Below are 144,179 nucleotides of genomic sequence, written 5' to 3' on the forward strand. Positions count from 1 at the left end.
GTACTTATTCGTTATCTTTTGGCTTGAGTCAGACACAAAGACGGTACATGTCAATTTCTGTTTTAGGTATTCAACGTGATCAAATAAGGAATTAGGAGATCCGTAGAACTAGAATTACCGACATAGCTCAGCTAGTCGCGAAACTGAAGTGACAAATGTCACAGTTCGGAGAGCCGATGGTCGTTGGGGTCCCAAGGTAAATGTAGCGTTGGTATAACCCAACGATGTTGACAGACGTCATTAAACATGTCGCTGGTAGCAGTGGCGTGCATAGAGGGTATGCATATGAAATTAAGAAAATCTCTAGTACGAGTACGAGTTACAAAAACTCAAGAGTAGGCATAGGTCTATCCTTAAGTTATTTATAACTCGTACTGGAGATTTTTTTCATTTTATATAATCTACCCGCTTAGTGCATACGTTGTGCATACTCTGTATGCACGCCACTGGCTGGTTGGATACAAGTGGCCCTGGACCGTGGATTTTCGCACCTACAAAATACATACGTCCAGCAGTGGACGTCAATCGGTTGAAGTCATAATGATGATGTAATGGCTGTAACTTTAGCCGTGGCATACCTATCGGCGGCAGCCGTCAACAAATCCAAGCTAGAAGTAGTTTGCGTTTATAATGTGACGATTAATACAAGTAAGCCTACAACGGATGCCGCTGACGCGTTGACGCTGCCGCCAACGCGTCACAAGAACATATTAAAAAGGATTCAAATTAATGGTGCTAAAAAGCTAAAAGAGCACCAAGAGGGCGCACAATTTTTTTTTAATTGTAAAATCATTGGAAAAATCTATAGATTAACCACCGTATCGGTTAGGGAAACTTTTTCCATGCCTCCGGCCTTATTGGTCGGTCAAGAAACAAAAGGGGTTGTAAATAAAAATAAAACGGACAAACATTGAAGAAATTTTAATAAATTGTTCATTCGGATTCGTCGTCGCTAATTACTCGTAGTTTTTTGCGTTTCCCTCTCGCCGCGCCGCCATCTTCCCGCTCGCTGTCATCTGAAGCGGACGAGATAACTTTCACATTTCTTTTTTAATTAAGATAAGACGTCGGTTTTCACGATGTCGTAAGGATAATTATATAAACTTTAAAGCATGTTGAGCTACAGAAGTTAAAGTCTTTCTAACTATTATTTATTCTTTTGATTTTTACGACATATTAACATTATTTTATATCGTTCGGAAATAGGAAGTCTCTTTGACCTATATTCATACCATTCTTCGAATGGAGTTAAAGTAACTAAGGGAATGATGAACTAATGGAAATGGGGAAGGTAAATCTCCTACTGAACTAAAATCACATATTATAAATGCGAAAGACACATTATTGTTAGTTTATTTGTTAGTTTATTTGTTTTCTTTGTTCGTTTGTTACCTATGTTGGATTCTACCATTGCACCGATCTTAATGAAATTTGGTACATATTATTCTTGCATCCTGGAGTTGCACATTTGATAATGATGTTAACTTGATAAAAATGTTCCAGATTAAAAAACACACACACAGGGTTTGCACAAAAACAAAACAGCTTAAACAATTATGCCAAAATTTTGCATAAACACACCGTAACTCCATATCTGCATATGAAATTTGACACACATTTTGATTGCATCCTGCGTAAAGCGGATTTTTTGTACGAGGGCAGAGTTTCACCATTAATCAGGTACTATTCATTTTTATTATAAATAGCTATATAAGATCAAGTATCGCCAAAAACTATTGACAGGCCCCGTATAAATTTGACTGTTGTCAAACGTAATCATTTGGACTCTTAAAAATTTGGTCCGGTTTCAATAGCGAATCCTAAGATCATCCTCAGACAAAAATCGTTTACTTGTAATAATTATAACTTGAATACACATAAGAAGAGTCAAACATTTTTTTATTGCTAAGCCCTGACGCCTCATGACTATGTTTAAATGGATGCAAATATATAAATAAATAGTATATATCGTCACGACGCAGTGTAAACTGGCTCTATAGCGTTTACTGCTGAATCCTTTTCTTTACAAGGGAATCTCCATACTAATTGTAGGGACATTTGTAAAACAAAAATAATGTTGGAAAATAAATTTATGGAAATGGACGTTTAATTCTTTGTTGGTTGTTTTCCGGACGTATTTAGTGATTTTTTGAACCATTTGCTTTAAGTTTAAAAAGCTATTTATATAGAATCTCATAGCATTTATAAATAAGAAAAGAAAAGTTTAAGATATCGGATTCTTAATTTCAGAGTTTTCAACTCTTTCTATCAAGACTGTTCTAAGACGTCAAGTGTTTGTTTTCGTTCTGATTTTATAGTAGCTAGTTAAGCTGAATAACTTATTTATGCGCGATATGATTTTTTAATATTATAGACTTTTCTTTAGACGACCGATTGGCGCAGTGGGCAGTGACCCCCGTTTCTGAGTCAAAGGCTGTGAGTTCGAGTCCCACAACTAGAAAAATGTATGTGTGATGAGCATGAATGATTTTCAGTGTCTGATAATACTTACAAAATACATATAAACACCCAGACACTGAAAAACATTCTTGCTCATCACACAAACATTTTCCAGTAGTGGGAATCGGCCTTGGGTTCAGAAAGCAGAGTCGCTGCAAATTGCGCCAATCGGCCGTCAATATCGTGCGTTGCATAGATCTTTACAAAGATAAAAAAATATAAAATGATTATCACATACCACTGTGTTGCGGCAGTCCACTTAATATATCTTCAGTATCAGGCAATTCGGTTTGTAAAGTTTTCTTAGCGAACGACAAAATATCTTCATCCTCGTCTTCATGTTCATCGATTCTCTGCATCTTCCGATTATTACCTTCATCGGCATTAACACTGCGACTTCGTTTACGATTATTCGATACACTTTTATAATTCGATACATTATCACTTAATTCAGGTATATTATCGCGTATTTTTCGCAAATTATCAAATAAATCGTCGTCGTCGCTTGAATCGTCCTTGTTATCTGTTCTTTCTTCACTATTTTCAGGTACTGTATCATTCGTTCTAGTATTACTATCATTTGCATTTGTATTTGTACTGTCGATGATGAGTTCTTTGTTTACAGCTTTTATAATAATTTCTCGTCTTTTACGAATAGTTTCATGATGTAGGCTGCTCGGTATTCTCCAGTAGGTTTCCTAAAATATATTATTACTTATACAATGATTTTATTAGATTTTTATTAATTACGGACGAAGCTGGGGGTCTTATTAAGACCACGATTCGCTATCGCTTATAAACAGAGCAACAATTCGCAGGGCATACACAGAACATTCTGAAGTGCCGCCCCAACAAGCTGAGACGGAGGTGATAAATCTCATGTACCTGTCAAGCCAAACGGCCGATTGGCGCAGTGGCCAGCGGCCCTGCTTTCGCAGTCCAAGGCCCTGGGATCGATTCCCACAACTGGACAATGTTTGTGTGATGAACATGAATATTTTTCACTGTCTGGGTCTTTATCTCTATATTATAAGTATTTATGTATATTATTCATAAGATTATTCAAAAGTTATCTTAGTACCCATAACACAAGCTACGCTTAGTTCGGGACTAGATGGCAATGTGTGTATTGTCGTGTAAATAAAATTAGAAATAAATAAATATATTCCTACAATACACACCGTCATCTAGCCCCAACGTAAGCGTAGCTTGTGTTATGGGTACTAAGATGACTGATGAATAAAAATAAAGACACCGACATTTACGTCCTTCAGACCGTAACATAGTAATGTTGTTTGGCGACTTTATTCCAGTTGCCAAGTAACATCGTTACGTTCTGTTGTTTGTATGATATGTTGATAGTACTTATCCGGACCACAAATAGCTCTGCGTCTACTCAGATCATCATCTTCCAAGCAGACGTTACATCTCACAGACAACCACATTGCTTCTGATCCGGTAAATATTGTCAAGGTCATGGGTAATGAATCAAGGTCATAGGTGAAGAAATGATACTATTTTATTTGAAACCGACAACGAATACGTACTTTCTCAATGCTCCCGGATGGATTTTAATCTAGAACATCCTTTTATCTTTTCGAGTGTCTACCCAGACTAATTGGGAAATATTATTATACCTCTAACTTACGTAGGGAGTTGCTAAAAATAGAGCATATTATGCATACGAAACACTTTTAAAATCATTTCGTAGGTGGCGGTATAAAAAGCATAAAGTGGTAACGCGATCACCTAGAATTCTCGCCAAGCCAATTCAGTCTCTAACAGCGCTTTTCTAAGAGCGTTTAACACTCGTAATCGCGTACTTTATATGTTAACATACGTGGAAGTCGAAAGGTCTTTTGGAGCCTTTGCATATTAAAAGGATCTATAGATTCGAAGCGATTCTCTTCCGATGTTTGTTTTATTTGATACAATGTTATCGCTATCTTGTTAACTGGCTTGTTGGTCGCATTTGGGCAGCGTGTTGTTTTAATGTGACGATAGATCAGAATACAGTGATCACGACCGTCGATCGATCTTTCCCGTGGGTGTCGTACGAGGCGACTAAGGAAAAATAACGGAGAACGGGCAGCAGCATCCTCTATCCTACTACTACCATCCACAGAGCGAGAGGACTTCGTGCGCGACCTTGATATTTTGGCATTCTATCGCCGCCACTCGGAAGTTCGCTGCGTTCGGGATATTCCATACCGCTGCGTTCAGAAATCGCGCAGTGCAATTTTATGGGCCGGTGGCTACCACACCTCCAGCCGTAGTGTTTGTATACTCATTGTGCATACACTTTTGAGTCAAAGTTAATACATCATTTTAATTTCCTCATTGCTATAAATTATGAATTATTTTAGGAGATTTAGTGTAACGCAAGCCGGGCTTTTCGCCTTGTATGGTAGTACTACCACTGCATCTACTGCGACCAAAAAACCGTCTGCCCATCTCCAGCAGAGGACTGTTATAGGCTATGACAAGGTATTTTACAATATCGTCGACGGCTAAAACTATTCGACTCCCTCCCTGGCGCAGCACTTGGCTCCCTGGTCCCGGGAATTATATCCGAACGGGGCAGCGCTAATTGGTCTTTATAATTTCTGAATTTTGATGTGAAACTTATAGACGGAGGGTTAACCTGATTGTTGGCGTGGCGACACGGGCCGTGGCGACGCGTCGCGACGCTATGTGATTGAATTTTTGTATTTCGTATGTAACAACAAAAATGTTAATTAATTTTGTAATAAAACAGTCGTTATTAACCGACTTACAAAAAGGAGTGGTTATCAATTTGGTTGTATTATTTTTTATTTGTGGAACAAATTTGTAATGCTTTATCTTTTCACTAAGCAATATCTGCAATAACAAATAATTTCGATGTTTCACATCTGCCAGGCGTCCCGTGACGTCTCACACATTTATTTTCTTGTTTGGTGGATGCTTTGGTTGTGGCTAGTTACCACTCTATCGAGAAAAACGTGCTAAGCGACTTAGCTTTTCGGTACGATCCCGCGTAGAAACCGATTGGGGTTTAGCTATAATATAACTGCCATACCTCTAACAGGTTAGCCTGTTACCATTTTAGACTTCATCATCACTTATTAGTAGGTATGACTCAGGCAGTAGGATAGGCATCAACTAAATCGAATGCCTAATGATTTACGAGATGTCTATAGAAAAAATAATGTATGAGCCGTCACGGGACGCCTGGCCGATGTCAAACATCGATATTATTTTCTGTAAGCTATTGCAGATATTGCATAATGAAAAGAAAGCATTACAAATTTGTTCCACAAATAAAAAAAATACAACCAAATGGATAACCACTCCTTTTTGTAAGTCGGTTAATAATGCAGTAACTATCACAAAATTAATATTTATTTTTTATTGTGACATACGAAATACAATAATTCTATCATATAGCGTGGCGAAGCGTCGCCACGGCAACAATCAGGTTTACCCTCCGCCTATAGATGTTTCACATCCAAACGTTTCACCAACTGTTGTTGTTGTATGCCTAGGAATCTCCTTAGATTAAGCGTAACTTATTAAGTTATTGTTCGTGGTTAGTGAAAACGGGCATAAGTGTAATAATGCTTACTTGTTCGTCACTGGGAGGGAGCACGCCAATACTTTTTAGCACTTTAACGAATAGCGTACTGTCCATAGCTTCTGCGGATTCACTTGATATAGGTACAAGTGGAGTACCTTCTGCTGAAGGGTCAAAACCCTCAGCTTCTTGGTCCAGCGCTACCTCTTCTAGATTCTCCGCTACCCACTTTAGAGCTTCTGTGTAACCTAGAGGAAATGAATACAGTAAGACGACCCGAAAGCTTTCGTGCGGCGGCTGTTTAAATGTCGATTTCATACGAATTCTTTACATAGTATTAAATAAAGTCGATTTTGTACTCTTACATTTTCTTAACTACGAAAGGTTTTTAATTTCAGCAATACGTAGAATTATTTAAGAGGTTTATATGCGGTAAACGTACATGTGATGTCGTAACATATTTTTTGTGCGCTTACATTGCAAACGATGGCCCAAACGAGAGCAATTAATCTACTACGGAATTGTATTATTGATCACTTCACACACTTTAGTATCTACATTGCACCCGTGAAACATTTGGGGAATTTTCACCTTACAATTATTCATTGCATATTCAACATATCCTGAGGATGCTCCGGTGTCGAAGCGAAGCTTGCGTAGATAGTACCTTGCCGAATATCTGTTTGGTGTGAAGTCTACAGATTGACGGAATTATAAATTAGGTACATCGTGCGTAGAGAGTACATTGCCGAAGACCTGTTTTGTGTGGAGTCTGCGTATTGAAGAAATTATATATTACATCGTACAGATTGTCCTGCTTTTCGCAAAGTATAGGCTTCGAATCGAAATTTTATACTTAGGAATTACCTTGACCGGAACCCTATGAAACGGTTTTGATTTAACTGCTTGCTCAATATCTAATTATGATATATAATTGTTATTATTAAATATATATATATATTTCTTTTTAATTTTTAAGTGTTTTTTTTGTAAATTAAGCATTGTTAAGAATGAAAAATAAATGAAATTCAATATATGATAGTATATTTATAATTATATATAATTCCAGTGTCACATTGTTTGTCCGAGACGAACTCCGAAACTACTGAACCGATTTCAACTTCTTATTTTTTGTTCCAAAATTCAAAATTCAAAAAATTATAAAATAATCGAAATTCATAATTCATTTACTTGAAGTAGGCCTTAATATAAGCACTTTTGGAACGTAAAGTCTGTTTGTGTGTAGTGACTCTACCACCGGTTCGGAAGGCAGATTCTACCGAGAAGACGCCGGCAAGTCCCAACTTAAGAGATAGGATAGGTTATATCTCAATATGTAATTGCAATATTATTTTATTGCGAATTATTTGTTTAGTAGGTACCTTATTATTGAGCGAAATACAAGAAAACCACAGCAACACGTAGCCGGGTCTGCTAGTAGTTTTATTCAAAAGAAAATGCTATTCAAATGCAAGAAAATGGTATGGGCATATAAACAAATAATACAAATAAAAACCTCTTTACTTAATAGGAAACGAAAATTGAAAATAGCAATAACGGTATTATTAAAAAGTAAAATACGAGCAAAGTTACCCTCATCGACAGCTTGCACCAGCAGTTTTGCAATTTCATTGGCACTTAACTCCACACTTTTAACTGGCTTTTTATTTTTGAATAGTTGTTTTTTCTCCGCGTCCTTTTTGTTCTTTTTCTTTGGTTTGATGTTTATTGTGGGCGGCGGGCCGTCATCGTTCTCGCTGTCGGAGTTTGAAGCTTCACCTTCCGACTGTGAAGAACTTTCTATAACATAAATAATACACATTTAGTAAAAAAATAACAATAATGTGTAGTTCTATCGCAAAGCAGCATTGTTGCAAGGCTTTGTTCCGGTCTGAAAGGCGTGTTTGTCGGTGTAATTACAAGCATATGAGCAATCGTGTAGGGCAACACTAAGTAATCAGATGATATTATAAAAAAAGAGGTCAAAAAACTTTAAAATGTACTGCATATATAAATTTAACAGCCAGCAGGCTGACACCCTGCTTTCTGAGTCCAAGGCCGTAGGTTCGATTCCCACAACTTGAGAATGTGCAAAGACGTGCTGCAAAGCGATTTAGTGTTCCGGTGCGATGTTGCGTAGAAACCGATTAGGGGTTTGACTACCATACTCCCTAACAGGTTAGCCCGCTAATATCTTAGACTGCATTATCACACAGGTGCATATTGCAGTCAAGGGTTAACATGTAGTTGAATAAAAAAAACAATGTGTGTGTGATGAACATGAATGTTTTTCTGTATATTATAGGTATTTATATGTATAATATTCATACACAAATTTGAATCAGCTATCTTAGAACCCATAACACAAGTTACGTTTACTTAGATGGCGATGTGTGTATTGTCGTAGTTTATTCATTCATTCAATAGTTATTCATTTTTGTAGTTTTTTTCTTCAAATCAAATACAATTAACACCAAATACAAAGCAATTAAAAAACACAATAGAAAGAAAATGTACAATAGGCGCCCTTATCGTTTAAAAGCAATCTCTACCTGGCAACCTACCAAAGTACATAAAGTTAAGATGTTTAGGCACGGTTATCCGGTAAGCCTTCACGGTAGAAGCGAGTGATATTTAAATTACTTAAAACGCACATAACTTAGAAAAGTTAGAGGTTCGTGCTGGGATTCGAACTCGGCCCACCGAAAGTGAAGTCCAGCTCCTACCCAATGCGCTATCACCGCTTTCTTTGGGTTTCGGTGGTAATGTGTGGTATTGTCGCAAGATATTTACATTTATTTATTGATAATTTAATGATTTAAATTTGCTTGCATTATGTTTTTTTTTCAGAACTCAGAATCGCAGCGCCTATCTACAGCAGTTCAAGCACGAATTCTCTTTCTCACGAAGCCTGATTATTTTGTAAACACGGAAGCTATCGGTTTTACTTGATGAAGTTGTGCATTTCGAAGTTTCCAAGAAGAAGAAAATATCCAAATCGCTATAGGTGTGCGCCTACTCTGTTTAAAGAGTTCTCTCGATTTCTCCAGGTTCCCATCATCACATCCTGGCCTGATCACGAATGGACTTCCTGGAGAGTATACCCTTTTTCAAGTTTTAAACAACAAAAGAATTTTTCAAATCAGTTTAGGCGCCTTCGATTTATCGGGCAACATTCATACAAAATAATAAAGATTAAAATTACCAACAAGTTAAAACCTCCTCATTTTTCGATGTCGGTTGATAAAGTATCACTTTATCAAGTCTAAAGTCATTGAATCATATCTTCTATCTATAAGAAGTATGATTGTCAAAAAATGCAAAATTTCCTCACGATGTTTAAAGTTGCAGTGTACAAGACATTGGCGAAGTACCTTGTGCCCAGTTGGCACAGACAAAAGCCATAAACAAGAATTGAATTGAAAGTTGCAGTGCCTCGACACGGTATATATAGGTTTCCAGTGAACCAAACGATAGCGCGATGGAATGAACTTGTGGTGCCATCTATCGCAGCTTACAACAACTTTTTTACCTCGATACGAACGGCCTGTCGGCCGCTTGGGGTGACGCGAACGCGCTATTCAAACCGCGCGAACGTAGGTTTTAAAGTTGCGTTCTGAGTCCGTAATTATTATACAAGAAGCTGGATTGTTATTCTTGTTTTTATTCTTCCTATATCTAATCCAATTTTACTATATTATGATATGATCCTTCGCATGGAAAAATTTGTGTAGTGTTTAGAACATACAATAGCTTGGTTATAGAACAGATAATTAGCTTATTTTTTATTCAAAACATTATTAAACTGACTTGAATGTTAAAAATAAGGATTTTTTTTTAACATTATTGAATGTTTTATATGATATTTTTGAATGTACTGTGAACTTCGGTAACTTCACTTCCGCGGTATTGCCAACTAAGCATTATTTACGATGGTATTTGTCTCTTTGGATGTGATCTTTTTATTGAAGAAAACTTAAAGAAATATAGGTGTGCTCTTCATTTATGCGAATTATCAATTTTATATTCTATTTTAAAATTTTCAATTTTATTTGTATCTGTTACGTCACTTATGTGGTCAAGATATCACAAAATGGACTAAACATAAACAGACAATATAGTTCGAATAGGATCTACGTCAAATACACGACGACTTTGATTATTGATTAAATTTGCTGATTTTTACTTAACTCTAATCCATTTATTTCAAGGTTTGCAAAGTGTTTGCAGACGATTAATTAAGAATAACATTAATATTTATTTATAATCGTCGGTTCTGATTATATATCATTACTAACATGTGATGAACACCGCGCGTGGTGGGTCAGTGCTCCCTGCACGCCTACAAGAAGCCACGTAATATTATATTAGTGAAGTAAGTCCAAAGTCATCATACAATATGGTTCGAAAGAATGTTATAATGACATAATTACTTATCATCGGAGGCATCGGTACTAATATTATAAATGCTAAAACGTATCTGTTTCTTTATTTATTTGTTTGTTTTTTTACGTTCAGCTCAACTGTTGCATTGATCTTGATGAAATTAGACACATACATGGTTGGCATACTGGAGATTTTAATAGTAATGTATAAAAAATCCCGGCAAAACACAAAGGTGACGTTCCAGGAGATTTTAAAAATATATCCTTTGTCACTTATGATACAAATAAAAATTGATAAATTCCATCCATCCTTGGTAAATAATGTAACTTCTATCCCGAGAAAACAAATGTTTCGTGCGGTACTTTAAAAGAATCTAGACAAACGCAGTCGGTGATGCCTCTCTAATAGAGTTGCATATTAGTTCCGTAGTGGGGACTTTGGGGCCACGGAGTCTGAGTTTAAAAAAAATCTTGCGTTACATTTCACCGCGGTCGCACCTCATCTGGTTACGGAAGGGTTGGCTCATTTTTGAAAAAGAATCAGCCTGGCTGTTCAGCGAGGAAATGCAGCCAGCATTCTTGGCACCATATAAAGCAAGCATGACTTTTACTGTAATTAGTTTTGTGGTATGTTTTACTGTAACATTATAAATAAAGACGCTGATGAAAATAAAGCTGATGATCTTTGTAAATTTTATATTCCGCACCGTGTTTTATTTTTATTATGTATAGACTTAAGGTTTTGGCATGGATGACGCAGTCGCAAACACACAGGGTCCCCCTGAAAACCAGCGCTGCAGCTCGCTGCGGCTTCGTGCTGAGGCGGAACCCTATTTGTCCACATGCTTTTTGTTAGATATATTTTTGTATACAATTGTAAGAGATTTTGTGGGCAAATATAAATTTTACTTCATTTCATAAATTTTATTTCATGAATAGAGAAAATACCCAAAATAATTTAATGATGAATATCCACAAAAATCTACTCCAAAAAGTTAAAGGGTGACATCACAAATATTGTCTAATAATAAATATACTAAATATACTACGACAATACACACATCGCCATCTAGCCCCAAACACAAGCTACTTATAGCTTGTGTTATGGGTACTATGGGTAGATGACTGATGAATATTTTTATGAATAATATAGGTACATAAATACTAAGAATACACATATAAACATTTTCCAGTAGTGGGAATCAAACCCACGGCCTTGGACTCAGAAAGCAGGGTCGCTGCCCACTGCGCCAGTCGGCCGTCTAGTCTATTTAAGTCATTTATTATAAAGTATTTTATACAATTGTAAAACACATAAGTTATTTTTTTCACTTAAAATCATTCCCGTCAATGGACGCTGGCCTTCGAATGTCTTACAGTATAGGCAAAACTTTACAAAGCGTTCAAGCTCCTAAATGAAAATACGTTGCGACTGCGGAGAAAATAGTGCAATACAACTGTACAAGTCATTGGATAAAGTTCAATTGCTTAGAAACTCACCGTTCGATTTGTCGTCATCCGCGGCGCTTTTAGCTCTCCTTTGTTTCTTTTTACGGCATTGTTTCCTGTCCTCTATTATGCCGAGCTCTAACAGTCTGTCTACGAAACTGCGCTTAGACCGTTTACGGGGCATTCGAGGTACTATTAGCGTCATTGGATCTAGAAGAAACGTAAGAATTAAAATATATCAAAACTCATAACAAACCTACGCGTCGCGTCGCTTGGCTTGGTGGTGTTTGATACTGTTACAAAGAACCTTATCACTAGTAAGGTAAAGTTTATTCTCGCGTGTGACAACTTAACGTGTAGGTATTTATCGTTTATGTACCTAATACCTACGGAATAACAAAACTACTCTAAGAATAGTCATAATTGGAAACGTTTCTAGACCATTATTTTTGTTCACGATTTGCGAGAAGGTTCAAGGTCTCCGTTAAGTGGTATAAAAGCGGGTGCCCGTTGCACCGGAATCAGGAGTCAGATTAACGTCGAACCGAGCCGAGGTCCGGGTACCCGCAGGAGGCACCCTCGGGTCCACGTCTCCCACCTTCCTCGTCGAACCCTGGGGCTCTTCTCATGGCGAGCTCTCGCGCTCGCCCCACTCCCCTGGTGACGCCATAGCAACCCCTCAGGTGGTTATCGGCAAATCTCCATTCGAAAAAGAAAAAGGACGGAGTCAGTACGCTTTGAGAGTGGAGCGAAGATACTTCAAGTAAAACGTGATCATTATTTTTAAATCTAGTGACCGGCTACCCGGCTACCATACAGAACTACGATTAGAAGTGAGTTCTTGAACTTTTTACTGGAGAGTGGATTAAAATTTTACAAGAGTTATCAGGTTTTACTTATTCCAAATCGTCTACTGAATCCTCAACTTTGGGCGCGTATACTATTTGCCACAGATTTAAGAACACACAGAAATCGTGTACACGACTGATATTGAAGCATCAAAAACCTCTCCACTTTAGTAGTGTTTCTCGAACTGACAGTAATTATTTAACCTCTAATGTGGTAAACGTTTGCCATATGATGGGAAAAGCATGACACGTGCGAGGAGCGTTTTGACGATTTTTGGACGCAGTGCACTGCATGCAATAATGGCTGAATGAGGGTTCTGTATGTACTTAATGCTTTTGTGCTCATGTACTTTTCCCCACTTTTTTCCCTACAAATGTTTGGAAAGTGGGGAAAAGTATGTTACAAATTATGTTACGAATGAGAAAGTAAATATAATAGGTAGTAAATACTATTTTTTCTATTCTGTGACAAAAGGTAAAGAGTACAAAGTGATAGGTCGGAAACCAATATTCTAATTTAAAGTTACACTTTTATCTATCACTATTTTATCTATTTGATACACAAATTCTCTGCAAAATGCAACGGGAATACTACGAATGTTCACATAAATCCAAATATAGTTTTAAACGACACAGACAAAAAGGTTCCATGGCTGGAAACTAGAACATTTTAAGCCCGTAAAGCGGATAAAAATAAAATATTGAATGAAAGTATTGTCCCAGAGCCGTAGGTGTAATAGGGCTGCAGCAAGGTTCGGTAATTCAGATTTATTAGGAAGTATTTTCTATAAACGTTCGCCTGATTTGCTGAATATACTATATCCAAATTCGATGTGTAATTGATGTAAACAAACCAAATATAGGGTTGTCACGCTTTTAATAATCAAAAATTTTAATTTTATTTCCATTTCCAAGTTAAACATCAAAATTTTTGTTTAAACCGTTTTCTGAAAGGCATGTTAACCGCCCAGTGCGCAATAAGTAAGAAAAATGGCTTAAAACTGAAATTTACTAATTTTTAATTACTACAACGCCATCTATTTTAAAATAGTTGCGTTACACTTAAAAGCGACATCTATTGGCGAATCAGATCGAATATGACGAATATTATCTTTATCTAACACTTCTATGCCTAAGTTCGCCTATCCGCATTGGATCATTGGTGGTTTAATTTCTATACCTACCCGGAGAGGAAGAGGAAACATTCCAAGTTGGAGAAGTTGAGGCAATTTTTTTTTTTTGTTTTTTTTTTAATTATAAATAACTAAATAAATATACTACGACAATACACACATCGCCATTTAGCCCCAAAGTAAGCATAGCTTGTGTTATGGGTACTAGTATGACTGATGAGTAATTATATGAATAATATACATAAATACTTTTAATATATAGATAAACACCCAGACACTGAAAAACATTCATGTTCATCACACAAACATTGTCCAGTTGTGGGAATCGAACCCACGGCTTTGGCTCAGCAAGCAGGGTCGCTGCCCACTGCGCCAATCGGCCGTCAGAAATTGTTTTATTTCTACCTGTATTGATGAAGGTAAAAATAAAGTACGTTCTTTTTCTAAAAATGTTGCTCGCTGGCAGCCCTGTAAATAAAATATTTTATCTCGCGGACTCATTTAAAGTTCCTTTAGAGCTTTTTCTATAAAGAGCCGTAGATTTAGTCCAAAGCATTTACTTGGTATTCGTTTTTTGAGTAATGTTCTAATCCAATTTGCTATAAAATAGATTAGTTGCAGTGCTTTTTCGCGCCGCCGCCGGTCTGGCAGACTCGGGGATATTTTTAACTTGATCAGAGTAACTAGTTTCACGGCTCTACATTTGGTTTATGGTCGTGACTACGTACACGAGGAAATTGTGACTAAAATATTTAAACAGGCTAAATCTAGCCTTATTTATTTCATCACCATCATATCAACCCATTACTGGCCCGCAATCTCTTCCCGCAATGAGAAGGATTCAGGCCTCAGTCCACCACGCTGGCACAGTACGGATGGGTGGACTTAACACATCATTGGAGGTCATCGGGACCAATATAGATAACTCTCAGGCATACTGGCTTCTTCACGATGTTTTCCTAAACCGTTGAAGCAAGTGATATTTTAATTGTTTAAAAGCCCCTAACTCAGAAAAGTTAGAGGTGCATGCTGGGATTCGAACCCGGCCTCTAAAAAAGTGTAGCCGAAGTCCTAACCACTGGGCTATGACTGCTTTCTGATAAATTACTGGAAATTCTGACTAAAATACTTAACTAGCCTTATTTTTTCATTCACTAGCTATTGCACGCATTCTTCGTTCGCGTTTATTTAATTTTTTTACTAATCCCGTGGGAACCATTTGCTTTCCTGGACTAACTATTTTATTACGTGCATTATTTTTTTTTAGATATTTCGTGCAAATCGTTTGCAAGTTAGATACATGGAAATCGGTATTTAGGTCATTAACTTTAAATAATAAAAATCTATATAAATTGTTTTGGGAAATCTTTCCTTCATGTTGGTAAAATAGGGTGTGAAAGTTTTTGGTTCATACAAACTTCCAACCCCCTTTTTACCGCTTTAAGGGGGGGGGGGGGGGGGGGAAACCTTAGCTGACACCTTCATCCTAGAAGGAATCTTTAAAATTTCAAGTTTGTAAGCTTTATAGTTTTGTCATTGAATCAGTGGGTTTCTCGTTCCTTATACTATCTACCTTTTAATTTCACTCACCAGGTGTATCTCCATATTGTTTCCACAGTTCCCTCAACTTTTCATCTTCTTCCTCGCTAAATTCTTTAGGAACCTTATCCCTTCTTTCGCGGTTACTCCTCTTGGTGGGCGCTTTGAACAAGAGGCCGAGTTCTTTTAGCTTCTTGACGACACCACGTCGCGTGCGCGTTTGGTCGATCAAGTTATCCAACATCCAATCGATTACATCTGCGAAATAAAAGGTCGGTGGTAGCTTAGTGGTTAAGACTTCGGTCTCTACTTCGGGGGGCTGGAGTTTGATACTCGGCACACACTTGTAACTTTTTAGAGTTCTGCGCGTTTGAAGAAATTAAATTCAGCAAACAATGAAGACATGCAAACGCGCGCTTATTGCTGCAAGCAGTCTCTTACAGGATGCCTTTGTAGACAGGACTTACAAGGGGAAGGGGATAGTGCCAAGAGTTTTGATATATAAATCAAAAAGCACAGAAATCCTTTGAGGGGATGGGTATATGCTTTTATAACATGATACCAAAGTTAATATTAGACCAATCGCAATATCCACCTCTAAAAATTCAATTCCCTGCTTTTGTCTAGTGAGAGGATCCGGTGGTGGCTAGTAAAAGCCGTTTTTTTCTGATCTCAAAGTAAATATATCACAAAATTTAAGTAAGCAAACACCAGTAGAGAAAGTTATGATGACAAAGACTTGCAACGATAACAACTGGGTTCTGACTGACGTAGAACGATAGGTATAGAGCGGTGGGAGTGCTAATACGTGCAGATACTCAGAAGGGTTATCTAGCTTGAAGAACAAAGGGTCTTTTGACCAACTTGCCGATACCGACTTTGGTCGCGTTTTTTGAAAGAATATTCCTATGTGCGACGTGACGAAAAGCGATTCCGGTTTCGACGCTACGTAGACACCGATAAGAGTCAAGGTCAAGATCTAACTAGTAGTGGAAAGAAATAGATAAAACGCAGAACCTATTAAAAACTATTATCTTTTAAATATCTAATATTTAAACTGTAATGCATCGTCTATTTTTTAGATACTAAATTACACAAAATGGCTTACCTCCGCTATAAAAGCGGTCCGATAACTATTTTTTATAATTTACTAGCTGTTGCCCGCGACTTCGTCTGCGTTTGATTTTGTTTTTAATGTATTCAGTATCGTTAAGCCTTAAATGAGTATAGTAGTATATATATGTATAACATGTGACTCAATGTCATGTCAATTAATTAAAGACAAATAATTTGCAATAAAATAAAATTGCGACTATAATTAAAGATCTAAGCTATCCTATCTCTTAAGTTGGAGCAGACTGCTCACGGTGTGCCAATTTAATTTAAAATCGGTTAAGTAGTTTAGGAGTCCATCGCGGACAAACATCGTGACAGGAGATTTATATATATTAAGACTAGCTCTAGCCGGTTCTAATAGTTAAAAATAATCTAGAACCGATTTGCAGCGCCACAGTGTTGTTTTATTTCCAAACTACACGGACTATCGGCACCCACTCAACATAAGTTTTTATGAGTAGAAATCAAAAAAGACAATACCTAAAACCCGATTGCAGCGCCACATACAGGGTCCAACTGTAAATCTAAACTGTCTCGGAACCCACTCTAACACATACTTCGTTAGTGCAAGCCAAAGCCATATCCTGCAGTAGCGTAGTAGTGCAGGAAATGATAGTCTAATTTAATTTATTATGTATACGTTAATAATACCACTATGAATTACAATTCAATTGGAAAATGTTTAATAAATAATAATAATACTAAACCGTCGTAACTTCTAAAGAAAAGGTCCAATTGGAATAATTTAAAACATTGATTGAAGATTACTTTAAACATGTACCTATTACATTTTCGCAATAGGTACATGTTTGGGTTTAATGTATACACACGCCACATTAAAACCAACCATTCCTCCAGTAAAGACTGTATGAAAATCCGTTCGGTACTTTTTGTTTTCGCGCCCATACAGAGAGAGACTGACGCGGAGGGTGACGTTGTTTTATAATATGTTGATTTGATTTATTGCGATTGCTTTAGATACCTATGCGATTATAGAGGACTAAAATCTGTAGAAATTAATGCCTGAAAAACTAGTCAGAATGATTCAATTATAGTGAAATAGCAATTTAATTACATCTTCTAAAAACTATTTCATAAATTAAATAAGAGTGTAAATTAAAAAATCTAACTTTTAATCAAATATCTTACAGAATATGAATTGAATGAGAATATTAATTGAAGATCGTAACTAACAAGGCTAGCAATAAAGCAACTGGAAAGCAATTACTATTCGTAATATGATTTTCTTAATTAAAATCACTAGACATGGCCGAAAGACATTTTGACGGCTTACAATTTGAAATACAGTATATTATGCTTTGGACAGAGTAGAAATTCTAATTATATACTAAACACGTGTATTAACCTTACAATTTGAAATACAGTATATTATGCTTTGGACAGAGTAGAAATTCTAATTATATACTAAAACGTGTATTAACCATTTATGCGATAGAAAAATCGAAGTTAATACGTTATCTCATAATATTTTACGAGAATAAGTCGCGAAGTATTTCATATTTTATTATCCTGTTAGCTTTGGAATAACGAAGGTTTCGTCGCTAGAACTAGAAAAAAAAGTTCCCTTAAGAAATAAAAGTATTATTATAAGTGGGCACTTTCTAGTTCTTTCAGTATTTCTTCCACAGAAAAGTCACTGTATATTTTAGGGTGAATGGAAAATGCATGGTGCTATTTGTTTCTCAATTCATAATTTTTTTGAGGTAGTCATTTGCATAAATAAAAGCACGCAGCAACGGAATTACGGAACATAGTTTGATAAAGTTGTATTAAACTTGATGGTTTTTTTTAACATTTTGTTTAATTTAATTCCAAGTTGTGTACATACATACACACACTTTGGGTTTTAGTTTAGAACAAATTTTGTCATTACTTACTTATATTTAAATCTATTTTTAGTTATTATCTGTTTTGTGTACCTAATAACAGTAAATAAATAAATAAATAAATTAGTAATACAAAACATATTTCTTGGTACAACGATTGCACGAGAGAACGATAAACTTTGTACACCAAACTACGTGATAATTATAATAAAAGTTAGATAAGTACGAATCTTTCATCAAGTATGCACACATAAGTCATTTGCAATTATAAAAGCACGAAGCTGTTTTTTTTTATATTATCACTTAAAAGTAATTTTGTATCAGTATTCTGACAACGCGTAGTAGGTACAATTGAAGTTTTCATTGCATAGTGCATTCGTTGTGTCGTGATACGTGGTCCAAAGTTTTCGTTCTTGCGTTAATCATGCTTTCGTCATCATATTTTACGTTATGTGAAGCTTTCGGTGCCGTGTTCTTGGTCGTATACTGAATATTTATAGTTGAAATCTTACAAGCATCAAAAAAGAACAGTTCGTTTGCAAGAATATTAACGTTCATTATTAAATATCTTTTTGGATATACTCCGTCGAATTGTTGCCTATTAATACTGGCTGTCCTCATTTTAATATTGGTTTTTAGGCAATATTACCCGAAGGAAAAGAGGGGCGCTCACCACCCACGCTTACGATTTACAACTTCTACCCAAAAGTTGTTTTAATAACAGCTTAACCCTTTCCCAATTATATGTATATAAGGACCATCTAATAATTTAAATCCCCTAAAGTACAAAATACGAAGAAAATAATACCACATACTAACAATTTCGGTAATGCGCCAATATAACTGAGAGTATGACGTTGTTTAATTAATAAACTTGGCAAGGACAGTAATTATGTTATACATTACTGTTACTATTATCCAGTAAGTAGACTAAGTTATATTAAGTAAATTCAAATTCATTTATTTCAAGTAGGCCTACTTTATAAGCACTTTTGAAACGTCAAGTATGTATGTTTGTGTGACCACCGGTTCGGAAAGCAGATTCTACCGAGAAGAGCCGGCAAGAAACTCAGTAGTTGCTCTTTTCCAACATCAACATTTACAATCATTTTGCTATCTTGCGGGAGATGAGAGCGAGGCTGGCTGCTTCCGTTCTACCTTGTCATTGAGGAATTCATCAAATGTATAGTAACCTCGCTGTACTAGATGCGTTTTTACACATTTTTTAAATGTATGCATTGGTAGGTCAAGAATTTCCTTAGGAATCATGTTGTAAAAGCGTATACTCAACCCCACAAAGGAGTTCTGCACCTTTCGCAGACGATATGCAGATATCACTAATTTATGACCGTTTCTGGTAAGTCGATTTTACCAGAAACGTAAGTAAGTAAAGTAAGTTACAAATTAGATATGTTAGTGACACTCATTCGAAGGATCGTATCAAATAGCGTTCCATCATGTTTTGAAATTTAACTATGTGTAAAGAAAAAAAAAAATTTTTAGGATATTGTGGCAAATCTAATAAAAAAAATACCATAACTAACTATAAAAAAAATTGGGAAATTTAAAAATTATGACATTTCTTATCCAAAATGCGTTAAAATATATGATCAATATATGCATACGGGGTATGCACGACGCGAGCAGATCATGTAAAATGGAAACCAAACCCCATTATCTTAATGTTTTATAAAACGTACTGGAGATTTTCTCTCGCTTAGTACGTACTCTATATGCACGCCACTGATTATCAAGTTTTAAAACATCTTTCCTAATCAGTTGTATAAAACTTGAGAGATATTGCAATGTATATTTTCTTTCCCCACCTATTACATCGATATCGACGGATAGTGACCCCGCATTGTGAGATAATCTAGAGAATGTCATGGTTGCTTTATTGAATAAACTACGTAACTGTAATGTAAGCAGCGCTTAGATTTGTCTCATTTACGCTTTACCGGCCCACTATACAGGGGACAGGTCTTCTCCCACAGAAGGATTTAGGTCGCAGTCCACCAAGCTGGCTAGGAATAGGTTTGGAAACCAATAATCCAACGGAAACGGTACTATAAGCGAACAAAATAACAAATACCAAAAAATACTGAAATACCAAATTCCATACAGCTTTGAAAAACCCGGCATCGTACTGCAACGCCAAATCGCTTGGCAGCACGTCTTTGGCGGTGGCGTGGTAACTAGCCACGGCCGTATTATCGTACCACACCAACCAGAGATAATTCAGAAATTACAAATTGCCTATTACAATTACAATTGCCCGCGCTGTCCTTATCGTAGTTGTTTTATTTGTCATTCCGTTTTCGGATTCCGTAAAAAAAAAAGAGTTAGTTACGTGGTAGAGGTACCTTTCACATACTATATGAAAGGCAAGTCTGAATCTCTGTTGTTTGTTGTTTAGCAAAATGTTAAAAACCGCGGTATTCATTCACTAACGACGATCAAGGTACTGCCTAAATAAGTAACGTGTAAAACTAGAGAAAATTACTAAACATACATCGACTGTTTGTTTTCTATGGTCTTCGTCAAAATCAATTCAATTCAATTGTATTTATTTGCTGATACAGGTAAATAGGTGTTACAGTAAAAGTAATGTAGATCTCAACTGTACCACGCCAAATTGCCACGGTAGTATTTAAATTTTAATTGATGTTACTACTAGGTACAATTAAGATATTGGCTCTAACAATAATGTCTTCAAGCTTCTAGGACAACTTTCGAATGCATGCGTACTATCCTACTAATATTATAAATGCGAAAATTTGTGAGGATGGATATATGGATGGATGTATGTATCTATGTATCAACTGAAATAATGACAACTTACTAACTCAGTATACCACGTTAAATAATAGTAGCTAGCCACGATGATTATGATCTTAGCATCAGTTCTATTCTAGCTTCTCGATTGACTCATACGCGGAAAAAGTCGTGAGGGCCCGCTAGTAGTAAACAAACAGGGGATTATATTCAAATTATTCATTAGGCATTCTATTTAGGCGATACCTAGGTTTAGTGTAAACGGGCATATGTCTTGAGCGTTGGGTAAAAGTATCCAACAAACTTCGCCTGCCCTTATAATAAATAAACAGGGGATTATATTAAAATTATTCATAACGCATTCGATTTAGGCGATACCTAGGTTTAGTTTAAACGGGCATATGTCTTGGAGGTTGGGTAAAATTATCCAACAAACTTCGCCTGCCTTTATAATAAATAAACAGGGGATTATATTAAAATTAATTTGCACTCACCCTGATCCGTTTCGGGGTTCGCTTGGTTCTCCATATACAGTTTCCGAAGTTCCTCCTCCTGTTCCTCGCTCCAGCCCCCCTTGCCGAGCTTATCCCTGAAAGGTTTCGACAATTAATCACCATTTAACCTTTCGCACAGTCGAAACTTTCGACTGTTTCGCTCATTTTCCTTAAGGAGTTAAGCATAACACATTCCCATCTTCATGTAGGTATTACGTTTTCTTCTATTTGCGCATTTATTTGTACACTCAAACAACAGACGTTGAAACCAGGTTTTTTTTCAATTGTTTTATATCACTACAATATCGGTGCGGTAATAGCCTAGTGGGTAGGAGCTCGACTTCAGTTTCGGGGGGCCCAGCACGCACCTGCAACTTTTCTAAGTTATGTGCGTTTTAAGTAATTAAAATATCAAAATTCATTTATTTCAAGTAGGCCTAATTAATAAGCACTTTTGAAACGTCCAGTCAGTCTGTTTGTAGTGACTCTACCACCGGTTTGGAAGGCAGATTCCACTGAGAAGAGCCGGCAAGAAACTCAGCAGATTGCTCTTTTCTAACATCATTTTAAAGTAAAGATTGTTCTTTAGAATTTTTCTGTTTTGTGAGAGATGAGAGCGGAGTGGCCTGCTTCCAAGCAGCCTTGTCGTTAAGGAATTCAAATCAATCGTGTAGTAACCACGATTTGTTAAATGTGTTTTAATACATTGTTTAAACTTAGGTAAAGGTAGATCTAATCGTTAAATCGATTTCGGTACTTTTGTCAGACGATATGCAGATATCACTAGTTTATGTCGGTTTCTAGTTAGTTGACTGTTTATATCGACTTGTCGATGTCGAAGTTTACTGGGCCATCACCGCTTCGCTTTTCTTTTATACTCATCTAATGCGGCAGGTCAGACGGATGTTGGCATGGCGACCGACATTGGCGTCAAATAAAGCTTTTCTTTAAATAAACATTTTTTTTCTGTAAAACATGAGAATATTTTGTTTCTCTGGAGGTTTGTCGAGTCTTATCTACGGAAAATAGCAATACTAACCAACGTGTTTACCGCGGGAATGACTAAACCGATTTCAACGTAACTTTTTCATCACAGGCCAAATCGTGGGTTATTACATGATTTTTTTCAAATACATATTTGTTTTAATCATGTAGACCTTATCACAGGCACGTATGTAGCATTCATACATATAATATGCAACCATTAATGTTGCGTGATGGTGATAACTACATTCATTACTTAAAACTAAAGCTGGGAGTAGGGTTCCAAACGAGCCCTGGTCTAAGAAGAGCCCACAACAAACTGAGCCGGGGGACTTTCAATACATAATATGGTATTGTTAATAGGTATATACTATTTAATACGCACAAAACAAAGTAAGATCGCGTAACAAGCAAGACCATGTAATGGGAGTAAGTTCTCTAAAGAAAGGCTCTCTTAATGCCATTCGATATATTTTTTCAAATCCATTAGTCCTTGAAAACCTGAACATTTATTTTCCGATGAATCACCCCCTATTCTACGTCTAAGAAGACCCATTACCTTTAATATTCGAATAGATGTCGACGAAAATATACGATTTAATGCCTTTGCACGTGACGACCTTTGCTAATACTTGGATTTAAGGTAACAGACTACCGGTTTCATATTTATGAAACCGGATTTTCTAGTATATGGCCGGCTTGATAATGCGCGGCAACCATATGTAGTAGTAGAGCGATAGTACCTACTCCCACGGACGTAATAATTTCAAATGACAATGTGAGATGGTGATAACAAAAAGAACAGCTTCTTCTTATACCAGGGCACGTTTGGAACCCTCGTAGCTTTAGTTTTAAGTTTACGAATGTAGTTATCGCCATCACTACTCACTGCTACTCGTATGTACACATTTTGTATGTGATCAACGCATTTCATTATTGATAACGGATCTCGTCCGGGGAAGTACTACCGCCTAGCTCATTTCTGCTGCTAAGCAGCATTACCGTGTTCCGATCTGATGGGCGTGGTTTCTGTTTTTTTTAGTACAGCCCGTATAGAAAAACCTTATACACTGACCGGACCCCAAGACCTCGTGATCTGCAGTCAAGCAGCTTACAACCAGACCAACGAGCCAGTTGGTCTAGTGATGATCATCTTCAACTGCACTCTCTATTTCTAAGTATACAATACAATACAATAGTATGACTGCGTCATTGCCCTATAAGTGAAAACGGAGCTTTGTATAAATAAATATATACTACGACATTACACAGATCGCCATCTAGCCCCAAAGTTAGCGTAGCTTGTGTTATGGATATTAAGCTGACCGATGAATATCTTTTTTAATAAATAATATACATAACTACTTTTTTTCAGTGTCTGGGTGTTTATATGTATGTTACATATAAACACCCAGACACTGGAAAAAAGTTATGTTCATAACACAAACATTTTCCAGTTGTGGGAATCGAACCCACGCCCTTTGACTCAGAAAGCAGGGTCGCTGCACACTGCGCCAATCGGCCGTCAAATTGATAGTATGGTGGGAGGCTTCGGCCATGACTAGTGACCATCCTAACGGCAAGGACGTTCCGCTCAGCTATTTAGCGTTCCGGTACGATGTCGCGTAGTAACCGTTATCGAAAGCCTATAACAGTCCACTGCTGGACTAAAGGATTCTCCTAGGGTTGGTGATCGCAGTAGATTGTAGTAGTAGCACAGAGAAGTGCTCCCTGCTCTTATACGTCCTTAGTCGCCTCGTACGACACCCCATGTAAGAGGAGGGGTGGTAACAGTATTCTGATCTGCAGTCACCAATTGTTTTGATTGCGATTACGCGCTGATACCAAAGCGCATAAAAATGTCGTCGTGTGTAAAGGCTCTCAGGTTGTACTCAAATCTATTAAGCCAAATGTAAGATCATCCGTCATGCTATAAAAAGCAGGTAGGCGTTTTTGTAAATATTTAAAGAGAGTCAGACAAGGCAGATCCATCAATGTCTGAATGTTAAAACATGTGATATACGTAGGAAATACGCGTCTTCATTTTTATATTTAAGGTCCATTCGGTCAAGTTTCTTTGTATATTTCAGATTATTCTTCTGGAATAGACTTGAATATTCGAAATTTAAAACTAAAAAAAAAAAAAAAAAACAATAAATTTATGTCAATTAGGTTCACTTTATAAGCACTTTTGAACGTCGAGTAGGTACTCGTACGTCTGTTTTTACTTTCTAGTGACTCTACCACCTGGTCGGAAAGCAAATTCTGCGGAGAAACCCAATCAGTCTACAAAATTGTCAAGAATTATCGCTAGCCTTTACCCGTGCCTTCTTCTGCATATTTATTATATTACACTTTCGTATTTATTATATTACTAGCATTACAAAAACCTCCTAGTGTCATGTGCTCCTGGAATAAAAGTAGGCATTCCGGCTGTATGGTTTCTGGCTCTTTACTAGTTTTTTTTTTTAATAGTATTAATTGACGGACCAAGATGATGTCCCACCTGATGGTAATTGGAAAACTGTCGCCTATAAACAGAGCAATACTTCCCAGGGTATGCGAGGAACACGTCCTGCAACGTGCCGTCTTGTGTCCGTTAACCTGAGGCATAGGTGTTAAGCCTCATGCGCCGGTTATAACACCAGCACCCACGCCCTTCAGACCGGAACACAGCATCGCAACAATGCTGCTTAGCGGCAGATATAACGAGCCCCGGACGAGCTGTCACAAAAAGCTCTTATTATATATTTTTGCAACTACTTGTGATTCTGCTTTTGTTTACTTTTTTAATATAATTATATATATATATACCATACCCTCACAGCTTTATCATAGTCATCTTACTTGAATTCTATTATATAATATTATATCATAGTTGTTGTTATTTATACGAAAATATGTACGTAAGTATCTTTTAAACGCAGCAACTGAGCAATGAGGTCATTTCAAAATTATTTATTGCAAAAAACATCCACCTTAAAATTATTCCATTTTCGATCTATTCACAATAAAAAAAACATATATATATATATATATATATATATATATATAATAATTTGGAATAATGTTAAGGTGGATGTTTTTTGCAATAAATAATTTTGAAATGACCTCATTGCTCAGTTGCTGGGTTTAAAAGATACTTACGTACATATTTTCGTATAAATAACAACAACTATGATATAATATTATATAATAGAATTCAAGTAAGATGATTATGATAAAGCTGTGAGGGTATGGTTCAATCGACATTTTCAGGGCTACCTACCGTAACGCTAAATTAAGTTTGGCGGTATGGTTTCGACGGTCCAGTGGTAATTGGCTTAGGCCGGAGCATTCAGTCAGAATATGCCTACCCAAGCTAAATTAGGTCGTATAATTTTCGAATAATACATACGAGTATATAATTTAGACCTCGACGTCTATGTTAGACGATTTAAACGATGTCTCGGAGACTTTTTCTCCTGTGACTGTACAGACAATTCATGAGCGGCAACTTCGACTTCGAAAAACTGACGCATTCGCATCAACGATCCACCTCTTCCATACAGTACATAATGTACCTCTAAATTCTGTGAAGTATTATTATGGTTACGTAGACATACTATTATATCTAGGTTATAATAGCAGAATGTCAACTGCTCATAACCATTTACAAAATTTTGCTTTTCCCGAAGCCGGAGCGTTAATTTTTAGGGAGTTCACCCGGTACTCCACCATCAGCTCCTTTATTGTGACGAGCATAAATTGCCTACCTATATAATATACTACTACAATTTTTAACTATGCAGAAGTTGCGTTTTTGTTCATATATATTTATTTTAAAATTTATTGACTTTATCAATTAAAGAATGTTACACTTTTCATTTTATTACCTGAAAACCTTAGGTGTCCGCCACTAGGGGACTTTCCCCTAATAATCCAGTGTAATACTTATTCTTGTGTAGTTCCGGTGGCCATCAGTGGTCTGCATCATCAGTTTCACTTGACCAAATAGTGCTTATCGATAGCAAATGCTCAAGTGACTTTAAAAAATACTCAAATCGCTATAGGTATCCCAATCATATTTGAAGAATTCCCTCAATTTCGCCAAGATCCCTTCAACAGATCCTGACCTGGTGAAAATGGGACCACATCGTCTCAAACAAAAAATAATTTTTCAAATTGGTTTATAAGTTACCGAGTTCTGAGATAACAGATATAAAAAAAATGTAACCGAATTGAGAACCTCTTTTTTATAAGTCGGTTAAATACAAGAGAAACTTGAGACAATTCTTGGTGAGATTATGTCAAATGTAAAATTTGTTACTATTAAACGTCTTCCGTAAACAAATATTGTACAATGATCGACTTTAAGCGGCAGACATAAACCGAGTAATGAAACTCCAACAGTCCCCGGGGCATGGCCCAAACCACCGAGAATTTAATCACAAGAAGGACGGAACAAAGTAAATAAAAATCCCATTTGAAACATCTTTATTGGCTAAATTCCTAATTAGTGTCAAGCTTCGTGGTTAAACTTGTAAACCCATTGTTTGTCTTATCTTTCTTTAATAATAATACTATGCAAATAAATTCCCCACATCATCGTCATTAACAATCCATTACCCTTCCGCTACAGGGCGCAGGTCTCCCCTCAAAATGAGTGGTTTAGTCCGACTACATACGCCATTGATAACATAATACAGAACGCTCGGGCATGCAGGTTTCCTCAGGATGTTTTCCTTCAACGTTATATTAAAAAGCACATAACTAGGAATAGTTAGAAGTCCGTGCCGGGGTTTGAACTCGGTCTCCCCGAAAGTTAAGCTGAAGTCCTAACCACTAGTCTATCACCACATTTGTATGCAAGGTATAAGTAGGTGCCAAATTTCAAAAAGCTCAGTTTAGTGAATGAGCAGAGGGTAGGAACCAAACAACAGGCAGTCAGACAAAATATAGCATTTAAAATTATGTTAGCAGAACTGCCTTTGCCTGTACGTTTATTAAAAAAATAAAAGGGGTCTTTGTTTGGACTGGCCATAATTATGCATGTACTCTGTGATCGGTGTGAGAGGAACTCAGATCAAAGAGGAAGGTTATAAGAATGGCGCGAACGGAATGGACAGAAGTGTGCGAAAGTGTCAAGATTAATTAAAAGTTTAAATACTTTTGAGTTTATAATGAGTTATACTGTGTAATTAGGAGACTTAAAACGATTAAACAATGTACAATAAGAGTAAGAGGTTTCATTTAATTCTAATATTATATTAGCATGGACTATTTGCAATAGGTTTAGAAGCAATCAACTCACCTGGGGTCGCTGTTAACATCGTAGCCGTGCTCAATTTCGACGGCGTCTTTCGAATTTTTCCAGAACAATAGTTCGATAAAAACTTTGCCGCTCCTCGAAGCTATTTCGGTGAATTTTCTTAGAATGAACACGGCGAACTTTTCTAATTCCTGTTAAAGAATAGGTATCGGTAAAATTTTAGTAGTTTTATTTTCCTGCTGGCTATATAACTTTCGCTAGCCAAAAGTTATGGAACCAATATAAGATGACCTTTTTACCAGACTTCCTTCAAAAATAATTCCTTACTTCCCGTTCTTTTTTTTGCCATTTATAGACAAATTTTCTGTCAACATTGCTTTCTAACAGTGTCGTGCATGAGTGTCGTCATGCTAGCCTATCGTTAATAAAAAGCAAAAAAAATCCATGATCGGTGCAACCAGCGGGGATTTTATATAAAACATATAACAGAAACATAAAAACATTTTATATAAAACATATAAACAATACCACGGGCTTGTCCAAGCCGGAATACCACTGCAGATTTAGCTATACAAAAAATAAACCCTCCCGGCTTATGTTTTTAATCTCTTAAACCTGCTTAATACAAAGGTATTAAGAGATTAAAATATACGTTATATATACGTATAGAAATAATAATACGAGTAACTAAGTATATTTATTTTTTTATTCAAAAAGGTTGAACAATAAATAGTAAAATAATAAATAAATATACTACGACAATACGCACATCGCCATCTAGCCCCAAAGTAAGCGTAGCTCGTGATGGGCTAAAATGACTGATCAATATTTTTATGAATAATATACATATGAACACTCAGCACTGAAAAACATTCATGCTCGTTACACACACATTTTCCAGTAGTGGGAATCGAACCCACGGCCGTGGGCCCAGAAAGCAGGGTCGCTGCGAACTGCGCCAGTCGGCCGTCAAAAACAATAATGGCTTTGACTTTGATCTCATACCTAAAGCTAACTGAATAATAAAATTCATATCTCGAACTAAACTAATGCATTTCAAAATCTTCGGAAACGGGCTTTTTTAATGTTTGACGGGCGATAAAATTCTCTTATGCTAAGGGTATTTACTACTGTACCTACACAAAATTGATTTTTCACCACATCGGTTTGCTATTTCCCCAGTAAGCCAATTGGCCAGGCTGTTCGTCTGCAATTTCTTCCCCTTTGCCGCATTTCCTCGTCTTATTTGGATGAAGCGGTGGTAGGCGGGGTTTAAGTAATAATGTTTTACTGTATGTCACCATATAAACCTGAGCCTTGAACGTAAGATACTTGTACAGTAGTCTGTATCTCGATAATTTGGTATGGTTTTGTAGACAGCTGAATCATTGTTATAGCAAAGACGACGGTTAAGGATATACTTTTTTTAAATTGCATCTTAGGACAGACAATGTTATACTAGCTGCTGATCGCGAAGCCTGGTTTATCAAGTGCCTTAATTTTTTTATTGTGTGTGTGTGAGTGAGATGAAAAGAAAATATTCTAGAGAGGTGATTCTGAAGGATAATGTTGGGAGTGACATGTTCGGTACAAATAAATAAATTCTCCACGAACTCGAAACAAGAAGAATCTACTGCAGTGCATTTAGCACCATTATCTCATTTTTGTAAGTTTGATTTGTTTAAAACAAAGGACTCAAACCTTAAAAATGACCAATTTGGGCGACATTTTTTGTTGGACCTACCACAAAATACAAGTGAGTGAGCCTGATGATAAATTAAGAAAACCGGGCCATTAATCCCTTATCACAAACGGAAACATCAATTTTATTTATTTCTATATAGACGGTAATAATGTTAATAGTTTCAATACAACCTCTATTGAAATTATTCACATAGTAACTACTCGTTTGAAAACCGAGACACTATAATGCTTTATACTTTGCCAATATAAAAAGTTTTTAACCACGTTCGTTCGATATTACTCTATTAGTGCACAAATACAGCCCATTCCATTAGCTTTAAAAGCAAAATTAAAAGAGAAGAAGCATCGCGCACAACGTATAAGGCTATACACTGTATCGAACTGAACAAAAAAATTAAACTAACATCCGGCTCGAAGGACCAAAAGGATGTTGGGTGCTGACCTTTGCCGAGTGATAATAAATAATAGAGAATTGCGAGAGATTGTTAAATGGACTATATTTTCTTTGATAATAATTGAATAAATAATTTTAATAATTATATGTAAATGTTAGAATTATATTGATAATGACTACGCGTCGGCAAACGCGGGGCAACCCAAAGTGCAGTGTCCTACTTACGTAACGTACGTAGGACACTGCACTTTGGGTTCTACAATTGCGTAAACTGCTGACGGTGCAGTGGTTGGTACACGCAGTGGCCCATCAAGCGATGCAACTAATTAGCACGTAAAATGTAAGGAAAGTAAAGGAAGCGAAATACATAAGAATGTTTTAGAGTCATCATATCAACTTATTACCGGCATGCCCGCGCCACAGGTCTCCTTCCACAATGAGAAGTGGTTAAGACCACGCTTTTTTAGAAAAGGTAAACATTCAAAAGGCTAATATTTTTGCTTTAATACTTTTGTGTACACATTAAATAGCGGCCACGCAAATAACTTGTATATTGTTAGCTGGAATCATTACAAACAATCATTTTACAAGACAAAATGATGGTAGGGAGAAAAATATACCTGCTCTGAAAGAAAAGTCCTATTATAGTATAAAGGATTACGTAAACGATAAAAAAGCTTGGGTGTAAACAATTGCTCTAACCAGGTTGCTTCTTAAATTTTTTCTAATGACAATGTGAGATGGTGATAACAAAAAGAACACCCGGCTAAGTTTGTTGTGGGCTTCTTCTTAGACCCGGGCGCGATTGGAACCCTCGTAGCTTTAGTTTTAAGTTTACGATTGTAGTTATCGCCAGCACTACTCACTGCTATGTACACATTTTGTATACAATAACGCATCAAAAGTGCCATCTATTTGCCTATTTGAATAAAGGAATATTTGACTTTGACTTTGTACCAGAAAGGTTATCTATCTCTGAAGGTTTATCTTTTGTTGATCTAGACTGGGATTAGATATCATAAAACAATATAAGTTTTAAGTACAATCAAATTATGATAACGTTTATTTATTTTTATCCCAATTCAAGTTTTACTATGTTTATTTTTATCCCAATACAAGTAAGTTTATTTTTATTTAATACCTCGACAACGAATGTTATACCTTGAAGTGTGTATACGATGTTAGTCCTTAGTTTAGTTTTTTACCTTTTATGAATGTGTATTCATTGTATACCGTAGGCTTCCTAATAACAAAAAAAAATAAGACCTTGACTGCATCACACCTGGTAGTAACTAATGATGGATTTAAAGATGGGATGTGATACCGCATGCAATTATTATAACTTATCACTCGAATTGTTTTTACGCGCATCGTACTGGATCGCTAAATCGCTTGGCTGTACGGCTTTGTCGGTAAGGTGGTAACTAGTCTCGGCCGATGTCTACCATCAGGCCGAAACAAATTGCCTCCTGAGGGCGCTTGTACACGCTAAGAAAAAACGCCGGGCGTACCTAAGAATTCGTGTCGTAACTAGAAAATAACTGTGTACACTGCTCGCAGCGGTGCACGAAAAAAAATCTTGTCTGCGCAAGACACGACGCGGCGAACGTTGTTGCGGAGCGGCGGGGGGGCGGTGTAGTAGGGTTGAGCCAGCCCAGTTTTTGTTGTGCGTTGTGCGTTTGGTGTGGACGTGTATTGCAGCGTAGAGTACAAAATGGCTGATGAGTTACTTATAACTTTAGTAGAAGGACGACCGGTATTGTGGGACAAAACTTTAGACATATATAAAGATAAAAGACTCACATACGAAGCATGGAGAGAAATATTTACTATCTTAAACAAAGACTTCGACGAAATGACAAATGTCAAAAAAAATGAATATGGTAAGTACATACAACATATTACTATCTTTTTACAATTTTCAAAAATACAGATTACTAGATATATTCTATATAGCTATATATTATTATAAATATTAATCATTGTCGTTACCCACATTAAATACATCTACAATAAAAGATTTAAGTTGCAAGCAATCATAAGTTCAATAGCGCTAAGTAGCATACGGACACGGCTTTGCTAAAAACGATAATGACTAATACTTATAATAAAATACGTATAAACATGAAAAAAAATATAACATGTAATTGTTTATTTAAACAATATGGCAGGTAAGAATAATTCCTTGTTTCACACTTTTTGGATTAAAATTTAGTAGTCGGGTTTTAGTTTTAGAACTTATTTTTTATGTGTATTTATCTTGCCATGGCAGTGATCCTTCATCAGAGGAAAAATATTCAGTATATTTTTGACGAATTTCGTCTGCTGTGAGATTATTGCCTTCTAAATGCAATGGACTATTTAATCGGTCTCGATTGATTAAAGGCTCAACGTGACCTTCTTCTGTATGAATAAAATTTTGCAAAACGCAAGTAGTTTTTACAATAGCAACTGTTAAATCGAGACTTAAGTTTAAAGATCGGTGCAGAATTCTCCATTTGTTGGCCATTATTCCAAATGCACACTCGACGTATCTTCTTGCCCTTGTCAAGCGATAATTAAATATCTTTTGTTCTTTTGTGAGTTCGTTACCACCGTAGGGTCGAAGTACGTTAGCATGAAGTGCGAAAGCTTCATCAGCTACAAAAACATATGGTAATATATAGTTAGTATTTATTATAGAGCATGGGGATGGTATGTTTAACGTATTGTCAACAAGTTTTTTCCAAAACTGTGTTTCTTTGAAAACATTTGAATCACATTCTTTACCATACGACCCTACATCAATAAAAATGTAATTGTAGTTGGAATCCACAATAGCCATGAGAACAATAGAAAAGAAATGTTTATAATTTAAAAACATTGATCCACTTTCTTCGGGTTTAATTATTCTAATATGTTTCCCGTCCAGTGCTCCAAGACAGTGTGGAAAATTGGCATTTATTTCATATCTTTGTGCTATATTCAACCATTCTTCTTGTGTTGGCATCCGCATATAAACTGTAGATAATTCTGACCAAATATGATGAGTAACTTCACGTACAATGTTCGCTATTGTTTTTATTCCGATTCGAAAATCGAAATGAAGACGTGCGAAGGTATCTCCAGTTGCCATGTATCTGTAAAAAATTGTAACAATGTCTTAGAGCAAGAACACACTTGCAACTTGCAGTGCGATTAATTGCAAGTGTGTTCTTACTCTTACAATGAGGTCATTTCCTTTTTTATATGAAGTTTATGTCTACTTGCAATAGATGGTACCTACTTTCTAACGGTAGTTCGTTTTTTGTTTCAGCAAAGTCTACAGCAAAAAAATGGACAAGTTTGCGAGATAGGTGGATGAAATGTCACAGAAGACTTAAAGAAATGAAATCGGGATCGGGTGCTAAGAAGATTCGTAAATGTGATTTTTACGACGAAATGTTATTTTTGACAAAAATTGTAACACGCCGAGACACTGAGTCAAATATACCCGAAACAACAAACGTGGAAAAAAGTCCCGTAGAACATACACCGATCGCGAAAAAAAAGAAACAGGATGTTAGCGAGGTGGACAAAAATATGGCAGAATTTATAAAGGCTGTTACCAAAGAAGAAGAGAGCCGTGCCATGTCATTTTTTAAAAGTATAGCTCCGAGTGTTGATAAGTTCAGTGATGAGGAAATGGTGGATTTCCAGTTTGAAGTTTTAAAACTTGTGCGTTCTACGCAACAACGAAAGGGAAGTGATGTTCAGCATCAATGGAGTACTGAGTATTACAAAACAACGCAGCCTTCTACGTCGTCATTTAACGTACCCGGCCCATCATACTCGACTCGACCAGGTTACAGTACTCAAAAATCTACATCCATTGAATTTGACACCGAAACTATTAGTAGTGTGGAAACATCGCATACAGATGAATTTCACTTTGACTTTTCTGAAGAATATGAACATGTGGAGTCTGTTGAATTTGGAAACATGTAACACTTCAAAGACATTTATTATTGTATAACGTTCAAATCAATATGCTTAAAAAAATTACTTACCTTAATGTTACGGCCAATCTAATGTATGGAGGAATACTTTCTCGCATTTTGGTATTTTCATGTCGTATATTATTTTCTATTGTTGTCAAAAGCTTGTCAAACGTAGACATTTTCATGCGAAAATAATCCACAAATTTTTCCTCATGTTGTCGCATGACACGGTAAAGGGTAATGAACCCGCCAAACCCATTTTTCTCTTGTATAATTGGATGAACCCAGTAAAGTCTCTTGTTTTTTGTTTCCTTTTTTATTTTGTTATAATAATAATATGCAATTATCATTCTTTTTTGCTTTGTAGTTAACATTTATATAAATAAACGAAACTCACTGATTACACTTGTTATTACTTGCGCGCCCTACGCCCGACTGTCGACTGCACGAAAAGAATCGTGTCGTGTACACGTTTCCATTGGTCTTGTCTGCGGAAGACACGAAAAGTTTTCGTGTGTGGAACAGACAAAATTCTTGTCGTCTACACGAAAAATTTGTCTTGTCTGTCGCAGGAACGGCAAATTTTCTTAGCGTGTACAAGCGCCCTCAGGGGATCGGACCCGGGACCTCTCACTTATACGACAGCTGACCAGTAGGCCTCACAGGCGCCACTGCGCCAGAGAGGTCATCGTATATCTCGGAAACCTGTCGCTTCAGAAGATTTCGATATATTTACTTAATACTTTTTTGTTTAGATTTACTTTATACTTTTTTGTTTAGATTTACTTAATACTTTTTTGTTTAGACACCACTTATCAATAAATTCAGAATTTATAATCATATCAACCAATTACCGGTTCACTACAGGGCACGGTTAGGGGTTTAGTCCACCACGCTGGCCCAGTGCGGATTGGTGAATATATATTTTAGAAAAGAGCAAAAACTGCAAGCACTTGCTAAGCCAGGCTTTATTATCATTATCATGTCAACCAATGGACGTCCACTGACTACGTCAAACGTAGGTCTTTTGTAAGGGGTACCAAATGCTACAGTTTGTGCCGCTTGTGTCCAGAGCTGTTCCCTACAAACCGTCTGATGTCTTCCCACTTAGTCGAGGGTCTAACAATGCGCTGATTGGTGCGGGGTCGAAGTTTTAGCACCTTGGAATCCCAACGTCCATCGGTCTTTCTAGCTGATGAGCCCCGCCCATTGCCACTTCAGCTTCGCGAAACGCAATTTTTATAGCCGGCAACACATCGTTGGCTCCTCTGGTGCTGCTCATGTTTATGGGCGGTGATCACTTAACATCAGGTGACCCACTATACGCTATTAATATATAAAAAAAACGCAATACTTACTCGTAAATATTCAAACCCATTTGGTCGTGGTATATAAAGTTAGCTTTCTGAAAATCAACTTAGGCCTCTAACTTTCTTTCTTATATTTTAGGCTTGGAAGTAAAATACTCGGCAACATCACGTCAAAATCTGTTTACTTATTAATTTCTTTGAATTGAAAAGCCGCGAGTAAATTTTCTTAAAAAAGCAATGTAAATTTTTTCAGATCGTTGCTCAAACAACTTTCCTTTTAATTAACCATTCCCTGAAGCGCTAAGAGTAACTTGATGTATTTTTAAAACCAAGCTTTTAGCTTGGTTATAATGCACATACAAAATTCAGAATTCATTTATTTGAAGTAGGCCTAATATTACCACTTCTAAAACGTCTCTTCTGTCTGTTTGTAATGACACAACCGACTCTTTAGAATTCTCTATTAGGAAGGCAGATTCCAGCGAGAATAAATAAATATTTTATACTTGAACAATGCTATGTCAGTTCCAAGTAAATCATAAATTACCAAGTATATACTTTGTATACAGTTCACTTTTATAAAGTAGCAAGGCAAGTAAATTTTAAATTTTACTTGGCACCGACTTAAAAATGTTGCGGAAAATTTCAGATAACTTAACACTTATTACCAAGGTCGGTAAATCCATATGTCTCGCGGTTTAGCGGCCAAATTAATTACAAAGTAAACATATATGTAACCGCGTTATTTAAAAGTGGAACGACTTTTTACTCCCACGGCAACGAAGAATTATTTAAATTTCGAACTAGCTGTTAAGTGAAAAAAAACTAAAGAACGCGGGAAAAGTTGTAGTTGTTCGTTGTTCTTCATTGATTTTGAAAAGTTATGATTTCAAGTGAAAACATGTTTGGGAAAAGTACATTACTTTAATAAAGCTATTTTTAAGCTAGTTCGAAATTTAAATAAGTCTTGGTTGCTGTGTTTCGGAGTAAAAAGTCGTTCCACTTTTAAATAAAAAGGGCTAATTGTTTACTTTGCAATTTATTTGGCCGCTAAACGCCGAAGCATATGGATTTTCATACAACTTTTGCCAGCCGCGCTCGCATGTATTGGCGAGTACAGCTATTTCAATTTATATAGGAGAAGGTTATCAAAATAAATTTTCAAGCTTGTTCTGGAATAAACACTTTTTCTCTATACCAAAAGAACATTTACCTTTAAATGCGGCACCGGATTGTGAAGAACCCTCTGGAATATCAAAAACAGCGTCGCCTGAAACATCATGACCGGTCTGTTGCAGTCCCAAGCGATTCTGTGCAACATCTTCACGATACAGTGGTTCGTGTGCGGTAGGTTTTTGTCGTAACGCTCCAGGAGATACACACAGGCGCTCACTACGCGCGCATGACAGAATCTGAAAGGACGTCGTAGTTTAACGTTCTGCTATAGAATACAAAAATTTCTACTGGTTCTTTTTTCGGACTTTGATAAATTATAGACTGAAAAATATGTCCTAGTTTTCTATAAATGATATACTGAAAGCTAAGTTTACATAAACTAAGCCTTTATGTAGAAAACGGTGAGAGCATGGGTCTAATCCTACAGTGAGAAGTAGTTGAGACCGTATTCCACGTTTTTTTTTATAACTAAGCAATTTAAATATAACTTTGACGGCCGATTGGCGTAGTGGGCAGCGACCCTGCTTTCTGAGTCCAAGGCCGTGGTTTCGATTGACACAACTGGAAAATGTTTGTGAGATGAACATGAATGATTTTTCAGTGTCTGGGTGTTTATATCTATATTATAAGTATTTATGTACCTATGTTATTCATAAAAATAGTCATCAGTCGTCTAAGCACCCATAACACAAGCTACGCTTACTTTGGGGCTAGATGGCGATGAGTGTCTTGTCATAGTATATTTATTAACTTATGAAAATTAAGATAGATCTTAACAATTATTCATTGTAAAGTCAACATCTCCTGAGGATGCTCCGGTTTCGGAGCGAAACGTGCGTAGAGGGTACTTTGCCGAGGATTGGTTTGGTGTGGAGTATACGGATTGAAGAAATTATAAATTACACCACACAGATTCTCCTGCTGTTCGCGGAGTATAGCAAATTAAGCTTAATTTTCATAGAATATTATGGATTTCCGCAAAGTAACGCCTACTTCTATCCAATATTTATTAACTTGCTTTAAACTGTAAGAAAACACCGTGAGGAAACCTGCATGCTTAAGAGTAGTAAGTCGCACTTGGCCAGCGTGGTAGACTACGGCCTAAGCCCTTCTTGTTCTGAGGAGACCCGTACTCTGTAGTGGCCTTAAATGGGTCGACGATAATTATAATAATAAATAACGCACAACGCACGCATACACACATATTTTGCACGCATATGCACGTCAAACGTCTTCACCGTGACAGTTTTGTCATAAGCAAAAAGTGTTCATGACAAAATGTATCTAACATTACGACAGTTCGGACAGCTAAAGCATTTCATCAGGTTTTGTCGTACGGCTGGCGGACAGTCGCTCCCTATACGCGGATGAAAGACTCTGAAAAGGGGCGCCGCTTTATGTCGTGCTCTACATTCAAGAAAGCCTTTGAATGCGCCCCTTTTGGACTGATTTTTGGACTTTGCAGAAATATTTCACCGAATAAACGAAATGAAAATCTCGAATGGATTGGCATGTTAAGTTTGGTTTGTTTTTTGCTTAGTTCATAATACAAGTGGATTTGTTTAAGATAAGTTAGTATCTATAGTATTAAAACGTTTGGAAGACTACACACCCCGTTAGCAGTGGCGTGCATAGAGGGTGTGCACAGGGTATGCAGATGATATAAAATGAAGAAAAACTCCTTAGAACGAGTTTAAAAAAAAATCATCGAAAACATCGTGAACAAACTTGCATACCTAATAGTTCTCCATTGTGTTCTCAACGGGGTCAGTGACGTGCATAGAGGGTATGCAGATAATATGAAATGAAGAAAGTCTCCTACACTTTACAGTGTTTATCGGATACTATAAGTATTTATGTGTATTATATTCATAAAAATATTTATCAGCTATACGCTTATCAATTTAGCTACGCTTACTTTAGGGCTAAATTGCGATGTGTGTTTTGCCGTAGTATATTTAAAAGAAAAAAAAATACTTTGTGGGTCTTTTATCAAATAAAGTTTCGTTTTACTTTGTTAACAATGTTTCAGTAATTTATTCACCTTACAAAGTAAACACCTCGAGATTTACCTCAACACGAAGTCTTTAAAGTCGAAGTCAGTTTCCACGACAGCTGTTGACGGTTCTTCATCATCTTCCTCGTCTAAAAGTTATAAAGACTTTTTGGAATTAAATTGCATGGAATAAGCATGTTGACAGTTACAAAGAATCGCTAAATATAGCGATTTGGATTTTCTCATATACACTATAGTTATATATATTATTAAAATTTACATAACATGCTGCATTGTTGTATTAGGATAACTTTTTCCTGTAATGACAAAAATGTAAGATGGGAATAAATAAATAAATATAATATTGTATTTATCTAAGGATATTCATGTATTATGAAAAATGTATATATTCAAAGAGATCTAGGTGAAACGCCGAATTCAAAATAAGAAATCAAGTTGTATAGACGTTGTGTAACCGAATTACGCAATAATGTCGAAGAATGCATAAGTACTCGTATATAAGGATCTATATTTTTACAGGGTGATAAGGAATCACCCTGTAAAAATATTAAATAAAAAGAAGCATATTTATTTTTACATTACTTATGGCAGCCCTATTGAAGATAAAAGTCTGACACCCGCATAGTACCTACGCTACGCGACGCTTACCTTATAAAGTGACAGGAGTCTAAATGATTATAACTTTGCATGTGATGTTAGGGCTGTATCTGCTTTTCGTTCAGTAAAAACTATCGCAGTGGTTTACTCAAAAATTATTAGGCTTTCGGTTCCACCAAGTGTCAGAGGCAGTCCATAATGTATCTTTAAAGCCTGTGAAGTATTATTTCGGTTTTCATTTACACGTTGCATTGTATAAACGTAGTTAGGAGTATGTACCGCTTGTACTTCGAAAATCTCTGCGTTTATTTAGTATCTTGACGGCCGAGTAGTGCAGTGGGCAGCGACCTTGCTTTCAGAGTCCAAGGTCGTGGGTTCGATTCCCACAACTGGAAAATGTTTGTGTGATGAACATGAATGTTGTCAGTGTCTGGGTGTTTATCTGTATATTATAACAATTTATGTTATTATATTAATAAAAAAATGTTCATAAGCTATCTTAGTACCCATAACACAAGCTACGCTTACTTTGGGGCTAGATGGCGATGTGTGTATTGTCGTAGTATATTTATTAATTTTGTGATTACTAACTATCAGCTCTGTTTTTTGTTATCAATAATCTTTAGCAATGGAACAAGAAATTTCTAAAGCTCTAATTTGCCTATTACGTCATGAGTACGGCCACTATACTCAGTAAGCGTTTTCGCGGATTTTTTTTTATAAATATAGTTAGCAATTTTTAATAACAAAACCTTTAATTTCTGCAAAAACTAGATTATTTTAGACTTAGTAGATACTTCATAACATCACAGGGCAGATTTTCAAAATTAGTCATAATGCCTATTATAGAATTAATATCGAAGTGAGCGGTTATAAATAAGGAATAATACGGAGGTGATAGCCCAGCGGATAAGGCTCCCCTTTCGGAGAGACCGAATTCGATCCCCGGAACACAACTCTTCAATTTACGGAGTTATGTGCGTTTAAAATTCAATCAAACTCTTCACTTCAAAATCACTTTCTTTTTCAAAATATTTCTTATATATGTTCCAGGAAACTCGAAATTTGAGATAACTTCAAAAATTTCATTTATAAGAGTCTGCTTTTCAAACTGATCTGCCTTGCCACTAAAACTAGACAGACTCAAAAAACTTCAAAATTCAAAATTCATTTATTTCAAGTAGGCCTAATCTGCTTTTCAAACTGATCTGCCTTGCCAATAAAACAAGACAGACTCAAAAAAATTCAAGATTCAAAATTCATTTAATTCAAGTAGGCCTAATATAAGCACTTTTGAAACGTCAAGTCTGTCTGTGTGTAGTGACTCTACTACCGGTTCGGAAGGCAGATTCTACCGAGAAGAAGCTGGCAAGGAACTCAGCAGTTGCTCGACGTTTAAAAAGTGTGAGAGTGTACTTATAATGAATTTGAAATATTGCTGTTTTTTATTAAAAATTGTTCCAGAACACTTACCTTCATCATCATTTTCAGAGTTGTCTTGCGACTCATCCTGATTCATTTCTAAAACAAAATGTTTATTTTAATAAGCATATTTAAATTTATCAAACCAACTCTCACACGCCGACAGGTTTATACTATTGAAAGACATGTTATTTGTTTAGTAAGATTTAATTACATCTAATCAAATGAGATGTGACAGGTTGATTAGGACTTCAGCTTCACTTTCGGGGGGCCGAGTTCGAATCCCCGCAAGCACCTATTAACTTTTGAAGTTATTATTCTTTTGGCGCGTTAAGGAAAAATGATGAGAGTAAATTTTTACGATGCGCGCGCACACCGTCACAAAAACCGACACCCTGCAGTTAGCTATAATTGAAGTTTTAGATTTTTTGAATAAGTTAATATCAACATGTATAAGTATATAAATATATGCAGAAATATTTTTTGTGATATTGAAATAAACTTTATTTAACTAGATAATGCGTTATATTTAAACTTTCAATGTATTAAATACCTTATTTCTATTGTTTGTGTCTTTTTGCTACAAACGTAGAACGAAAGATAAAAGTTTTATTTTGTTACGCCAAAGAAGTATAACTATATTACAAGGTATAAATCAGAAAACGCAGCGCAAGTAGCTCCCCACTAGGCAGATATCATACAAGCCGCTGGACGCAACCGTGTCCAGCAGTGTACGTTGAGTCGTTGATGATTACCTGATACTTCCACTCCGAGATCGGTGTTATAAATGATCCCCAGCATATCGAGTTCTTCGTCCTCTGGTATACCATCAACACCAAAAATACCCTCTTCTGGCCATACCTCCCTAGTATAATAAAAAAAAATGTTATCACATAAATAATGGATTCCCCAAAAAGACAGCCAATTGCGTGTTTTTTTAGGTGTAGTTTTATTTTATGACGAATCTTAACACGATTATTAAGAGAAAAAGAAAACACTTATATTAAGATAATGTAAAATGAAAAAAATCTCCAGTACGAGTTCTAAAAAGTTAAGGGTACGCATAATAAGAGTTGTAGAAATCCTAGCGTTACGTTTTTGTTAATCGTATTGGAGATTTTCTTCATTTTATATTATCTGCATACTCTGTGAATACCCTCTCTGCACGCCGCTGTGGTTCCATACCAAAAGTATACGCATTTTTTTATTAATGAGTAGGACTATTTTTTGAGTGGCCCTCTAGCATGAAGGCGGCAATAAAAGTTTGCCATGCGAAATTCAGCGCTACGTGAGTCAACATGTGTTAAGAAAGTTTTACCGATCTATGTTATATTCTTGCACGTTTTTTTAATGGATCTTATACATTACTTGTAATTTCAATATAAAGAAAATAGAAAAATTCTTACCGTGCAGCTCTGAATGTACCCACAGCGTCTTCATATTTGTGATCGCGCATTCGTTGCTGTATTTTCTTCATGCAGTCCTCTCTGTGTTCGGAAATAAACTATATTTTATTAAGTATATATAAATATGTTCATTTGTAAATGTGTGTGTATAAGCGATATATAGCCTAGTGATTAGAGCTTTGGTTTCCTTTCGGGACATCAAAATCGATCCCCGGCACACAAGTGATAGCGGACCGAGTTCGAATCCCAGTACGCACCTCTAACTTACCTCTAAGTTAATAATAATAATAATGATTATTTATTTATAAATCATAAGTCTAAACAATATAGTAAAAGGTTTTCTTATTTTATAGGATGGGGCATCCATGAAATCTTAAATAATTATTTTACTACAAGCTTCTGAAGCTAAACTAAGAGTTATGTGTGTTTTAGCAATTAAAATATTAATATAATATGGACTAACATTTGGAATAAATATAAATAAATAAAACATCCAACCAAACAAATTGTAATAAACAGCACTAAGAATCAGTTAGGATTCCCTATTCCTGTACGAAAGCAGTAGGTCTTGGTAGGCGGAATGTCAATGTCAGTGGAAAAAGGGGGATTTAACCGGTGATGGTGGAAAAACAAGCATGGTTAAAACTAAAAAGTACGGTGTATAGAAGTTTAAAAGGTCATTCTGTTCTCTTACACCTAATTATGAGAAGTAATTGTTAATAAAGGAAAGTAAAACGAACAACCACTTTAATTGCGAGTCATTGAAACGTACTTTCTTACAAACCACAAGTTGCTGACGAGATTGGAGATGAGTATTAACACATTTACATTAAACTTAGTTGCTAGAAGCCGCAATAAGCACCATTGTGACAAAATAATAATCGGTTATAGTTTAGGCATGATAATTAAACTTTATAAAACTATTCAAACCTATTAAGTCGGCAGGTACGATGATAAATTATAAGTACCTGCTTTAAATAAAGCGAAAGCAAAGTATTAGTATGACAAATGTTTACCTAGTAGGTAACTAAAATAAATCTCGAAGTACGAAGTAAATAAATAACTTAAATATGTGCACTGTATTTTATTTATGAGAGCCTAACCCAATATTTCTAACAATATTGAACGGAAGGAAAATGCATGCCTGAAAGTTCTCCATAATGTTCTCAAAGGTGTGTTGAGTCCACTAATCCGCACTGGGCCAGCGTGGTGGACTACGACCTTAACCCTTTCCCGTTGTTGGAGGAGACCGTGCCCTACAGGGCTATTCTTGAAGGACGTTTTTGTAACTCGACAGCTAAATTCGCGATGAGTTGGCAAATTCTTATTCTCTTTAACTCGATGGTAAAGGTAGCACCGCACTGTCAGATGCGGCGGAGAGATATTTGGGCTTATTTGACATTATGCGGTGTTGTTTGGTATTCGGTAAGGTAATTATTTGCCTCGATTGTCAAATTACTCCCCTTCGAAGCTCGTGTCAAGTTGTCAAACAAAAAGTAGTGGGCCGGTAATGGGTTGATATGATGATTAAAACAGTAGTATAGCTTTTTAGGACAGAGCTTGGCCAGGGAAGTACTATATAAAAAAAAAAAAACTAAGAGATAAAGAAGTAACACTTATTAGAAAACTGGATCGACTGATTATTTGGAAGCCTTCAAGGGATTCTGGTTTATGAAGAACATCAAAATTCATTTATTTCAAGTAGGCCTACTTTATAAGCAATTTTGAAATGTCAAGTCTTATCTGTTTGTAGTGACTCTTCCACCGGTTCGGAAGGCTAATTATTCCGAGAAGAAGCCAGCAAGAAACTCGGCAATTACCGTTTGCCAATATCAACATTTTACAATTTAACAAAAAATTATACATTGTGAGAGATGAAATCGGATCGACTAAAATGACAAGTTCTGCGCGGAGCCAGCCAGGTTAACTATGGCTTGTGACTTGTTAGATTTACGCGCGGGTACCTCCCCTGAACGGAACTTAATTCATTTCCCGTACGTTCTTTTATTTATATTATTATTTAGCGGTTCCTCGCAACTTTGTTCGCTTTTAAGTCAATTTTAAAAGACTTTTTACGACCTCCCCTGGCACAACGGTGAGCGCTGTGAATTCAAGTAGGTCCTGGGTTCGATTCCCGGCAGGGGCAAATTGAGAATTTATAATTTCTGAATTTTCTCTGGTCTGGTCTGGTGGAAGGCTTTGGCCGTGGCTGGTTATCACCCACCCGACAAAGCCGTGCCGCTAAGCGATTTAGTGGTTATGTGCTATCTAGCGTAGCTACCTTACTCCCTAACAGGTTATCTCGCTGCCATCTTAGACTGCATCATCTCTTACCAGCAGGGCAAGGACAGACAGGAGATAAAAATTATATCCCCCGATTATAGGAGAAGTTTACCCCGGTTTTTTATTACACATATATTATTTGGATATTATTTCCACTAATGCGCCAGTGCTCTGATAGTTAATAAAGCTATCTGATAGTGGGAGAAGATAAATTTATATCCTTTCCCGGGGATATAATTGTCTCCTGTCCATGCTAGCCGTGCTGGTGAGATAGCAGTCAAGTCCAACTTATCCCTATCCCTACTAATATTATAAATGTCAATGTAAGTTTGTTTGTTACGCTTTCACGCAAAAACTACTAAACCGATCCTCATGAAACTTTGTACACATATTCTTGGAAGTGTTAGAAGTAATATAGGATACTTTTTATTCCGACATTGGGCTCGGTTCCTTGGGGAGAGGGGATGAGTGTTTGACGATTTTACACCATAATTCCGACAAATTATAACCGATTTAAATATTTATTTTTGTACTATAGAGGTTATAATATGTGTTTAATTTTGCCCAAACTGTGGTTGGAGATAGAGGACAGAACTCCTCAGCGGACAGCAGCAAACCCCTCATTCAAGGCTTAACGATACTGAATACTTTAATTTTTTTTAGATCTACAACAAAATTTAATGCCACATTAAAAAAACAAAACCAAACGCAGACGAAGTCGCGGGCAACAGCTATAGCATCGCGTCCTAGTACTGTTATAAAAAAACGACGGGCGCGGAATTTTTATTAACGGGAAATTTTTTGATTCTATCGCAACTTTAACCGTTTACGCAGCGCACGCAGCGGAAGCTCAGAATACTAGAGGTCTTAGTTTGATGATATCGCCTCCATATCCAACACTGATTTTTTTTTCAAATCGGACCAGTACTTTCTGAGATCATCGCGTCCTTTAAAACAAACAAACTCTCTAGTTAGCTTCTATATTAGTTTACAAGATACGTTGGAGGAAACGGTGTGGTTATATGGGACTTGCACCCACTGAAATCTGTGTGTCCCTCGACGCAGTGGCGTGCACTCCATACATGCACAAAAGCACTGCATACCCTAACATTGGTGTATAACGTATAGGAGGAGAATTTGTGCCGTTTTATACCATTTTCCTGGTGTATGCATACCCTGGTAAGAAACCCAGTGCACGCCACTGCCTCGACGGACATATAAGTCAGAGTACGGGATTCGCTTGCGTAAAGAGTACCTGAATCATGTTATAACTACGACATTAATTTAAGTCTGAGTCTAGCTAGTCGTTTAAAGATTGGTTATATCCATTACAGCCAAAAGACTTTTTCAATGTGGAAGACATTAAAAAAGTACACCCCTCTAAGGCTATGGTGAAAAAACCTCCTTTTCTAAATTGGATAATGAATATTCTGATTGCTGCTATTAAACTACAGGATTGATGTATTCCTTAACGAAAAGGCTGCTTGGAAGCAGGCCACTCCGCTCTCATCTCTCACAAACAAAATTCTAAAGATTGTTAAACTATAAAATGATGTTGGAAAAGAGCAATCTGCTGAGTTCCTCGCCGGCTCTTCTCAGTTGAATCTGCCTTCCGAACCGGTGGTAGAGTCACTACAAACAGACTGACTTGACGTTTCAAAAGTGCTTATAAATTAGGCCTACTTGTAATAAATGAATTTAGAATTTTAAAATCTTAAACGGGTTAAAATTTCAGTAATTTATTCAAAGGTCTTAAACTCCTTTGTTCGATTCTATCATCAAAATTATATGTCTAGACGACACAGGCGCTGAGATAAAAGCATCTCTTAAGCGTAATAAATTTTAACATATGATTTTATGATGAAATCTTCCAGGCATTCAGACTATTTGCTTTGATGCTAGAAAATGGTTCAATGGAAAAAGTGGAATTTTAACAATGTGCCATTAACTTCAAACTTCTACCAAAAAAAAGTAACTAAAAATATCCGGTTACTAATAGTTAAAGTTACATGTATTTTAGCACTAGTTTTATTTTTATTTTTTATTTATAAATGTGTTTCTCTTTGTATTTTGTTTTTGTGTATGCAATAAAGAATTTAATAATAATAATATCCGGATTTTTATTTATACTTATAGTTGTCTGTTGTGTTAAAAATACAAGTATAAAAAGTAAGTGTAGCTTGTGTACCAAAAGTAAGTGTAGCTTGTGTACCAAAAGTAAGTGTAGCTTGTGTACCAAAAGTAAGTGTAGCTTGTGTACTAAGACAGCGGATCAATTATATTTAAATTATATCCATATTCATCACACAATTCCAGTTGTGGGAATCGAAACAACGGCCTTGAAACGCTGCCCACTGCCCCAACGGGCTGTCCTAAGTACCTATCTTATTAAAAATAAGTAAGTATCATATACTTATTTCAAAAATTAACACGCACAAACTAAATTTAGAAATAAAACGAAAATAGGTTATCATTGGACAAGAGAAATGACCCCAATTAACTGTAAATCTCTTTACAATTTGTAATTTTTCGTAAAATTCTACAGTTCATAAAACAGTAGATTGTTGTGTACATCAAACCAATGAATGTTAACGACTTATATACTTATTATATCGACTTACTACATATCGACCCATTACCGGCCCACTACAGCGCACTCTCCTCCCACCATGAGAAAGGGTTATGGCCGTAGTCCACCACGCTGGCCCAGTGCGGAATGGTGGACTCTACATACCTTTGAGAACGTTATAAAGAACTCTCAGGCATGCAGGTATCCTCACGATGTTTTCCCTCACCGTCGAAAGCAAGTGATATTTTTATTTACTTAAAACGCTTAAACTTTGAAATGTTAGAGGTGCGTGCTGGGATTCGAACTCGGCCACCCGAAAGGTAAGTCTATCATAGAATTCAGTAGGTTAATCCTCTAAATAATAGGTTATTTAATATAAATAATTCACACATAATAAGTTTTTGTTTTGAGGCATACTAATGCCACTTTCACTAACGTAGGCAATATCTAAGTAAGTATGCCTAATCAAAAAGAGATCCCGACTTTCACCAATCGGTTTTCACTTGGCTTTTTTTTATTTCACTACACTACACTTGACTCAACTGGTGGTAGGTGATGATGCAGTCTAAAATGGTAGCAGGCTAACCTGTTAGGGAATATGGCAGTAATATTATACCGTTTTTTCTTCGCGACATCGTACCAAATCGCTTAGTGGCACGCCTTTTTCAGTAAGGTTAAATCCATGCAACCTAAATTGTCTATGGTTCTTGCCGCAAGATGTGGTATTGTGTTTGTATGGTCATATTTTTGATTTTTTGTATGGATTTAAGGTTATTAAAAAATACTAATTTTATATTTTTCGCACCTATCAAGTGTCTGTTTACGAGTCCCCTAAACATTATGACACGCCGAATCGATGTCTTAACTTGAGTAGGCGCCTATTGTCGTTAAACATAGCTTTTGAGTTCGTGAAATGTTTTTTTTCACTAGGAATCACTTAATCATATTAGTAATCAGATAAGTGATGGCCATCATTATTCATAACCCCAGACTGGTGCCAACTGTCACGTAACAAACACAAAGCGCCATCTCCTTATTTTTTTAGTAATTTTCCCCATTTGTAAAAGACAAGTTATTATTAAATTTTCAGAATTTCTTCCCATTCGTGAAAGATAGCTCATTTTTCACTTACTTTTATTTTTTTGAACAAAACTTTTAAAACAAAAAAATAGGAGCCCGAGAAAGATTATTTCTGTCATCAGATAATTCAGTTGCTGGATTATGACTCGATTTATCCAATGGCTTAAAACTCGTGATTTGTGCTAGAGCATGCAAATATCAGGCATATATTTATACGAACTCGTTTATTTTAAAACCACCGGGACGTAAACTACAAAAGAACAGTTAAAAAACATTAAAGAGAAAACATGTATATTTCTTAAAACCGTTGAGGATTCATTCAAAGGGCTTTTAAAATTATTAACAGACCAAACATTTAAAAGGATAATATTTTAATCAACATAATGTATTTTCATTCCCCTAACCATTTTCCTAATGTAATGAGAAACGGCTCGCCATCTTTAGGAAAGTTTTTGCAATAAAGGTGTTGGTACATTATTAGCACACGTTGGTACGAGCTAATTATTTTCATCAGGTAACCAATGAATAAGAAAAAGAAGACGAAACACTTTATTGCACATATAACATACAGGAAAAGAAACAGTAAGAAGTATACAGTAAGCAATGTAGACATGCAAACGCGGCCTTATTGCTGCAAGCAATCTCTTACAGCAAGAGAACGGGATAGAGCCAGGAGTGTTGATATATTTATAAATATATCAACAATTTGGTATTACATTACATAAATACCAAAATGTATAGATACAAATACATCGAATAAATATACGTAATATATAAATATAAAATATACATAATATATATAAGAAGATTTTAATACATAATTGACAAACAATAATAAAGAATCTACTTCAAATGCCATCACTCAAAGAGAGATAGTCCTTCAGACGACACTTAAATATTGGATAGAAGCAGACGTTACTTTGCGGATATCCATAATATAATATGAAAATTAAGCTTAATTTGCTATACTCCGCGAACATCAGGAGAAGCTGTATGGTGTGATTTATAATTTCTTTAATCCGTATACTCCACACCAAACAGATCCTCAGCAATGTACCCGTACCCGTGTATGTACTCGTATGTATGTGTTACTTAACAATTATTCATTGTAAAGTCAACATCTTCTAAGGATGCTCCGGCTTCGAAGCGAACCGTGCGTAGAGGTTACATTGCATTGGTTGAATTGCCTTAAAGAAATGAAATTATACTTACTTTTGTTGATCGATGGGCACATCCGATGCCGCGTCGAATGGCGGTGGATAGTGTTCGACGCCCGCGCTTAACACTGCCGCTATCTGAGGACGAATTTCCTCCCACGCGGTTACCTCTATTGCTTTAGGCTTTGCAGCGCGATGTTTTTGTTCTGTTAACAACGGAAAAAACCTTTCCACATAAAACAGAAACACTATCAATAATGAAAGAAAAAAACCCAAATAGTACTAAACATTTGTTGACGGAAACTCAACATATAATTTTTTTTAAATCTTTGATTGAAATAGACCAACCAGAAGCCAGCAGATTCAGAGATATAGGTTTTTTTTTACTTCAGATATTATAGGGCTCAAATACCGAAATAAGATTACATTTTGTAATTTACATGATTAATGTTTTGAAACGCTATTAGTGTAAAAAAAAATATTAACCAAATTCTTATTGTGAGCGTTCACTGGGTTGATTGACCGCTCGTGTTTTATCGAACACTTAGCGCGGCGGGGAGCACGAACATACATTTTAATGTATCTTTGACCGCGTACATGTTGCAAACAATATATTAAACAATATTTACCACAATACACTAACATAATGTAGGGTTAACTGTAGCCTATTTTAACAATAACATATTATAATATAGGTTTATTTAATTTTCTTTTTCATAATAACCAACGCAGACTGTTCCAGCATATTTTTATTATTTCCTAGGTATTAGTGCCGATGGTATTTCCCCTCGAAGATAGAGACGGCAATTAGCAGTGGTCGGGAATTTATAGAATCCTATTAAATGCAGAAAGCGACTCCCATTTAAATACTTAGCTATTTGACCGTATTGGCGTTGACCGCTTAAATTATTTCATCCTATTAAATATTGGATAAAATCCAGGACCATTCAGGGTTTTATTGAGACTCGAGCAGGAAACACTAACGAGTAAAATTAAACTTATATACCTTGCTCTAAATCATATTTATTCACCCTTCAACGGCCAGCGGGTGAACTTCTCTTGGCGAATCGTTTGTGGCAAATAATCAGTACAACAGGATTTGCGACTGTAAAACGAGTACGATTTGGTAAATTTTACAACGATGTTATAATGTTTCATTATTCGAAAACTACTCTAAGATTGATAGTCTGGTATATCGTACTACGGTACAGTTTATATCATAAGACCGCGTGTAAGTGGGTGTCAAAAGTTAAAACAAATTGTAATGTTAATAAAAGTTGCATAGACTTTTTAGCCTGAAAAATACGCAGTTTCGATGGGATAGAGCTAAAGTGTTATAACTTGTTATAAGTTATGTTATAACCGAATACCGTTACAATATATAATTTTTCACGCTTTTACGCTTTCGCATTTTTAACATTAGCAGTTATTTACTAATGTAACATAGGGTAAAAAAGATTACAGTAAGTACACATTAGTATTTTAACTCTTTTTTCTTTTTCATAGAGAATATCTATCCCCTTTGAAAATTTTTTTTGCAGAGGAGAGAATGATTCAAAACTATAAACTGCTAACCTCTAGATTTCTCGGAAAATATTTAGATTATGGAAGTCTTAATAACAAGACATTAGAAATACTCTTTTACAGTTTCCTATAGAAACACTTGTCGCCGAACGAGGGCTCCCAGCGGCCGTGACACTAAAAGTTCGGAGTGGAAGTACTACGCTCTGGGAGTCATACATTTCTGTTTTTCACAACGGCGTACATTACTTTTTTAAGAGCTAAGAGGCAATGTAGTTTAAAAGTCACAATTTAGTCGCTAACTGTTGCAAATATTTTTCTGGTATCGAATGTGTGTGCTCTAAGTCACGTTAGCGGCGACAAATTGACTCGTACACATTTTTATTGTCTTGTTATTAAGATTTATATTTATTGAAATGCTGGAATGTATATCGTCATTGAAATAATAATCATTTAAAATCAAGACAACTTACTTTTTAATTTCTTCTTCGCCTTTCTGCGTACTTTCTTTTGCACCATGAGTCCTGTTTTCTTGCAATAATACTCCAACATCTTCAAGAACAGATGTATTGTTTCTATTAAATCCACCAAGTATGACCTTGAAAATAAATAATTTCATTAGCTCTCCGAACGAATTCCAATTCAAATTCAAAGTTCTTTATTCATGTACATTATCAAAGGCACGTATAAAGCGTTCACGTATTAGTATATAAATTTATAATGCATATAAAAATTTTCGGAACCGAGGATTTGAACCTGCGACTCTCTGGCAATCGCGGCCTGAGCGCTTGAACCAATTAAGCTACGGCTCTCCTACCGTCGATGCCGAAATTAGTATATGCCTTTTAAATCAATCTTATAACGACTGTAGCGCCTTCTCGGAAGCATTGCAGTTTCGATATACTTTTTCAAAGGTCCATATTAAAATAAGACACGTTTGAAACAAGACATGACACATTGCTTTTTAATTCCTCCAAGTGTAGGTAAAACACTAATAAAAATTAAAAAATTATAGGTATACTCGTATGTTTACATGATGGTGATAACTTCGTCGACAGCTTAAAACTAAAGCTAGGAGGGTGCCAAATGCGCCCTGGTCTAAGAAGAGCCCACAAAAATCTTAGCCGGGTAATTATTTTTTCATCATCACAGCTTTTTTATCGTTTAATTGATTTTTTATAAGCTTACGTTTTATATAAACTTTAAAGTTGTTGAGAGACATCACAAATATTTCATTCGGTAATTTGTTGTAAAAGATATACAATTTCCCTTGAATGGATAATAAATTTTATGTAGCCTAGCAAACTGAATAACGAGTTTATTTTTTCTAATATTCATATCATTACAGTCCTTTTTCTTTTTAATTTGTGTTATATTTTGATGTAGGTACATAAAATATACATGAAATTTTCAAATATGTACTGACTATGCACCGTCATTTTTTTAACTTCTTTAAAGTTATCTATATGACTCTCTTGAGCCAATTTTATAATACGAACAAATATAATCTGCTACCGACTAGTGAAGTTGTCTACAATTAACTGATTTGAAAAGCAAAGTGAACGTTTGGAATCCCTCGTAGCTTTAGGTTTTAGTCGCTCGCATAATGTAAACATTTATGTATGAAAACTTCATAGGTGCCTGTGATAGGCATACATGAATAAAGAAATATTGTATTAGAAGTAAAAAGATCAATTGGACGTAGATATGTAAATATGTCCCAACCAACATCTCGCACTTTAAAAATAAATGTGGCATAATATCTGAGCAATGTTTTGTCACACTTCAAATGTCACAGGGTGAAAATGTGTGAAGTGAATGAAATTATTGCGAAGTTATTTTGAAGGCCCTAAATGTCTCAAAAATACCTCAACTTAGGTACACATACCTAACTACCTTATCTTGATTTTTAACTCCTTAATGGCCCACAAACTGACACTCCTTTCAATTTATTTGTATGTGCAATTAAGACTTCTTCTTCTCCTTCGAATGAGGAGGGCTTAGGCAACTTCACTTAACTGGACAACTGCAGGTTGATAGACTACACACACTTTTCAGAACGTTACGTACCGGGAGAAAGGCATGCAGAATTCCTCTAATTTTTCCTTAACCGTTAAAGCCATTGATATTTAAATTCCTATACAAAATTTAACTCAGTTACCTCAAAGGGGAGGCCGGGAGGAAATAAATCTTACCTTGGCATCTTATTTTCATCATAGTTCAGGAAAATAGACAATATAAACTCCCTATATTCCAACACATAGAATATATTGCTCTTCAACACTTTTGCCGATTCTTTCACACTGTCGTCAGTACTTTTGTCCATAGCTAGTAGAGTATTAAGCAGTTCTTTGTATGCTCGGAGCGATAGATGAAGTCTTCGGACCCAGGGTGCGAATTTTTTCTTCTCGACTTTTATCATATCGTAGTATTTTTCCAACTGCTGTTGCACGTAGTGGAACATTGGCACGGACATCGTCTCGCTACAAATGGTTTTGTCGTCTTAGGGTCAGTTAAGACTGAACGGATAAATAAATAATAAATAAATATACTAAGACAATACACACATCGCCACCTAGCCCCAAAGTAAGCGTAGCTTGTGTTATGGGTACTAAGATGACTGATGAATATTTTTAGGAATTATATATAAATAAATACTTAGAAAATACATATAAACACCCAGACACTGAAAAACACTTATGCTCATCACACAAACATTTTCCAGTTGTGGGAATCGAACCCACGGCCTTGGACTCAGAAAGCAGGGTCGCTGCCCACTGCGCCAGTCGGCCGTCGAAAAATGCCTGAGTAATTTACTGTATCTATTGAAAATAGGACCCTATTACCATAGTTTAAAGTACAAAATTGTATTAATGTCGATACAGTCATTTCAAGCATGTGGCTACAAATGGTTTTGTCGTCTTAGGGTCAGTTAAGACTGAACGGATAAATGCCGGAGTAATTTACTGTATCTATTGAAAATAGGACCCTATTATCATAGTTTAAAGTACAAAATTGTATTAATGTCGATACAGTCATTTCAAGCATGTGGCTACAAATGGTTTTGTCGTCTTAGGGTCAGTTAAGACTGAACGGATAAATGCCGGAGTAATTTACTGTATCTATTGAAAATAGGACCCTATTACCATAGTTTAAAGTACAAAATTGTATTAATGTCGATACAGTCATTTCAAGCATGTGTATTAGCGAGTAAATTGCTCGGACATTTTTCTGTTCCGTCTGAGCTGACCCTTATTGTGATATAATATAATAATTGCTTTATGAAACTTGAAATTCACTGAAAGTTGTTGTAATTTAAACAATTGTGAGTTCAATTTAAAATTATATTATTACATAAAGCTTATATTACTTACTTTTGCCATACAAAGACGTAATTTTTTTTTTTTTTTATGGTTTACTATTTACCGCATAGTGCTACCTCATCATTACCATTAGCCTATTTATGTCCTACTGCTGGGCACATGCCTTAGGCAAGAATGTTTTATGTACCCATCACGCTGCTCCAATGCGGATCGGCGGGCATTTATCACATATTGGTGATAATAACCGCAACCGTCGGCATATAGTGCTCTTGAAGGCACGGAGCGGACACCACCAATTTTGTAACGCCAGACTGGTAGTGAGTTTTTATTTCCATGAAAGCCGACCCAGGAACTGAACCGAGGACTTCATAAAACGGTCCACTGCTGGACTAAGTGCCTCTCCCAGTGTTTGCCTGTAATCACCACGCCGCCGCGCCATGCTGGGCACACGGGTTAATGTTTATACATAGAAGTTATTAAGATTCCAAATAATTTGACGGCCGATTGGCGCAGTGCTGCAGTAGCTGCTTTCAGAGTCCAAGGCCGTGGGTTCGATTCCCACAACTGGAAAACGTTTGTGTGATGAACATAAATGTTTTTCAGTGGCTGGGTGTTTATATGCACATTATAAGTATTTATGTATATTATTCTTTAAAATATTCATCAGTCATCTTAGTACCCATAACACAAGCTACGCATACTTTGGGGCTAGATGGCGTTAGAGTATTGTCGTAATATATTTATTTATGTATGATAAAATTAACGTAGCAAAGTATAGAAACATATTAATAAAAACATTTTTATTTCAGCAACTTAATAAAACGTACCTGACTAGTCCCACTTGGAAATTGTGACCTCTATTAAACTCCATAAAGAATTTCACAGCCCATAAATAATAGGATTCGTCGTTTTGTTGCGCCTTTGCTCTCACTAGAACGTCTTTCACGTAATGCATCAATGGATTATAGGACGAGTTCAAAAACTCTATGCAAAACTCTTTCAAAAATAATCTGTAAAAAATTATTACTAAACTTATGAATTTCATATTTTCTCCAAGTGCAAAATGTAGGTATAACTAAAATTATGAAAAAAGTATATATATTATCCTTAATGCACCCTTTAATATATTTACGCTAGCGGGGGAATCGTGTGTAAGTATCGAATCAATACATCAAAGTGAAATGGACTTTATAGAGCAAGTATTAGAGTTGCAAATTCTGCACTATTGATTTTTATTTTACAATTATTCGCCTAGATCGCTGGCCGTAGCAGTGTGGACAAATTTAAGCTTTAAAACAATACACATAAGTACTATGTTACTCTTATTTGTTCAGTAATTCTATTGAATTCGTGGCTTCGATCAGTAGGTAATGTACTAGATACGCATAAAAAACTGAGCCGAAAAGTGGCCAGTTTTTGTTTTTACATGACTGCCCATAAAATTATGTATAATTTTTGTTTACTGATGGTTATCTGTTGAGTGCTTTTTTCGTATTTATCTATGGTAATCCTCCGACATGGTTATCGGGGAGTTTTATGGCTTAACTTGATTTTTTTTATTTCCATAATCTATGAAATTGTCATGACTAATTAAAAAAAAAACCCTTAACCTTTGAAAAGTTAACTTTATTCTACGAGTCTTAGTTCCATTGAATACCCATATTGATGGAGATGTGAAAAAATGTGATTCGCCATTTTGTGGCGGCGGCCATCTTGGACCGATTTTCATCAAACATATCTAAGAACAAACAATAAAAAACAAAATCAAAATCGGTTCTGCCTTTCGGGAAATACGATCCCAAAGATACCCGTTGTCACGTGAAATGACATTGCACGTTACTGAGCTACTAAAATCCAATTCAGAGACAAGAACGTACCAAGCCTTCTCAAAAATCCAACCCACCTATCATACGACGACGGTTTAAGAACAGATACCCAACACGCTGCTCCAATGAGGATTGGTGGGCTCTAACGACTATTAAAATTCAAAATTCTGTTATTTCACGTAGGCCCGATTTATAAAAACTTTTGAAACCGCAAGTCAGTCTGTTTTTAGTGACTCTAAGACCGGTTCGGATCTCACCGAGAAGAGCCGGCAAGAAACTCAGCAGGTTGCTTTTTTCAACATAATTTAACAGTTTAAAACCTGTTAAATAGTCTATTTTGTGAGAGATGAGAGCGGAGCCTGCTTCCAAGCAGCCTTGTCGTTAAGAAATTCATCAATAGTATAGTATAACCACGATTTATAAAATGTGCTTTAACACATTGTTTAAACTTATACATTGGTAGGTCTAAAATTACCTTGGTAATCATATTATAAAAACATAGGTTGAGTACGTATGCTTTTATAATAAGTATGAATACATATAACCCAGAAATGAATTCTGCACCTTTCACAAACGATATGCAGATGTCACTTATTTATGCCCATTTCGAGTAAGGCGGTAGTTTATATCCACTTTTCGTTCATAAAGAGTAATGTTTTGTCTTACAACTACTTGGTATATTGTTATAAATATATTGTGAAGCTACTGTAAGTAGGTACCGATTTTTTAATATTTTCACGGATGGATTCAAGTGATTTAAGTTTATAAATTGACGGTACAGCTCCTTTCTGCAATATGAATATAGTTTCAATAACAGCAGGTTTGTCCCATACAGATCTTTTTAGTTTTCCTAACCCTAAGGTTGCTTGGCAGAGATCGCTACTTAGCGATAAGGCCGCCTTCTGTATCCTGCTTCATTCTTCATGTGTTTGTTCTTTTCTTTCTCGTTTTTCTGAGAGGTGTATAAATAAAGAATATAAATAAATAAATAAGATCCCGTTGGACATCACACTATAAAAGTACGCAAAGTTAACAAGCCTAGATGTTTCTACGTCAGTAATCTGGTTACCACAAGTAAGTGACAATAACCGGGACTGACTGCTTAACTTACTCTTCGAGGAACGGGGATTGATCCCCCAATAACCCAACTCTGACCTGTACTGTAAATTCTTTAGCAGAAAATCTCATAACTTTTTACCCAACCCGGGATTCGAACCCAGGACCTCGTGATCCGTGAACATGCTAACCACTAGACCAATGAGGCAATTATAAACAGTGGCGAGCACAGGGTATGCGTAAAGAAGAAATATGCCATAAAATGGAAAAATCCCATCCCATCTATGAGTTATTCAAAATTTTAGGGGAGGCAGTGCTTTTGTGCAAATATGAAGTGCACGCCCCTGATTATAAGTTTAATATTTGGACATTGCATCCACCATGCATCAATGCTCGGAGAGTAGATAAAACCGAGGGAGGGACTTTTTCCTTTCCTCATGAACGAGAAATGAATATGCTAGTTGATCATAGCCCCTTAATGAAAGATAAGTAGGGCTAAGGTACCCATTATCTCGTTGTATCCCATAGAAATAGGACGAGAAAGATATAATAGAATAGAAAGGTAGACATAATTATCTCGTCGTTAGTCCTACAGAAGACGTGTCTAATGCATTCGATTGCTCTGCCTTCAGAAGTTCTGGTTTCATAAAAACAGTTTGTTTGGTTTTAGTGCGGTTTGGCGTCCCACCGCTTAATGTTTGTGCTTTGAGTGCGAAAAAGGGTTACCCAATGATACTTTAACTTAACCGCAAAAAGTTAACTTAGCGAAAGTGGGCATTCCAAAGCCGAAATTAGGGTAGGTAGGTAATGTTGTTACAAATACTCTTAAAAATTTTGTACAAAGAAAATATAACAATATAAAATAAATAATTTAACAACCCTCGGCTTTCAATGCAGTGTACATTATTGTACTAGTCAAGCCCTTTAATTTGATACCCATATTGAGTCGAGTTTGTGGCGGCGGCCCTTTTATTAATTTTATACCCATATTGACAGTCGTAAAAAAAAAATTGTGGCGGCGGCCCTTTTAGACCGATTTTCATCAAACATGACTAAGCACATTCTCGACTAATTCGCTTTTCAAACTAAATTCAAATCGGTTCATCCGTTCGGGAAATATAATTTTGTCAGCCGGTTGGCGCAGTGGGCAGCGACCCTGCTTTCTGCGTCCTAGGTCGTGGGTTCGATTCCCACAACTGGAAAATGTTTGTATGAGGAACATGAATGTTTTTCAGTGTCTGGGTGTTTATCTGTATATTATAAGTATTTATGAGTATTATAATCATCAGCTATCTTAATACCCATAACACAAGCTACGACTACTTTGGGGCTAGATGGCGGTGTGTGTATTGTCGTAGTATATTTATTATTATTATATTTATTATGATGCTACAGACAGACAGACACACACACACACACACACACGCGCGCGCGTGGGCTGTTGCAGTCAAGGCTTAACTTCTATTGGTATATAAAAAAAAATTAAATATATATGTAACAAGTAAAATGAAAATGAAGTGTTTACCTATGTTACAGGTCATTTATTTTACATCTTGTTAGTACGGCAGAGCCACTTACACTAACTAGATAGAACTATGTAATTTACGGATAACTATAAGACAAATGAATGAATGATTACATTAAACATTATAAAAGAGAGAATGATGTTAATTTAGTGTAATTTAATTAGATCGCAATGAACGAATGAACGAGCCATCGGTAATTGCTAGAGTTTATAAATACCTTATAGCAAAAGCTGATCTCCGTTCTAAGAATCCACTTTCAACAGGCCTCCTATTCTTTGGTTTCACAAGCTTAGTTTTCTTACTCCCGCTAAAGTCCAAGTTGGATATTTTGTTCAATGGTTTCAAGCTAATCAGCTCGTTTTCTGATATGGACTTCATATTTTGTACCACATATGTTCCTCCGAAACGAGAATGCCTGAAAATTTTGGTTTGATTATAACTTTTCAACATATTAGAGTATGAGGGCATTCTTCCGTAGCTTATGAACGTGCCACTGCTGGAAACAGGTCTCGACTCTCATAGTAGAGACGGTTTAGCGCATAGACCCAACACGTGGCTACAATGCGGGGTCGTGGGCTCTCACAACTATTATCACAATTAAGAGGGCCTCTCCGGGGCACGGAGGTTAACACCGCCAATTCCCTACTGGCTGTTATTGAAAAGTCTTTAACAGAAAATGCCCCATACCTAACAATTAACAGCCCGATCCTGGATACGAACCCAGGAACCTCCGATCCATAGTTGAACATGCTAACCAATAGGCCAACGAGGCACTAGTAGTATGAGTGTGCATTTAGTGGTAACTAAAAAAAATATTATATTATAGTAATTTTTTTTTTCTCGCATTTAGTCTACTTCTTTGGAACTTAATTGTCATAATCCACAACCCTACTGCTGGTAAAGGTTACAAGTACAGGTACAGGATTTAGAGCTAAGACCCACCACACTATTCCAATGGGGGTGTTGGCATCCTTACCGATTTTTTTCCACTAAAGTTAGGCCTTGCTGGCAATCTCAGCAGGGCTAGCTAGCACAGACAGGGGATAAAAATGATATCCCCCGATTATATCCCCTGACAAGGGATGTAATTAACGTGTCCCCCTACTAAAGCACGGGAACAGGGAAAAGGAGAAGTTTACCCCCGTGTATTACACATATATTATTTGGATATTATTTCCACTTGTGTTCTAGTGCTCGGCGGTGCGGAGAAGATAATTTTGTAACCTTTCCCCGGGGAGAAAATTGTCTCTTGCCCATGCTGGTGATAATTAAAGTAGCATAATGGTCGCGTGACATTATAATCACATACTAATGTTAATATTTTAATATTTTAATTATTTTTAAAATTAATTGTAAATCTCAAATAAAATCTCTTACCTTGTCGCAGAATACTGTTTAACCTTATTCAATCGCTCCTTATTCTCAGACATTCTTATCATAAGTAATTCCTGATCATCCCTCAACTTTTCGTCCACACTCCTCTGCAAAGCTGCATCGGCTAAACTTGTTGGATTTTGCTCTCGTAACAAGTGAGAAATTATTTCCAAGATATGCATAAAGTACTGTTTTTCGTTTTCGGATGACATGTATAAGATTATGTCTAATATACCAGCTTGATTTAAGGCCCAGAGTACCTATTAAGAAAGAAAAATAAACAAAGCTATCAAAAGAATGAACTTTAATATTCAATATGATAAACAATTAATGTAATTTTTAACCAACTTACAAAAAAGGAGGATGTTCTCAATGTTTTTTTAACATTTTACTAGGCACCAAGTACCAACTTAAAAATGAAATAGAAAATATTTATTTCTTGTTTTGTCATTTTTTTTTAATATTTAAAATGATATTTTAAATACTATACACATTATAGACTATTGAAGTCGAGATGGTCCTATAAAACACCCTTTTAATATAAAAAAGTATAAACAAAATCAGTTAGGCTTTGACAATTGCATTTAAACAAAAAAATTTAATGTGATTTAGACAAGACATTGGTTAAAATTTTAACAAAATCATCAACATCTATTCAGATTATCATAGTAGTAGATGGATCTCATTGCATCTTAATAACTTAATTTTTTTTTTTTGTATTACCTTAATATGATTACATTATGAATCTTAATATTACCTGATCATGAATGCTTGCATCGTTTTCAGGTCTTCTCTCTTTATCTAAATCAGCAGGCACATGTAACACATTTCTGATCAAGATCAGAATTCTTTCAATTATCAAACCTGTTTCTTCATCTCTTTCTGACCAATCCTAGTAGAAACGAACATAATACATATACAAGTATTTAAGAGAGTATCAACCAGATTTTCGCATTATAGAAAATCGAGCTTACTGTTTATTTCTTTTAGTTCTGTTAGTTTATTAATTGCAGCAAAACATCAACTTAATTTGGATTAGTAAAAATATTTCTTAGTTTGTCCTTTCATGCAACAAAAAAATCAACCAGTAGATGTGATTTTAACAGCATATGGAGTCAGTATGAACTGAATAGAAAAATAAACTACTTTTATCCTGAACTAGTTCCATAGGATAAAAAGAGACCCATGTCCAATGGTGTTGATGCATTTAGTTGTCATCTCTTAATATTGAAATTTAAAAAAAACTATGCAGGTTGAGGGAGCACTACAATACAATAGTCTAACTAAAGATTTTTTAACAAGAAATCGTTTAAATTGTTCAAAAATAAGCTAAAAAGCATTGTTTAAATTTCTCGTCCTGTTTTTATTTGCTTACTAAAAACTGATACTAGTTTTAACTGCTAGTTTTGTATCTTTGTATATAATATATTACCACTTTATTAACAACTATACTTTTATGTTAATCTTAATTCCTCATTAAGTGAAACTGCTTCTTTTGAGAATAAATTTCTTTATGCATTCAATGGCCAAACGGACTAGATGAAATTTGGTTAAAGATATATAGATATAGTATTAGTAAATAGTAGTAGTAGTAATTATATATTTTAAAATTTGTTCATAGGAAAAGAGATTAGTTTCATAACATAGTGGGGGGGTACAGAAGCAGCAGAAAGAATAATCACTTAACATACTATTTCCAGGATCTTAGCCAGTTTCTTGGCAAACAACTGCCAGGTTTCAACTTTTGTGAAGGCTTCTTCCTTATATGACTGCAGATGAGACAATATCTGTAAATAATTGTGCCGAGCTGACCTTTCTGTGGGCACTTCTTCTCTGTACAGTAGGAGTGCTGGATTTGTCAGGTTGACAATCAATCTGGAAGTGGTATAAATATGTTGGCCAACCATTCAAATCTTAGTCTTCTTCAAATTTTAAGGCTGACATTTTGTATCTATATTTTTATACATTTTTATTTCTTTACACATATATTTTATGACCAACCTAAATTGATACACTGACTTAGAAGAGAAACTAATTTGAAAACATTTGCACTGAGTGAGGATAAACACAGGTTTAAAACAATAGACCTAAGGTTCATTTTACTTGGACGTTAGGTACATCTACTACGATCAAGACTACGAATATTTCATATCCATACGTTTTACGAATAACTTACCTAAGCGTAACATCGAAAAGTTCATCTCTCTCCCAATGGTCTATCAACATACTTCAACTTCAACTTTTGTTTATGGCAACCGGGTCACTTTTAAGATAGCGACCATTACTGCCAATGACTCCTGAAAATAGCACAGTATATTATGGTGAGATTGATCGGTTATAAAAATGAACCCGTACGGACTCTACAGAGTGGTTTTGATGTGCACGATGGGAAAAACAACACAAGACATATAAACATCACAAAACAGTACAAAACATACAGGTTACATCTATAAACACAGACTATAAAAAACAAAGGGAAAAAACAGAAGCGGAGCAAGCAATCGGCAGTTTAGAGTTTAATTTTTTGTGAATGAATAAATTTAATTAAGGAATTTAGAACTTTTTTGTTGATTGATGAAAGGAACAGAAGAGATTTAAGATCTATGGGTTTGGGCACACAGGAAGGCAGAATGTTGTACAGGGAAACTGATCTGTTTGGGCAATTGAAAAGAATGTGGTCTTCGGTGCCTTCCTCAAGGCCACATACACAGATGGGGGATTGGATAATACCCCATCTGTGCAGGCGTGAGGGTGTACATGTGTGACCAATACGAAGTCTGCAGATGACCGACGTCGTCTGTTTGTCGACAAGGCGGTAGCGGAAGAACCATGGCTTAGTTGGGATGGAGGGTTGGATGTCACTGTAATAGCGACCTTTAATTAATTTCGAACGGTCGTAATGGCGCTGCCAGCCCGAATCAAGTTCGGATTTGGCCAAGGAAAAAAGATCGTAAAAGAAGCAGTGGTAATGTTCCAGACTGCCTGTTTCTACGGCTTCTTTAGCATAAGAGTCGACAGTCTCATTGCCTTGGATCCCCGAGTGGCCGGGGATCCAAGCCAACGTGACCTTAATGTTGCGAAGATGGCAATCTAAAAGAGACTGCCTGATAAGCAGAACAAGGGGGTAAGTGTTTTTAGATGCAAACTGATTGGAGTTAATGGTCTGAAGGCCACTCAGTGAATCCGAGAAAATAATTGCTCTGATTATCCCGTGAGAGACTACATACTTTATAGCTTCTAGAATAGCCACCAACTCTCCAGTGAATACCGATGTATGAGGGGGGCATTTGAAGTTCAGAATATTGGAGTCCTTAGGAATCCATACTGCCGAGCCTACAGCGCCACTTATCGTGAGCTTAGAAGAATCGGTGAATATCATCGTCCATTCACGCCAAAACCTGTCGATGATACTGTAGAAAAGTTCATTGGCCCCGGGTTGTTTTTTTGCAATTCCGAAATCAAGAACAATATTCGGTTGAAAAATTAAGGCGTCATAGGGAGTGCAATAAAGAGGACACATTGAGCCAGAGAAAGTTGGATCAGGTAGATTGTTGTATTTGCGGAAGCTATTTATTAGACACGGTACAGGCTTGTTTGACCAGAATCCATTACCAGGAATCAAAGAGGAGAGTTCACAAAGTTTGGGTATCAGAGGATGGCCAGAGAGTGAAGCTAATCTGTAAAAGAAACGATCAGCCAAGTATTGTCTACGAAGAAAAAGGGGAGAGTCCACTGCTTCTACTTGAAGAGAGTTAGTTGGAGATGATTTCATAGCTCCCAGGATAGTTCTAAGAGACTGATACTGAATTTTGTCCATTTTGCCTATTGCAACCTTGCTGCAGGGTTCCAAGATAAAGGCACCATAATCCAGTACACTGCGAACAATGGAATTATATAGCAGTTTCTGGGAGTATGGGTGGGCCCCCCACCACACCCCTGATAGGCATCTCAGGATATTAATGTTTGATTGACATTTATGAACTGTATAATTTATGTGATGGGTCCCGGAAAGACGCGAGTCCAAGATAACTCCCAAAAATTTAACTTTGTTGCTAGTGGGGATCAGTTCATTGTTAAAGGCTATTTCTATAGGGGGAATGACTCTCTTCCTAGTAAAAATTACCACAATGCTTTTGGGAATCGATAATGATAGCCCATGTGAAGATAGCCACTCTCCTAAATAAAAAAGAGCTTGGTTGAGACTGTTAGAAGCAACCTCGACCGAGAGGGAAGAGGAGTAGAGGGCTAAGTCATCAGCATATTGTAAGACATTGCAGAACGGGATGACGGACTCTTCAAGGTCGTGAGTATAAAGACTATATAGTAGAGGGCTTAACACAGAACCCTGAGGGAGTCCTTTCCAAATAAGTCTTGGGCGAGAATGAGAGTCACCGTGCCGTACCTCTATAGTTCTTTCCATCAAGAAGTTGCATATAAAATGAGTCAACTTCTCAGGCAAACTCAGCTTAGATAGTTTATCTCTGAGTAAGGAGAGTATCACATTGTCATACGCCGAAGATATGTCGAGAAACACCCCAACAAGAAACTCATTCTTAGACAGAGCGATCCTGATATCAGTGGTCAAAATAGACAAGCTATCCATAGTACCCATTCCTTTGCGGAATCCAAATTGGCTTCTGGCCAATAACTTTTTGGACTCTACAAACCATTCCAACCGTTTCTTTATCATGTGTTCCATTATTTTTAATAAACAGCAAGACAAAGCAATGGGACGATAGGAGGAAGGAGAAAGAGGATCTTTTCCGGGTTTTCGAATGGGGAGAACAATTTGTTTTTTCCATGAATCCGGAACAAATCCCCGATCAAAAAAGCTATTAACCATGTCTAAAAACATTTTTTTAGTGAGTGGCCCGGAGTTAGATAGAAGTGAGTAGGGGATATTATCTGGACCAGGGGAGGAATGTCTCAAGTGGTTCAGAGAAGCCAGGAGTTCCGACCATGAAAATGGTTCGTCGAATCTATTAGGACGGCTATTAGCATAAGAGGAGGGAAGAGAATTTAAGCAAGGGACGGAAGAAGGAGCCAGGTTATCAATAAATGTCTTAAGCCAAACAGACGTATCATTACTGGAATAGTCGCAGGGAAGGAAGGATCCTCGAAAGCGTTTAATAGCTTTCCATAATAAAGTCGCAGGAGTCCGGGGAGATAAGTTTTGGCAAAATCGAATCCATCCTTTCCTCTTTTTTTTTTTGAACATTCGCTTAGCTAAAGCCGAGATTCTTTTATATAGGAGGAAATTATCGATGGTCATACAGTTACAATAATCTTTTTCGGCTTCTTTTCTGCGGCGGATCATGTCCGAACATTCCGAATCCCACCAGGGGGGAGAGGGTTTAGACGATTTACCCCTTTGTCTAATAGGGATGTTTTTGTCAGCGGCAGCTTTGAGGGAGGTCACCAATTTCTCGTGACAATCTAGTGCATTATCCTGCGACAATACAGGGAATTTATTGACAAAAGCGTCACAATCTTTGGCAAATTGTTCCCAATCTGCCTTAGAAAGGAGGTAACTACGAGAACTTAATTGGGATTTGGGTTGAGTAAAAGAGGTGGGACAGGAAATTAGTATAGGGAGGTGATCACTACCGTAGGAGTCGTGCAAAACAGACCAAGAAAGAAGAGTACCTAAATTGGGGGAGCAAAGGGAAAGATCAACCGCACTGGCATTCTTTCCTGGGGCAGTCCTGCGAGTTGGGGAGCCATCATTGAGGAGACAGATATTTTTATCCTCCATAAGGTCCACTAAATCACAAGCAAGGATGTCATAATCTGCGCTTCCCCACATAAGGTGGTGGCAGTTGAAGTCGCCTAAGATAAGAAAAGAGCCGGAAAGAGAGGATAATATGGGTTCAAGATCAGATATATGAACAGCGTGAGAGTCCGAAATGTAGATAGAAAGAACAGATATATCCCTGATTTTGGCAGCAACAGCGTTGATGCTCGTCGGAAAGGGAGGAAGAGAAAGACGGGTAAATGTGACAGAAGATTTAATAAGAAGAGCTGCTCCAGCATATCCATCGCCTCTGTCATCCCGGAGACATGAGTACCCAGAAACCCGAAACCGTGATCCCGGGACTAACCAAGTCTCCGAAATAGCAAAGGCAACAGGATCATACGAGGCAATCATATGTAAAATTTCATGTTTTTTTGGGCGTAGACTGTGGCTATTCCATTGGATGAAGTGGAATTTTAATAATATTTAGGAATTCAGACAGTTTATTGGCGACGTTGGGCGGTGGTCTATCAACATAGGCAGCAAGTCTGTCTGTAGCACTTTAGTTTGACCGAAGTGCCTGCGAATTTCGTGGTCTTCGCCATCACGTCGTAAGTACCTGATTAGGTCTTTTACTGTGTTAAGCGTAAAATCATCTATTAGATACTTCCCAGTCTTTTTATTGAATGTTCCTAACGCATTGCAAGTCGCTGAAAGTTCCGCGGACAGTAAGGAACTCATTTTCACTTTTAAGACATTAAAATCACTTCACATCACTTTAAAATCGACATGTTTCAATTATTATATCATAATGAACTATTTCATTAAAAAAAAGATCATATTAAAGGATTTAATTTAATATTTTGAATGAATTTCCTGAAGTTTTGACGTAAAAGTTTGTGACATTTGCACTGACAAGTAAAAGCCCGCGAAAAAGTGGTTTTGATATTGTTCTATGACCTGATTGACGGTTCTGGGCTCTAGGACTTTGGCTTTCTATAACCTTATAATTTACAGCTTTTATTTTTTTAATCCGTTTTATTCCAGAAGTCTAAATAGTTAAGGTTTCTTCTATGGGATTAAAATCTCACAGTATTTATATCGGCACCATTATTTTTAAAGTGCGACTGTAAAAATATGTGTATTTGTGATGTCAGTCTTCGTAAGATTTAAAAATAGCTTATAATCATTGAATAGAAGCAGTTATTAATTGTAAATCGGAGCGAAATGTGCGTAGAGGGGTTTACAGATTATTCTGCTATTCGCTGAGTATAATAAATTAAGCAAATTAAATTAATGAAGGAATTTAAGACTTCCTTCCCTTTGAGGTGATAAAAAATTAACAGTAAACCTCTTTATCTAGTAGATTACAACCTACCTAAATGTAAATTGCATTCGTGGTGTCTATTTTTTGCCTACTGTTAATTCACTTGTTAGGTACCTATCTACCAATGAAATTAACTGCTTAACAAAGTCGGGTTTATTTCAAAATAACACAACATTACAATGAAAATTTAATTTACCTAGTTAGAAGGAGTTGGCGGAATTTTGTTTGAATAAGGAGTTGGTATTACCGCCTTTACGTCTTTTGTTTCCCAAGTTTGTTTTGTCTTGTGACTTGCACGTTGTAATTTAAGTAGGAATTCTAATGAGTTAAGGGAGTAACTAAATATAATTTGTAATTCTATTATTCTGGACTTTTAAATATCGAATTTCTCAGGCATCGACATCGTTATCTTACCTTCTACTTTCGAGAAGTATCTATTATTTCGATGAGACGGGAAGTTATATTGAAATTAATTGGTAATCCGTGACGTTTCTGAGCACACTCACCGAAGTAGGTATATTTCCTGTAAATACCGATAAACAGGCAACATTGGGTCGGTGCTTTACTAAATAGTTTCGCCTGTGTCATCGATATGTCGGCTATATTTCTAAAGGCGCGGGTGCGACTATCCGCTGAGTCTAAAGCTTCGAGCTGATTTATTTTTTATTCGAGTCATTAAGTAGATACAAGTTAGTCCTGCTAATTATTTAACTGGACTCTTACACACATAAATGCTTGCCAAAATCGTCAATCTACGACGAAGATATGAATCCTACTCTCTATTGATAAATTAAAATTTTAAAATGTATCAAATTTCTTCATTAGATTCACTCATCTTCACAGTACCAAAAACAAATAAAAATCACACATTATCCTAATTTGAATTTGGAATTATCTTTTTTGAAATTTAAATTTTAAAGATAAAAAAACCAGCCAGATACTAATAGTATAGCCGAAGAGATTTTATTACAAGTTGGTACATACTATAATGCGAAAAGACTTTTTTCACAACCTATACCATATTTCATAACCATAAAGCACAATTAGAGATTATTTATTATTGACTATTTATAGGTACTCTTTATTTGTACTCTACAACACGATAAGAAAATTAAAAAAAATCAGACTCTTCCAGTAGTAGGATACGAAAGGCAGCCTTATCGCTAAGTAGCGATCTCTGCCAGGCATCCTTAGGATGGGGAAAACTTAAAAAAAAACATAGAGTCATGCTAAAAGAGGCTGTAATTTCAAACCATTAATAATTTTTGTAATTCTTAACAGCGAAAAAAATAAATTAATAGTCTTCACCATATTATTTCTGACCAAATGTTTATCCGATTACGATTCAGTAAAAAATGTCTTACTAAGTTTGAAGTGCGTTTTTACGATTGGTTTTTTTAAATTTTACGATTTAATAAAAAAAACTACCTATATATTTTGGCGTATACGTTGTGTGTATATGAAAGCCAAAATATTACTTCTCATGCTTTACATTATTTACTGTCTTTAAGACTTATCTCTGAAACCGAAACGCTAATAATTGTTTTTTGGGTAAACCACTGCCATAGTTCTTGCTGAAAACAATCAAGTGACTCCTGGCACTTTATTAAATACACGTCGTGTAGAGTAGGTACGTACTATGCGCGTGTTGGTAGGTATTTTGCCTTCAATAGGTTGGTCAGAAGTAGAATGTTTTGAATAACTTTGTATGGAACAATGAAATTCGTTTTAAAATTTGTACAGGATGATTCCTTATGGAACATCCTGTAAAAATATTATACACCCACCAACAGTATTTCGTAATTCGGTAACACGTTGTATATTTTTATTAAGACATTACTGGGTATTTTGTTTTTTTTTACTCATGTATGCTGTTATTTCCTCCAAATGTAAAGCTTAAACACTTTAATAAAAATATAAAATTTAATTCAAACTGAACTTGTTGACTCCGAGATCTATAAAAATAGACAAAAAATGCAAATAGTAAGTCGCGCGTCGCTTAAAATCGAATTCAGTCGTGCCACACTTTTAACTAAAGCAACATTTAACACAAATGCATGAGGGAAGCTAGTTTTTCAATTTTGAATTTCAATTAAGTTTATTGCTCTTAGCTTTTGCAAGTCGAGCGCCGTTCAATATACGACTAAACGTCCACTACAGAGAAATATGCAGAAGCAAATAGAAGAATAAAACCACTGTAACTTTTACTGCGCTGGCAATTAAGTCGATGGAACGTTGGCTTCACTTATGGACGTATTTTGTTGTTTTAACGTTTACAGGTTCCTAGATGCTTCAAAAATATAATTAAGTTATAAAATACAATAATTGTATTGCAAATAAATCCAGCTCCCACAGTAATCCACAAATATAATATACCTACATATTAAATGTTTTATGAGTCGAGTCATATTTTTTATATTAAAAACTTTCATACACTGGTGGCAATTATTCTGTTGTACCTAACTGAATTGACTTTTCTGGGATCAGCACTAGTTTTGCACCTTTATTTATATCACATATTTTAACGTTCATTAACTCATAATCATATTAAGAACTAAGTTCCCATTGTTCCGCGACATGGGTATCTTCCTTCTTCAAATACCTACCATTATAACATTTTGTATGTTTGCAATTATACAGGCGAAGATCAATACCCTGGGTTGAATAAGTAATATAGAAAAGAGAAGAGTTAAAAGTACCTAATCTATATATATAAAAGAAAGTCGTGTTAGTTACTTCACTTATAACTCAAGAACGGCTGAACCGATTTAGCTGAAAATTGGCAGGGAGGTAGTTTAGAGCCAGGAGAAGGACATAGGATACTTTTTATCCCGTTCGACATCATTCCCGTGTGACTTGACATGTAACGTCAGTCACTATAAAACGTGGTATAACAAAAAAGAATCAGACTTGGAATAACAAAATTGACGTATAATGACAGCTATGTAATGACGTATGGATGACTATTTGATATTTGTAAGAAATCAATAATATAACTATTTCTATTAAATAAATAATTAACATTATTGCCCAATTGCCCATTCGTATAAACAGTGAAGTGAACTATAAAACTCGGTATGGTTAAAAATTTAAGTTTTTAGGTGAAGTGAAGTTTAATTAATAATGCCGCGACCAAGACGATCGAATCTTTCCCGACAAAGCCGTGATGCAAGAAGAATACGAAATACTGCAAATGAAAGGACTGAAGAAGAACAAGAAATTGCACGTGAACAGCGCCGCGATAGTATGGCTCGACTTCGTGCTTCTCAATCACGAGAGCAAAGTGAAGCAGCCCGTGAAACAGCTCGGTTGGCAATGCAGAATCGTCGAGCGAACAACAGAGGTCAACAAATAGATAATTTGCGACGCAGAACAAGATATTTATCAAGTGCTGATTTGAATCGAGCAGCGTTTCAATACGATTGCAGCAATGATTACAGCTTGCATCCTAGCGTTTGCATTGGGCAAATGGACGTAGTTTGCGAGTATTGTGGTGCATTAAAGTTTTCCGGAGAAACGCCTGGATTATGCTGCCTTAATGGTAAAGTGAAATTGCCATTGTTGACTCCGCCACCTGAGCCATTGTATTCATTGCTTTGTGGCGAAACACAAGAATCACGCCACTTTCTTGCAAATACTCAAAAATACAATGGTTGTTTCCAGATGACGTCATTTGGGGCAGATATTATCGAAGAACGGGGATTTAATCCGACATTTAAGGTATTTATTTTTGTACTTATATAGAATGTAGTTAAAGAATAACTTACTTTATCTATTGGTACCTATGTAGTATATTTGCTAATTCTGAACTCTACTCTCCCACCGAAAAAAGTGTTTATAACCCAGTTAATACTGTCTGGTTTTTATTTTGTAGATACAAGGACAGATTCATCATCGAATTGGATCATTACTACCTTTCGAAGATACACAGAATAAATTTTTACAAATATATTTCATGGGCAACATGGAAGAACAACTTGATCGACGCCTAGAGATCAATGCAGGAATGAAGCGAGCAATTCTTCAAGACTTGCAGTGTCTGCTTCATGAACATCATGCGTTGGTCAGGTTGTTTAAGAGTGCTTTAGAGCGCATGCCAAGTGATGACTATAAAGTTGTTAACAAAGCAGATAAACGACCATCTGGAACACACGAAAGGACATTTAATGCTCCAACAGTAGACGAAGTTGCCATCCTGATTGTTGGTGAACAATTGGAAAAACGCGATATTGTGCTTACACGTCGCGATACTGGGCAACTGCAACAAATATCTGAAACTCATCGATCATATGACACATTGCAATACCCGCTGATGTTTTGGCAAGGAGAAGATGGATATTATTTTAATATTAAAATGAAAAATCCATTGAATGGTGAGTATCAGTATCATAATTTATTTCATTTATTTGTGAAAGACACTGATTTAAAATAATGCTTATTAAAAAAATGGTTAATGTCTGTATTGTTTGCCTTTAAAATTTGCCTTTGAAATGGTTAATTATCAAATTTTTAATTTCAGGTGAAGAAACTACAAAGAAAGTTAGCTCAATGAATTATTACGCATATCGTTTGATGATTCGTCAAAATGCTGACAACTATTTGCTGCGGTTTCGTCGATTGTTTCAGCAGTATTGCGTTGACATGTATGTAAAAATAGAAACGGAACGTTTAACATTCATTAGGTTGAACCAAGCCAAACTGCGTTCTGAGGAGTACATCCATTTACGTGATGCAGTTAATACTGAAGGAAATGCAGCTAATATTGGTCGATTAACTATTCTGCCGGCGACATACATTGGTAGTCCACGTCATATGCATGAATATGCACAAGATGCAATGACATATGTTCGTCATTACGGTCGGCCCGATCTCTTTATTACTTTTACCTGTAATCCAAAATGGATAGAAATTACTCAATTGCTGCTTCCCGGACAAACATCAAGTGATAGACACGACATCACAGCACGTATATTCAGGCAAAAAATTCGGTCCCTGATGAACTTTATTGTTAAACAACGCGTCTTTGGAGATACTCGATGCTGGATGTATTCAATCGAATGGCAAAAGCGAGGCCTGCCGCACGCACACATTCTTATTTGGTTAGTGGAAAGAATTCAGCCTGACCAAATAGATGATATCATATGTGCTGAGATTCCTGATTATGAAGTCGATCCAGACCTACATGATGTTGTTACTACTAATATGATTCATGGACCGTGTGGTGCCATCAATCCCCAATCACCTTGCATGGTCGATGGAAAGTGCTCTAAACGATATCCACGGAAATTAACGGCGGAGACTGTCACTGGCAATGATGGTTATCCGCTGTATCGGCGTCGATCACCAGATGACAACGGTCGAACTGTCACAACGAAAGTGAAAAGAATGGATTTCGTTGTCGACAACAGTTGGATTGTTCCATATTCGCCACTTATTTCTAAATCGTTCAAGACACATTGCAACGTTGAATACTGCAATTCAGTTAAGTCCATAAAATATATTTGCAAATATGTCACGAAAGGCAGTGATATGGCGGTTTTTGGATTGCAATCCTCGAATACCAACGATGAAATTTCACGCTATCAAGTTGGTCGTTATGTGAACTGTAATGAAGCGATTTGGCGTATATTCGCATTTCCCATTCACGAACGTCATCCTACTGTTACGCATTTGGCGGTGCATCTGGAGAATGGTCAACGAGTATATTTCACGGCTTCGAATGCTACGCAACGTGCTGAAACACCTCCAGCAACTACATTGACCAGTTTTTTTGCAATCTGCCAAAGCGATCAGTTTGCACGAACTTTGCTTTACTCGGAGATGCCACGTTATTATACTTGGAATGCTTCATCGAAGAATTTTCAAAGACGGAAGCAAGGCGATGCGGTTCCTGGGTATCCAGATGTGCGTTCTACTGATGCTCTTGGTCGTATGTATACAGTTCATCCAAAGAATAATGAATGTTTCTATTTGCGGTTGTTGCTGGTAAATGTGCGTGGGCCAACGTCATGTGGTTTAAATCTAGAACATTCATGTTTTTCCCATGGTCAATTATACGTGGCATGTTCACGGGTCGGAAGACCATCTGCGTTGTTTGTTTTTGCGCCTGATAATAAAACAAAAAATGTCGTGTATCACAAGGTACTTAAATGAAGAGCAACCTATGTACTAAAATACAGAAATAATTATGAATGATTGATGTAGAAATTTAATTTTTTTTGTATTTTTTCCAATAAAAAAAAAATCTGCTTATTTATTGACATTAAGGCGGAACAAAGTTCGCCGGGTCAGCTAGTTTATAATAATTACAGTGACACACACTACAATAACAGTGTGACATCCAAAATTTTTATAAACAAAATAGTTTTAGTAGTAAAATAGAAGGTATGACTAAATCAAATATTAAACCACCAAAGTATTTTAAAAGACTACAAATATTGTTAAAAATTGGCACAAACTGCTTAAGTTGTGCTTCGAATTCTCACAAGAACTCCTTTAAGGTCTTGAAAATGTCATACCTATATATTTTTTCAAGTAAACATATGCAACCATTCAAAGATACAGTGCTCGAAAAACCCCCGGAGTTCAAAAATCAAATGAACTTGATGGTGTCGACGCACGCAGGATGCTAGGTGCTTTCATGTTAATTTGTACAAACACCTGTGGCACCACTTACATTGCGTCAGGTAGGGCTAGCATGCGCACCGAGCGCGCTTGCCTAGAAGAAGTTGTTGGTTATTATGGACTAAGAATAACCAATTCAAGAGCAATAAATGTTAACATCATCATATTACGATTTCCCTCGCTCCTGCCCATTGTTTTCAGTCCGATGCAATCGGAAAGGATACGGTTGGCTGCTAGCCAAGCAACTGGCAGAATCGTCTTATTCCTAGCCATTGTAAGGTAAACAGAAACGAGGAGTTAATAGACATAGTCATGATATCAATATTCCCTTTTGTTAAGTCCAACAAAATCCTTTGAAAGCTATTTTAAAAAGTTGTACAACTGCTGCACAGGAGTTAGTCCGCGTTTATTTTGTCTTTGTGCAATACCCTCAGGAATCGTTAGTTTTCCCGGGATAAAAAGTATTCGATCTGTCTCTAGATTGTAAGCTATTTTTAACGATGCAAAATTTTGCAAATAACTTATAAGCAGTGGAGTCGTAAATGCTATTTTTTTTAAACCCACAGGAACGTTTGCTAGGTGCTTTTCTGAGATGAAATGAATTTTATGTTAATCTCCAGGATGTATGTATGTGCCAAATTTCACCATCATTCTTGTCAAGTTACCCAAAAGATTATTTTGCGTCTACTACTGGGTAGACGCAAAATAATCTTTTGTAGGGAGTTCAACATTCCACGTTCTCAAGGTCACTACAAATCCTACTTTAACGACATCCATAATGGTTTGATTCGTGGTTTTTTCAACAGATTCAACTGCACATAAGTATCTTATAAGGACTATCACAATCCACGGCCTTAAGCCAAGCAGCTCAATGAAAGCTGCCATAAGTGCTTTTCACAGGATTCTCATAAAAAAGTTCGTCTCACTGAGTCGGTACGATTTCGTTCCTAAAGCGTCGTGGTGTACGGACCTAGTCTCATCATAACTGCAGAGCGCGGGTCTCTCATATATGAGAAGGGTGTAGGCCCTAGTCCACCACGCTGGGTCGGTGCAGAATGGTGGAGTCCACATGCCTTTGAGAACATTATAGGGAACTCTCAGGCATGCAGGTTTCCTCACGATGTTTTCCTTTACCGTTCAAGAAAGTGATATTTGGATAAAACGCAGATAACTTAGAAAAGTTAAGGGCACGCGCGTGGGTCGAAAGTCCTAACCACTAGGCTATAACCGCTTCCTGGATCGAGTCTGCAACTCTTTAACTTCAATGGATTTTTCGAATTTGATTCTCTAGATTGGCTATACTTAGTTAGAAAGCCAGAACGAGCTATTCGTAGATAGAGTGGATTTCGTTGGTCAAATTTCAGCCCAATTAATAGTGATTTGACCGTTGATAGATCAATACTCAGTCAGTCACCTTTATCTTTATATAAACAGATAAAATTGTACATTTCACGTACAACGAATAGAATATACAAATAATATTGTGTGTAGTTATGAGCATCTCGCAATGCAAGCAAAAGCTGCGTTCTCATTGATCTCTGTCGGACACAATCGCAGCGCCTACAACTGGCCGTCAGCCAAATACACTGCAGGACACGTTGGCATCGCACCAACTGACAGGATTATTTTGCTCTAATAGCGAATGTCGGCTCGAGTACAATTCACGGAGAAGATAACACTGGATATTAGCAAATCAAGCATAAGTCACGTTCGAATCCACCCCTGGACACTGTTTAAAGAGCAATCGTTGTACTTTCTGTATATCGACGGGATGGATGATTTGAAACCTTCAGAATCTTTTTCATTAGACGTGCAAATTAGTTTTTGTGCTGCTTGCTTTTAATTAAACTCAAGGAAACTCGTACTGAAAACTTCTTCATTTAAATTAAATTGCGAACCTTAAAATTATATTATACTTTATTGTGAGATAGTGTGATCTTGCATTAACGTTAAAGACAATTTAAAGAAGAAGAAGAAGAAGAAGAAAAAGTCTTTATTGCACATACAAATATAAAATCAGGTTAACAAAAAAATAAAAAATAAAAACTATACATATGCACAAAGGCGGTCTTATCGCTTGAAGCGATCTCCTCCAGACAACCTTTGGTTGAAGAAACATATGAGAGAAAACGGGATAGTGCAATAATTAAATTGTGCTAATTATAAACATTACATACTAATACTACATATATATAGTAAAACATATATTTATATATTTGTATATAAATATCAATATATATATATATATATCAATATATAAACTTAAATACATATTACTATTTAAACATACACATAAAATACATAGATATTTTGCTACATACTAGATAGGAAATAGTCTTTTAACCGTGATTTAAAGATGCTTAATGATTTGGACTGTCTTATATCCCTTGGCAGCTCATTCCATAAATTAACCACCTTTACCGTAAAAGAATTGCCATACGCCAATGAACGACTAGCAGGAACGTGTAACAAGCTGTCGTTATTAGCTCGCAGATTTAAGTGAACATTGCTACCAAGAAAGGTGAATCGCTCTTTCAAATATGGTGGAGTTTGCGGATAATATAAAATGGAGTAAAGGAGAGAAAGAGCGTGTAAGTTTCTACGAGAACGAATTGGTAGCCACATCAATTGAGCACGATACTGAGACACATGATCAAATTTACGTATGCCGAAAATGAACCGTATACACAAGTTTTGCAGCCTCTCAAGTTTGTTTAGCATGGTCTCAGATAAATCCAAATAGCAGACATCTGCATAATCCAAAATAGGCAGTAATAATGTATTAGCTAAAAGAATTTTAGTTTTAATAGGTAAAAAGTTTTTCCACCGCCCCAAACACCGAACAGCACCAAAAATTTTGCGACTCATTTGAGAAACGTGTGGTACCCAAGACATAGTATTATCTATAATGAGTCCAAGATTCCTGACCGAAGTACTAATCGGAATAGCCGTACCATCAAAGAGAACTGGCGGTAAACTATTTTCTGGCGGTAAAGATTCTGTGTTCTCATAAAGTTAAAGTTCATGCCGATTTCCTCACGATGTTTACCTCCACATTACTTGCTTTCGTAATATTGTATTGCAAAAACGCACGCACAGAACCTTCGAAGTATGAGGTGCATACCAAAGACCGTACTATATCCACCTAAAACAGAGACTGAAGTCTCACCCACAAGGTTTTTTGTAATAGTAGAGCTTTTTGTAACGAAGCTCGTCCAGGTGAGTACCTACTATTGCCATGATTATTTCTGCCGCTGTTCAGGTACAGGTGGGCCATCTACTTATTATTACTTTAAAAAAAATGGGGTACCATTTAACAACGCTTATTACACTAAGTTTTCATCACTTTTCGTTTAATTATTTGTAGATGGATGCAAATTTATGGAAGCTTAAGTGAAGCGTGGTTATAAATTATGAAAATTAAGCTTAATTCGCTATAGGTACGCCGCGAAAAGCAGGAGAATCGGTATGATGTAATTTATAACCTCGCCAATCTTTATACTCGACACCAAACAGATCTTCGGCAATGTTCTCTCTAGACACGTATCGCTCCGACAACGGAGCATCCTCAGGAGATGTTGAGTTTACAATTATTAATAATTAATAATAATAATAATAACAAATATACTACGACTATACACACATCGCCATCTAGCCCCAAAGTAAGCGTAGCTTGTGTTATGTGTACTAAGATAACTGATGAATATTTTTATGAATAACATACATTAATAATTAAAATAAAAAATTAAAAACATTCATGCTCATCACACAGACATTTTCAAGTAGTGGGAATCGAACACACGGCCTTGGGCTCAGAAAGCAGGATCGCTGCAAACTGCGCCAATCGGCCGTCAATAATCAATAAATAATTGTTAAACATTGTTGTTATAAATGTCTTCCTTATACCAAAAAACGATAAGAAAGCAGGGATTTTCCTTCCACTAAGCGCATTACTTCTGAGTAATGCGCTTCTGAGACAGCACCTTGTTAGTTACCTCGGTTCCGCCCCTGGGTAAATCACTGATGTAAGCCTGGGAACGAACGTTGTTTGAGAAATTGTTCTCTAAGGAGCCGCGTAGTAACCTTTTTTTTCCTATTTTCTTCTTACGTTCCATCTAAACTACAATTTCCTCGATTTACTTTTCTCTGAAGTACTTAGTTTGCGGAGTAAGTAAGTATACCTATTAGTTGGGAAAAATGCGCAACTACGTAGTTAAGTTGTAGGTACGTACTTTTACACGAGGAACACGGAGCATTTATTATTTCAACATTACATTATATTGCGGAATTTTTCTCATCAGAATTGGTTGTAACATGCATCGTAGGTACAAATAAAAATATATTTCTTGGAAATAATAAATCTCAAATACGAGGTATTAATAGGAGTAAAATTCTAATCAGAAGTACTTGAAGCTTGAGTACCTACGTGAAGCTGAACTTTACCGGAGTGTCTTCACGTCCTACCGTCATTTTTCCATTTAAATTATAAACTGCAACATGAGGAATTTCAATATCTTTTACAATGTGTCAGTGTTATTTATTATCTGTAAATAAATCATAATATAAACCGGTAGGACTTAGGACTTTCGCAAAGTTATAATGAGATACTTTAGTACTTACTTACTTTACTTTGGCGCAATAATGAGCACTGTACTCATCACTGCATTTAAACAGGAGGTCCCGGGTCCGATTCCCGGCACGGAAATTCATCATTTCTTAATTTCTCAGGTTTGGTTTGGTTAGAGGCTTCATCCGTGGCTAGTTACCACCCTACTGACAAAGACGTGCCGCTAAGCGATTTTAGTGTACCGGTGCGATGTCGCGTAGAAACTTGTTACGGGTAAGACTAAAATACTCCCTAACAGATTAGCCCGCTACCACCTTAGACTGCATCATCACTTACCACCAAGGAGTTTGCAGTCAAGGAGTAACTTGTAGCAGAATAAAAAAAAAGATACCTTTTTAACATTACTTAGTTAAAAGACTAAGCAGACGGCCTACCTGATGGCGACAGACCATTGCCCCAGAACAGTGCAACACTTCGTAGGAACACGTCCATAAAACTGACGCTCTGTGACCATCAGCGCTTTTACTCGTACGTGTTTGTATACCGGTAACCGCACCCTTCATACTGGAACTTATCAATGCAGCTTTGCGGCAGAAATAAGCATGGCAGTAGTAAGTACTTTCCTGACGAGCTCTGTCACAAAACGCTCTTCTTCTTCTTACGAAGAAGAATCATCAATTACTAAAAAAATGTTATAGGTATTAGGTACGAGTATTACATTTGGTAAATAATAAATGTATAGAAAGGGAAATAATCCTGCGACTTGGGGTTTGTAGGTACATTCCACACAACTACTACTACTACTACTATACAGTTCTAAAGCCTCGGCTCATAGCAGTCTCCTTTTGGAAAGAAAAATGGGGAAGTAAATTATAGACATTGTTAGAATATTAACATTATGTTTATGATAAAACTGTGGATACTTTGTATACTTAGTGTAGTTTATTATTTTTTATACTTATTATTATTAGTATTTTATGTGTGTAATCTGGATAGGTATTAGTGGGAAATTGTTCGTAGGAATGTATATAATAATAATACACTCCACCAATCGGTTTCCCTTGGTTTTCCTAAACCTTAGGTTGCCTGGAAGAGATCGCTACTAAGCGATACGGCCGCCATTTGTATCCTAATTTTTAAGTTTCTTCTTGTTGTGTCCATTGGTTTTTTTTTCTTTTTGTGGTGTAAATAAAGTGTTTAAATAAATAAATAAAAGTTTTCTTATAAACAGGTACTTAATGTTTTATACCGCTTATGTTTTATGGTGCGAAAACTTTTAATCCTTTAAAATTGTATTTCAAACACTTACTAAGATTCAGTTGTACTGTCGACCAGCTGCATTAATTTCTTAAATTTCCTATCATTACTGTAGTAAGCAGTGCGTGTGCGTGGTGGAGGAAGCGGTGATAGCCTAGTGGCTTCGGCTTCACTTTCGGGAGTTGAGTTCGAATCCCAGCACGCACCTCTAATATAGTTATATGCGTTCTAAACAATTAAAATGTCACTTGCTTAGACAGTGAAAATAAAACGTGAGGAAGCCTGTATGTCTGAGAGTTGCAGCGTGGTAGACTACGGCCTAAACCCTTCTCGGTATATGATATGATAATGAATTACTAATACTGCTACTACTAATAACATAAATTCATGTTCATCACACAAATATTGTCCAGTTGTGGGAATCGAACCCACGGCCTTGGACTCAGAAAGCAGGGTCGCTGCCTACTGCGCCAATCGGCCGTCAAACACGAGCAACTTTCACTAACATTACTTTTATTGCGCAAGAAAGATAGTTATATAAGAGTTTTATAAGATGGCCACCGGCTCTCGGGAACAATGTAAATTTTATCGTTATGCTGAAGTTTTCCTGGCAATGTAGTCTCGATCTTGTTTTAAAACAACATATAGAACCTAGGACGGGACTAATCAGGTTTTGAAAAAAATGGGATGACCTATCATGGCTCTGAAACGTGGTCGCTAAGTATGGACCCCATAACAACGCTCAGGGTCAATCAGCGGGCGAGGACAGAGCTATGCTTGGAGTATCGCTACGTTATACGGAATAATCAGGAATGAAGAGATCCGTAGAAGAACCGACATAGTTTAAAGAATTTTATAATTTTTATAAGTGTTTTTACCTACACTTAAAAATTAAGTTTTCGTCTTGACTGCAGCCTTTTAAAAAGAGAAACTGTTGAGTCTCATGCTGGCTTGCCATCTGCGTTCCGAACCGAGGGCAGGGTCAATACAAACATAAATAATTACTTGATGTTTGAAAAGTATTTTTACTAAGGAGATCCTCCTTGAAATATTTGTTTTTTTTTAATTTTATGTCACCACGGAGATGAAGCATCTTAACCGCACCGATCCCCTTCTAACAGTTTTACCATTTTCCTAGAGATTTATTAACTTTTTTATACTATAATCGGATACAAAATGATAGCAATTTACAATGTTTGTTTCTGATTTATTGATACAACACAATAGATCAAAAATGCTATTCCGAAAATGCGATTATAGCTATATTTTCTGCTCGCCAATATCTATCTCATAACGCATTGGCTTTTGGCATCACTTTGAATATATTGATATTATGGTTTGGTTAGTGCAGATAGATACGTTATTTAATTATTTATGAATTGCGTTAAAATGTTCATGAATTGACCAATAATTTTAAACATGCGTTAACTTAATTTATAATCAATAAATTTGGTTAATAGGTTTATTTTATTGAAAACGTTGTTTTGAGCAAAATAAACTAAAACATCAAACACAGGACGGGCTGAGTCGGTCCGAAACTTTAGATAATACTAAAAATCGTGTCAGCTATCTATATAATAATATAAAGCAAAACTTTTTGTGTTTTTGGTTGAACGTGCTAATGTAACTAACTTAAACCAACGGAATAGAATAATCTTCTTTGAATGTCCGATTGGAATTAATTAAAAAGTATTTAACTGATATATAAATACCTTGATGGTAAAACTAGTTTTATTTAATATAGAAATAATACTGCGATACTAATGTAAACAACTTTTCTTTCTACCGGCGATCTAATAAAAATTTTTAGATCGCCGGTAGGAAGTATTAGGACGTCGTAATTATTACTTACACAATTTTTATGTATCATCAATATTTTTCTCAGCGCATGCCAAATAATGAATTTTATAGGAAAAATTTTGCTACTTTTGGTTACATTATTGCAATTTTCTTCACGATCTCCAATGTTTTAGAAAATATATTATAGAAAATAATTATTATATATGTTACTTCGTGATAGTTTAGCTTTCTTTTGCGATTAAATCCCAAATTGGGTATACTTACCCAATAGGCTCCGAAGGCTGATTTTATCCATCCAGCAAACAAACAAACAAACAAAAAATGTTTCCTCTTAATGATATTAGCAGATATCTATAGATTTTAAAATTGTACTCCTTTTTAAAGTTAAATTGGTAAAACTTGGTATTTAGGTTAAATATTAATCAAGAAAAATGGATTTTTCAGGATTTATTCACCCCCGGAAGGGCTATAAAGGGGATGAAAGTTTATTTATCAGAACTCGTTTAGCTCAGGAAATAACAGTCCGATTTGTTTGTGTCAAGTTTTAAATCGGGAATGTCTGATAGTGTAAAATAAGGTTCGTAAGCTAAGCTAAGACGCTTTTTTAATTTATTGAAACCATTACTAGAAGAAGTTATATGAAAAAAATTAGAATTACTTAGAGTAAAGCTCTAGTAGCTATAACGAGAGTCATTAATTATTTCAAGAATAATTTAGCTGTACTACGTAGGTACGTACTTACCATTATCATCGGTTCTACAGTCCAGACACTGTAATTAAGCCCGATTGGCACTTTAGGTTCAAGTTTTTTGGAGACTTGATACTTTAATGTAATTAAAGTTAGTCTCAGTTTTAGACATAATTAAAGCTTGTCTCTGTTTTACAAAATATTAAAACAAGCTGAGCGAGTTTACTTTGGCATGTCAAAGACCTTTAAATAGGTATATTTCCTTCTTTCGAGGCTAAAAAAAATTCTAATAATTCGCAATAGGTATCACTGAGGTCGAGGCAAGTTTATGTCAAACTTTACTATACTTGGTATACTGAACTATCATAGCATAATTTTCAGTTCGTTACTACCTTAGGTGAATAGAATAAAACCGCCGAGTTTGTCTCCAAGTAATACGCTACTTAAAATAGCGTACGGCTAGTATGTATGAAAGTATGTACGTCACAAAGAGAGATCCAAGTATTTTTGTTTGTTTGTAGAGCAAGATAATAGAGCAAGATTATCTTGCTCTACCTATCGTTTATTATTTATAGATAATTAATTTATCTTGTCCATAAAATCTGTTATTATATCTTTTGGACAGCTCCTTGAATATAACTTAAATAAATTGTGACATTGGTCTCTCGGAACGTGGGATGAAATGTTACTCGTCTAGTGTGCCAAAATAGCAAAGTTTTTGCTTTGTGGTTCTTTCTACACGAGGGCGGAGCTAGTTTATTATAGGTGTATCTAACTATGCCCATCTGAGGGTGGGCACAAAAATGTACTTCTAACACATATATGTCAACCATTTTAGCATTAATTATCTCCATTCAGTAATGGATGCCCACTATGATTTCAAAATGCTACGGCCTTTTGACACTTGTATCCAGTGGTGTCCAGCTAGAAGAATCATTTAAAGTAATTATATCGGCTGACTGGAAAATGGAAATCATTTATATTATAAATAATTAATAATTCTGTACCGCTGGTATTTCGCCAGTCGCTGGATTGGTAATTCACCAATCGTAATAACTGAATAAAACATTCATTAAAAATACCCGGTGACAGCCATAATCGACTTCTTCCATTCAAAGTTAAATGGGGTTTATATAAAAAAGTATTAAGGTCCTATAAATCATTATTAAAACAATAAAATAAAACTTGAAAAATGAGTTAAATTACGTTATAATATCTCTCATTCGAGTGTGACTATTAACGATCGTTTTTAAAGATGGAGTCCTAACACCCTCTTTGCAAATGACCTTGTATCTTCACACCAAGAAAAGGTCCTGGCCCACCTCAGAATATATTTCAGGGTACGTCCACGCGTATCTACACCACTAATGGCAAGTCTGAACTTAAGTGAACCACAAATTATAGTCAGCAAAAGCACAATTTTGCCAGCAATCGGAGTTTTAATTTGTATTGACACAAGACCGAGTTTTCGCTTGGAAAATTCAACCCATAGAAAAGTCTATCGTCCACTATTTTTACAGCCTATGGTACAGTAGTGAATTGACAACAGTTGAGATTCCTTACTTACTTAGGGCTTCGACCAGGATACTGTAGCTCAGGCATGGGAAAAGGAGAAACTAAAAAAGTATGAAACAAAAGGCAGCCTTATCGCTTAGTTTTTTCATTAGCCTATTAAAGTCCCACTGATGGGCACGAAAACCTCTCTCAAAGAGAAGGATTTTCCTAACCTAACCTAACAGTCCAATGAGTGTTTTCATCTCGGAATTAATTACCCCGAGGGGCCGAGATGCAGTGCATCAGACGTGTAGAAGCGTAATAGCCTAGTGGTCTTTAACTTTCCATTCATGGAGACCGAGTTCGAGCCCCAGTAAGCACCACCGGATTTTTCGAAATAAATGCATTTAAATTTGAGCAATTTTAATATCACTTACTTTAAACTAAAATTTTGAATTTAGACGAAAAGTTATAGATATTTGTTCTACTAATTAACCTGACTTACATTTTAGTTTATTAAGTTTAAGTTTAATTTTATTTATTACTTTTAAGACATCAATATTAATTATTTTAATCCGATTTAATTCATTTTTGTTTTGTTTTGTCTCCTAATAATTGATTAAGTTAAATTTTTTATTGTAATTTAGCTTTAAATATTTATACTTTTAAAGGTTTATATTAACTGACTAATAATTAATTGTAAATAATTTATAAGAATGACTTTTTTACATTTTAATGCATGCTGTGATAACCTGTATATAGTTGAACATTTACTATGTGACTCATTCCAAAAAAAAGCAAGTTTTAATGTATCTACTGTTGGTTGTCCTTTATAAATAAATAAACAAATAAACGGTGAAGGAAAACATCATGAGGAAACCTGCATGCAATGTTATCAATGGCACACTTGACCAGCGTGGTAGAATAATGCCTCAACCCATCTAATTCTGAGAATAGATCCGTGCCCTGTAGTAGGCCGGTAATGTGTTGATGATGACGCATTGCATAAAGGCTATGCTTTACTTTTGAGGCCAGCCAGGGTTCTTCCCTCGTCCCGCATTCAGCGCATGATTGCTTTCCAGATGACTTCGTCGGACCTCTACATGACATTCCTCAGTCTTTCTATCGGCAAGTACAAATAATGAATTGCGGGAATAAATAAAACAATACCAGGAATAACCATTATTAATTTCTCCAATACCCAGCAAGTTTTTGTTTGATATAAATCAAAAACGAGGCAGCGATATAAATTAGGTAAAGTGAAATTTTGGGTTAATTAATATTGGTCGATCGCGTTTTAATTAAACACAATTTAACGAAAGCCGAATTCTGTTTGAATAAATGTTAAATGATTCGGAATATTCTTGCTTGAATAAGTACTTAATTGAAATAATTTAATATCTTTATTTATTTCTAAATTTTAGAAAATACTCGCCTTATAAGTAATTGTACATATTCATTGATTGAAATGTAACGCAGTTGGGGTGCGGAAGATTTCTTATCATGCAGTGAACCAATTTCAGTAGACGTAAGATAGCCCTTGGGATGCAAGAGACATACAAAACAAATATCATTGTTTGGTTTCATTATAATTTAATTTTATGTTATATTCAAAACTTACACTTACACTAATATTTATTGTAATATTAGTATCGGTAAAATAATTTGTAAGAGTTTAAAGAATAGTCGATGGGATTTTCGCAAATGTTTTAAGGGACGGTTTATTGCCAACGTGGAATGACAACCTTACCGCGTTTTCGTCAATATTTTTTTTTTAAATGTTTCTCAATGATTTAATATGTTTAATACTACCTAGGATTTTCTTTTAATAGTATAGATATTCTAACATATTAACAATATGGTTGTATGGTTGATTTTCAATATAAATAGCGATAACAATCAATACTCGAGAACGAACTTGTATTCAGATTTCGAGATTCATTGTTGTTTTTAATAACGTCTCGTCCCCACTGTGCCTGCTAATGGATTCTCAATATTTGTGTTGACGGACAAACAAGGAAGGCGGAGTGACCTCTCGATTCGCTCCTTGTCCTAGATTTCATTAATTCTGCTGATTTTAATGTTAATGTTGTGAAAATTTTTAATTTAAATGTTGGTTACTTTCTCTTTCTTTACTAAGTCCATCGTGATTAAGGTCTCGTAATACAAACCTGGTAATTATCAACCCAATACCTATACTCTACAGCACAGTTCTTCTCTCAAGACGCCGTAGTCCACCACGCTGACCAAGTGCGGATTGGTAGACACAAAGCTTCGAGAACGTTATGGAGAACTCGTCAGAGAATCTCTCGTCTCTTGTTGTATTACTTCTTGGGGAGGTTCAGCTAAAACTTTACTAAAACCTCTAAAAGTTCCGCAACGTGCTATTCTTAAGGTCTGGTTTTCATCCTAAAAATTAGCCTTTTTCTAGGACCGCACGTATACAATAAAATTAATAAATTAGTATTTGTTTATCCTCTTAACAAAATTAAATGCAAAAAAGAAGTAACTAAGTACTTGTTTACATTGTCCTATAACAAAACTGATGAGTTATTACAATTCTTGAAATAACTTTGCCATAAGGTATATTTTTTGAGACACGCTTATCACACATTTTTCATTTATCTTTCATTCTATAACATTCGTTCCTTTAGATTTCGCACAACACAGACGCACGTACAAAAGCACAAACACAAAATACATTCAACATACCAACATATGCACACCAGACACACACCACTATAATTACATTTTGTATTGCTATTTATTGACCTAAAACTATACCTAAACATTTGTTCACTGTTATCATAAATATAATTATAATTATGTACCTATTCTTAAGTGTTGCACTTGAAGAGCACTGCATCCTATAATAAAGGTTAAATCCTAGTATAGGGGCAGAAGTTTTTCAATTTCTACATATCGATAATTTTTTATCTAACCACAAATTGCTGTAACAATTGCTTGGATCATTTAACTGATAACTAATGTGTCTTTTTGTATAACATTATAATTGTACTTGTTCTTTGTGTCCAATAAATATTTATAATTATTATTATATTAAACTCTCAAACATGAAGGTTATCGATGTTTTCCTTCACATTTGAAGCAAGTTTTATTTTAATTACTTTCAGCGCACAAAACTTAGAAAAGTTAAAGGTGCGTGCTGGTATTGGATATGATAGTGAAGCTGAAGTTGCCTTTGAGTAAATTGTAGAGGATTCTCCATAAAGTTCTCAAAGGCTTGTAAAGTACACCTATCCGCACTGGGCCAGCGCAGCGTGACTACGGCCTAAGCCCTTCTCATCGTGCCCTGGTAGTGAGCCGGTATAATGGGTTGATATGATGATAATGAGATGGAGAGTTTATTTACGAGAAGGGTGTAGAATCAAAAGCAAGCATTTTATTATGACATTAAGTAGAATCAAAAGAAAGCATTTCATTTATACATTTTAAAGAAAGCATTTTTTTACTCTTTATTGCACACTAAAACAAAATGGTTAACAAAAGCCGGAATTACTGCTAAAGCATCATCTACCAGCCAACCTTGAGACCTGTGAGAAAAATCGATTCTGGGTGTGGCAAAAAAAAAGTATTATAAAGATATTTATAGATAATATTTGAAGAAACATAATACAAATGGATGTATATATATATATATATATATATATATTATAAGCTAAAAATATATAGGTATATATATATACATTTATGTTCGATTTATTATCATATGATAATGAATTCGATGAGGAAAGTAAAGAGGTGGATAAGTGTCGCGACTCCGTCAGTGGTCGTCTACCATAGACGGCCAGGCCTGATGAAAAAGGATGAAGGAGGGATCATTATTTACAGGTATCAAAGCAAATACTCAACCCCATAAATGAATCCTGTACACTTCGCACAAGATATGCAGGTGCCACTGGCAGTATTTGGCCTCCTCAATTTATGTTATCTATTTTATATTGGTTTAGAAACAAACGTTTTCTAAAAATAAATTGCAGTGTGGTTGCTCCAATTAGTCAGGCTGACCGCGGCTAGCCGGCTAAATCAGACGGTTAAAGTGCCCACATGAATAATAAAGGCAAACCACGATTTAGAATATGCTTTTTAGAAATATACAAAGTAATAAATATGAACATTTATTTTTGACAAACTCCCTGGTGCAGCAGTGACCTGTGCTGTGGTTGTAAGTTGGAGGTCCCGGGATAAAATCCCGGTTTGCCCTAATTTTGGACTTCATGATTTTTAAATACGTGATGTGTTAAGTAATTTAGCGTTTCGGTACGATGTCGCGTAGAAACCGTTTAGGGGTTACATTAAACTGTTTCGTGGCCTATCGTCTCTCTTCTGTCGGATTCTGAGGGTAATGATCACTCCTATGGCAAGTAATCTTGTTGTATATGGGCCTCATAAGAAGGCTCAGAGTCACTCAGCGGGCGATGGAGAGAGCTATGCTCGGAGTATCTCTACGCGATCGATTCAGAAATGTGGAGATTCGTAGAAGAACCAGAGTTACCGACATAACTCAACGAGTCGCGAAGCTGAAGTGGCAATGGGCCAGGCACATAGCTCGGAGAAAGGATGGACGTTGGGGTCCCAAGGTGCTGAAATGGCAGCCCCGAATTAGTAAGCGCAGCGTTGGTCGACCCCCAACGAGGTGGACAGACGACATTAAGCGCGTCGCAGGATAATCTGTCTTGTTGTTTTTAAGAAAATAAAAATGAATAAAATATCCATCTACCCAATACCTGTATGACGTATTTCTGAATCTTTCTCTATCCAATTAAATATATTAAATGTAGAATGCCTACTTTTTTATAGAAAAGTCGAGTTGACTGTATTGTTGTTTTTTAAACAGTCCCCCTCTCACAGCGGTTGTTAATGGATTTCCAATATTTGTGTTGACATACAAACAAGGGGAGCAAAATGACCTTTCGGTTACATGAAGCTATGTATTGCTAGGTAATACAGATAGCATAATTTATTAAGTACCTGTTTATTTATTTATTTTAATCATGAACTAAAAATCTGTTTTATTTTTTGTGAAAGGAAACGGTGGCTACATGGGGCTCGTAGCAACTAAGCCCCGCGGTGTTCCTACCAGTCGCCTGGTGGCTGGGTTACGCGAAGCTTTTTCTGTTGTTGCGAACGGGAAATTTCCTGGTGAGCTAAAACCTCCTACCCAGCTTCCTTACTAAAACCCCACTCGCTGGCCACCATCAGCACATATAAGCAAGCTCCGGAATCTCCTAGAAACACACCGGTGCCCTCCTTGAGGAATGCCTAAAAGGCTTATCCCGGGAGAACCACAGCAGCGCAGACCCAGCTAGAGGCGACCGTGGTAAACCCAGGAGGGGTCCTCTGAGACGTACGTAAATGAAGGGTCATTTAATTAGGGTAAGGGTCGCGTCTAGATGGTCTCCGCCGCTCTGGTTCTCCCGGGATGAGCCTTTACTGCCTTCGACGATTAGTGGGGACTAATCGTCGAAGGCCCTCCGGGAAAACAGGGTGCGCCTTCCAATCCGAGAGCTTATCTTCAACGGGTAATGGATTCCCCGAATCCATCGCCCAAGGCTCCTCATCAAGGGGGAAGGCATCGCAAGAAGCCTGTGCCCAAATATTCTTCGACGGATTGGTTGAGATTCCAAATCGACCTCTCTTAACCTCTCTACCACCTCCTTCTGTGACATAACTTGTCCGCAAGAAACTGTGAAAGCTTATCCTAACCTAACCACAAGTTTAGGACTTCGTCCTTCCTTTCGAGTTCTATTTCCGCCAGACATCTCTTAACTTTTCAGAGTTATGTGTTTTTTAAGCTATTTTATAAGAAACTTGCATGCCTAAGAGTTCTAAATAGTCTCGAAGTCTAACAACTTGACCAGCGCTCTGAAGTTATGTGCCAAGAAAATGGTTTGATGATGTTTTTATGAACACAACTGAAAAATCTGCTATTTAAATTTTATTTTCGAAAAATTTCCATCCAAAGTACCAATTATTATTGTGAAATATACAATATATATTATTGCTAGTGCATAGTGCATACCCCCTTAAAATACCTACTCAATTATTATTTAGCAGTGATAAAATAATGTCTGTATTCTCTTCTTATTCTTTTTTGCTTTTATTGGCTTTTAGGTGTGCCATCTATTAATAACTTCTTATTCTTTTGATTTATGGCTCTTCATTAATGAACTTTATCAATGAACGTTAGAATAGTTATTCAGTGTCACACTTCAACTGTCAACAACTTTTATTAATAAAGCCCTATATGTGACATGATGTCTATATACCGAGTAGATATCTGTGTGGCAAATTGTGTATCTAACAGTGCGGTACAAATTGGCAACAGCGTGAAAGCATGCGTGAGCTGAACGCCACGTAGTCACATATTGTATCGCACAAAGCCCTTTAATTGTGGCACACGTTGTCTAGACTATCCATACTGGATTGTAAAGGTACATACATGCTAGTACGTATACGTACGACCTTTAGGATTCCCTTTGAACGCCCGTTAGAGTATCTATTGCTATTCCACGCTGTTTTAAGCAATATTTTGGAACCTTCATCATAAATATATTAGCTGATTAACGACTTCGTTTAATCTTTAATAAGTAAATTTTTCCCGTATAAACTTTCTTCCGACATTTCATACTCTGACCCACCACGTAGCTTGATTTAATCCCCGAGAGTTGAGCTGTCAAATGCAAAAAAGACATATAAAATAATGAGGTTGATAGTTCTAGAGGTTAGCAGCGCACTCTTTGTAAGAAATGAATTTTTTTGCGAGCTCTATCACCGCTTTGCCTATGCAATACGGAAATGACATCCGGTACCTCTAAGGTAACAGCTAAAAATACGAATACGTACATATTCCATTTATTTTTTTCATTTCACGAATTATTTGTAGAACATATTATAACCTGGACATTTGGGAAGTGTGAACCCACTTTACTTGACCACACACCTAGACATCTAGCAACGCAGGGACCTAACGAGTATTTTATTTTCTCATCACTTAGTCCGGAATTCAGGCGGCGCGGCGACTAATCGCATTGCAAGGCGTTGCGGCCCCATTCGCCGCCAACAACGCGCCGTAACAGGATTAGTTCCCGAATGCTGGCACAAACAACGTCGCGATAGGATATCACTTGTTAACTAACTTACTGCTGTAACCCCTCGCAAACCAATCTAGCGACACATCGCTCGCCGAATATCATTTTATACCACTCGTAGTACGCCCCGAACAAAAATTTGCAGCAAATACAGCCTCATGATTAAAACCATGCGCAAGCTATGCAACGTGTAACCGAATTACGAAATACTGATGAAGAGTGCATAAGCTTATCATATAAGACAACCCTGTTGAAGATAAAAGACCGCCACATAGTACCTACGAATACGCTACGTGTACCTAATAAAGTGACAGTAGTCCCTTGATTTTAATTTTGCATGTAATTTTTTAAAGTAAATACTATATCAGTGGTTTAGTCAAAAACTTCGCGTTTGATTCACATATAAGTATCGGAGATAGTACATATTGTTCCAATAAAGCCTGTGAAGCAATATTTCGGTTATCATTTTTATAATACGTAGTGAATAAGATAACAGAAATTATAAATAAAAATTAAAAAAAAAACCCCGAATTCAATATTGTGTACATTCTTCTAGTAGTCCAGGCCTTTCATTTGGTAGCCGTAATTAGGGAGTTGTGAAAAAATACGTGGGAAGCCGTGCAATCTAATAAAGCCTAATGCAATGTTATATTTGTTACACACATCAAATTTGGGTTAAAAATTCGTTATTTACATACCCTGAAAAATCTACTTTCAATGTAATTCTTGGTAAAATCTTATGCCATATATCCTCGCTTCACTCATCCAGCATGCAATAAATAAAATAAAATAAATCTTGATTGAATTATTGATGATGCATTAAGTTTACCGTGTAGAAACCAACTCATTAGGTAATCAGCAACAGTCGCATTACTATATATATATGCCTATTTTGCAGTGTGAGCTAACTAATTTATTCATCACTAATTAACTTAACTATAAATTAGCGAATTATATTGCTAAAAAATGCTCGCGGTTTTTAATTCACTTTGCTATTCACAATTGATCCGTTTGAAAATTGGAAGTAAATAATCCTAATTGATTATGATATTTGCCACTAGCTGGCGTATAAGACAAGAAACAAGTATTTCACATATACTAACGACCAATCCAAATTATTATTTTTAAATAGTGGAAACTACACAGACGTCTGTTAAGAGTTACTTCCGTCAGAAAAAATCAGAGTTACTAGCCGCGCCTAAAGAAGATTTTAAATTTTTAGCAGTATATGAAGTGGTATCTGAAGAGTAATAGGAATCAAGGTAGGTAGCACCTACATTCATTCGTTTAATAAAAAATTGAAATATAAAATCCAGGCGTCACATGACGCGGTGCGAACGACTTGCATATTGGGGTAGTATTCGCCTAAGTTAAACTATAAGAGTAGGCATATTTTCCAGCCACTTTTGCTACGTCAATTCTGTCTGTTTGTACTCTATATATAAATAGGAGTATAGTTAAATGTAGAGCTAAAATACAGCTGATTTAACACACGGAGTTTCACCGCTCGCAGTCATCTCACGTCCATTTCGAGTTACCACAATGCCACAATTTATTTACTCAGACCCCACCGCCCGACGCTAACAAATAGCGGTGTACATTAGACGCCTTGCTGAATATACTGAATCCTTCATCTTAGTTTGCGATACTAGGCCCTGAAATACTCTGACGTCGACTCTTGTCGGAAAGCATACTGACCTGTTTATTTTTTTGGAAGGATTGTAGCTGATAACTAAAATAAATAAATAAATAAATATACTACGACAATACACTCATCGCCATCTAGCCGCAAAGTAAGCGTAGCTTGTGTTATGAGTACTAAGATGATTAATGAATATTTTTAAAAATAATATACACAAATACTTATAATATACATATAAACATCCAGACACTGAAAACCATTTCTGTTCATCACACAAACATTTGCCAGTTGTGGGAATCGAACCCACGGCCTTGGACTCAGAAAGCAGGGTCGCTGCCCACTGCGCCAATCGGCCGCCAAAAGTGTGACGCGGAACACCAAAAAGTATGAACTTCTTCAGCTTATCATACAAGGTAAAGTGGCAGGCAGAAGAAGGACTGGCCGGAAAAGAATATCATGGCTCATAAATCTACGACAATGGTTTGGAAAGAGCACCAAATTATTATTTAGAGCAGTGGTGTCCAAAGTAGAGATAGCCCTAATGATTGCCAACCTTCGTATGGAGACGGCACCCTAAGAAGAAGTAGCTGATAACCTAAAAGGTTGTTACAGCTTCACGAAAGTGAGCGCGGTGTGAGAGAAAATGCTTGTCAAGGGTTATGACAAGCCTCGTGCCTCGACGAATTCGCGGACGTTACTTCATTTGACGTTCGGAAGGACGTTTGGACTCAGTGTGGGAGGATTTTTGGGTTAAGTCCAAGCACCACTACCACCACCAGTTAAAAACCACGTCCAGATGACGTCAGAAAACGGTGCTATCATCTTCGTCAAAGACGACGGTAAGTTGGCGAACATAATTATCAACATAACCTCACAATTATGTAAACATATATTTGCGAACGCTTCACAAGTGCCTATGATAGATAAACCTACATCAAACCAGAATTTCTAAATTTAGAACTTTGAATTTTGACATTAATTATCTTGACATTACGCTGTTTGTTTTTATTTTTATCACTTTCATGACACCTTAATTGTAACAGCGTTCATTCCTAAAAACTCAAAAAAGTGCAAGTTGTTTTACATTTAAAATTAACTGCTATCATTGACCTCGTTACCTACCAACCTAAAAATAAGAACTTTATCACTCATTCTCGTGAAATCGTAAAGCATACAAATCATTCATAGATGAGAGAGATTGATTGGCAGTTAGAGACATTTTCAGCTTTCTTGTACAATGCCAGAACTTACATTCATAAGAAAAAGTCTCAATGTATGAATTTTGTTTGAGGGAGATCGAGATGTATGTTTATAATCCTTGTATCCAAATGTTGTCCCATGTAAATTTCAAACGTTGTTCAAAACAATGCTGTACAGTGTTTTACACGGATCCTTTTGTAGATGAGCTTATTGAGGGATCTCTACATCTACATTTGTGTGTTAGTTAGTTAGTTTCAGATTTCAGTATGATACTGTTTTTTTTTGTGTAGACCGTATTAATTGCGAAGTTTTCTTCTGACTTTTGGTGTTGGTTTTTTCTTTCTTACGACTATCATTAGGTGGATCATCCGTCAATTAGCATTAAAAAAAACGTTATACAGTAAAATTGAGTCTACGCAAAATAAACAGCCGTAGAAGCTAAAGGGGATGCAACGTCGCAAGCCGTACCCAATGGATTTTTGGTTACTTAGTATCAGACTTACGTAGAATAAATCAAACGAATAGGAGGCACCGAGCTCTTTCACATTTTTTCGAATAGTAGACCAAAATACAAATAACTCATATGTTTTCTACGCAAGAAAGATCGGTATATAAATTTTATGACCTGGACAGCGGCTCTCGGCGACCTATGTAAATTTTATCGGCCCGCTGAACAAAGGCTCGCCGCGTCGTCTCATCTCCGGCCAACGAGTTTCTTATTCAGCAACATTTTTTATATTATTGTAGGCAGTATTGACAGATTTTGCTGGGAAATAAAAATGTTTGAATATACAAAGGTTTTATTGCAACAGCGCTAACTAAACGGTTGGTTAAACAACGTTATATACTTAGGTAATTAGATGGTGATTGGTGACCTACTTTGGAAGTCAAAATTTGACTTATAATTACTTAAACTGCCTATCTGTTTTTCTAATAGTTAGCATGTAAAACAACGGATGACGAAGTTCGAATTCAGACCAAAAATTGATAATTATTGTGTATTATCTGTTGAAAATTTTCCAGCATCAGCCAGTAACGTGCCTCGGAGGGAACGTTAAGCAGTCGGTACCAGTTATCAGTGGCGTGCATACAGGTTATGAACAGGGTACGCACTAAGCGGGCAGGTGATATAAATTGGAATAATCTCCAGTATGAGTTATAAAAAAGTTAAGTTTCTATAACTTGTAGTTACTTGAGATTTCCTCCATTTTATATCATCTGCACGCTTAGTGCATACCCTATATGGACGCAACTACCGGTTATTATTATGAACATAAAGATAATCTATACAGATTATCTTTATGTGAAGTGTGATCTGTTTGGTTAGGCAATGTACCCTCTACGCACGTTTCGCTCCGAAACCGGAGCATCCTCAGGAGTTGTTGACTTTACAATGAATTATTGTTAAATCAACAATAATTGTTAACAATTATTCATTGTAAAGTCAACATATCCTGAGAGTGTTTGGTGTGGAGTATAATGATTGAAGAAATTATAGATTACACCATACAGATTGGCCTGCTTTTCGCGGAGAATATGTATGGTGTAATTTATGTTTTTAAGCAAATTAAGCTTAATTATCATAACATATCATACCTCTTAAAATGCCTGACTTCGCTGAGAGTACACCACTCAACTAAAACCTCCTACTTACCCCGACTGTCCTGCCCGGAACCGCAATAAGCATGACTTCAGAAAGGGAGCTGTCTGCTCAGGCTTCGTCTGCCTTTTTCCGATCCCATTCGTCCTTTACTCGTTTTTGCATAATGTTCTGAAGCATTGTTGCACCCTTCTCTACTCTCCAACATTTGGTGCACCAGATTTACCCTCGTAAGAGGCTCTCCATCATCTTGGAATTTATTTCTCGCCTCTTCGAACTCCATGCACTCAAATATTGCGTGATTTGGCGTGTCGTTTCCATAATATATCATGGAATTCCGCAAAGTAACACCTGCTGCTATACAATACTATTTTTTACTTGTGATAATAGTCGGTTAAGCGCAATCCACGCTGGAGCTTGGTAAGTGTTGTGGTTCTTTGCTCTAAAACTGTGTCTCCTATGAGAGAGTGTGCCCATTGTTAAAACTTAACAATCACCTTATCAGTCCCAAGTAGATATCCATGTTAAACACCCCGTGACCCCCGCTACGAAAAATAATATTAATATCAACAAAAACATATCATATATTTTAGCCCATCTCTTTTTGCTTAAAGAAAATAAAACAAAACAGGTCCATGCCACGCGCAGTAATAAAAAAATCGAATAAATAAAGAGACATTGACCAAAAATATAGCTGCTATTCTAAATCCCAAAGCTTAAAATATCCCAAATCCGCCAATTAGCGTTCATTAAAGCGTCTGGACCAACTGAAACAAATTATTCAGTAAAAAGCTAGTGTATGAAAGAAGACTTTGATACTTAAATTTGTACGAATAAAGAGTTCTTAATTTACCCAGGATTTTAGTACAATTTATAACTGCTTCTAGTAGTTGATTTTTTTCAATTCCATCTTATTTAGTAGAGACTACTATGTATAAGCTATTGAAGACCGATTGGCGCAGCGGGCAGTGACCCTGCTATCTACCCTGCTGGAAAATGTTCGTGTGATTAACTTTAATGCTTTTCAGTGTCTGGGTGTTTATCTGTATATTATAAGTATTTATGTATACTATTCATAAAAATATACACCAATTATCTTAGAACCAAGCTACGCTTTATTTGCGACCATATAGCGAAGTGTGTATTATCGTAGTAGGATATTTATATTTATTTATTACTAGCGGACTCTCGCGACTTCGTCTGCGTATGAGTCAAGTGACTTTTGACAGAAATGATTACGCCTATTGCAAGCCTTTTGTAAGATACGTTATCAAAGTGCGGGTTTTTGATTTGTTTACAAGCTAGCCCTAGACTGCAATCGCACCGGATGGTAAGCGCAGTGACGCAGTGTAAGATGGAAGCGGGCTAACCTGTTTGGGTTATGGCACCCACAATCGGTTTCTATGTGGCATCGTTACTGAACGCTAAAGCAATTGGCGGCACATCTTTCTCGGTAGGATGGTAACTAACCAAAGCCCCCGACTAGAGACAATTTGGAAATCAAAAGTTTCCAAATTAACCCAATTGGTTTTGAGAAAAATAAGTTATCTAGGCATAAACTCGTTTATCGGCCTGAAGCAAAACACAGACGAAAAAAGAAGTAAAAGCCTCCATTGATCTCTGTCAAAGTGCAATAGGCTCGGCCTATGGCTGAAAGCCAGATGCGCGATACGCTAGTAACACATGATCTAACGGGATTATCTTGCTTTCATGGCAAGGGTACAGAGTTTCCACCAGGTTAGGCATTAAGTAAGAAGATGCTATACAGTAAAAAAGTTGCTCCCTAATACCGGTTCAGAATGTTAAGGAAGGTCAACTGAAAATCGGCGCTGTAGCAGTGGCGTGCGCTGGATTTCTTACCAGGGTATGCATATAGCAGGAAAATTGCATAAAATGGCAAAAATCCTCTAAAGAAAATCAATTATATGTATATATTATATATGTAAATACAGGTATATATGCAAATATTTATGTTTATTTATATGCACCACCTACCTCTCTTCTTGAGCTGTGTTTAACGCCTTTGGTTGCCTGGAAGAGATCGCTATGTAGCGATAAGGCCGCCATTGTATACTTTTGTAAAATTTTTATTTATAATTTTATTATATGTTAATTTGGTGTACAATAAAAGTGTATTCATTCAATCTTAGGGTTGGCAGTGCTTTTGTGCATGTATGAAGTGCACGCCACTGTGTAGCAGTCAACCGCTTCTACAGAATGATGCTTTAAGTATAAAATGAAGAATATCTCCAGTACGAGTTATAAATAAGGTTAGGCTTTTAATAACTCCTACAATGCCTATCCTTAAGTTTTTTACAACTCGTACTGGAGATTTTCTTCATTTTATATCATGTGCATACCCTGTGCATACCCTCTATGCACGACACTGCTCTCAGGCATGCAGGTTTCCCCACGATGTTTTCCTTCACCGTTAAAGCAAGATCTTTTAGTATGCAGATAGAACTTTTTTTTCACCGCGCTCACCGCTGCGGTCGCGAAATTATAATATTATCTTTAAGATTTATCTATGCTCATTAAATCTTATTTCCAACTAGCTTTGTTTACTTATACAGTAAACAAAACCCTCTTATTGACACGGGGATAAAAAAAAGAATGAGATTACCCCACCGCATTGCACTTTCAGTTTCATCATCTCATCCATCGCGTATTCAGCGGTGGGATTGAAAAGGAAATCTTCAAAGAGATAAGGAATCACGAGGGGGGTGCAATGATTAGTTTCCGACGCCGCCTCAGAAGAGGGATCACCTTCCATAAAAGTAAATTGAATTGTTCTTTCAGTTGTTGTTCCGCACACGAACCGATACTCGTTCGCACTGTTCGGATTTTAACTTTACGATCTAATATTCAATAGTGGTTTTATTCGTTAGAACGCGGTATGAAACTGCAGAATTTTTATTGGTAAATAGAGTTGTTGAGCTCGAGTTATTGTTTGTTTGCTCCAAAGTGGCTGTATTCAAAAAGTTTATTGAAGCGATATTGAAAGCTCAGTTTTTACTGTTTATATTTTCATCCTCTACCTATAATGTCGCGGCCAAATTAAAACGCGAATGTTAGTTGTCGCGATAAAACTTCATGTTTGTCCTACGGCGAAGTGCGCTGGCCTCACTCAGCTTACTTCACGATAAAAAACTTTTACTTTAAGATTATCGCGATGAACCGGCCACTCGGTCGCTCACAATGAGCGCTCGAAGTGTAGCCAACCACACAAAATTTGTCGTGAGAAAACCTTTTAATGTCTGCAATTTCCTACCCTCATCACGAGGTTTCAACTTCGCGTAATTATTTCGCGATAGGACATAGGTATCGCGACAACACAAATATTCGCTTTGTGCAAATGAAGCCGTAGTATTAATATCATACGGGCATAAAGCTAATGAAGACGATGGACGTTGGAGTACCAAGGTGCTGGAATGCCGCACCCGTTTCGGTTAATGTGTTGGTTGACTCCCAACGAGGGGGACAGACATGAAGCGAGTCGCTGCAATCCGCTAGAAACAAGTGGCCCAAGACCGTGGACTTTGGAACTTCCTACGTAGGACCTATGTCAAACAGTGGACGTCTATCGGTTTATATGATAATGATGATTATAACGATGATGCACATGCATCTTTATTCATAGATCGGAGTAATGTATCGCTTTGACCTCAGATGTCAAACGGTTAATTATCTGCGTCGGATATCATTAAGAGTTATAATTCGTAAAAACTGCAAAAATAAACAGGTGTCATAAACAAACCACACACCTTTGAGAACGTTATAGATAAAGAAAGAAAGAAAGAGAGAAAGAAAGAAAATATATTTATAAATACATTACGCCACAATTACAATTTACAACACGAGTTGATTAGGTAGTAACTTTTGGTGCTACCAGACGCTTCTATTAGGTACATATATAACAGAAGCGTAAGGATTACGCTTGGCACGTGTGGCATAACCTAGTAAAAGGCTCCAGCTTAGCATAGTTGACAGCCGACTGGCGCAGTGGGCAGCGACCCTGCTTTCTGAGTCCAAGGCCGTGGGTTCGATTCCCACAACTGGAAAATGTTTGTGTGATGAACATAAGTGTTTTTCAGTGTCTGGGTGTTTATCTGTATATTATAAGTATTTATGTATATTATTCATAAAAAAATTCATTAATCATCTTAGTACCCATAACACAAGCTACGCTTACTTTGGGTCTATATGGCGATGTGTGTATTGTCGTAGTATATTTATTTATTTATTTATTTATTTATAGTGCTACATTGTAGGATTGAAAGGTTTTGATTTTGTTTTGATTCACGTTTGCAGGTTTACTCACGATGAATGAATGAATGAATGAATGAATGAATACACTTTTATTGTACACCAAAGAAACAAAAAGTAGTTACAAAGATATAAATACAATCAAGAGAGTACAATTTGGTGGCCTTATCGCTACATAGCGATTTCTCACGATATTTTTCTTTACCGTCGAAGCAAGTGATATTTTTAATTGCTTGACACGCACATAACTTTGAAAAGTTAGAGGTGCGATTCGAACACTGCCACCCGAAAGCGAAGCCAAAGTCTTACCCACTAGGCTATCACCGCTTCCTCGTAGATAGTAGTTAGATACAGTTAAAAGTTACATGAGTCACCACTAATAGTGACAAAGTTTGTCACAATAAAACTTCGGTAATCAAATGTAACTCAGCGGAATCAGGAGACGCAAGATAAGACCGAAAGCACTCCTTAGTTGAGTACTTTGGAATTAACAGGGTGGTCTTACTTTCGGATTAAATAGAACTGTCCCGACCCGTTTGCCTTGTCTCTATAGTCGTTAGATATACGCTCGATTGCGCTTGACACTTTGGTATTAAAGACAGCTTAGCATTTTCCTTTCTCAAGGATTACGGGTAATCGGATTCGTCCTTAAACTCGGAGCGTTGGTTTCTACGTTTCGATTCGCTGTTTCAACATTTTCTTTAAGAAGACTGAGTATTTCTACTATTCTTATGTTATTTAAGATTTTCTGATTTATATTATATTATTCCATTACTGCTTCAATATCAACTGTTGATAAGTCATGATGCAGTCGAAGATTGTAACGAGCTAACTTGTTAAAGGTATGGCATTTATATTAAACACATCCTAAACAGTTGCTACTCGACATTGTACCGGAACGCTTAGCGGTACGTCTTTGTCGTTAGGACAGGTATTAGCCATGACAAAAACCCCCACCAGAAAACAAAAGTTTCTAACCAGTTGTAACGTAGGATGATCGTTAATACGACCAACGACCTGCATCGTCAAAAAGTTTAGAAAAGTAAATATATAACCTACTACCATAAAGATATACCTATAGAGCATAGCTTTCAATATTTTATAGAGTATAGTAGCTTATGTCAAAAAAATGGAAATAATATATAACAGATGCGAAGTAAAACCTCAAGGTTCGACGATAGCTTTTTTAAATCTATATCACTGACTGACTGATTATATCAACGCACAACCGCAGGAGATCCAAACTTGAAATTTCGACATTATCTTTATTTTACAACTTAGACTCTCACTAAGAAAGGATTTTTATGAAAAACACACCAAGGGAGTCAAATAGGGGTTGAAAGTTTCTATAAAAGTCCATCCAACTTGGTGCGTAGCTCTTAATTTAAAATAAAGAAAACTTTTCAGTTTTAAATCTATATTTTGGCTTTCTGTCTGATATATAATATATACCCACATATACATATTTTATAACCCCAAACGGATGCTGTTATAAACTATGTATATATTATGATCCTTCAAAACGAATTTTAATTCCTTTATTTTTCAGGTTTTGTAACGTAAATACGCAATTGCTACTTATTGTAGCGGTTGAGCCGCAATAGTTCATATTTCAAAGTAAGTTTAAGCTAAAAATAATTATGTGCTTTAAAAATGAAGCGTGATTTCATTTTTCTTTCAAGAAAGGTTTTTATGGCCACCTCAGTTATAATTGGCAAAACTTGGTAGGCGACTGCTGCGCATCGTGGGCGGATGCAGATAACTTTTACTTACGCCTCTATAATTGCTCCTCTACTAATAAAAAACTTCATTATTAAGATAAATTGTTGTCTTGCTTAGAAATTGCTTTAAAAAGTATTAACTTTTATGATGTTTCGCTAAAAAATATAATGTATCAAAAGTACTGAACACCGTTTTTAAGAATACGGGGGCAGATGTAATTTTGTAAGCGCGATTTAACGTACCACCCTTTTATTACACTCGAAAGATTTGCGATGAAGGGATGAAATGACTCGGGAATACATTTTTCTTCTCGCGAAGCTGTCGTCTGGATCTCTATATTGTGTTACCCTTATCCTGTTTTATTAATGAATATTTGCAAGGTTACAGCAAAAAAATATTACGTGACTTCTTTTACAATATGTTTTTAGCCTGCGACGTAAAAACGACGGGGGTTATAAGTTTGACGTGTCTGTGTGTGTGTGTGTTTGTGTGTGTGAGTGTGTGTTTGTCTGTTGCATCGTGGTGACCGAAATCACTATGTTCATATGTAAGCCCCCGAAATTGTACTAAGTTGCTCTGATTTTTTTCTTTGGTTGTAACGCTAATCGTCTTCGAGGTAAGTTGTTAACTAGCCATTGCCGAAACCTTCCACCAGCCCGTTCTAGGGAGAATTTAGAAATCATAAATTTTAAAATTGCTCCCTCCGGAGACTATCCTCTTATGTGGCCAAAGCGTTAACCACTGAACCAGGGAGGTTTAAGATTCCACAAGCAGTTTCTAAAACAAATGCATAAAGCAAGGCAATTGGTAGGCATTTGTAGTAAATATTTTTTTAAACCAATCATGTAGTTTTTCAGTTTAGCCTCTACATACGAACATACAAAAAAATCAAAACCATCTTTCCACTTTATTATATTAGTATAAATTAGTATAGACTCGCATCTTTCTCACAGCCACCTAGTATTCAAAGATCTGATTCGCGCACTAATTGAAAAGTACTAGGAAAACATAAATTTGCAATGGAGTGACAATGACAAGGCTTTACAAGGGCGTTTCCCTTCGAGTCGAGAGTACTGACCTGCTTCTATATGTGGAAAATAACAAGGTACACTGACAAGGGCACTCCAGTAAACACCTGTGACAGCTGCTATTTTCGTTATTAATTATTACGCCAGTATGGTTTAAATATTACGCTCAATAAATAATTATTTGGTGAAAGTTGGTGTAGACGTAAAGTACCACTGCACTTGTACACTGTACTGTTAAAAGCAAGTTTGGGTTCATCAACAGCCTACAAGCGTCCACTGACGGCCTTTCCAAGAGCGCGCCACCACACACGGTCCTCCGCCTTTCTTCTCCTCTCTTCCAGCCACGTTTTTAAGGTCTTTTTTCGAGTGATAGTCTGTAAACTTTACATTTAATTTTAATTTTATACATTGCTGTAGTTAGTTTTTTTTTTAATTTTATATCTACATTTTATTAATTATTTATCGATATATATGTACGTTTTTATATTTTAGTTAATAAAAATATATGTTTGTTTCATGTTATTATTAAAACAGTTGTGGGTTTATTTAGTTAGTTAAGTAATATTCATTTTATTGCTGTATTTTTAAATTTTTTGCTTGTTATCTTTTGTAACTTATATAACTTTAGCTTAGTTTATCATCAAATTAAAATATAAAAATGTGGTCAGTAGATCGCTACGCATTTCCGTGGTGTCACCTGGTAAACTGAATATCAGCTCTGTATGTTCGCACTGGCGCATGCAGCGCAATGCTGAGCTGACACCTTTTTCTTGGTTATGGCATAATGTAAAACTCAAGACAAGGCAAATTTAACCCAACCTGAACAAGGAAAATTTAACTAAATTTGATCCAAGTTGAACTATTAAATATTTAATATGGTTTAGCTTTAAAGAAGCTAAGATTATTTCTTAAATTTGATGTATTTTAGTATGGTAATGTAAGAAAAGGTTATTTATTAATAAAATCTTCTATAGCTTACGGCTAGCGCTGTATGTAAGAGTGAGAGAGGAGGAGCCTTCCTACCGCTGCCGTATGCGTAAGAGAAAGGGAAGCCAGACAGATTGGCGCCTTAACGCCCTACGTAACAAAATAATTAGCGGTAAGGAGCGGAAAGTGAGGGGATAGGGAGGAAAAAATAACCTAATCTATATTTTAGACCCAGGACCCCATATTCCATAGTCAAACATGCTGGCAATTACAAAAACAAGGTGCAACCAAGCTCTCAACTCAATTCTTCCGAAACAACGCTTCATCTCTGTACGAGGGACGGTAGTCAAACATTTGCTTAAAGTCTAAATATTCAAATTGCTGTAGCCATGACCCCGATCGTACATGTAGGTAAATGTTGCGGCGCTGAGTGGCGGACGTTGATAAACGACACAGTTGTTATTCACTGTCAAATCGAACTGACGTGTTTTCCCTCCCAGTCCACAAGGCACTTTAATCGACGTTTTCCGTGTGCAAGTTCGCACCTTTGCATAACATGTTTAACACAGATCACATCTAGCATTATATGTGACAAAGCAAGTGCCTCGTTCCAGAATGAGAAGGTTTTAAGGCCGTAGTCCACCACGCTGGCCTAGTGCAGATTGGTGGACTCTAAACACCTTTGAGAACATTGTTTGTGCGAGTCATCGTAATTGAAACTCGCAATTAATTGTACCTATCATTAGTACAAGAATGTGAACAATGCATCTAACTGATGTTCATTAAGGGGATTTAGCTTGATTTTGTTTTCTACCAATACCCACTACGAAAAGTGGATATAATCACCCGACTTAATCGAAATGGAGATAGATAAGGGACATCTGCATATCATCTACGAAACCACAGAAGTCATTTGTCAGATTGAGTATATGCTTTTATATGACTAGCTTTTTCCCGCGTGAACCAAAGGGCGGAACGTAATGTTGTATTGGCCACCACTTAGAACTGAGTTTGTAGTTTAACTATGATAATTAGATATATTTCTTAACATATATTTTATAGGTTATAATGAGTACTTTAATCTTAAGTGCAAAATGTTTGTGTGTATTATCAATAGTTTTCTCAGCGCACGCGAAATAATGAGTTTCATAATTTAAAAAAAAATCTTTAAGATCTCTAATTATCTTGTTGATAATTTAATTTTCTATTTGTAAAGATATTTTCCACCAATCTGCACTGGGCCAGCGTGGTAGACTACGGCCCATTTATACATAATTTTAAACAATGTGCTAAAACACAATTACTACAGATATGATACAATTGATCAATTTCTTAATGACTATGGTTTAAAGCATCCAGCTCCGCTTTTATCAATCTCAAGATAGAAAATTGAATTTTAAATTGCAAATTGTTAATGGTAGAAAAGAGTAACTGCTAAGTTTCATACCGGCTTCTTCTCCGTAGAATCTGCCTTCCGAATCTGTGGTAAAGCCACTACAAACAGACAGACTTGATGTTGCTTATAGAGTAAGTACACTTGAAATAAATGAATTATGAATTTAAAATTATTGTATTTTGTATGTTATAAGAAAAGATGTTATTTAAAAATTAGGACCACCTTTATCCGTTAAAAATGCTGCCTATCTGTCAAAAATGATATTATTTCTAAATCCAAATCCTCATCTCTGCTGTCTACAGCGGAACTAGTTTCTAACTTCAGTGGCTTATAATACAGACAAGAAGTTTTATTCACTAACTTTGCTCTACACTCTAAATTTAATGTGCCAACCACAAATTGTATGAACAAGGTACGCTCAGGATTCATGCATGTTCAGGTGCTGTTACACGGACTAGTAAAATTGCACAATGTTGGGCGACAAAACTCAAATATGAGACAATGATTTGCTTCAGAATCAAAGATCTGTTTGGTGTGGAGTATAAGGACTGAAGAAAATATAAATTACACCATACAGATTTTTCTGCCTTTCTTTCGCAAATTAAACTTAACTTTCATGATATATCATGGAATTCCGCAAAGAAACTCCTGCTTCTAACCAATATTCTTAAAAAACTAAGCTTCTCGCTTTAACTAAGCAACCAATCCACTTGGGATTTGTTGCTTAGTTAAAGCGAGAAGGAAAGGAAGGAAACAAACACACTAGTGCATTTATAATATTAGATAGAAGGATACGCTACATCAAAAAGCTTATATTTAATAAGCGGGATGTGGGCACACTAGTAATCAAGGAATCGGTAGGAAAATCAGAGTAGCTGATATAACTGACAGAGTTTCTAACCTAAGTAGCGATAGTTTGGGCACATTGCTTATAGGACCATTAGATGTTGGGATGCAAAGGTTGGCATTCAATATATCTGCACTATTCTCAGCTTAAGAAGATCCTTGGGACTCGACTAGGAATCCGTACTATAACATAATATACTAATGAGGCTAATGAACCAAATATATTAAGAAATGAATTTAGTTGCCCAGAGGATTCTGGCGACCTGTTGCCGAGCAATTATTGCTCTAAAACTTGCTCGTGTAACTGATACTCAGTACGGTTTCTGTGGGATAAAATGCAAATAAGTCATAAACATAAAGTTTATTTCGTAGTTCAAACAACATGACTTTATTAGAAACCCATCTTTTAGTCCTTCTTTAGTTTATAAGTCAGTGGACTCATTGATGTTTATGCAAGCTCTACCAGGTTGAATTACTATATTGTAGACCTGAAACCTGACGTCTAGCACCCCTATTATATCCTAGTTTACTGTCATGTTATAAGCGCGAAATAGCCGTTGCTTGTTTGTCCTTCGATCACAACAGTAAAGAACTGCTGAGTTTCTTGCCAGCTTCTTATTTATAGAAAATGTTTTCTGAACGGGCATTTGAAATAGAAAGACTCGAGGTTAAGACGGCCTTATTTTTTATTTATTTTTAATGCTGTAATACCCGTATATTTTCGCCTGTTTAGTATCAAGCCCATAAACTTTATTTTGTTTAAACGTCAACGCTTTGCTCTATTCCTGCGTAAAAGAAAGACACATCGACACGCTTTAACTTTTGTAATATTAGTTGGCATTTGCAAGTTTATGTTCAGATTTATTTGCGCAGGCCTTGTGTTGTGTATATTGCGATAGAAGATCAACACGTAACACGGAATACGAATGAGCTTCGCTGATAAAGCTCAATTTACGAGCGGCGCATTAACGCGCCTGCGATTTAATACGTGCATATACTGGCCTGTATTACATGCCTGCTTAAGCCGCGGTTTACCTAAAGTAGCGAGTGATGGTAACGAAGCGGTGAGTGCTGTAAATTTAAGCGGGAGGTCCCAGATTCGATCCCGGGCAGGAAAAATTTCGGTATATTTGGGCAGGTCTGGCGGGAGGCTCTGCCGTGGCTAGTTGCCACCTTACCTGCAAAGACGTGCCGCTGATGGATTAAGCGGTCCGGTACGATGTCGCGTAGAAACCGATAAGGGGTATCGGATTGATACAGTTGCCATACCTCTAACAACTCGTTACCATCTTAGACTGCATCATCACTTACGAGCAGGTGAGATTGCAGTAAAGGGCTAACTCGTAGTGGAATAAAAAATAAAGGTGCTACTGACAGTTGTTTGTTTGTGGGTCCCGTTTGAATGGCCAAAGTATTTGTTTGGCCATACATAGGGGAGATGCTGCCAGAATTTTAGGCATTATGATTCGCTGCAGTCATTTAGTAGACATTTTAGATTTTATTTAGTTTTATGTTACTATATTTATTTATTCTATCACTTATTGGTTTTCACAATGCTAAATAATATCAATTAAAACAACACTATTAAAAAAAATATTAAAAAAAACATCCACATCTTCGGTCCCGGCTCTAGAGTGAGGAACCTCCTCACAATACGAGCCTATTCAAGGACTACTTAGTGCCTTCTGTATCCGACCCTTGATCCAACAACCAAGTGAAAGCTTCTTAAGATGTTGGTCGAAGCTTTTCGCGAGAACACCGTTGACTGAAACAATTATCGGAACTATTAACGGTTCACTCAACACTCCACATGGCGGAAATCTTGTAAGCAAGTATTTGGATAATTTTTCCTTTTAAGCTTTCACCAGATTATCGTTATTTATTATTTTTATTTATAGGTAATTTTTGTTTTTTAGCAAGGCGCGAAGCTGAAGTGGCAATGGGCGGGGCACATATCTCGAAGAACCGATAGACGTTGGAGTCTTAAAGTGCTGAAATGGCAACCCCGCACCGATAAACGAAGCGTAAGTCGGCCCCCAATTTGGAGGACAGATCACATCAGGCGAGTAGCTGGAAGCCGCTGGAGGCAAGTATAACGATTGAAGAAATTATAAATTACACCATACAGATTCTTCTGCTGTTCGCGGCGTATAAATGAGGCTTAATTTTCATAATATATTATGGATTTCCGCATAGTAACTTCTGCTTCTATCCAATATTGCACATAGAGTATATCCTGGAAATATGTTACAAAAAGAATGATCAGTTTTAATTGAAATCACTGCAATAACAGACCATGCTAGCCGCACCGCCTGCAGGCAGCGATGCGTAAAGCTCAGGTGATATCCAGTACGATGGAAACTAAATTTGTTTTATATCATACACACCGATCGCTTACATTGAACTTTATTGCATACGATATAAAGTTCAGAATACCAGCTCAGTTATAAACAAAATGTGCTGTAGGCAACCATTATTGGATTCCATGGAGCGAAAGTTATGTAAACGGTCGAAAATAATTCTTTGAACGCATTATTTAATGTCGATAAAATGTATTATGACGGTGCCATTTAATAAGGGTTCAAATTAGCAATTTAACCCATGAAGATCAAATATAGGCTTTGATCGGCTTTGCATACTGAAGCTACTGTGTAAAATTATTTATAATTTTTAACATTCCCGAGGAAATGGCTCCCGAGCGGTGATATATTGATTCACCCGGTGTAATATTGATTTACCTGCGATGTGCATAGGAAGGTAGATGACTTGGGTGACAATATCTCCGCGCCTAGAACAGTATTCTAAACCGCCGGTCCGGTTCATATTCACATTAACTGTTAATAATAATTGTCCACACTTTTATAATACAGATAAAAGTTTAACAAGGACGCAGCGGGACAGATAAACAGACAAATAGACTTCAATCAGTCTTATGTTAACATTGCGGCGGGAGTCGATATTAATTATCTCCCGTAATTTATCAGGAGCTTCCAATTTAACGCTCAGATGTTTATCAAGTCATATCTAAGCGGAAGAGTTATTAATAGATTCCGGATCCCAATTTATTACTATATATATAACTTAATACGACTTTAGCCGTGCGGCGACGTCATATTAGAATAAAGTTGTTACAGTACAGTTAAGGAAGGGTCCTTCCATGGGTGTCGTACGAGCCGACTAAGAAAATATAGCAGAAAACAGCCAGCAGCGTGTTCCCAGAGTGGTGTGCAAACTCTCCCTTCGGGAAAGGCCTTAAATTCAGCTGTGGACTGTTATAGGCTGTAGACGATGATTTTTGCCGCGATAGCCCACTGGTTTGGGCTTTGGATTTGATTCCCTTTCCGGGGAGAAAGTTTGGCAAGCAGTTCAAATTTTTCGGGATATGTTTATAAATATAATATCAAATGCCTTAACGGTGAAGGACAACATCGTGAGGAAACCTGGAGTCTGAGAGCTATTTTTAATATTTATTTTTAGTAGTAGAAGAGCTTGTCGCGATAGAGCTCGTCCGGAGATGTACTACCTCTACTATTATTGCTTTGCCGGTCTGAAGGACGTGGTTGCCGGTGTGCAGAGGCATATGAGGCTTAACACCTCAGATTAAAGGACAATGGGCAGTACTTTGCTATAAATAATTGTTAAGTGAAAAATTCTTATTTATTCTTATTCTTACTTTGTCTATCACAGGCAAATTTTTCACTGTACAAGTCAATATTTCCTGAGGATGCTCCGGTTTCGAAGCGAAACGTATGCAGAGGGTACATTGCCGAAGATCAGTTTGGTGAGGAGTATAAGGATTGTAGAAATTATAAATTACACCATACAGATTCTCCTGCTTTTCGCAGAGTATAAAAAATTAAGCGTAATTTTCATAATATACTATGTAGAGATAGCAAACCGTTGTCTATAGCCTCATATATTACACTTATCACTTAACAATTATTCATTTTAAAGTCAACTTCTCCTGAAGATGCTCTGGTTTCGGAGCGAAACGTGCGTAGAGGGTACATTGCCGAAGATCTGTTTGGTGTGAAGTATAACGAGTGAAGAAATTATAAATTACACCATACAGATTGTTCAAGGAGTATAGCAAATTAAGCTTAATTTTCATAATATATTATGGATTTCCGCAAAGTAACGCCTGCTTCTATCCAATGTATATAGCCTCATTATAAATGTTACTGAATGAGTTGGATTCATATGAAGCTCATAACAAATTCAGCCGGGTTATTAAGCACCTACGGCACGTACACCGCTCGGTGGCAAACGGAAAAATTCAATTAGCGTCATATGGAGAGTTCCTACGCCGCTCGCGAGGACATTGACATCTATTTGATATAAGAAAAAAAGAGAAAGAGAGAGAGAATATTTGACGAGCTCTCTGTTGCGTACCTCCATTCTCACGGAAGCGTATTGAAGCGATAGTCAATACATACAATATTGCCATCTATCGCTCTAAATTAATAATAATAATTAATATTATCCGATATAACCTGATCAAAGATTATATTAGTGCTACGGCTTTCCTTTGGATCAGGATGGATCCACTAAATTGACCTATAGAGTTCAAAGTGTTAATTAAAATCAATGTAATCTGAAATATCCATTCATTAGTGCTATCCCTTTTTATCTTTCCTGTTTTATAGACATTTCGTAGGACTGTTTCTAGCGATGGTTTACCATTAACAATCTAATGGGCATTTACATAATTTAATATTTGTTTTTTATTTCAAGTTTATAAAGTTAAAAATAATAGTAACGATAATTAAATAAAAACTTCGTTATGAAGAAGTCAGCCAGCGCTGCCTGTTTTTTGCTTTCAGTATCCTGTTTGGTCCAGCAACGCTTTTGATATCGTCTTCCCACCGATAGTGCGGTCTACCTCTAGCATGGTTACCTGCTGGGCCAGGCCATTTCGTTAACCTGAGGGTCCATCGGTTGTCGGTAAGTCTAGCGACATGGCCATAGTATTTATGTATAGTATTCATAAATAAATATCCTTCAGTTATCCTAGTAACAATAACACAACCTACGCTTACTGTGGGGCTAGATGGCGATATGTGTTTTATTGTAATATATTTATTTAGTTGAGGAAAAACAAACAAACGAACAAAGAAACTTTCGCATTTATAATTTGAGCAAGGATACAAAGAGCTCAGCTACAAAGGTTACTAATTCATACGCCCGGTACAAGACATCTTGTATTAATTGATATCGTTAAGGAGAAACGCCTATTAGTGAAATACCCTCCCCGGGACGCATGACCTGTCATTTGCAGGAATTAACACCCCATACTGTCTCACCCGTCGAATTACAACCCTAGTTGGATCCGTAACCCTGTGAGAATAATGACTGTTAGTCTTTCCGATTTGGATGTTCTCAGTTTGAATTAAGTGTAAGCGTATTTAATGCGGAACTATGATAGCCTATTTTATTTTATTTTTTATTTTAACCTCTATTTGGTTTTATGCGGAAAGGTGTTAAAGATTTGATAGTAGATTCGATCCCCGGCACGACAGTCTAACTTTTCAGAGTTACTTGCGTTTTAAATTAAAGCAATTAAAATCTTTTATCTTGAATAATGTTGTTTTTTATAAACATTATCATCAATCATCATCAATCAATCAGTAGTAAGGAACATAGACATATTTTCAAATAATAGTTTCAGATACCTAACTCGGCCCCCGGAAATGAAGTCAAAGTCCTAGCCACTTCTTCTTTCCCTGGGCTTGTCTCCGTACTTGGTCGGCCGGAACCTTCCGTTGTACGTAGTGCCACTGTTACGGCTGCCAGCCGAGCTCACTCCAGAAGCTTAGCAGGCCGCCCAGGTCGCCAAGTGCTTTAGGGAGTGAATCTGGGGAGCCAACGTATGCTGCGCGTTGCTCTGCTACTACTCTACATCAGCGCAATACGAGTGTAGCCACTAGGCTATCACAGTTTCTAAAATAAGTATACAAAGGCTGAACAATTAGTTTGAGTGGTTGCAGTAAGATGGTATGGGTAAGTGAAATTTCTTATTAGGCTTATAGGGGTTCAAATAATGGCATGCAACTGGACAGTACTTGCGATGAAGAGATGTTTATTTGTTCCTCGCAATAAATAGCAACCACAAACAAAACAAAACCAATCGAGCTCTAAAAGTGACGCAAGCTTAAAAGTTGAAATTGTAAAAACAGTAGAGGAGGAAAATAACTTTTACAGCTGGCTGTGTTACGGAGAGCTCTCTGTGTCTCCGCGAAGTATTTCAGAATCGTCGTCTCAATTATTACGTAACCAAGAACACAAACTTTAATGTTATTTTTAATCTGAATAGTATTTTGTAATTCAATTTCATTGTTTTATATAAACTTTCCTTTATTTACATCAAGGGCTGATTTTACAATCGTCAAATAATGTTTACTAATTGCTTCTTAAGTTTCGGCAGTTCTAGAATTGGAATCCCTAAGTAATAAAGAAATAACTCAATATAAATATAAGTATATTGTGTAGCTCCACAGTACCTTCACAATATACCTATTGATAATAATTTAGTATTTGTAACACAAAACACTGAAGCGGTGATAGCCCGGTAGGACGTCGACTTCACTTCCGCAGGGCTGAGTTCAAATCAAAGCACGCACCTCTAATTTTTTTATGTTATATGCGTTTTTATGTTAAGCATTAAAACTAAAACTAGCTACTACCAGAAATCTGCATGCCTGAGAGTTTGCTACAATGTTCTCAAAGGTGTGTGGATTCCACCAATCCGCACTGGGCCAGCGTCGTGGACTATAGCCTTAACCCCTTCTCATTATAGGCCGGTAATGGGCTGATATGATGATGAACACAAAACATAAGCAATATGTTGATTAGGTATACATGCCGAGTGGTCTGGGCAGATCAGAATCAGAATCAGGTGGTGGTATACCTTAGTACAAGATTTACTCGCTCGCAATCGAGGAGTCGGTTTCGCATATCAAACTTAGTATCGTCAAAATGAAATGGACCTAATTCCACTAATTTAAAAGTCGCAAATCCAAATTGTAATTTTTGTTTTACTAACGTACTGTCGAAAGCCCGAACTACAGAATTGTAAGCAAATTGGATGTAAAATGTATCTTCATTTTACTCCGATTTTCAAGCATTTCAGTACGCGAAAACGAATCTTGTACAAAGGCTACAGGTATTACGACCCCTCCTCTTCCCGAGACTTTCGTATTATGTGATTAAGGGCATATAACGGAGAAAGGACAGCAGTGTCCTCTGTTGTAATACTACCATCTACTGCGATCACAAACCCGTCTCGCCTCGCCCAGCGTGATGATTTGAGCAAAACCCATTCGTTGTGAGGAGTCTTTAGTCATTATTGGGAATCAAGTTATAAACATACTAGTACATATACACATCATGTGTTTATAACTTGATTCGCACGGTACCCACTAATTCATACGTTTCAACAATGTGTTACACATGTATTTGATATAGCGAAGTTACTATACCATAATTGATGAATTTCTTAATGATTAACTCGCTTGGAAGCATATCGCTCCACTTTCATCTCTGGCAAGACTGATTAATGATTGCAAAATTGTAAAATGCTGATTTTGTAAAAGAGCAAGATCATTTGTTGCTGAGTTTCTTGCTGTTTTCTTATCGTTTGAGTTTGCCTTTCGAACCGGTGGTCACTACAAACAGTAAGACTTGGCGTTTCATAAGTGTGCATTTTTCCTTTTTATTCAGCAAAGTTATCAAATAAATAATAAATCAACCCGAAGCGAAATGAAAAGTATAACGATTTTAAGTAAAATTCATTATTCAAAAAATATCGTTAGAAAAGTTTAGTAAATTCAAACGTGCACACCTCTAACCTCATCCTCGGTCGTTTATTTGTAAGCTTAACCGCATAAGATTTTGTAGTAAGGACTGCGTAGTTAAAAGTTTTTTTATGATTCAGTTATAACAAAAAAATATTTTAACCAGTAGTTGTAATATGCGATTGTGAAGGGTAAAATTGGTAGGTGACAAATAACTACGCTTAATATTCTGTCGGGAAAATAATGGCAAATAATAGTTTAACAGAACTACTTAGACGTAAAAATATAATATTTGACAGGAAAACATCTTTGTGTATATGTATGTATGTAACATGTCTTAATTTAGTGGCTACTATATTGCGCACTGAGTAGGAGTTCGAATCCCAGCTCGCACCACTAACTTTTTTAAGTTATTTGCGTTTTAAGTAATTCATAAGGAAAACATCGTGAGGAAACCTGCTCTGATCTCTATGTTGAACTCTCGGGCATGCACTGGGCCACCGCGGCCTGTGGACTGCGGCCTTAGGGTCTTCTTATTGTGGGAGTAGACCCGTGCTCTGTAGTGGGCCGGTAATGGGTTGATGTGAGGATGATGATGATGAGGACCTGAGTTCGAGTCTCGAATAAGGCCCAAAAAGTTGTATTGAATATTCCTACCTTTCAGAGCAGAGTTAGATAATATGCAGTGTCCACACATGTACATCCTTATTATTACTAATATGTGTTTTATGAATATAAAATGCATATAAAAATTTTCGGAACCAACAGGATTTGAACTTGCGACTCTCTGGCAATCGCGGCATGAGCGCTTTCTCCAATTAAGGTACGGCTCTCCTACCGTCGATGCCGAAATTAGTACATGCCTTTCACATAAGTCTTATAGCGACTGTAGCGAAAATTTTTATATGCATTTTAAATTTATAAAGTTGATAATTCCTGGAAGTGTAGGTAAAAACACTAATAAAAACTATAAAAAATACTATTATGTGGTTAAAGTCCACCAACACGTATTACAGCAGCGTGGTTGGTATATGCTCAAATCCCCTCTCTCCTATTAGAGAGGAGTTCCGTGCCCAGCATTTGGGTCCAGAATCCCCCCACCCCAGTATAGTAATGGTCTATAAATGAACGCAGAAATAAAAAATATAATTAGGTTTTATCTAGAAGAATTCCCTCAAATTCACTCAAAATAAATGAAATAGTTCGATGTATTAGCCGAAATCGATTAACGGCATTTGATTTAAATACTCTCGATTATGACATGAATTAACATACCATGTTGATCTTTTGTCATAACAAACACAAATGCCGCGTGTACTGATAAACTGAAACGCGAGCGGTATTTATGGCACACGTCAACCAATCTCTCATTTAACTGGAATATGAGCGGTTATTATGTGCATTGGCTAAGGGGGATGACGTTTATATGGTAGCATATGCATCGAATATTTTGTACGTCAAACATTTTAGAATTCAAACTATCGCGAGTGGAATTCATAATTCACAAATGAATCGGCTTTACTCACGCGTAGGTCGGCCGAAATTGGTTGTAATTGCTAATGATGTAGTGTAGATACCTTTATGAAATATACAATGTAGTCCTCAGCAGAGTTAGGTTTATACCTATATGGTCCTCAACTAAATGATCAACATAATCTTAGTTTTGTATCTTTATAATACTAAAGCAAAATATGTCTTAATATTCATTTTATTTAAGCATTTAAGATATCAGTTGCTTTAACGGTGAAGGAAAACATCGTGAAAGAACCTAACGAGGAAGAACTAACTACGGTGAAAAAAATATAACATTTGAAAGTGCGCAATTTTACACTAAACTCCTTAAGAGTATAAAAGAAAGTAAAAGTTTCTACAATTTAAAAAAAACAATTGAAGGCCCACCTACTAAATGAAAACTAAAAACGATGTCTCTACAATATCTATGTTATATCCACTTCACGACGTAGATATGCCTAGCGATAGTGTTACAATGGTACCAAAAATACCCTCATATTTTTGTATACTTTTAACGGATAGCTGCATATGAATTTATTATTTTGGCATATTGAATTAAGACTTTTCTTTTGTGAAGCACGCTCTGACTTGAAGTGTCAGCAAAACTTATCATGTAATAGCTTTAAGTTTTCATGTAAGTGAATATCGTTGTTATGAAAACGATAAATTTACTAAACCGCAACCTGACTGAGAATTCTCGACAAAGTTCTCATAGACGTGAAGTCTTTGCATTGTCATTCGCAATTGGTCAGCTTCTTATTCTGAGATAAGACCCATACATTGGGCTGGTAATAAATAGATAATAATGATGATTATAATCGCGAAGAAGACTAAAAACATGCTTTATTCTTATGTTTTAACCTATCCATTAAGAACTTCGTGGTAGGATTGTTCTAAACGAAATATATCTATGATCCACAGTCTAGAACCCTGTATATCATCTTCTCAGTGCTTGAAAAAGAAATAATAAATAATAATAAATAAATATACTACGACAATAAACACATCGCAATCTAGCCACAAAGTAAGCGTAGCTTGTGTTATGGGTACTAGGATAGCTGATGAATATTTTTATGAATATAATACACATAAATACTTATAATATACAGATAAACACCCAGACACTGAAAAACATTTATTTATTTATACTCTTTATTTGTACACCACTCAGAAAAACGAGACAAAAAAAGAACAAACACATGAAGAATGAAGCAGGATACAAAAGGCGGCCTTATCGCTAAGTAGCGATCTCTGCCAGGCAACCTTAGGATTAGGAAAACTAAAAAGAAAACAAATTCATGTTCATAACACAAGCATTTTCCAGTTGTGGGAATCGAACCCACGGCCTTGGACTCAGCAAAGCAGGGTCGCTGCCCACTGCGCCGGCCGGCTGTCAAAACAGAAACAATGCTATTGAACATGCAATCTTAATTCTATAACTGATTAATCTTATTGTAAATGGAAATTATTTGTTGTTGACATATTTTAATATTTTGTGCCTATTTTGATTGCTTGCGTTGAAGTAAACAAAACAACAAAGTTTTTTGTTTGTTAGACACTAAAAGAAGTTATTTTTTTGATAGTTCAAAGAACATAAGCCTACTTTATAAGGCGTAAGTTTGTTATATAAATATAACCTACAATAAACTATGTAAAACTTAATAAAATCTAAAAGGTCTTCAAAACCACCTCGCTGCGGTGGTTTTGAAGACGTTTTAGATTTTAGGCACAGTTCCTAAGATGCTGGCAGCATTGCCCCTTTGGATGGCCAAACTAATTCTTTGGCCAAGGTAACTGCCCGCTTTAGGATCACCGGTAGACTTGATAATTCTTTAAAAAGAGCTCGTGCTCGGTCCCAAAGTCTCTACTCCAAAAGGCACAAAAATTAAACAACTATCCAGGTTTTCATATTTACGCCTCTTGGCCTGCTCGGCACTGGTAGCAGCCGCACCCACCATTGACGAGGTGGCCTGGATGTCTGATGCAGCTATTTTAATTTATTATATTAATAATAATTTTATTACCATGAAAATTAAAAAAAATGTTTACGACCTAAGATGCGGGCAGACAGCTTTGAAATTTGGTAGGTATGCTATGGCAAATGGCAAATACCGATCTCTCAAATAGTTTCCGGTGTAGGATTAAAAATTGTTAACGAGTGAAGCTTAAGACCGAATTCTGTAGTTCACGCAGTCGAAGTCGCGAGCAGAAGCTACTTAACAATAGGCAATAAACATTAAGTGCCAGTAGTCAATGGTCCTTATAAGAAATCCCAAAGGTACTATTACGGTATCCACCGATCATATGGGTGACTAAAACCTAACCTATTAGTGAATAACCAAACATTTTCAATGTTAACAGGTATATTAACATCACCCGTTTGGAAGATATTCAGCTAATTAGAGCAGAAACTCTTGCCAACACCCGCTAATGACCTAACTTCGCGTTTCTACGTACCTACACGCTCTTAGTGTTTGTAATATCTTTGCTAACAGATTGTGGCTGACTTTAGCTTTTGCGTACAGTTTACTGGATTTCCATTAAGTCAAGTTTTGTGGACCTCCTTGGCATAGTTGTGAGCACTGTGGTCTTATAATAATTGGGTTCGATGCCTGGTGGGGCAATAATTATAGAATTTTTCTGGTGTGATCTCATGGGAGGTGGCTCATACAACAGGTTTGTTTGGTTTGTTTAAAGTAGCCACAGCCGATGCCTCCCTACGGCCCTACTTTACATGTTTTTGTAAGTGGCGAATTAATAAAAATTTTTTATTGATTTGAATTGACCCGATCTGGGAATTGAACCTACGAACTTGAGATCGAGATACGAGTAGAGTACCGATCTCTTGAACATGATTTTTTTATTGGCATGTATGCAATCAGCTGGGGTCACTATAACGTGTGTATTAGAAATAATACTCATCTTACTCGTTTTTATTATAAACTATGGATGGTAGGTTCTTAAGGTTTAAGGAGACCACCTATAAAATTAAAACATTAGGCACGAGCTGTATGACCGAAAACTGCGAGGCCTCCCACAACTGGAAAATGTTTGTGTGATGAACGTGAATTATTTTTAGTGTCTGGGTGTTTATCAGTGTATTATGAGTATTTATTTGTATTATATTCATAACTATATTCACCAATCATCTAGTACACATAACACAAGCTACGCTTACTTTGGGACTACAGTGCGATGAATAAATGAATACACTTTTATTGTACACCACATAAACATATAGAAAAATTGTCAATAAAAATTTAACCAAAAGTATACAATTTGGCGGCGTTATCACTACATAGCAATCTCTTCTAGCTAACCAAAGGCGTAAAACACAGCTCAAGAAGAGTGGTAGGTGGTGCATATAAATAAACATATATATTTGCATATATACCTATATATACACAAATACCAATGTATGTATTGTCGTAGTAGTTTTAGTTATTTATTTATTATTTATTACATGTAACTTTTGAGTAGATATACCCATCGATCAAAGCAAATCCACTATACATAAAAGCATTTTCCGCTGATCCTCAGGGAGCGCATTGCAGCATTTGAATTATTTATCAGTCTCTTTGTACTTCATCCGAAATCAGCTCCGCTGAACTAGTGTTCCGATTTCGACAACTAGCGATATATTATTGGCTTTAGGAATACTTTAACTATGTAGGTACTCTACCTATATTATTATGAATAATATACATATCAATATTTATTATATACAAATAAACAACCTCGCTGGCAACGGCAACGGTGAGCGCTGAGAATTCAAGTAAGAGGTCCCGGGTTGGAATCCCGGCAGGCGAAATATGGGAATTTATAATTTCGGATTTTTCTCTGGTCTGGTGGGAGGCTTCGGCCGTGGCTAGTTACCACCCTACAGGCTAGCCAGCTACCATACCGGAGCCGCCTATCGAAAAATGTATTAATATTGACATTGACATATTATATAGATAGATAGATACATTTGTAATAAACATCGCTTTTTAAAAATGTATTTGCACGCCGAGAAGGTAGAATGTGTTGGATGTATAACAAGAAGTGCTGGATTGCAAATTACCACCTAATATGCAAATTAACATATTCGAGCAAATAAAACAATTTATTATTATTACCGAAATTTACTCTCACACCCGTGTCCAAGATAAATATATATAGAGAGCCACAAATTAATATACTTACTTAAATACATAGAGATTAATACACTCAAATATAAATAACATAAATACATATTTGCACCGGTCGGAGGACTATACCAGATGGCCGGGGGTCCGGGCGACAGGTTAAGAAAGCGTCGGACTATCCTAGCCGAGTCTAGCAACACCAATTTCTGCATCTTGGCTGCCAGTGAGCTACCACAGAACCCCAGTCGGTGTTGATGGTGTGCTAGGCTATCTGGGATTAAGCCATTCGCAGATATTACGATAGGGATTCAGTTGACTCCACGTGTCACATGGCGGTATCTTCGTGAGCTAAATCAAGATACTTACCTTTTTTCTCGGTGTCAGCTTTCAAAAGGGAATCGTGATGTTCAACAAAAACAACTAGGTCCACTAGCACAATGTCAGGCTCATTATACCTTTGGGTTAATTATCCAAAGGTCTCTGAACACTCTTCGAGTCCAATATAATAATATCTTCAGCTGTGACCGCCTCGATACTGTAGTGAGTCTGGTTAGTTTTTTTCAGAGAACAGAGTGGATGGCTTCTTCGCAAGTATTAGAAAAAATATCTATCCCTCAAATGTAGGATCGAGAGCAGCTCCAATATTGTTCTGAAGGTTGTAGCTGACAGGCAAGATAGTGTATTTAAAGCGCACTGGATGTCAGCTTTAGTATGTAGTAACATTAATTATATTAACTAACATAGATATAAGTTTATTGTGAATTGCCTTTGTAGTCTGAAATAAATGAAATACAATATAATTATTATTATTATAATTCCCCCATCGGCGTATTTCCCCTTTACCTTTCCCACTAGAATTAATCAAATAAATGTATAAATATTTTTAAAAAGTACGAAAAAAAACACCCCGAGTCATTTACTTTTAAAGCTGTAATAATCCGACGACGTCATCAAAAGGGCACATCTCAGCCTTCCTAATCCCGGTCTCCTAGAGGACCCCGGGGGCTCTTTCCGGGATTACAGCTCATTCGACACAACGGTTAACTATGTTTGCCATGCTAAATTAACATAAACAGAAATGTTATTTTCAATGATTTTTTACCCCACTGTAGAAGGCCAATTTTTTCGAGTGAATGATATTTTTAGTTGGCAGTAGGGTGTTTAATTAAATGGCGGCGATTCTAAACTTTTACAGGCTAATTTGCGCAGTGGGCAGTGACCCTGCTTTCTGAGTCCAAGGCTGCCAAGGTGTTCGATTGCCAAAACTGGGAAATGCTTGGGTGTTGAAACTGAATGTTTTAAAGTGTCTTGGTATTTATCTATTTTTATCAGTATTTATGTAATTTATTCATAAAAATATATTCATAATTTATCTTAGTACCATAACATGCTTACATTGGGGCTAGATGGCGTTGTGTGTAGCATCGTAATATATTTATTTATTTCATTTATCAATTACATATAAGTTAATATAATAAAGGTTAGCCTAGTTTCCTAATCCAAATTAAGTTAAACTATTTTCATCCTAAGCTACATAGTAATACTTATAACTACACTCGGCTGACTTCTGAAGGTTCTAACTAGTCACGACAGAAGGCTTCCACCAGACCAGATCAGAGAAAAAGCAGAAATTATTTAATCCCAAATTTTCCTTGCCGGGGATAGAACCCGGCTACTTCTACTTTAATCCACAGCGCTTACGTCACGGTTCCTCATTTCGGGCCAGTTCCACTTTGCTAGCAGCGTGGTGGGCTTATGCCCGAAAATCGCCTGTGCTTTGAGAAAGGAGGCCTGACCCCAGCAGGACATTACTAGGCCGTGGATGAACTCAATATCAAACAATTATTGCCCTGACTCAGGAAACGAAACCAAGACCCTGTCAACTGTTGTAGAACATACTAACTACTAAATCAAGGCAGAGCCGCACCGAAATGGTAAATTGTTTGCAATGTTTATTGCGTAGTATTTTGACTGACAAAATTAATTTACGGAGGATTTAACTCAGTAATTTCCCAAAAATAAACGTAAAAGTTACCTAAAAATAGGGAACAAACAAAATTTATATACCTATTTTTATAAGGCTTCAACTTTTTAGTGCAGTGGTATTGTTCGAGTCCTAATCATCATTATCAATCTATTAGCAGCCCAGTACAGTACACGGGTCTCATCTCAGAATAAAAAGGATTGAGGCCGTAGTCAACCACGATAGCTAAGTATGGTTTTATATTATTTGGGACCTTTATCTTTTTTCTGTTGCCTTAGTACATCGTAACCCACTTTGACTTTTCTAAATACTACTAATTTTATAGTTGCGACTGCGTATTTGTTGGTGTAAACTTTTTATGTACCTGCCTACTTCTACATTCCTGGGATAAAGCTCTAGAACAAAAGTTTATATAGTAACACCCCATCGATATAGAACCTTCTTATCAACTAGCCGGGTTATATCTGTCAGTGGTCGTTATACGGAACTCGACGTATCCGGCACATGCAATAGCGTTCACTGGAGCGGAACACCGATTTTCAAAAACTCGGCGGATTAGGGGTCCATAGATCAATCTATCAATGTCCCATCACACACGCAAGTTCGGTCAACCATACATTTACTGCTGTATTACAACAAAAAAATGTCTCTCTCGCTTTTCCTGTAACCCGATTAATCAATGTACAACGGCGTCGAAAACCTCCCTGGCGTAGTAGTAAACGCTGTTAATAAATAGAAGGTCCCGGGTTCCGGCGGGGCAAACTAGGGAATGTATATAATTTTCTCTGCTCACGGCTAGCATGGGCAGGAGAAAATTACATCCCCGGTTAAAGGATAAAAATGTATCTTCTCCCACAGCTTTATCAACTCTGAGAGCACTTGTGCGCCAATGGAAAGTATACCCAAATAAAATGTGTTACAATAATCGGGCGTTAACTACTTCTATTCCCTGTTCCCGTGCTTCAGTAATCGGGGGATATAATTTTTATCTCCTGCCTATGCTAGCCTTGCTGGTATAGTAAGATGCTTTGGCCGAGGTGAGTTATCATCCTACCGACAAAGACGTGCAATTAAGCGTTTCGGTACCTCTAACAGTGTAGCCCACTGCCATCTCGACTACATAATCACTTTCCATCAGGTGAAATTGCAGTGAAGGGCTAACTTGTAGAGGAAAAAAACGAGCGTGTACTTATGTACACGCGTTAGAAGTTATACTTCTTTGCAGCAAGATAAAAATCTTATAAATTTTTTATCTTACGCCTGATTCTACGTTTGTAGAGAAAACGACAATAACAATAGAAAAAAGGTACTTAATACTTTGAAAGTCTTATAATAACGCATTATCTAGTTATCTCACTATCGAACCACCAAGTTGCCCTGCAACATTAAAATTTGAGATTTTTGTACAATTAAATCACCGGAATGAGCCCGCAGACTTTTGACAATTGAAAGTGAACTCTGTCAAAACTTTAAAAAAAAAAGTGGATTATAACTAACTTCAGGGGGTCGGTTTTTTGTGATGACGTATTCCTCTCTCACTCGGTTTTGAAACTACCTTCATCCTGTTAAAATCATGTTACCATGTGCGCGCGCATTCGTACAATTTAACATTTACATCGTAAAATTTAACTCGCATGATTTTTTCCTAACGCCGCTAAAGAATTATAACTTAAAAAAAGCTCAGATAAGGCCGCAGCCACGGATTCTCTATTTTCTCTTGAATTTGATAATCATTTTTCAGTAAGAGAAATGATAATAAAATTCAAATAACGTACGTCTAAATTAAAATTAACGAATCGCACGATGCACCATTGTGGGAGTTTACGTCTTTGAGTATTGAGTTTAGTACACTTAGTCACGAAACATTTATAATTTACGCCGAATAAACTTGCGGAAACCGCTGGTCACTAATAAAAGCTTTTCCAAAACAGAGAATAATATAAATACAAAAAATAAATAAAAAGCCTTCTATTAGTCCTTGATTCAAAATATAAACAAAAAAAAAATATAAAAATAGATAAGAATATAAGCTTTTGCAAATTTGTTAGGTTAAATAAAAAATTTTGACAAATTGAGTTATGAAACCAAAGCACCCTTGTGGGTATAGGCCTCCTCCATTTTCTGCCACTCAGCTCTGTTGTTATTGAAGCCATATTTTTCATTGAAACTGCAGGGATATAGTGATCAACATTACGTCGAGATAACATAATAAAAAGATTTAGGTGACTCGCTGACGGGACCAAAATATATTTCCACGACATTTGCTTTTCGTCGCAAAATTTTCGTTTAAAAAAAGGGTACGAGGTGTAGGGAAACTATAATCTTTTCCCGCCCATTTGTGATAGGGTTCACCAGGATGCAAAAAAGATTGAATAAAGACAGATGGACTGAATTTATTTTGTCGATTCCTCCATCTGCCAGGGGCTCAGACATCAGAGATCTGAACTGATCTTAGGAAAGTATTCTCCACAGGATACGGAATATAGGTAGTAATCGGCGAGGCTTATCGGTGCAGTCATAGAATTTTATCGTCTTTTAATTGTGATTATTAGTCAAGAAGATCAAAGATGTGGAACTAGACCTTATATTACTCACATATACAGTGTGTAAATGAAAACCGAAATTATACTTCAGATGCTTTGGAGGTGCATTATTTACTGTCTCTTATTCTTAAAACCGAAACGCTTTTAGTTTTTGAGTAAACCACAGCCATAGTTTTTACTGAAAGAAATCAGATACAGTCCAGATCACTTGCAAAATTAAAATCAAGTGACTCCTGTCACTTTATTAGGTACGCGTCGCGTAGCGTAGGTACTATAGACGTGTGGGTCTTTTATCTTCAAGAGGATTGTCATAAGTAAACAGTTAGAATGTTTTGAATTCGTCTGTGTGAAAAAATAAATATGGTTATTTTGATTTATTATGTTTAATGGGTTCTTTTGAAATATATTTAAGCACTTTTTAACAGTATTTCGTAATTCCATTACATGTTGTGTAGATTGCGGATCGTTATCATCCTACTTTTCCTTATAAGAATGGTAGTTCTAAAGATTAGCAAGCGCATAAATACAAAATAGCTAACTTATTAGATTTATTGTTAGTAGGCATGGAGAATACATCTAGGTAATGGACTGGGGTCGGATTTTGTGTGGAAAAACGCGTCGCTTTTTTATTGTGAAATTTTATTCAGTGTTTCAAATTGAAATGAAATATGACATGCTAGAAAATCAACTACGCAATAAAATTGTCACGTAACATAGCTTGCGCGGCCTGCATTGAACAACATTGAAGAGAACAATTCAATTTACTTTTTATGTGCGGCGATCTCTCTTGCGGCTCAGAAACTAATCATCGGATGTCCCTAGTGATTCGTTACCTCCTTTGAAGATTGCTTTTTAAATATAAGTACCAAAGAGATGTAAAGATTATTATCATAAGGTGTAGGAAAAGGAACGGTAAAAGATTTCTTGACAAACGAACCAACTTTTTTAATAAATTACTATGTATAGATATATGCACTTTGTAAAAGTACCTAGTCAATTTCTACATTTCACTTGACTACGACTAAAAAAATATGTCGTGGTCAATATTTATTTCTTGCTTTTTAGTTCTTTACCAAAGTTGGTTCTTTTTATCAAAATTTTTTTTACACTCTCAGTTAATCATAATTATCTACGTTACAATAGCCCAAAGTCAACTACTCATAACCCATTTTCAAGATATTGCTTTCATCATAGCTAGTAGGTAAGTGAAAAAAAAACTTTTTTCAGTTATGTCATCCCTGTTGGAAATGAGGGATCTAAACAAAAACGATACACGTTTTCAGATCGATTGTATATGAGCTCGATAATCGTAATAATGAATGAGATGACGATCATATTTAACATGGAATAATATTGTGTACTTATACACAAATAGCTTAGAAACCATACGTATGTTAGCTGCCGACGAGGGTGAGGGCTGTCATCGCAAGGAAACGCCTGTTAGACAAATGATCACTCCACGTGACCTGTCATTTGCACAGGATTTACACCCCATACTTCTTGTCGTCCTTGCTGTCGAATTAATGCCCTAAGCAATCCAACCCTGCAAACTAGGTGTAGTAATGTATTGGTGCATACTTATTGTTGCTATATTTTGCTTCAAAATGAGAAAGCAAGATATGGGTCTTTAATTATTACCTAAAACAAAATAACTATTCTCAGCTTTTGACGACTTCCGTGGCTCAGAGGTAAACGCCGTGCTTTATAAGTTTATGGTCCCAGGTTTGATCCCGGTAGGGGATATTTGGGAATTTATAATTTCTGAATTTACTCTGGAGTTTCTGGAGGTTAAGGCTCTACTTTACGGACAAAAATGTGCCGCCAAGCTGTTACGACGCAGCGTACAAACCGATTAGGGGCATACGTTTAATATAACTGCTATACCCTTAACACGTTTGCCCGCTACCATCTAAGACTTCACTTATTACCAGGTGAAATTGCAGTCAACTTATTATGAAATGACAAACATTTCGGTAATAAATTATGAAAATAAAGTTTTACGTAATAACACAAATTGAAATGAATGGAGTGTAAGTTTGAAAAAGAAATATGAGAGGAAAAAGTTGTTCTCTTTTACTGCAAGAACGCGTAAGTAACGTTCTTTTTCATAGAACTAAAGACGTTCTTGGTGCAAGGAAAGAATTCAAACTCACATTCCAGAAATAATTATAATTTAACTATAGTTACCGTCACATAGGAAAATAATACAGTAGCGAATTATTCATATTAAAGGGAACATCAACACCAGTTTTTATTTTTGATACTCTATCAGATGACTCTCAATAAGTTCAAAGTTTATATAAAACATAAGCTTAAAGTAAAACTTACGTTTCCTTTCCTATTATAATGTTAAGGATTACTTAAACGATACAAAAGCTTCGGTGTGAATTGCGCTAACTTCATAGCCTAATATAAATTTACTGTGACATGGTGATAACAAAAAAAAATTATCCGGCTAAGTTTGTTGTGTACTCTTCTCAGAACATTGCGCGTTTGGAACCCTCGTAGCTTTAGTTTTAAGTTGGCTAACGAAGTTGTCACCATCCTCTAACAATTATGTAAACATATATATATGAACGCTTTATAGGTGCCTGTGATAGAATAAAGAAATTATGTATTTTGAATATATTGGTATTACAATGTATAGCATTGATAACCAAATTTTACACAAAGAAAGGTAATACTGAATTACGGTTATGACCCCGTTCATCGGCCTCCGCTCCAATGACCGGAAACTTGCCGATAAGGTCAAGCGTATATTGGAATATATTACGGCAGTATATCGTACATCTTTCCTACTCATTGTATCTGTATAATATATGGGATTTCAGGTAGACGAATTTGATGACCTCCCTGGCGCAACGGTGAGCGCTGTGAGTTTAAGTAGGAGGTCCCGGGTTCGTTTCTCGGCACGGACAATTTGAGAATTTATAATTTCTGAATTTGCTCTGGTCTGGTGAAAGTCTTTGGCCGTGGCTAGTTACCACCCTACCGACGAAGACGTGCCGCTATGCTATTTAGTGTTCCTGTGCGATGTCGCGTAGAAATCGATTAGGGATACGACTACAATACTCCCTCCCTCCCCTTCTTAGACTGCATTATCACTTACCACCAGGTGAGATTGCAGTCATGGGCTAAGTTGTAATAAAATAAAAAATAAAAGATCATTACACCCAGGCCTAATATAATTTTCCCCTTTAGTTAATCTATGTCGGTAACTGTGGTTCATCCACGAATACGCCTATTTGACCACGTAGAGATGCTACGAGCGTGATTCTATCCATAGCCTGCTGAGTTACTATGAGTGACCACGCTTCAGAGCCGTATGTCATCAATACGCACTATTCAAAAACTTTGACTTGTGACACTGACGGGTTTTGGACGAAAAGTTGTCTTAAAGTTTCTCGAACGCAATCCGAGTAGGATTCGGCGGTTCATCTATTTCACTAAATTAAGGTTTATATAAACCTATCTGTTTCTTAGGTCTATATAGCTCTTAATAATAACATGAGATTTAATCATAAAAAAAAATATTCTTGCTTATTTTCTATTCGTAGGTCAACCTGAGAAACTCTGCTTAGGTCATTAAACATGGTTTCACCCGCTTCGGGACCTTCTAGATAACATAACAATCAGTAAATTCTTGATTGCGTAACAAGTTGTCTCTAACTCCCTCGGTTTATAATAAACAGAGACACGGAAAATTATTCACTAACTTCGCCCTAAGCGCTGAATTTATGGTGCGCTTACCGCGAAATTTCAGAATTGTGTACGAGTCGCTTGGGTTTTATGCTTTCTAACTTCGGTTTGTGCGGCCTGCGATGTAAATAAGCCATAAACAACGAAAAGTTTACTTTACGATTCAAATGCTAATTCATTTTACTACATTACACTACAATGTCCTTTATGTGTAAACTTTTAATAAATACGGTAGCTGGTTTATAGTCTCTCTCAGTATATTATGAAAATTAAGCTTAATTTGCTATACTCCGCGAAAAGCAGGAGAATCTGTGTGGTGTAATATATAATTTCTTCAATCCTTATACTCCACACAAGGATAAATATGAAACTACGAGTATGTAAATGTATGAAGATATGAAAGGTTTTTTTATTTATTATTATTATCACAATCTCTAAAACTTTTCTTTATATCTAATCGTTAAAGCAGCGTTCCTAAGAAAAGTTGTCATTCGCCCGTGATTTTTTACAAATCCTAAAAACACGACATTTTATTTTTAGGGTTTATGTTCTTGATTCTAACAATTAATTCTATTGGTAAAACAATTTTCAGGAGGTCCCGAGATTACCTCCTGGGGCCCCTACAACCTCAAAAACTTAACCCCGTTTATAATTATTATTAGTATTAGTATAGACTCACAGCGAATGTTCATGGTATTGTGTTGTTTGGTAATTAGATATACGAGTAAATCAACGATACACCGCAATCTTGTGAGAGATTCAGATGACCCAAAGATATAACACACAAATATGAAACTTAAAAACTACAGAGCCGGCTTTACGTCTGTAGATAGTATAAGATTTCATACTTAAAGTTTGGAGTGAATAAGGCGCTAGGATATTCATTTAAACCAGGTATTATAATTTGCACTGTATCAGCTACGCTAATTAGTGAGGCGTGTTGATTCTATCGCAACGTACACAAGATGCCGATCAGGTAATTAAGGAAATACTAAATCAGTGTTTGCTTACAGTGTTATGATCTGTTACTAGTAATCCACATAAACACTAAGTACTGTATCTAAACTTAACCTTAGTGAGGAAATGTGTGCAGAAGCTGTTTGTTTCAATAATATTGATAAATCATCATCATCTTTCCTTCTTCTTTTGTATATTATCGTTTTTTTTTTTGTTAACGTGGCTTTCTAATTGTATGTGCAATAAAGACTTTTTCTTCTTCTTCTTTTCAACCCATTACCGGCCCACTACAGGGCACGGGTCTCACAATGATAAAGGGTTAAGGCCGTAGTCCACCACGCTGGCCCAGTGCGGATTGGTGGACTCAACACACCTTTGAGAACATGCCAGCAACACTCAACAACTTATGTAGAACTCTCAGGCATGCACGTTTCCTCACGATGTTTTCCTTCACCGCTGAAGCAAGTGATATTTTCATTACTCAAAACGGTCATCACTTAGATAAGTTATAGATGCGTGCTATTAGAGCGGAAAGTACGGTGTGTATAAAAAAAAACAACGATTGTTTGTTTCACCACTTTATTACATATACAATTTGTAAACTTGTAATATCCATATTAACCACTTTACTATTTACTTGGTTTATACGAGTCGTGAAACCCTAATGAAGGGTTTATTCTAGCCTGAGTAACCTTATCTTTAATTTCCTTGCTGAAAGCCAACCGGCAGGCAGAAACCAGGTCCGTAGTTGGGCAGCAATTCGACTAGAGAAAAAGAGTTGTAACAGTGCGTGCTGGGATACGAACTCGGCCAACGAAAGTGAAGTCGAGTTCTGGGCTATTATGGCGGATAAACAAATTCCTTAAAAGCCGGTAACGCAACGGTGGCTGCTTTGGTGTTAAAGATGTTTATGGGCGGCGGTGATACACTGATATATACATACTAATATTATAAATGTAAAAGTGTGTTTTTTGTCCATACTTTATGCTGTGTTTTTTTTTTTTTTTTTTAACTTCGCAAATAATCGAATTTTCACATATAGTTATCTAAACTTTTTATCCCAGTAAAATGAACAGTTCCTACGGGATTTGAAGTAATGAAACAAACGCGGACGAAAAAACGCGGACGACAGCAAGGTAGTGATTATATAAAATAAACCATTATCTATACTGTTTTACCGAGTTTTTTTATGGTAACAATTTAAATCACACAGTACATAACTATTAACAGCTATTTATTAAACAACTAGCTGACCCGTGCATGCACCAGACAGACAGATAGACAAACAGACAGACGCGGAATTTTTGTGGGTAAATAATGAGTACTTCAATTATGTAGTAATTGTGTAAAATAATTGCCACTAAAGCTATTTACATTCACTTATATTTACAATCAAAAACGGAGTTTATCCTGAAATAACTGAAAATAAAAATATCATAATTGCACCTACGCGTTGAATGTATTAGAAATAAATATGGCGCGTAACGGAAAAATGTGATTTAAAAATGAAGATGGCGGGTAACAGGAAAAAGTTACTAGATGGCGCGTACCAGAAAAGCGTTACATTGCTATAAAATTTCTTCCATGCATCGATAAAGAAGTTTCAATTCGAAAGTTTTTCATGTATCAGCTTTGCGTGTGCAACTAACAAACAAAAAAATGTTGCCTCGTTATAATATTAGTATAGATAAAGATTTGTTTATCGTAGACTTCGCCAAAGTAATTCCAACTTGTTATCCAACATTACTATTGATGTAAACTAATTCCATCGCATTAGATAACATCAAAACTATTTATGTTAATGCCACCCTCTCAAAACGGTATAAATACGGTTAAGTAACCCGGTTAAGGAAACCCCCAAAGGCTGCGTACATCCTGACTCAACTAAAGGAACCTGACTTGAATACCGACTGTCTAATCTTTGATTATATTCAAAAGGAAAGTATGGGATTACTCATTGAAATGAAATGAATAAAATGAAATAAAATTAAATAATAAAAAAAAAAATATATAGTTTATTTCGGTATGAAACAAAGTTGTATCAATATATCGCTAAAGCCTTCTTTTAAGAGTAGTTACTACCCCTGTGTCAGAAGACTCCGCTCTTCCATTACAATTAAAATAAACTTAAAAAATTACATTAAAATGATGGTAGGTAAACAAACAAAACAAGAGATACAATGACATTCAAAAGGACAGACATGTTATAAAGAAATTGAGATGATAATAAAAAATTAAATGTATTTATTTGTATGAATATGTGATAAAATGTTTTTAACAGAATAAAAGGTCGCAACATATCCAGTCAGGCACTCCCTTAAAATTAGGTCAATTATCGCAACTAGCAATCTACTTCTTAGGCTTAAATTGCAGAAATTCGTCAATTGAATAAAATACAATGACGATAAGTTTTGAGATGACAACATGATTGTTATAGAGAATTTGTGATTTTACTCACCATTAATAATCCAAAACATTCTACCAGCTGTTAGCCGCGTTCTTCATCCTCATTTATTACGATTTTTTACAAATCCCGTGGAAACCGTTTGATTTCCTGGGATAACAAGTAGCCTATGTTACTCTTCCTCTCTTTAGAGCGAGAGCTCCTAAAGTAGGAAATATAAAATGGGTTCCCGGGCGTTTTTGGCCAACAAGAGACAAGTGGTGGTTTAAGTGCGGGTAATCCCCTTTTCCGAAAAGGTCGGAGGTGATATAAAGCTCCACGCCAAAAAATATGGCATCTACGTCAGCTCTACGAACAGTTTGCAAGTATGTCCACAATAACTGGCAGCCAACGTGAAAGAAATCAAATCTGCATTAGTTCACAAGCTTTACATTGGCACCCAACGTGGGGCTGCCACAAGTCCATCTCTTTTCTTGTAATCTGCCATTGCTGACTAAGCACATAGTATCGATTCGACATGTAAATATAACTATACATTGCAATTAGTATAACGACTTGAAACGTTTTTAATTAGGCAGCATTCAAAGTCAAAGTCATAAATATCTTTATTGAATTAGGCCCATAGATGGTACCTATGATGCATCACTGTAGTTTGATAATGCCGACAACTATATTCGTAAACTTAAAACTAAAGCTACGACGGTTCCAAACGCATCCTGGTCTAAGAAGAAGCCCACAACAAACATAGCCTGGTGTTGCATTTTGTTATCACCATACCACATTATCATTTAAAATATTGGAAGAGCAACCTGGTTAGAGCAATAACTCACCCAATCTTTTTTATCGACTACGTAGTCCTTTTTAGTATAATAGGACTCTTCTATAAGCTTACGTTTAATACAAACTTCGAACTTTTTAAGAGACAACTCGAAGATGTCAATGGGTATGAGTTTTATGTAATTTTGTATTTCTAGCGGGGGAGAAAACTTCCCCTTGGTCCCTACCGAACCACGGCAGGAATCACGGGTATAAAAGTCGAGTAACAACAATGCTATTTTGTTAGATCTCATGTACTATATTAAGAATATGGTATGGATGGTATGAACATCTTTAAAATACTCAAGAACTTTCCTAAAACTAAACTCTAAGCGACAATACCTGCCTTTTTATGAAAAAGTGTTACAGACATGATAAAAAATTCCCAATTTTGTAAACAAAATTTCAGAATAATATTTGCCATTCTTATTTCATGAATATAGAGAGGTTTCACAGTTGTAATCATAGTCTTTAGCTCTTTTACTATTGGTTTTCAAATAAATTTGGCTGGAATCCTTTACACACTTGATATAAGCAAACTTATGAAGTTATAAGTGTAGTGTAACGGACATCACAGAAACTGGAAGAAAGTTGTAAATTGCAATGTGGATGTAATTCTATTGCATTTAAAACAATTCAATGAACACTAAGCCTTATTTGTAATACAGTTCACATAACTCAAAATATTTGAATTTTTTACATATTATTGCATTTCTATAATTATACCAGCTTGATATTCAAAACAATTACAAGCCGAGTAATTATTAATACCGAGCTGGTCTACAGCAGCATGACGGAACTAAACTAGTATAATATACAAAGACGACTGAACTCATGTAGATTTTATGTTTTAATTAAGCCGCGGCACGAATTAGTTCATATTATATAACGAAAGTGCTGGACTATAGTTTTAAAAAAAAAAACACGACACAACAAAACCCATTGATCTAATTGACGAACAGATCTAAGTTTGAGTGTTGGCGTCCTCGCAGACGCTTTTATGTGTATGTAAATGAAACTAAGTGGACTGTATATAAAGCTGATTATAATAAAAATAACAACGTTGGGAACAATTGTCTACAAAATCGTTGATCGCGTCGTCGGTGGTCCACTTGCGAATGCCTTTCGCCGCCGCGACCGTGCGTGTGATACATACGAGTAAATCGTTCCCGCACCCTTAGTGTTAAACACTTGAAACAGGCAATCACAATATAAAGCACGTACGTACCTAGGACTGCTGCTTGCACTAGTTGATTCTCCATCAAATACAGGGAAATATAAGTAGAATACGATAAGCTTTGAAACGATTAGTTTGCCCGCGACGCATTCATTGCAACGGTAGATTTTTGAATGTCTTTTGACAGCTGGTTTGACTCCCACAGCTTTATTTTAGACTGAGAACGACGTGCATGACAACCATATGAATCTGTGTTGCTAATACACAGAACAACTGTTTGACATCGATAATTCCAGTGTACGAGATATATAAATTTTAATTAAATGTATGGTAACGTAACAACATCTTTGACAGAGCTCTGACAACCCGGCCCGGGCAAAGTTAAGAGTCATTTCATCCTACCCGAATATTAAAACGGTTATTAAAATTTAAGCAAACAATACAAACTCAGAGCATTACATTTTCATGGGCGTAGCACCAACACGCATTGTCAACAAATGTTATTAAAGTTATAGTGGTTGAAGATTTTGATGGAAAATTAGTATTTAAATGATATAATGAAATCATATGATAGCAGGCTTAGCTCCGCAAAATTCGCTCATTTGCCTAATCAGTTCATGCAATGAATACGTGACTAGAACGCATATTAGTTGTATCCAATTATAACAGGGTATGGCAATTATACTAACAATCGACTTACTAGAACAGCCCTTACATTAATTAGTGACAAGTTGTCTGCTAAAATAACTAAATTCTCTCCATACCCCTCCCTACCTTAGTCTATAGGTTACGGTACAAAGACACCGACTTTCAATATAGTGTAGGTACATTATTATATTTGTCAAGCCTTTTAATTTGATACCAATATTGAGGGACCTGTAAAAAATCAAATCTCAAAAATCATTTTGTGGTGGCGGCCATCTTGGATGTGAAAATTGTAATATAAACTATTATAAATTGAAAATTGTAATATAACTATAATATTCTACTTGTTTAGCCTAGCCTTTCATTTGATACCCATATTGAGGGAGTTGTGAAAAAATACTTAATCCGCCATTATTATATATTGAGCCGATTATCATCAAACATATCCCGATTAATCCAACTTACGAACAAAAAAAAAATGTTTTGTCCTTTCTTACCCTGCAAAGCATTGTTTTGTTTATTGGCGATGGTTTTGCACCTACATCAGATATTTCACCTGCTTGGTTCGTAGATTTACAAACCTAGGTGGTTTTCTGATGCTAGAAGTATTTTTTATTTTTTTGGAAACTTTATGTAAATAAATAATAATAATAATAATAATAATTACTAAAATAAACGTGTTACCGAGCTTCTAAACTTCCGTTGAAGTACTTAGTATTTTTGGTTGGGCGTATTATTGCCCCGGATAACGATTATCAGATTAGGCTTGATGACAAAAACATCTCAAAAAAATGGGCTGGCGACGTAACAGGGATGTCTTTATGAAATTATGTTTTGCGGTGCCGAGTGGCTGACGTTGACAAATGACACGAGGCCTCTTATCCACTGCTGGCTTAAATTGACGTGTTTTTCCTTACACGTGGAAATAAGAGATTATCAAAATGTAATTAGTGTTATATATTATAACAATAAAACAAGGATTAAGAAAGGAAGAAGGCGTGTGTGTGTGTGTGTGTGTGTTTGTGTCTGTCCTGTATTACCAATCTGATGAGCCGATACCAACCGATTTTGTAGGAATAAGTAGAACTCCAAAATATGTAATCAGCCATTTTGTGGTTTTTAAACTAGGGAGAGTTCTTAGCTCTGTTTGATAACAAACGGTCCAAGATGGCCTCCGCTACATAATGGCGGATTACATATTTTTCAATACTACCACAACATGGTAAAAATCTCAGCCGGTAATGGGTCGATTGTGATGATGACGATGGTAAGATAGAAAGTATGGTATAGGTGAATGATATATATCATGGAGTCAAGTCGTTATAAAAAATTAAAACTTCCATTGTTCTGTTTTGAAGTCCGTTAGAAAACATTGTGCCTTCTCATGCAATATAAAACTACCGAAATTGTGTTATAATATGTTTATCTTTCCTTTCTACTACAAACAAAGAAACGCCAGTCTGAAAAAGTATTTAAAATCCACAAAAACCAACCAAATATTTTCAGCAAGTTGGTTTAAAAATAACATGACAATGGTAACTTCCAAGTCGTCTCGAGTGCACTGACCTGTTTCGCTATCTGTGAAAAATAACAAGCAGAACCAAAATAACCGTATCTGACAGATTTTCTGTGGAAAACAATTTCAGAGATTTTTCACCGCTTCAAAAAAAAGGCGTCAGTAGCAAACGTGGATTCAATTAATCGTAGGTTCAAAGCCCATCTCTGTTTGAGTATTGCTGTATCCAACAGTTTTTTTTAATTGATAAATCTATACCAATGTTAAACCTGTGGAGTAGATTTTTCTCTAGAATTTATGTATTGGATTTTAACAACCTTTTCTGCATTTTATTACCCATTAAATATTAATATTTTGGCTTACCCACCACCTCTATAATACCTACTTATATTTTAAATTCAAACTATTATCAGCTATGGCCTATTAGATATTTGATGCGCATTATATATATGGTTCTACTAAACGAGTGAGGGTGTGCCCTAAAACTTTATGGAGTAAGAAATATTATTTTTATTCATTGTTTTTTTTATTCGATTATTGGCAGGCATAATTGTCAGGCGGGCAGTTGGGCGGGCCGTCAGATAGGCAGGCAGGCGGCCAGGCAGGCAGCCAGGCAGGCGGGCAGAAAGGCGTGCAGACAGGCGGGAAGGCAGGTGGGCAGTCAGGTGGTTAGGCAGGCGGCCAGTCAGGCGGGCAGGCAGGCAGGCATTCAGGTGGGCAGGCCTGTGGGCATTATACGTTATATGTTGTAATAACTACCTGTGTGCAAAACTTCAGTCCGATTCGTCAAGTGGTAAGAGCTGTGCGTTTATAGATCAGTCAGTCGGTCAGTCAACTTCGCCTTTTATAAATATAGATTATAACGAAATATGGATTTAACAGCTTATTTAATGTTTTCACATACACTCTAAAAAAAGAAAGCCAACTAAGAGAGATTTTCTCTTAGTTGACGTTATATAAATTATAACAATTATGATAATAAACATAACAACAAAAGCTGATTAGTTATAGCAGCAAGTTCATTATAGATTGAGCTAACAATGTAGCAAATGTCATTGATTCTAACAAATTAATACGTTGTTTCTATTATTATTTACTTCTTTGTATGATTAGATCATTTTTAATTATTTAGCTTTAACAAGTACGTAAATCGAATCAGTTAAGAATATGCCTTAGTTAAATAACAATAATAGGAGCAATACAGTTGCCCAGTCCATTGAATTATGATAAAAAATCATTATCATCTTATTTGATGTATCTATGTTCTTGTTAGGCTCGTATGGAATCAAGATGCTTGATCACAACAATCACTATCTTGTTAGGAATAACCAATTTTTTTGTAGAGTGTAGGCTAGCTAAAGCTTTATTCAACTGCTTACATTAATATTAATTTGTTACAGGCACATGCCGTCCACACCTATGTCTCAGGTTCATCTACACGGGGCAATTTGCAGGATGTGTTCTTTCAATGCCCTGTGAAGTGTTGTTCTTTTTACTCCGAATCGGCCTGCAGGTGAAATTGCAGTCAAGGGCTAACTTGTAGTATAAAAAAAACCTTTAAAATTTTGCAGCGGTACGGTGGATGATAAAAATATAGCGTTTTACATACAATTTCCCTTAATAGCACTTTGTGTACAGCAGCCGAGGGGCGACGGCGTGTTAATGCCGCGCTCGTAAATTCCGCTTTATCAGATTCTCATTAGCATGGCGTGTTGATCTCATATCGCGATGTACACAATACATCGTCCGTTCAGATAAACCGGAAAATGTTTCCACTATTTGGTGTATTAACAAGTATATTCTCGGGTTGAATTTCTCTGAAATTAGTGATTGTTTAAATATTCGCATCTTCTCTGTTTCATCTTTTTTTGTTACATGTGAGGGGAAATCTTGTGAGGCACTTAACTTCTTGGAAGAGTTTGGGGTAAGTGTGATTCTTAACCAATAAAACTTCCTCGTTGGCTAACCTCAACCATCTTGATAGTAACTAGACGAGAGATTCCTTAACTTTTCTGTCTCATAGACTATGTATGCATTTATCATCATCAACATATCAAACCATTACCGGCCCACTACACGGCACGGGTGTCCCCCCCACAATGAGGAGGGGTTAAGGCCGTAATCCACCACGCTGGTCCATTGCGGATTGGTGGACTCCACACACCTTTGAGTAGTATGGAGAACTCTCAGCCAAGCAGGATGTTTTCCTTCATCGTTAAAGCAAGTGATATTTTAATTGCTTAAAACGCAATTACTTAGAAAAGTTAGATGTGCGTGCTGGGATTCGAACTCGGCCTTTGAAAGCGAAGACGAAGTCCTACCCACTGGGCTATCACCGCTTCCGGTATGCATTGCTATTTATTTATTTTTTCATCGTTTTAGTACGGCAGGGCCACTCGCACTAGCTAAGATGGGTCTTCATTATTTATGAATAACTAATGAATGAAATAAGTTATAAATGAATGGAAGATGACATTAAATATTATACAAGACATGATATTTATATAGTGTACTACAGTAATAGAGTGGTGGGTACTTTGCGAATATTGAAGTAAAGGTCGATCAATATTCTCACAGTACCTTAACAATTTACGGAACAATGCTGTCCAGCCGTCATGGAATGGATCCTATTGAGCATTGCTGTCTAAGAGCGCGTTGAATGACGTCATTGAACGCGGTAGAGTTGCCATTTTGAAAATATTAAGCAATAAATGGGAAATCCTTTTATGGAGCACTAGGTTGGTACACACTCACACACCAAGTGCTCAACTTACCTTAGTTAGAAGATTCCTAATTATTTATTATTTGTATGTTTAGTATTTTTTATTTGTAATATAGTAAAGTAAGATAATTGTTATTGTTGTAGGATTTTTATCTGAATGAAACGTTATTATTATTATTTTATTATTATTATTAATGCAACAGTTCTACAAGAAGGGGCCACGAACAATTTATGCTATGTAATGTATGCATTGCTATATTATAGAAACTTAATACGTTCCTATGCAGAAGGATTTTAAAATTACTAACTCTTTAATTTATCCAAAAGCAAAAATAAAATTTGCGAATTGTTTTAATTGTTTAATTTTTTATTCTGTTCAAATTATAGCAGTGACATTTTTGTATGAATATTTTAAGCAAGCTATATTGCACGCGTTTTTCGTCCGCTTTAATAACGGTTTTTAACTAATCTATTGGCAATCCTTTGTTTTCATTTGATAAAAAGGAGCATATGTTACGGTCCGTCCTTTAAACTAACTCTAAACCAACAATCGAGTTAATTGGTTGCTTTTTTAAACCGTGACGGACGGATAAACAAACAAGCCAATGAGCACACTTTTTTTATTTATTTATTCAGAATATTGGAAAGGGAATACTACAGAATTGACACAATAAACATGGTGCCACAATAACTGTTACAGTAATAATATACTAATATTGTAATGAACTTTATAATATTAAAGCAAGCATTATGAACGTACCTACATTTAATATTCAAATATATATCTATATTTTTTTTTGTGGTTCTAATTATTTTTTTGTTTCATTATTCCAACTTCTATTCTTTATTAATAAACCAACGAGAAATATATTTTTCTAGGGAAATAATAATTACAACTAAAATTAGTATTTACAATAAATATAAGCCGTCTAACTGTTCGCTTATGGGATTTATATTTTTTATTGACCGTCATTGTTAAAGCTTAGAATATTCCTTTACTTAATTACTTAAACTTCCTGAATAAACAGTCTTTTTAGCACAAAAATACTCTTCAGCATTATATGAGTAGTTAAAGTATAGGTACACTAAACCGTGCTTCCAAATTCAAATTATGGATATACACTAAGCCGGGAATTTCCGCTTAAAATTCATAAGTGCGCTCGTAAATTCACCGCTTGGTTTGATTTTCAACAGACTTTGCACTGATTGAAAGAGATTTGTTGTTATCCTTTGAGGAATTCCATTCTCCTTCTCCGTTCATTCTTCATTAGATCTTCGCGGTTATATTGGACCAACTTGGCATTAGAAACTATTAACATCATCTGTCTCTATCTATATATCTTATGATTAATTTGAAGCTGCTATTTTTATTTGAACACGATTATGTCTTGAACTACCAGTCGGATATCAAGAACTGTTTTGCACTGAATAACCAAAGTTTTGAGGTACGGTATGAAATATTTAGGTATTACCCTGTTAATACTACATGCCCTACTTTACCAAGCTATTTTGTGTGCCTTTTTTGTACGTTTATATTATGTAAATTTTGAACTTATTGAGATGAACAGTTATCAATACAAAATTCGTTTGTTTGAAGTAGGCCTAAAACACTAATAATAACTTTTGAAACGTCAAGTATTTCTGTTTGTAGTGACTCTACCACCGGTTCTGAAGGCAGATACTACCGAGAAGAAGCAGGCAAGAAACGCAGCATTTGCTCTTTTCCAACATCTGTTTACAATTGAACAATCATTGCTCCCAGTTAACCTTGTCTTTAAGAAATCCATCAATAGTTTAGTAACCTCGAAATGCTATACGTGTTTTAAATGTGTGTTTGACGGCCGATTGGTGCAGTGGGCAGCGACATTGCTTTCTGAGTCGAAGGCGTTGGTTCGATTCCCACAACTGGACAATATTTGTGTGATGAACATGAATGTTTTCAGTGTCTGGGAGTTTATCTATATATTATAAGTATTTATGTATATTATTCATAAAAATTATTAGTCAGTTATCTTAGTACCCATAACACAAGCTACGCTTACTTTGGGACTAGGTGGCGATGTGTGTATTGTCGTAGTATATTTATTTATTTTTTTAAACTTATGTAATGGTAAATCTAATATTACCTACGGTATCATGTTATGAAAGCTAAATATACTCAGCCCCACACAGATTTTCTGTTCGTAGGACGATATGCTGATACCACTAATTTATGACCGTTCCTAGTAAGTGGATTGTTTATATCCACTTTCACACACACAATCTTGTAAGTTTGTAAGAATGTCAGCAATAAACTTACATCTTATAATAATATTAACACATAGACATTAATATTAACATTTGGTTCGTATCCCTCACATAGGGTCAAACTTAAACATCCAACTAAATGCCTACTCAGAACTCCCCCCCAACAATGGTTTAACGCATGGCTGGAGCACGTACTCGTTGTAAAGGAGAGCGACATTCCTCGAACACTCAGGTAGGACAATCAAAACATTCCAATACCTTTGATCTGTAAAAATGAGCAAGCGATATTTTTACTATAGGCACGTTTTCCAATTCAATAATTTTTTATTAGAAAACTTGTCACAAAGACATGATCACTTCTATCCGGTTATTTGATGTCAGGCCGCTTGTCCCATGGATGGATTTAGATAGAGTTTATGGAGTGACTATATGGCAGCGAATCATTAACGATACAACCGCAAAAAGACCGCGATACTGTCGCGTTTTAATTATATTGACGGACCACCCAGAAAGGCATTCAAGGAACACGTCCTTCAAAATGGCGCCCTGTGTCCATCAAGCTGAGGTGAAAAGCCTCATGTACCTGTAATTACACCGGCAGTCACGCCCTTCAGACCGGAACACAGCAATACTGCTTAACGGCAAAAGTAAGCATGGCGACTCTCCGACTACTACACTACATTCTCTACACTACATTCTCTACACTACATTCTCATTTAAGCTCTAAATAATTCAATAATTAATAACTATAAAAGACTATCCTAACCAGTGGCGCGCATAGAGGGTGTGTACAGGGTATGCAAAGGGTATGCAAAAGGGTATGCAGGGTAAGAAAATAATTAGTAATTGTTATAAAAACCAAAGAGTACGCTTTTTATGAAAAAAAAACTCTAGTAAGTGTTAACTTAAGGGTAGGCTTTATAAGAGTTATAAAAAGCGTACTCTTTGGTTTTTATAACACTTACTAGTTTTTTTTTTTTCATTTTGTATCATCTGCGCCCTTAGTGCCCTGTATGCACGCAATTAATCCTAACTGACTCGGGGGTTAAACCGAGGAAAGAAGATTGTGCGAAAGTCCTTAATTTTTTAGATACTGTTCAATCTATAGCCATTACGGTATGTGACTTTCCCTGCTTTTTGCTTTTCCTGCAGTATGCTTTTTTGAGACTTATCTACGCCGACGAAGTTATGGGCACATACTAGTATGATGATAACAAAAATTGTTTAACACGTTGTTTCAGCCAATGGTCCACTCGCGAAAAGCTTTGACCAACATATTAAGAAACTTTCACTTGGTTGTTGGATCAAGGGTCGTATACAGAAAGCATTAGTTTTTAAAACGGCGCGTATTTTTAGGAGGTTCCTCACTCTGGAGCCCTGACCGCCGATAGCTTGGGTACTCAATGGATTTGTTTATGAATTTACGTTATAATAGTGTTTTTTTTATTATTTAATAAAATTGTTAAAAATTTACAAAAAACGTATATAAATAAATGATAGAGATAAAAATATTTATCACAACAATTAACGAAACTAGCTAAGAATTCTTCCAATATCGGGTTAGATAAGGGCAGGGTAAATCCAGCCTCTTTCTCATCACAGTCGACGGGATAAACGTCATGCCAACTCACGGGCACCCAGGCGAGATGTTAAACGTTCCCCATTTTTCTATAGTTACAGGAAAATTGCCCCCGTATTTGCGCCTTACATGTCCTTAAGCTGGAGACAACGAGATTATACGCGGGGAAATAAAGCGGGGACATGAGCGTCATCAATCACCAACGACTTATCCTTGCGTAGAAATAATCAAATGTTACTCGTATATTATATTCATTTGGTGATGTTATATTTGATTTAGCAATTTCGTTGCTGATCATGAATTTCTTGCTAGTACATTCGCATGTACTAGCAAGAAATTCATGATCAGCAACGAAATTGCTAAATTCAATGAAGACTATCATAAAGTAATTTGTTTAAGTTAACAAACAGCAATTCTTCGCAAAAACGGTGCGCCGGTTCTTCCCGCCTCTCGAGAAAAACCAAGATGGCGATCCTTTGCCCCGCTACCATAAACACGACGCTCCGCTAGAGTGACTTTGACAGACCGTATTCACTCTAAACTTTGACGCGCCGTCATATATACCAAACTCTATTTAAAAATATAACCTACAATAAGGCAGAGTATCTCATCCTACGTTGTTTCTAGCATTAATTTACACTATTCCTGAATATTTTGTAATTATACTGTTATATAATCCTAAATATACGGTTAGTATAATGCTACTAGCCTAAATTCAAATTTCAAATTCAAATTGTAACTAGTTTTTGACGACCTCCCTGGCTCAACGGTGAGTGCTATGAATTTAAGTGGGAGGTCCCGGGGTGAAATTCTCGGCAGAAGCAATTTTATTTTTTGTAAGGCTTTGGCCGTTAGTATTTACCCTATCGAAAAAGACGTGCCGCTAAGAGCTTAAGTGTTTCGGTGCGATGTCGCGTAGAAACCGATTAGGGGTATGACTACCATACGATAACAGGTTAGCCCGCTACCATCATAGACTGCATTGTTACATACAGGCAGGTCTTTTTCGTTAGGGTGGTAACTACTAACGGCCAAAGCCTTACAAAAAATAAAATTGCTTCTGCCGAGAATTTCACCCCGGGACCTCCCACTTAAATTCATAGCACTCACCGTTGAGCCAGGGAGGTCGTCAAAAACTAGTTACAATTTGAATTTGAAATTTGAATTTAGGCTAGTAGCATTATACTAACCGTATATTTAGGATTATATAACAGTATCATTACAAAATATTCAGGAATAGTGTAAATTAATGCTAGAAATAACGTAGGAATAAGATACTCTGCCTTATTGTAGGTTATATTTTTAAATAGAGTTTGGTATATATGACGGCGCGTCAAAGTTTAGAGTGAATATGGTCTGTCAAAGTCACTCTAGCGGAGCGTCGTGTTTATGGTAGCGGGGCAAAGGATCGCCATCTTGGTTTTTCTCGAGAGGCGGGAAGAACCGGCGCACCGTTTTTGCGAAGAATTGTTGTTTGTTAACTTAAACAAATTACTTTATGAAAGTCTTCATTGAATTTTACTGATACTGAAAATTTACTGATAATTAGTAATATAGATTGGAATAATTATTATTGTGATATAATACATACTAGAGGAATATGATAATATTGTGTTTGTACCAGCGAACGAAATTTGTGTTGTTATTTTAAAAGAAGATTTGTTAATTTACAATGAGTTCTGAAATGAGATTAGAAGAAGGCCCTTCTGCGCTTTTATATATAATTCGATATCTTGTAAATAAATAAACAGAGGTCGTGTCTAGTCTTGCCTAATCTAATGGACCGTCAATAGAATTGAAACTTCATAACAATATTTGAATCATTGGTAACGAAAAATCAAAAGATTTTACTCATCCAAAACGTCAAAGTGACCAATGGATTAGTTTGACCTTTCAAAGGGCCATTACTGCTACCAACTTCAGGCACTATGCCTCGCTGCTGTGGTTTCGAAGACGTTTTAGATTTTATTTAGAATAACTTTGGTACGTAGAAATACAATGCATTACTCGTTTATACGTATACAGGTTGCTTTAATACGCGTTTATATTCGTGTCAAGGTCATCGGTGACGCGAACCCATAAGTTTTTCGTACTATAAAAATAGCTATAATCAATTAGTATTTATGACACTTTTTATGGAAAGTTTCGCTTGTTACAACTTTTGGGGTTTTGGGGTTATTAAGCTGTTACAACTTACCCCCGTTACAACAAGCTCCTGTCTCCCCTACTCGTTTATACGTGTTTAAATTCGTGTCAAGGTCATCGGTGACGCGGACCCATAAGTTTTTCCTACCATTTAAATAGCTCATCGCCGCTAAAGAACTTTTAACTGCAATAACTGCCGAATACTTTAAATTATCTATGTAATGACCATTTATTAGGCAATAAAAGCTATTATAGAGGCATAAGAGTTATCTACCTCGCAATATGGCTTTAGACAAGGGAAAAGTACGCAAGATATCATCTTAGATTTAACTTCGCGAATTACTGACCATCTTGACCAGAAAAATAAATGTCTAACTGTCTTTTTGGATCTAAAAAAGGCGTTCGATACAGTTTCTATCCCCATCCTTGTAAAAAAACTACATAACATAGGAATTAGAGGAAACCAGCTTAACCTGATGAAGGACTATCTAAGTAACCGAACTCAGCGCGTAAAAATAGACGACTCTATCAGTTCTGATCTTGAAATGACCTTTGGTGTTCCACAAGGTAGTGTCTTGGGACCTACCTTGTTTTTAATATACATAAATGACTTATGTGATTTTAAAATAAATTCTGGACATATTTACTCTTATGCAGATGACACTGCTATAGTATTTTATGGGAAAACTTGGATAGAAGTTCATAGCGCTGCCGAAACAGGCTTAAGAAAAATATCAAGTTGGCTTAATGCTCACTTTCTCACACTTAACACTAATAAAACAAACTATATATGTTTCGCAATAAATAATAAAAGTCAACCAATTACATCAAATCTAAAAATACATTACTGTGACGACCAGAGCGTAATTTGTACGTGTCCTACCATTGATAAAATAAACTCAACCAAATACTTAGGCATAATTATTGACCAAAGATTATCCTGGCATTCCCATCTTGAATTAATATCTAGCAGAATTAGAAAATTAATTTGGATCTTTAAAATCTTAAGACATGTTGCAACAAATAAAGTTGTTAAACAAGTCTATACAGCTCTTGCTAAATCCATACTGTCTTACTGCGTTCCAATATGGGGAGGAGCATCAAAAATTAAATTCCTTGAATTAGAACGTAGTCATCGCGCCTTGTTAAAAGTAATGTACTGCAAACCATATCGATTCCCCACAATTGAGCTATACTCCATAGATAACTTGTTGAGTGTGAGAAAGCTATATATATTACAACTATTATTAAGGAGGCATAAAACAGTAACCATAGACATAAACACAAAGACGAAAAGAAGAATAAACATTAGAACAGGTTCAAATATTGTAAAAACTACATTTGCTAAAAAACAATATACTAGACAATCGACTTATATCTACAAGAAGGTAAACAGTTTATTAAATATACACTCACTTAATACTTACCAGCTTAAAAAGACTCTAACTGAGTGGCTTGGAAAACTAACATATGAAGACACTGAGGCATTACTCGAAGCAAACAAGTAAAATCCCAATCGCAACACAAACACTCACACACACACACA

At 36.3% G+C, this 144,179-nt stretch overlaps 3 protein-coding genes across 3 annotated transcripts; 1 reads left to right on the forward strand and 2 right to left on the reverse strand.

The window, feature by feature from the left end:
- Window positions 1-906: 906 nt before the first annotated feature.
- LOC120626175 (protein timeless homolog) lies at window positions 907-66,165 on the reverse strand. The gene is made up of 23 exons (XM_039893538.1): window positions 65,807-66,165; window positions 61,714-61,761; window positions 61,229-61,412; window positions 60,295-60,429; window positions 59,541-59,797; window positions 58,381-58,578; window positions 54,583-54,765; window positions 52,628-52,915; window positions 50,906-51,030; window positions 48,967-49,117; window positions 41,823-41,903; window positions 41,172-41,281; window positions 40,468-40,515; window positions 38,453-38,525; window positions 36,418-36,616; window positions 27,880-28,028; window positions 21,603-21,697; window positions 15,422-15,628; window positions 11,902-12,060; window positions 7,610-7,816; window positions 6,068-6,264; window positions 2,699-3,158; window positions 907-1,016 (listed from the first exon to the last, which is right to left on the reverse strand). Exons 1-23 carry the CDS (start codon window positions 66,010-66,012, stop codon window positions 934-936), a joined length of 3,843 nt encoding a protein of 1,280 aa, XP_039749472.1. The 5' UTR covers window positions 66,013-66,165; the 3' UTR covers window positions 907-933.
- On the forward strand, window positions 31,426-33,970 carry LOC120626177. Its single transcript, XM_039893540.1, has 2 exons — window positions 31,426-31,818; window positions 33,231-33,970. The coding sequence occupies exons 1-2, from the start codon at window positions 31,650-31,652 to the stop codon at window positions 33,899-33,901; spliced, it is 840 nt and encodes a 279-aa protein (XP_039749474.1). The 5' UTR covers window positions 31,426-31,649; the 3' UTR covers window positions 33,902-33,970.
- Window positions 31,862-34,491, reverse strand: LOC120626176 (protein ALP1-like). The gene is made up of 2 exons (XM_039893539.1): window positions 33,964-34,491; window positions 31,862-33,054 (listed from the first exon to the last, which is right to left on the reverse strand). Exons 1-2 carry the CDS (start codon window positions 34,266-34,268, stop codon window positions 32,181-32,183), a joined length of 1,179 nt encoding a protein of 392 aa, XP_039749473.1. The 5' UTR covers window positions 34,269-34,491; the 3' UTR covers window positions 31,862-32,180.
- Window positions 66,166-144,179: the final 78,014 nt, after the last annotated feature.

The sequence above is a fragment of the Pararge aegeria genome, chromosome 9 (genome assembly GCF_905163445.1).
Source record: "Pararge aegeria chromosome 9, ilParAegt1.1, whole genome shotgun sequence".
Lineage (NCBI taxonomy): Eukaryota > Metazoa > Arthropoda > Insecta > Lepidoptera > Nymphalidae > Pararge > Pararge aegeria.

What these genes read in the sequence shown, in the direction of transcription:
- LOC120626177 (XM_039893540.1), top strand. Translation starts at nt 31,650, where the DNA reads ATGGCTGATGAGTTACTTATAACTTTAGTAGAAGGACGACCGGTATTG. An exon ending in TGTCAAAAAAAATGAATATG is followed by an intron (nt 31,819 to 33,230) that starts GTAAGTACATAC and finishes TTTTTGTTTCAG; the next exon opens with CAAAGTCTACAGCAAAAAAA.
- LOC120626176 (XM_039893539.1), bottom strand. Translation starts at nt 34,268, where the DNA reads ATGTTAACTACAAAGCAAAAAAGAATGATAATTGCATATTATTATTAT. An exon ending in AGATTGGCCGTAACATTAAG is followed by an intron (nt 33,055 to 33,963) that starts GTAAGTAATTTT and finishes AATTTTTTACAG; the next exon opens with ATACATGGCAACTGGAGATA.
- LOC120626175 (XM_039893538.1), bottom strand. Translation starts at nt 66,012, where the DNA reads ATGAGTTCCTTACTGTCCGCGGAACTTTCAGCGACTTGCAATGCGTTA. An exon ending in CTCTGAAAATGATGATGAAG is followed by an intron (nt 38,526 to 40,467) that starts GTAAGTGTTCTG and finishes TATAACTTTTAG; the next exon opens with ACGAGGAAGATGATGAAGAA. An exon ending in TCCCTCCCAGTGACGAACAA is followed by an intron (nt 3,159 to 6,067) that starts GTAAGCATTATT and finishes AATATATTTTAG; the next exon opens with GAAACCTACTGGAGAATACC.